This window comes from Rhamphochromis sp. 'chilingali', assembly GCF_963969265.1.
Source record: "Rhamphochromis sp. 'chilingali' genome assembly, chromosome: 22".
NCBI lineage: Eukaryota > Metazoa > Chordata > Actinopteri > Cichliformes > Cichlidae > Rhamphochromis > Rhamphochromis sp. 'chilingali'.
Genome location: NC_137950.1, coordinates 22,545,947 through 22,666,179, shown reverse-complemented (window position 1 = coordinate 22,666,179; position 120,233 = coordinate 22,545,947). Strand labels below are relative to the sequence as shown.

The 120,233-nt window shown below is 39.7% G+C and overlaps 6 protein-coding genes across 14 annotated transcripts; 3 read left to right on the top strand and 3 right to left on the bottom strand.

The window, feature by feature from the left end:
* Positions 1–13,980: 13,980 nt before the first annotated feature.
* LOC308391293 (5-hydroxytryptamine receptor 3A-like) lies at positions 13,981–16,160 on the bottom strand (the record flags this gene model as incomplete). The annotated part of the gene is made up of 6 exons (XM_080873873.1): positions 13,981–14,205; positions 14,443–14,513; positions 14,656–14,829; positions 14,901–15,111; positions 15,810–15,967; positions 16,091–16,160. The coding sequence occupies 6 exons, from the start codon at positions 16,158–16,160 to the stop codon at positions 13,981–13,983; spliced, it is 909 nt and encodes a 302-aa protein (XP_080729999.1).
* Positions 16,161–42,408: 26,248 nt separating this feature from the next.
* LOC308391292 (5-hydroxytryptamine receptor 3A) lies at positions 42,409–48,514 on the bottom strand. Its single transcript, XM_080873872.1, has 10 exons — positions 48,436–48,514; positions 47,688–47,848; positions 47,555–47,599; positions 47,070–47,179; positions 45,864–46,033; positions 45,604–45,764; positions 44,993–45,203; positions 44,731–44,877; positions 44,329–44,414; positions 42,409–42,959 (listed from the first exon to the last, which is right to left on the bottom strand). Exons 1-10 carry the CDS (start codon positions 48,470–48,472, stop codon positions 42,741–42,743), a joined length of 1,347 nt encoding a protein of 448 aa, XP_080729998.1. The 5' UTR covers positions 48,473–48,514; the 3' UTR covers positions 42,409–42,740.
* A 2,468-nt stretch (positions 48,515–50,982) lies between these two features.
* Positions 50,983–76,360, bottom strand: rnf157 (ring finger protein 157). 4 transcript variants are annotated; one of them, XM_080873534.1, is made up of 20 exons: positions 75,508–76,360; positions 73,024–73,142; positions 66,964–67,052; positions 66,411–66,560; positions 64,897–65,014; positions 64,718–64,784; positions 64,582–64,625; positions 64,378–64,425; positions 64,140–64,211; positions 63,845–64,004; positions 63,072–63,184; positions 62,748–62,980; positions 62,245–62,344; positions 61,995–62,103; positions 59,897–60,111; positions 59,732–59,794; positions 59,577–59,625; positions 56,221–56,331; positions 54,692–54,726; positions 52,796–52,926 (listed from the first exon to the last, which is right to left on the bottom strand). In XM_080873534.1, exons 1-19 carry the CDS (start codon positions 75,593–75,595, stop codon positions 54,692–54,694), a joined length of 1,983 nt encoding a protein of 660 aa, XP_080729660.1. In that variant the 5' UTR covers positions 75,596–76,360; the 3' UTR covers positions 52,796–52,926. The 4 variants fall into 4 exon arrangements, with proteins under 4 accessions (XP_080729658.1, XP_080729659.1, XP_080729661.1 ...); XM_080873532.1 differs by lacking the exon at positions 54,692–54,726 and having other exon boundaries at positions 50,983–52,926; XM_080873533.1 differs by lacking the exon at positions 54,692–54,726 and having other exon boundaries at positions 50,983–52,926; positions 59,897–60,012.
* Positions 76,361–76,577: 217 nt separating this feature from the next.
* srsf2a (serine and arginine rich splicing factor 2a) lies at positions 76,578–79,745 on the top strand. 3 transcript variants are annotated; one of them, XR_013970564.1, is made up of 4 exons: positions 76,578–77,107; positions 77,440–77,788; positions 78,690–78,779; positions 79,278–79,745. XR_013970564.1 is itself a non-coding variant. In XM_080873537.1 (3 exons), exons 1-2 carry the CDS (start codon positions 76,755–76,757, stop codon positions 77,762–77,764), a joined length of 678 nt encoding a protein of 225 aa, XP_080729663.1. In that variant the 5' UTR covers positions 76,578–76,754; the 3' UTR covers positions 77,765–77,788; positions 78,690–79,745. The 3 variants fall into 3 exon arrangements, 2 of the variants coding, with proteins under 2 accessions (XP_080729663.1, XP_080729662.1); XM_080873537.1 differs by having other exon boundaries at positions 78,690–79,745; XM_080873536.1 differs by having other exon boundaries at positions 77,440–79,745.
* Positions 79,746–81,936: 2,191 nt separating this feature from the next.
* Positions 81,937–89,916, top strand: mxra7 (matrix-remodelling associated 7). Of its 4 annotated transcripts, none has more exons than XM_080872883.1 (5): positions 81,937–82,533; positions 83,255–83,474; positions 83,591–83,702; positions 84,549–84,604; positions 89,428–89,916. In XM_080872883.1, exons 1-4 carry the CDS (start codon positions 82,258–82,260, stop codon positions 84,580–84,582), a joined length of 642 nt encoding a protein of 213 aa, XP_080729009.1. In that variant the 5' UTR covers positions 81,937–82,257; the 3' UTR covers positions 84,583–84,604; positions 89,428–89,916. The 4 variants fall into 4 exon arrangements, with proteins under 4 accessions (XP_080729009.1, XP_080729007.1, XP_080729010.1 ...); XM_080872884.1 differs by having other exon boundaries at positions 81,943–82,533; positions 83,594–83,702; XM_080872881.1 differs by lacking the exon at positions 84,549–84,604 and having other exon boundaries at positions 81,942–82,533.
* A 345-nt stretch (positions 89,917–90,261) lies between these two features.
* LOC308390547 (alpha-N-acetylgalactosaminide alpha-2,6-sialyltransferase 1-like) lies at positions 90,262–115,035 on the top strand. The gene is made up of 8 exons (XM_080872672.1): positions 90,262–90,462; positions 90,723–90,885; positions 92,295–92,457; positions 111,011–111,149; positions 111,239–111,342; positions 111,777–111,860; positions 112,892–112,991; positions 114,409–115,035. Exons 1-8 carry the CDS (start codon positions 90,373–90,375, stop codon positions 114,610–114,612), a joined length of 1,047 nt encoding a protein of 348 aa, XP_080728798.1. The 5' UTR covers positions 90,262–90,372; the 3' UTR covers positions 114,613–115,035.
* The last annotated feature ends 5,198 nt before the right edge of the window (positions 115,036–120,233 follow it).

Below are 120,233 nucleotides of genomic sequence, written 5' to 3'. Positions count from 1 at the left end.
CCGGGAGCTGTTCTTTAAGTGATGATGTATGAATCCTGCTTCCGGGCCCAAACTACTCTGTGTTTATTAAGCCTGTTGTGCTGTTAAAATGTTTTAATGCTTTTTATCTTGTTCTATTACATCTGAACAAACCCCTAAAAACAGCCAGTGATCACTGTCAGCCTAACCATCGGGAACCCTCACGTTAACCTTTATCAAGTGGAAAAAAGTTAGCATTCATCCTCCAGCTTCACTGTGTTTATGTTATGCTAACACAGTGTCGCTAGCGATCACGTAGCACATCACTATATACCAGCTAGCCCAACTTCAGTAACCCTACAGAAGTCACTGCTGTTTAGTTTTCTGTCTCCATTTATGTTGGAAGTGGTAGCAGAGCTGGTGTATCATGTTCAGGTGGAAACAAGCAATCTAACTTCTAACTCTGTTAAATTTCATATATTCTGCTTTCATGGATGCCTGGATGTTCCCCATGGTAGAGCAGCCACACTGATCATTTTATTAAAGATGAAAGAATTTAGACACTTTGTAACTCTCAGTGATGCCACAGAGTTCCTTCGACTTTGGGATCTGCAGCGGAGTTTGGACCTGGAAATGGCTAATGACATCAAACTTAATGGCCGGATAGCATTCCTATTGCTTAATGCATAATTGTGTTGTGAATATCCATCCTTAATCTGTGAAAAAGCATAAGGTTCAGAAAAATGATAGTAATTACAAAATGGTACATTTCAGGCTAAAATAGCAAAGGAACAGGGATGATCAAAAACAAAAGAGAGAAAAAATTAACAGCTAGCCTGAGTTGAAGAAAGAGGTTCTCATAAAGGAAAGGGACAGATGGAGAAATAGAGGGAAAAAAGAGAAAAATAAAGAACACCAGTGATCTGAAAGGAAGAGAAAAAAGTCAGAAGAGAAGGTTTTGGAAACAAGCACAGAGACAAAAGGAGAGAAAGTCCAGCAGGGTCTAAACACACAACCACAGAGAACTTTAGGAATCAAGGAGTAGTAGGCAGCTACTTGCTGGTGAACTATTAAGATGTAGAACTTGACATGTGCAAAAACAGAATTATTATGATGTGTCTTGTGATATTACGAAGGTTGTTAAGGTTTAATTGTCATTTTGAAAGAAATAATATCTTGTTTTCTACTAGTGTGTCACCACCGTCAGATTTGCGTCACCACCGTCAGCACCTTGTCAACTCCATAATATGGAGTTTTTGTTTATTTTTCTCTTTTGGAGAACCATATAGTTTCCTCCCTCATGATCTTCCAATAAAAATATGTAATTTTCTCAATAAATGTGTAATTTGCATCCTGCTTAATATGACTGTTTCTTATACAGATTAAATACAAGCTTCTGAAAATATGTATGACTGTAACTCTAATAATAAAAAGCCAAAACAATCTTACTTTTAAATGTGGTATAATTACTTTGAAAACATATGTGCATAAACAATAGAATAGAGAAGCTGCTAATAGTCAAAATAGCTGAAACAACTTAATTTAAAATATATATTTTTGCATTTCTTTGTGTCTGACGGTGTTCAGAAAAACCTTGCACTTCTCCAGCAAAAACATAAATTATTAAAAAATGTTACACTTGGGAGATTGTACCAAAACATGGTGAGACAGCCAAAACTTTGTGTAACAATTATATGTAAATGTGTTTTTGAAAAATCCAAAAATATATTTTAGAAAATTAAAACCTGTTTCGTCCCTAATCTCAGGAATCACTGGAATAATATAGAAAGTGGTGCTTCTGTTATAAAGAACTTTTCTCCAGACCTCAGATCAGCAGAAAGATCATCTTGAAGAATGGATTAGATCAAAGATTTGCACCTGAATTTTAATTACCTACCGGACTGTCAGTGCGCCCCAGGGCAGCTGTGGCTACAATGTAGCTTGCCATCACCAGTGTGTGATTGTGTGTGTGAATGGGTGAATGACTGAATATAGTGTAAAGCGCTTTGGGGTCCTTAGGGACTAAGTAAAGCGCTATACAAATACAAGCCATTTATCATTTACCAATTCATCCTGGCCAAGCAACTGCAATCTAAATATTGGATTTACAAGTCTTTTTCTCTGCTCATCATTTCTGGGCTTCATCAGGCACAGCCAGGAGAGTATAGCATCACTGGCTAGGGTCTACCTCCTCTTCTCACTCTCAGTCATGCTGCTGCATGTGTTTGTTCCACAAAGAGAGAAAGAGAGAGAGAGAGAGAGAGAGAGAGAGAGAGAGAGAGAGAGGGAGAGAGAAATGTGAGAAGCTATGTCCCCAAAAGGTGATTCTGTTCATCTGGACGTAGCGTTTTCAGTGGGAGAAACATTTTGTCACTCATCCAAGTGACTTCTTCAGTCTCAGCTGACTGTAGGCTTCCCCAATCTTATAAACAGTACATTTGTATAATGACTGAAACTAGCGCCACTGAAGGAACAATGGGCTCGGAGGTTAGTTCCTTGATCATTAATATGCAAACTGTCATGACCATGGCACAACAAAGGACTCCACAGTCTATTTACACCTACAGGCCAGTGAACACTCTTTCAATGATGGGTGTGTACACATCCTGGAGCCTTCAAAGTGTCTGCCCCAGGACCCGGCATCATTGTCACAGCTGTGTAGTTAAACTATCTGGAATAAATGCCCTGATCAATATACTGTCTTCACGTTACTGTAAGTTTTAATTTTTGACAGATATCTAGTCCAGATGGCAGCACTGTCTTCTCACTTAGTTTGCCGTAGTGATGTGTCGGTCGCGAACGAAACTCTTTGAAGTGAACGACGTGAGCCGTGGGGTTGTTTTTTTTTTTTCTTTCTCTCACCCTTTCTCTCACCCTTTTTTTCCCGCTTCACTCCGCACGCGAGCCTTGTGCTTTGCGCTGGAAAGAGGGGGGAGGAGTATGGCGTTATTTTTGTGCTACTATTCAGAGCGCACGTAAAAACAAATTTGAGCGCACGTAAAAAAAATTTGCAGTTGCAAGTGTTGCATTTTGAGGAGAATTTTATTTTGAGCGAAGAAAAGCTAAATTTGAGTGAACAAACTTCATTGCTGCGTGCAAAAAATGTATTTCAGTGTTTGCTATTATCCACACCTGGATATAAGAAAGTATTTTTCAAAGAAACCTGTAAGTCACTTAAAGTCAAGTTCACTCATAAAATCTGTCCATCATAATAACGTTACAGGCTATGCAAGGCAATACATGCCAACCCTCCCGTTTTTTCTCGGACAATCCCGAATTTCAGTGCCCCCCTTATTACTCTTTCTGGGTTGCAAAATAAACGTTTAAAATTTTTCAGGCGAGAATGTAGCTGTGCAAACTTCAAATATCTGAACCGGGGAGAACAGCAAACTCCCGGCACATCGTTTTAGGCTTTGGCCCACATCAGTCTAAAATTGTATGTAACCATGAACAACGTGTTGCCATGTCCACCAGGAGAGACTGGACAGCATAGATGTAAAACAAATATGCCAGCAGTTTATCTCAGTTAATTAGAGGAGCAGGCATGTGTTTGGCTCCTTCACATAGTGGACATTGAGTTGTTGTGTGGGACACCAGTAGTCCATGTCTGTTGCTGTAACAGTAGTTCATGTTTAGAGTAAAACATCCCAGCTCACTGACTTGATAGGGGCAATAGTGTGCCTAAAATGTTGCATAATTTTGCTAAGAGATCTGTTACTTTGTGGTAATCTTAGATGAGTAGTTTTATGGACAAAAACCACCAGGTCATTCAGTGCTCCCTTAGTGCTAATGTATAAGAGATGTTGGTGTAGTATATCTCATGAATGTATTTAAAAGCATGTAGAATAGCATATGTAGGCAAGTATATTTCTCCTTTTTTTTTATCAAGAAGCAAAGACGAAAAGGGAAAAAAAAGAAACAGGGCAGGGTTCGGTGGTTGAATCATCCGTCCCCACCAATGCCAAAACCAAATCTACGCCCTTGAATAATTGGTTGATCACCTCCAGTATTTAACCACCAGATGACAGCCACCTGGTCCCCCTCTCTCCTAGCCTCCATCATCCAACAAAGAGCGTGTGTTTTTGATTCGTTGTTTCTTTGCCCGTTGATTTGCAAGTATAACCTCTTGTGTGTGTGTGTGTGTGTGTGTGTGTGTGTGTGTGTGTGTGTGTGTGTGTGTGTGTGTGTGTGTGTGTGTGTGTGTGTGTGTGTGTGTGTGTGTAGGAAAGCATAGGGAGTTTTGTTTGTTATTTTTGGCATTGCTCACTACTGAAGCAAATAATGGGCTGCTTAGCACTTTGAAAGATACTACTGTTTGTGTTCTTTCCTGGGTGGTGCGTGAGTGGGGCCAATTTCTTGTTGCGTTCAATGCACACCTAGACTTAGAACGTAACACGTGCCTTTCCTAATACAGTATTTGGGTCCGGCTCCACCCCTAATGTAAATATATGTGTATATATATGTATATGCCCCTGCCGAAGAGCTTAAGGACAATTAGCTTAAATTAATCATTATCAATCTGTCCAATTAGGAACTATAAACCATTATGACTCCAATTCATCTTCTTTGGTGCAGGTGAAAGATACAACAGGTGCACTGCAGATGCAACAAGAGAATTCCCATAAGGGAAAGAGTTTTGCAGATGGTGGCTACAGACAGCTGCACTGTCCTTATTCCCCCTGACTGATTTTTCTCTAGTTTTGCTTTTGTTCTTGTCCCTGTTGGTAGCATGACATGGTAACTGCAGCCCATTCAAGTTGCACAGGTAGTCCAGCTACCTCCACAGTCTGTGTCTCTGACAGAGCATGGAGGAGATACTAACAGGTGAGCCATAACACAAGGAGAGCTGGACAGAGCTGTAGGGCATCAACCTACCAGCAGCACCAACCTACCATATCTGGTACTCCTTTTTAGGATCTTAATTTGTTTAAAAATATATATTAATCTTAATAATTAAGATAATAACAATTAAGATATTATTAAAAAATAAGATTATTATTTCATATAAAATCATTATGCTATTAAAATAATCAAAAGAAATTGAAGGTTCACTATAAATCAGTTTGCATCACTCATGTCTGTTATTGCATCTCAGCCTCAGGAGTTATCATTAATTAATTTATCTAAAAAGGAAAGTTTACTGTGGAGCATTACTCCAGCAGGAAAACAAAATATGAGAGGACAGAATAAGTACCAAATGTCAATCTACCAAAAATTTCATTGTACTTTATTATCACATTTCCAATTACCAATTGTTCTTTTAGATGCATCCTAAAAAAGATCTGTAATTATTTTCTATATGTTTTACAATATAAAATAATTACAGATTTCTGTTATTTTTTCTGTTATTTTTAAATGCATGAAATAACAATTAATTATATTAATAATAATTAACACATAATATGTGAATTAGCACATATAATATAAAATAACATAAGCAACCTGTAATTGTGAATAAACTATTTTTTGACAATGGTGATTGTTATTCCACACAAAGACACAAAAATACAGTGCAATAACATTTTTATAAAATTTATTTAAAAATGTTATGAACTTTTTTATAAACGTAATCACTTTGATGATAAATTTTAAAATTGTTGTAGAATTACAGGCTTGCCTCATTTAAGGTCGTTTTTGAAATAACTACTTTTCTAATGTAATTATGACATAAACTGTTTGTGTCATATGGTAGGTATACATGACATAATATATGACATAAACAAAAGGTGTGTGTGTGTGTATATATATATATATATATATATATATATATATATATACACACACACACGCACACACACATGCACACACACACACACACACACACACATACACACATACATAAAAAAACATATTCACATTTAAATTCAGTGTAATATTCATGTTAAGAACAAACAAGTTTCTCTTAATGGGTTCTCAGTTTTTTTTTTAATTAGGAAAAAGAGAGGACAATATGAAAATTTTTAATTTTTCAAATAGTCTTACTTTTGTATGGTAGTCAAATATTGTACTATGATCAAAGCAAGATGTTTCAATTCGATTTATACACTCTCATGCTTCACAAGCATTTTTCTAGCCACAAAGACAGGGTGTGTCCCAAGCATCATTGCAACATACAAAGTGCATGTTGTAATAGCACTCAGGACACATCTCTTCTTGGCCAGAAAAAAAGGCTTAAATGGTAAAGCAGCAGAAATTATTGCCTGTATGAAACTGTAAAAATTATAAAATTGTATTATCTTATCCAGATGCTGTCGATAAAAAGTTGATGAAAAGCACACATACGTTTAAAGGCGTTTTGTCTTTTGTAAAGTAAATCAGTTAGGCCAAAACTGAAAAATATCTGACAAAATCACAGGTTAATGACATACAAAGAAAATTTAATATAAAGCAAGTTAAATCAGAAATATTGGTATGTCACATTGTGTATGTTTTCTAATAGTCATTTATATTATTTTACTTTTTGAATTGACAGTTTTACTCCTCTTGTTCCGCTTGAACCGTGTTAACTACTGATCGTGATAATAATAATGATAATAGCAATAATGATAACATAAAAGCAAAACAATTGATAATAATCTTAAGCAAACAACAAGCGATGACTAGTTGCGCAATATACAACTTGGTATCAGACCAATTTCCTGCAATCATTCCAAGAATTGCTTGAGAGCATTTCTGATGCATTAAGACGCTAAAGCATTTAAATCCACAAATGCCAAACCTATTCATAGTAATAATTGTCGCATATGCAATAACTTAGTTTGATCAGTACGGTGTAATGTTTTCATATTGTATTTAGAAAAGTGTTTGTTTTACAATTTTTTTAAAAAAGAGTTTTGACAATATATTGCAGTAATGCATAGTTATATAAGAGAGATGTTTTATTTTTACAAATTTGAGTATTTTAATTGCTAGAAAAGCATAATTAATATTTTAATTAATTATGCTGGATTGTTCCTGAGGTGGATTCCTCCAGTGAATTACATGGTGAGCCTTCCCACCTGGACTAAGAGAGACTGGGAATCCCTTCTTTTCCACTTAATGATCTGCTGCACCTTGTTGTGTGATAGGACTGTATCACTCACACTTTCGCACACAGCTGGTTGTACAAAAAACCACTGACTGACATTTTCTCATCCTATTTTCTTTCACACCCTGGGAATTTTTTGACTATAACCCTTGGACATGTTTTATTTGGGACTTTGAAATAAGCTGTCGTGTAGAACATTCTCCACATGTAAAAGGTGTGTGAGATTTTCATCTGAATGGACACTGAATTTGTGTAATCTGTTTTCTATAACAGTTAAGGAGTCAGGTTACATTCTCGTCTGAAAATATATTAAAAGTTTATTTTGTGACCCAGAAACTAAGTAGCTGCCACCATTGTTGGAAAGTGGAATTGGCTGGGCTGCGCAAAGAATTCTGGGATAGGTTGGGCCACAAAGGATACACCCGACCCATTCTTCAAATTCGGGGAAAGGAAGGATGCATTTTTCGGCCGCATTTGAAGCAGCCTTCGAATTGGGACAGCCTTCGTCGCCTGGCTGTGACGTAATCGGCCTTCAAATGTGACACCGTAAGATGTTGGTTTTGATTTTTATTTTTATTTTAGTTGTTTTTTAGTTGATTTGATGCTGTTTTCTCTTGTTTTTCTTTTAATATAGGGCTGTTTTAATTTTATGCATTATGTGTTTTATTTATTTAATTTTGCTGTTTTCTTTTATTCTATTGTTTTTAACTTATTTTCTTTACAGCACTTTGGTCCTGTGCTGGGTATTTTAAAGTGCTTTATAAATAAAATTGGATTGGACAGGAAATGCAGCCTCCGAAGCATGCGGCCTATGAATTGGGACATAGCCTCTGTGTCTGTCTGCATCTCTGTGCATTACTTCCTGTTTTACTTTGGTAGTCTCCTGACTGTGTGCGCCATATTTTGTTGTACTTCTCTTTCTCTGAAAGTACCTCGTCTCATGTTTTATGGTCCCTTTACAGTTTTACGCCTTTACGGTTCGGAGCCACAGACCTGTTTTATATACGTGCGGAATAGTTTTCTATACGAGATCGCTGCAAAAAGTGCAGCCTTACCTATTGTCCACCCTACTGTTATTCGTTTTATATTAAGATTTAAAAATGTAGTTGGTATTGGTATGACGAGTAACCTTCAGTAAAAGTAATAAATCACACAGCAATAGTACATTCATTAAGTTGTAGAAAGCATGATAATATATTAAGTAATCCAAAGTATTCAGAATACGTTACTCTCAGTCTCCATGCCGAATATCCTTGGGCAAGATACTAACCCCGAGTTGCTCTCCAATACATTCATCGTAGTATGAATATGATATTAGATAGATAGAAAGCACTTACATAGAAAGACAGTGCTTGTATGAATGGGTGTAAATGGGTGAATGAGGCAAGTTGTATAAATCGCTTTAAGATAGAGATAGATAATTGCTATATAAGAAAGAGTCCAGTTACCATTGAAGTGCATTCAAAACTCTTCTTTGGATGTTGGCTGCTTTTGGGTCAATTCTCTGTCAGGATGATTCCACACTGCTTCAATAATGTTTAGGTCCGTGCTCTAGAGAGACCAATCTGGGACTGATAGTGTTCTGTTGTGTGCGTTCCCTGTAAAGGTGTGCATTTGCTACATTCACAGTGAGACTGGGATCATTGTTGGGTCGAAAAATGAATTCTTTGCCAGTCACACATGTTCTGGGTAGCACGGCATAGAGCTCCACTAAATATTATTGTTTAGTTTGGCATACTATCTTCTCCCTGTTTCTATTTAAGATCGACATGACAGCTGCCCTTCCACTGAGACAATTTCAGATAAGACTTCAGCAAATAGCAGATGGGTCAACTGAAGTGCCTGATGCATCTGTTTGTGTCAGATTGTTGATTGTTGTTGTTTTTTTGTCCACTTCCACTTGTCTGAGTTCATCAAAATATTTATAAACACAAAGGAACACAAATATTTAGATCAAAGGTTTGCACTTGGATTTTAACTACCAGACTGGACTGGAAGATTAACCTTTTCTGAGCAACTGCAATCTAAAAATTGGATTTACAAGTCTGTCCATACCACGTTTTCAAGTACTAGGTTCTTGGGAATTACCTTTTTTCGGCAAAAACATAATTACTTAAGCTTCTGTTTTACACCTGCCAAACTGTAATCTGGAGCATTTTTTTTTTTTGAGAACAGGCTGCTAGCAACAATGGGTCTAAATATACAATTTAAAATTAAATTGGATCTTTGCCAAGTTCTATGCTATATGTAAATGTAGCAGTAGTTCTCCCCTTGAGTTTTTTTTTTTTTTTTTAGTTGAGTATTAAGTGGCAAACTAACAAAACACATTAATTCTGAAAATGATCAGCTACTGGACTGAAAATAAGTGGAAAAGCAGCCAAAGTCCAAAGAAAAACTCTGAAAGATTTTCAGAAAGCTAAACAATTCTTTAGCCTCTTGGAATGAGAGAAATAAAATAACACAGAAGTGACTCAAGACTACATGTTCTGTACATGTATTTAGAACCAAATAATATGACTTTAATTCCATCATGCTAATACATGAATTATATAGTTTACAGGTGTCAATGTAGAATTTACAACAGGAATCAACTATATTGTTTTATATTCCCACAACACATGAGTTACGAGTCTTCAAAGAGCTACACTTTCAGTATATTTAATATATACATTGTGTATTTGAGATCAAGATCAGAAGAATATTAACACTCAGTATATTACTTAACAGGTACACATTGCTAACTACTGCAACTGTTGCCATAAATGAGTATGTGTTATGTATCTATGGTGTAAAACATGCAAAAATATCCATTATGTGTGCATATAAAATTAGCAGAAAAAGTAAATACATTTATTTTTGCTTAATTATTTCTTATGTTGTAACAGTTCCTGTTGGTGATAAATCTTATACTCTAGGAAAGCCTGTTTGTTTCCCCTTAAATGGTGCCATGTTTGTAAGGAAAATGCATTTGGATTTGGATTGAGCTGTAAAGTCTAGTATTTGGGTTGTGCCCATTACAAACTCACCAAAATTCTCTCTACCAATGCCAAAACAGTTTATTCTGCTATTGACTCTATGTTTGGTGTTGTTTATTGGATTGTCTGATTGAAGTCTGGAGAAACAAGACATACTGGCAATTTAATAATTCATTAATTTATCAAATGGGGGGCTCAGTAACATGAGAGCCATGTACAGCCACAGTTGGTGATTTTGGAAAGAACAGCATGCCCAAGCTGATCCCATACGTGTTCAATAGGTATTAGGTCAGGACTTCAGGCAGTCCTTTCTATCATCACCACTCCCAAATTCTGGAGGTAGCCTCTGATAGCCGTGCTCTTCAGAGGCGAGCACTGTCATCAGTTTGGTCCCAGATTGGGGAAATATGCCATCGCCACTGGTTGCAGAACCTCATCTCGATATCTCTCTGCATTCAGATTGCCTCCGGTGATGACAAGCCTTGTTTATTCAGTGAGGAAGATGCTGCCCCACACCATCACACTGTCTCCGCCAAAAGCTGTTACTCCATTTTCCACATCTTCTCCACACTTCTCCACCCTGGAATCATTGCTGAGCATAATTTTCTTCCAAATGTTCAGATTCCAGTTAGAGATGGCACGATACCACTTTTTTATGTCCGATACCGATATCATAAATTTGGATATCTGCCGATACCGATATGAATCCGATATAGTGTTTTTTAATCAACAAAACTGTTTTTTAAATATCTTGCTGCATTTTGTATAAGTTCATACTCAAGTTTAAAACAACAACTACACTAAAGCTATTCTGTTATACCTGTATGCAAAAAAAATATTTCATAGTTCAGCAATTCTGATCAATCTAATAAACTTAAACCTGCACCATCCTCCCTATTCTGGTATTTTAAAGAGTACTTAGCATAAATATTAAGCAACCTAACTAATAGGGTTCCAACTCCCAGCAACAACAAAAATAAATAAATAAAAAATAGGGAACCACCCCTCACGCTCCACCTCATGATGCTTAATCGACGTAATCAACCTTAATTTGATGCAGTGTGAAAAAAAATGCACAGAAATCAATTATTTTTCAAGAAATATTAAATAGATTCAACATCTTTCTTCAACAAAATTGCAGACTGCACAGATGGTACCTTCCCAAAGGAAAAAGTACTATAGCTTACTAGGGTATATATATTAGACTTAATAGTCACTATATACAGTAATGGACTTCTATTCATTTTGCATCAAATTAAAACTTTGGGTGTCAGATAATTATTTATTAAAAGCTAGACATTTTAAATGAGAATAAGAAAGAAAAGTATGTCTTTGTGCCCCCTTTTCCCTGTTAATGCCCTATCGGCCCCCCTGGCTAAACTTTGCTAGATCCGCCCCTGCACAGTTACCAGCCGTCAGCTACGTAGAAAAAGATCCTCGAGTAGAAAGTAATATTAAATACATTCTAACAACAGCTGATCAAGCTTAAACGTGCTGCTGTTGTTCAGCCGCTGGTTTCCTCTTTCTGGTGCAAAGTGGGCCAAAAGCAAACTAGAGACACGGACTCGCGACAGAAAAGCCGATCAGCTGATCATTAAGCAGTTTCATGATCGAAGTAGCAGCAAGAAGAGGCAGTCGCTTGTTAAGCTTAACGCAGGAATGCTTTACAAACATTCAGAGATGGACTTACAAACTTGCTTTACTTCTCTCGGGATAACTTTGTCGGAGATGAAATGCCGGGTTGCTAGCGAAGCTCCAAATGCTATCCAGACCACCGACAGGTCCCGCATGCCACAGCCGCTCTATCACGTGATGCATACTGCTCCGACGTGCTAACGTTCTGAGGTGAGTTACGGCGTGTTGCAAGTTTTGTGAGGTGCTTTCGTGATATTTAATGGATCGGATTACATTTTTTATTTTTCTCCGATATCCGATCCAGTAATTTAGGTCAGTGTCGGACCGATACCGATACGTAATATCGGATCGGTCCATCTCTAATTCCAGTGCACATGTTGCAGACACTGGATAAACCTGATGGTGAACGGCAGTCATGGCAGGCCTCCTGCCATCCCTACGAGATCGGAGATTGACTGTGTGCAGTGTCTTTCAAATTGTCTGGATAGAGAGCTGTCAGCCATGTCGTCCTGTAAACTTTGACTGCAAATCTGTAGGGCTTACTCCAAATAATACTGCAACTTGGCTTTGCAGAACATCAACTTGAATGGCACAGGCCATAGGACAAATCAGTCAAATGTGGAATGCTTGGAACAGACATAAGATAACCACTCTAGGAGTGTCTGTGCTCCCAGTTTGAACATAATCCACATAACCAACTCTGCTGCTCAACCCACTTACAAATGTGGGACCATTTCAGGGGACATAAACAAGCTTTGAGCAGTATAAGATTTGTTGCCAAGAAGCAAGAAATAGAAATAATTAAGCATACATTAATTTCCTTATATGTTAAGATATAAGTTTACTAATACAGTGGGATGCCAAAGTTTGGGCAACCTTGTTAATAATCATTATTTTCCTGTATAAATCGTTGGTTGTTACAATAAAAAATGTCAGTTAAATATATCATATAGGAGACACACACAGTGATATTTCAGAAGTGAAATGAAGTTGATTGGATTTACAGAAAGTGTGCAATAATTATTTAAACAAAAGCATGCAGGTGCATAAAGGGGCTGTAGGTTCTGAGAGGCTTGTGGTGAAGCTTACTGAACATTAAACATGTATATATGTCCTAAATATATATTGAAACATTATTTTTGACTGCAAAAAGCAAAGAATAAATGTAATTTAAATTGGACATGAGGTCCACCATAATTACAAGAAAATCATTTAAAGGCTAAGGAGTAGAAATATAAAGCTGTGTGATATGGTCTCATATTGCAATAAAAGCATACATTAAATATAGTGCATTTTCTGTAAATTCAGATATATACGTATAAAAAGTGTGCCGGTCCTGCGGGACAATGCCTGATATCACAGATTATCAGTCCAGCCCTGGCTACATATATTTTCCATCTGTAAATAATGGGTAAATAATATCGCCATGTGGGAAGTAAAGAAAAAGAAACAGCTTATCTTTAAAGCAAAGATAAATGCTACATAGCTAGCTTAAACAGTTACCACACATAAATCTTACATTTTGCTGACCTGGACATTTACATTGTATAGCCAGAAATGTTCCGGTAGTATTCATTTTCACATTAATGTTGTGCCATAACATAAAGTTGATCAAGTATTTTTTCAGTGTCAGGTAAAAGCAGGGATTTGTGTGATAGGGGCTGTAAGGCAGGGTTAGCTGGGTGTCTCATATGCTGTTGCTGAACTTGATGTTCTTGTGACAGCTTTAAATAAATGCTAGTTAGTGCATCTGATAGCACAGCAACTATCTGGCATTTTGACTAAGTTAAACTCGAAGATGTTCGGCTGGAGGGCAAAGGATCACATTACTGTTTTTACACAGCACAAAATGAAGAATTAAGTATAATATAAAACAATAGACAGTTTAATATCATCATCTGATATAATTTGTCATACTGCACCACCTTAAATATAAATGTACATTTTAATAATGTTTTAAATGTTGGAATTTTTCTATTGCGATAAGGAGCACTGAAAATAGTCATGAAGACTACTACACAAGTTTACCTCATAACTGGTTGAAACCAAACCTTTGATGCTGAATTTCACAATTTCGATGCTACACAATATGCGACAAATAACAATGTCATTTCCTTGCAGCTTTTGTTACGCTGGGGCTCTGAAACCACCACAGTAAAGTGGAGCAGAAATCACTGTTAAATATCTGATTTTTTTCTTCAGCTGTGGGTCTGTATTTCTGATGATGCTAAATAGATCACTAAATATAAGAAGTGAACACCTTACCAACCTGTACTCAATGGGACATTTGTTTTCTTCGGACTGATTGAAATGAATGACATTTATGAAAAAAATAAATAATACATAAGTTCTGTCTCTTTTAATGAATTCATATTTTATTTTACTTCAGCTGGTCCACCTTGAAACAAGAACTGACAAAAACACAGTGACTGCTGTGACATAAAAAATGAAGTAAGCCCTGTTGATTTTTTTTACCATTCTGGCCCAGTATCCGAACTTCTCTTCCTTCTCGTTACTGCTGAGCAGACTTATTGTTTTCCCAATCTTTCTCAGTTCATCTGAGACTTGTTCAAGACCAAGGGACACCTCTGTCAGCTTGTCGCTGCTTCTCTGCAAAAGTTTTGTTTTTACATTTTAAAGAAAGTTATCAACAAATTTAGGCCACTGACTGCTACTACATTTGACACAATGGTTTGTTTCCATTGTGACTGAAATAAAAGGGTTTTCTACTAATATACAAACAAACATCTTGATCTCTTTCTCTAAGTAATTTCTCAAATGCAAGCTCAATGATTTTTATACTTCACTTTAAATAAATAGCCCTTTAAAGTGTAGCTAAAGTCTCACCTTTTCAGTCACAGATTGTGTTTCATCGGCACTTTCATCACAAACAGATGCACAGTCACTGGATTTTATTCCTGGGAGGATATAAGACAAAATGATTAAGGGTACACAATTAAAATGATAGATTTAAATGGCATGTAAATGCTAATGTTAATGTGTGGGTATTTTAACCATAACTAAAGATAAACCTGTTTTCATGAGTTTAGATAATCTCACCTCTAACACAGAAGTTGGCTTTGCACCATTTGTCTCCACAATTTACACTCAGGTTTTGCTCTTCATCGGTCTCATTGTGATGGGCTGCAGAGTCTTTCTCAATCAGATACATCATCACAATAGTCTCCAGGAGGCTGAGCAGCATCAGGGTAAAAGTCCCAATGCAGTAGATAGCTGAGGAGAGCAGACTATGTCAGTAATGTAATTTATTAATGCATTCAGTCAAATAAACCCCATTTTGTTACCTATAAGTGGAACCTTTTTTGAAGTGCTGGGCAGAATGTCATTCAGAATAAGCTGCAACACTGTGACAGCGAGCAGGACAGTGACCTTGAAGCTGAGTTTCTCGCCTCCAGCATCTGGGATCAGGAAAGAGGCCAAGTCCAGAACCAAGAAGAAGAGCACTGGAGAAATGAAATTGGCAATGTAGAGGACTGACCTCCTTCTCATCGTGATCTGTGCAATAAAATATAATAATAATAATAATAATAATAATAATAATAATAAAGAATTCCTTATTGCCTTTTAGCTGTTGTTGGTTTCTTGTGCTGCCTGCAATTGTGTCTCCTCTAAGAACTTATCAAATATGACCAATAACTTATAATAACATAAAATAATGTTTGTAATACAAGGACAAATGCTTTGCTTTAAAGTTTTATTGGATACAGATGTGTTTTTTTTTTCCAGCATAGCAGGAGTAAACTTTGATAATCTTCTGTATGGAACAGCAAGTTTACAGTATAAGCCATGATGTGCTGAGGATGTGGTAAGTGGCTGCAGGCCTTTTTAGATTGTACTTAAAAGAGGGTTAGGAGGATAAAGAAATCTAGTACTTGTCCAATAAATGCTGTGTATGCTTCAGGGGGAACGAAACCACAAGGAAAACAACTTTTTTGCTGAGTTTTTAAAACCCTTTCAAAACAAACTGCAATTTTGTTTTCATTACAAATGTTATTAAAATGTGGCTAATGACTCAATTTCCACATCTGTGTTTCTGCTTTAACCTCCTAAGACCCAAACCCTTTCATGGCATGCATTTTTAATTTCTCTTTGCTATTTGGAAATCTTTGCAAAATTTAGTATTGTGGTCTAAACCTAAAATGTGATGTCCCAATATGTGGACGCCAGGACCTAAGAGGTTAAGAAGTACTTACCGTGTAAATAATTACAGTTTGATGTGGATACATAATGCTGGATTTGTTTGTGGCTGTCAAGTTCTCGAATGTCCACTCGTACTGGGTCCACATCATGCTGCGTGTCAAAGTTGTCATCGATTTATTGTTTTTGTTGTAAATTAATTCTATTTCATTATCTAAAATGGAATAGAAAAATAAATGTGAGCAGATGAACAAAGGACTATGTGTTGTGATATTTCATGGTTTATATATATGAGAGTACGAAAAACACATGTAAGTAGAACTTGATATTGACTCACCAGAATGCATGATAGACTTGAAGGAGATGTTGCACCTTTGAATGTCAAAGGGAAATTTGTAGACACGCATCCTGCAGGCAGTTGTCACCACCTGCTCATTTGTGTATTCGACCCCACCATACCAGTGAATTAAGAGATAAGGACTTTTAGTCTCTTTGTCCTTGTCTGTCCTGTATGAGAGCAAATGAAAACAGATTACGGCACAAAATATGGTACGCACATATAGTGTAGCGCAGGGGTCTCAAACTCCAATCATCGAGGGCTGGTGTCCTGAAACTTTTCCATGTGTCCCTGCTGCAACACACCTAACGCCACCGGTGGTGTTGTTGTCCACGAACCGTCTAGTAGTGAGTATTTCTGATATTTACTCCAGACCCTTAGATGTAGAATCAAGAGAGTGAGTAGGGGTTGGCTGCTTTCAACATGGACGATTCGCCTGGTTTCAGCGTTCCTGGTCAGGATAGCAGCAATGACGATTGTGATTATGTTATGAACTCAAAGACTGAATTCGTTCCCTTGAAAATAATAGGGGTCATATTTCTGAACTGTTTAGCTCCAGTACTGAAATCACCAATCAGGAGACAGTCAACTCTGATGCTGTGATCTAGTTCTGCCGTTAACGATTATGTTTTTGCTTCTGTTTGTGTTAATTTGGCATCTGACTCTACTGAAAACCCTGTTGATTCAATGTCAAAGACTGTTTCTAGTGGGGGAAGATGGGGAGTTCTGAATATCATTCCAAAACCCACTGTGCTTTTCAACTAGCAGAGTCCAAAGAGACAGTAATCCCCTCTGAGGCTGTTAACTCTGTTTTTTGCGTGACTGAACTCGCTGCCTCCGAGTCTAGGATTAGTTCCAAAGCAACCAGAGAGTTGTGAGGACTTAAAGTGTTAACCCAGAGTCAGTCTGTACTTCAGGGAGAAATGTGAATGCAGCATCTGGGAGCTCAGGCTCCGATGAGTTTTCCTCTCCACCACATAACTAAATTTAACACATTTGCTTTGCAGTCATGTACACTTAATGTGTGCCCTGAAACCAAGCTATGGATGTTTAAATCATGTTTCTGTAGACAATCCTGTTGTGAAAGTTTCTCTCTCTGGGGGAAGGTTCAAGGATTATGGGGCACCATTTGTAAAGTGAAACATGCTGAAATTAACGGCAACATTTCTCCACATTTAGCTCAAAACCTTACAAAAACATGTTTTTTCCAGTCTTTTTTTTTACAACATTTAGTAAAATATTTGTAACTTTTTATATTTAAAACAAAATTTTAAATGTTAAATCTAAGTGTTAAATATTGCTGCTTCACTTCTTGCCTACCAGCATGTCCAGCGATTTAGCTGAAAACATCGGAAGATCTGTTTTGTCGGCCATCCAAAGGTTCAGCAGTAGTTCACCCTCAGCAGCTACAGTCTCCACTTCACAATCGCCACAGCACCTGTACAGCTAAATCGCTAGGAAGGGAAGGAGCTGGCCCAAATGGTGGCCGAGCTGGCAGCCACACAGCAGGAGCAGGTGGTGGTGTTGCAGTGTTGGCGAGAAGAACTGCAGGACCAGGTCAAGTGCAGCATGCAAAGGATTTGGCGGCTCTGATCCAGTCCTGGTCAGCACCACGGCGACCCCCACTGATGTGCATGGGAGTGGAGAAGGTCTGGTCATTTCCGGCCCCCAGGATGCGACCAGCCAGGATGCAGCCTGTCCCCTCACCCATTCCCACTCCTTATGGGGGAGTGGCTGGGGCTCGGTAAGTGCCTGAACCCATCCCAGCTCCTCGAAAGAGGACCACGGAGCAGCCACCGTGTCGGCAACCTGCACAGCCAGAGACGGAGGAGGGTCCACGTCTGCCAGAGGTGGAGGAGCTGCGCAAGGGGCTTCTCCGGCTGGAGGCGGAGGCCACATGATTGGCCCCCGGACCAACCTCGTAACTGCCACCACTGAATGAACACATTCGTGTTGATGGGCAGGGGCCGGGGGTGCCGACGGTCTGGGCCAGTCCCCTCTCCTGATCGCGGGGGGGAGCAGGTTCGGCCGGATGGCTCCCCGGCCTCAGTTGGGCGATAGGTATGTGGTGGGGCGTGGTCAGCGGTCCTGCTGCTGGGGAGGTGAACGCACCTGCAGGGCATCCGCAATTACACCTCACCGGGTTAAAGGTTTCTAGGTCCTGGATTTCAGTGTAGTTGTTGATGTGAGTTGGGCTGTGAGCTGCAGAGCTGCAGCTGACTGAGCGTGTTTGTAGCAGCAAACTTGATAAGTGTTAATAAAGATGCTGAAAAGCATGTATGTGTGGACATGTCTGACGTGTCATTATTACAGTCATATTGTACTCTATCCATAGTTTTCAATCAGACTCACTACTCTGACATGCAAAATATTACTCCATTGTGACCACAAATAGACAGTTGGTAGTAATGTAGGACAAAGGTGGTTGTTTGTTCATCTGTCTTGGCTCGTCTATCCATGGAGGAAAAACAAAGATTTGAAGAGAAACTGAATTTTGGAGACTTGTGATCCATATTCTGTTCCAGCAGCTTTATTTAAATCCCTAAAAGTGGTGACTTCTCTCGCAGAGCTCCAGTTCAGTTCCAGTTATATACATTTTCGATCTGGATGGGTAAACAATGCCACCATGGAACAGGTGAAGTACAAGAACTTGTTCATCATTGAAGCAAAGGTAAGCACTACATAACTAGCTCAAACACATTAAATCTTACAGTTTGTTGACCTGGACATTTGCAGTGTGGAAAAGTGCCAGAAAGTCCACACAGAATTAATTTGTCACATTGATGTTGTGTATTGCAAGTAAAGTTATTCAAGTATTTTTTCAACGCCAGGTAAATCATTCCTACATTTTAAATGAGAAACCCCTAACTGCCTGGGTTACTGTGGAGGAGCAGGGATGGTGCAATTTGGCCTAAGGCAGGGTTAGGAGAGGTGTGTTCATATGTTGATGCCATACTTTACATCCTTCTGGCAGCTGTAAATAAACACAAATTAGTGCATCTGATAGCACATAAACTACATCAACTATCTGGCGTTAAACTCAAACAAGTTCAACAAGTAGACGGCAAAGGACCACAGTGCTGTTTTTGCCTGCCAGGTTGGCATGTCCCAGTAGCTTTGACATCAGGTGAAAACTATGGATAGATTAAGAATGGGATGTCACTCAAGTTCATGTGTGTCAAGGCAGAAGAGTGAATACTTTTGGCAATATTTTGCATGCAGAACCAGTCCGGTGGCGACCTGCTCCACATCAGGTACACCAGCAGCTTATGCAAACCACCTGGTCACACTTTTTCACATGCCTTCAGGAGTACCCATCATTCACATCACACCCATACCTCACTGCTTTGGCAGGAGCCTTGTCTTTCTGTCCTCCTATTCTCCCACATGTCCCTTGAAGACCTGAGGAACAGCCTCTATGTGCTCCTGTCATGACTGTTCCTCTTAGCAGTGCTCCACCCTCTCTTCACTGTAATAGCTCTTCCACTTTATCCCCCTTTTTCACCATGGGTCACACTGATTCCACCAGACTTCCTTTACTCTCATGTGATATCTGACAGTGTATTCCAGATAGGATGGCCACTCAGATGCAGATATTTTGTTACTTAATAGGCTGTTGTTGCATATGGACAAGCGCCTTATGTGCTTTAAAAAAAAAGGGTGCTGAGGCTTAGTGGTAAATGTTTACATAAGTTGAGAACTTCTTGCGAAGTTCTCATGGTCACATTTCACGTTTTGATTTTTAAGCTGCCACTGGCTCTGCTTTTCTGGAAGTAAGAAAACTCACCTACTTGTCCTCCTTTATGCTGTTAGGTCTAGGCGATGCTTATTTGAAAAGGACTGAGGCAAATTGGAAAATTGTTCTGTGGTCAGACAAATTGAAATTGTATATTCTTTTTCTAAAATCATTGACACAGCATATTCTGGACTAAAGAGAACAAGGATGGGTTGTTGTCAGCACTCAACTCAAAACACCTGCGTGTGGTATGGAGGTGCATTAATGCCTATGAAACTGACAACTGGGAGGCACTTTACTAAAGCACACTGCAAAATACTTCAAAATAATATTCAACAGACAGACAGCTAGAACATCAAGGTTCTGTGAGGCTGAGATTTATAAGAGTGATGTTTAAAAGCACAATGTCAATATTTAAGTTAGCAGTTGTTAATTCTAACCTTGTCTTGGCTATATTCCTTTTCAGTTTGCAATTCATTTGATAAATTAAAAAATATATACTTAGTCTTCATCATTAGTGACTATATGTGCATCTGTAAGTGTGGGTGCGTTTCCATATAAAATTTACCTTTCTTCAATAGTTATATCTGGCATCCACAAATTTGCAGCAGGAAATGTTATATTTTCAAGTCCACAGAAATTATCTGGGTTCCAAGATATGAACTGATTCCACCAATGCTACACAGGATGGTGTGAAAGAGAAGAAAAAGATACAAGCAGAGAAAAACAGAAAGAAAGGATTAAAAGAAATGATTATAACACATTTGAATTTCAACAACGGAAAATTGTGTATTTCCAAGAGAATACTCACATATTGAACCCAAATGTAAGAAACAAGGCTCTGGTCAGTTTTCCTCTGTGAGCAAAGAAAACAAACATATTGTTAGTTCAGCCAGGCTTCAAAGTTGATTTTCCACATGTGGGGAAGGAAGGGTGAGCAAGTCCCCAAAAATAGTCAAATAAAAGTTATGAAAGATAGGAATAAAAAAAATGTGTAAGAATGTGTAAACACTGAAAAAGTGTTTTAAAAGCTTAACACCCTTGATGTGTTGCACAGTTTAACACGTTGTGTGTGTTATTTTCAGAATCTACTTTTATGATACAGCATATAAACAAAAGTGGAGGCAGTACACTACAATGTTGACTGAATGTGGACGACAGCATTTTCCAGTGGAAAAAGCTCATGATTTGTTTGTTTGTTTGTTTGTTTGTTTGTTTGTTTGTTTGTTTGTTTGTTTGTTTGTTTGTTTTAGAAGGGGACGTTTACAGATAAAAGAAAAAGAAACAAATATTCTGTCAGGTTTAATTAAAAAGAAAATACATAAATGTCAAAAAACTAAACAGTAAGGAAACTAATAGTCACACTGAAAACAAATCATGGAAAACAGAATTCAGAAGTCCAAAAAACACAAAACATTGGGTCAAAGACCCAGAACAATGACCTATTCATTATTTGAAAGGCAGCAACATTAGCCAGAACAACTTACCACATCTAAGATGGCTTTAACTCCCATAATATGGTATACGGGTGTAACATCACTGTAATTTTCCACAGGCCTTGTCATAATGTACATATCCTTGTCTTGGGTCAAGTTCAGGCGGTTAATAATGTCAACATATCTGCAGCTTTTAGTACTATTCTCTTCATTTTCTGAAATGATATAAAGACACATTGTCAATGAATATAAAAATGGTATAAAAACGCTAACTTTCATGCTCATCTTAAGCGCATCATAATCCATAAAAATTATGAACAGAATCGGTGACAAAGAGCAGCCCTGGCGGAGCCCATCAACCACCAGGAACGAGTCCGACTTACTGCCGGCTATGCGGATCAAGCTCTTGCAACAGTTGTATAAGGACTGAATGACCCGTAGCAATGGGCCAGACACCCCATACTCCCGGAGCACCCCCCACAGGACCCCCCGAGGGACACGGTCAAATGCCTTCTCCAAGTCCACAAAACACATGTAGACTGGCTGGGCAAACTCGCATGCACCCTCAAGTATCCTTGAGAGGATGAAATGCTGATCCAGTGTTCCACAACCAGGACGATGCTTTAAATATTTTAATTTTTTTATTGATACAGTATATAATGAAGTTGGGATCGAAAGCAATGATATGATGATCTTGGAAAAGCAAAATGTGTTTGGAACAACAGTGCATTCAGATCATAATTCTGATTGCATAAGCTGCCAGAGGGGATCTTAAAAAGAAAAAAAACTGAACCGTGGTCATTTCTATAAAGGCCTTAGTGTTGAACTGTTGTTGCAATATTTCACAGTAAATTAAACAGTAAATTTCACTGTTACATTTAGAGATTCTGTGCCTGAGTCCTGCTTTTTCCAAGCTGCACCTTGACAAAACCCTGCTTATCAATATAGCTATAATTTTATGCAACTATCTTCTCATAATATCCCATTAACTCATCTCACAATTCCCCTTCATTACAAATATTGATAAATTGCAGCCCCCAAATTTTTTTTGCAGAATTTTATTTGAAGCACTTCAGTTTCTTAGATTCTATGACTTGATTAAACAATACAGTGGCAGAAAAAAACATTTTAAAATGTATAAACTGAATTTCTGTGAACTGTTGAAGTGTTTGTTCATTACCTCTGGTAAAGGTCTCATTGAACATCTGTTGGTTATCTTCAGGCTCTATGCTGGAGGCATTTCCCCCTAGCAGAAAAAAGTACATTCAGTTCAATTTTATTTATACAGCACCAAATCACAACAGTCACCTCAATGCATTTTATGTTGTAAGGTATTGACACCACAATAATATAGAGAAAACCCCAACAATCAGATGACTGCCTTTGAGCAAGCACTTGGTAAGGCAGCAGTGGTAAGGAAAAACTCCTTTTCTGTCATGGCCCCCGTGTCTCACTGGCTGGTTCGGTGTTAGGCAACATGTTTATTTTTGTTTTGTTTTGTGCTCTCTCTCCCTCCCTCGCTCTCTCTCCTCTGTCTCTGCTCTTGCCTCTGGCCCACGCACCTGTGCTAATCATCACACCTGCCACTGATCTCCTGCAATCCTGAGCACTATTTAGAATGGCCGTTCTGTCCTACTCGTCGCTGGATTGTTGAGTAGCCTACGTTAGTCTACCCGGTCAAGCAGTATCTAAAACTGTGTGTTTACAAGTCAGTTTCTGATTGTGTTTCTTTGTAAATAGATTTTCCCTGGACCTGCTCCTGTAACCCTGTGTGATTGTTCCCAGGAGCAACTGAGTGGCAAAGCGTGCGGAGACATGAGTGACTGAAGAGGAGAGTGGTTTTGGAGAAGTGGAACATGTGTGTGGACATTCCCTTTTCCCTGTCACAACAGGTTAGGGGTGACGGAAGGAAGACAAGACAAAAGACACACTGCCATCAATAAATGCACAGCAGTGTATAAACATATAATAAAGAAAGAAACGCTCATAAACATCCTGTCTGGATTAGGTGACCCTAAGTCCTTCCAACGTTATGCTGCTATAAGTCTATGCTGCTGGGGGTTTCACATGCCACAGTATAAAACAACATTTTTTTGAAATTCAGGGATCTCAGTCTATATGGTTAGGAGGCATAACCATTGTGAATCTATTTCAAATACAACCAGGAACAGCCCTAAAAAAAAAACCTACAAAATTACCTCCAGCAGGCTACAGCATCATGTGCATGTGTTTCTGAACTGTCAGGAAGAGACTTCATGCACATTACATGAACTCCTTGAGTGATTCCAATGGTCAAATGAAGGCCTCCTGACTCTTTACATCTATGACATGTGCTCAGTGCAAGTTGTGCCAATTGTCAATTAATTAACCAACATCACTTTAACAAAATTAGAAATGCTTGCTTCAGAGCCTCATTTTTAATTGCTTCAATTTCTCCCTTCTTGTGACTTTTATTTTGTATACAAGGACTTGAGATGTGAGGAGAGGAGTTGAAGAGGAATCAGGAATGTACAAACTGGAAAATAAGAAAGGAAGCAAGTCATTTTTTTTACGGTTGGGATCAGAGCCGTCACAAAGCTTAAGTTAACTAAGCACCAACTTACGGCAGCCAAGAGCAAATAACTTCCTAAAACATTTTTTCATTAATCATGATTTTTTTTTTTTAATTGATTTTGCATGTGTGAGATATGATTCGGATATTATGGTATATATGGATATGAATATATTATGGGGAATGTTTTTGTGTCTGTATAATACTGAGCTTTAATTTTTATTAAAGTGATTCTCAGTCGGTCACTGTGGCAGGGTGTAGTGTCAGGAGAGGCTGGTTGTCACAGCCGGCAACCATAATTTAATCATGCCCACCCTATGGCATTTTCAAACGAAAACGCCGTCTCAGCGAGGAAGGAAAGCCAAAAAAGAGAGAAAAAGATGGACATGGCCTTAAGGTTTTCCCCGCATGCCAGATCTCACTTCAACCCTTGACTTTACTCATTTTCCTTTTTCACACCTTGGCTCATGTAATGAGACGCATGATCAATAATGGGTAAATGATCTTAAGGGAGAACTCCCACAACAGACCTGGGACTCTCCACCATTTGGTTTTAGAATTAAAGAAGCTTCTCGGATGAAAGGTGAACCACCTTCAAGAATCTTACAGAATTTCAGTAGCTTTTCTTTCCAAGCACCTTAGAAAACTTTTATGATTGTGTTATAAGGATGAGCTTTGAAGTGGGCACAGGTGTTAGGTTTTGTAGTGTTAAAAGCTAACCTTGAACAGTCTTTTGAGGAGTTTAGCAAGTTTAAGACCAAGACATGTTTTTGACAAAGGATCCAACCCTAACACAGCGTCTTATCAGCTAATAAAGTGAGTTCAGCCCAGGATTCAAGGAGGCTTTCTGTAAAAAGGGAAAGACCATCTCTGAATCGAAGAGGAGGCATAAGGGTACATCTTTCACCATCTTACAATGCTGTTATTGCAGCCATTTCTCAAGTCTGTGAATGGTGGTGATCAATTGTCTTTGATCAGTGGTTGTTGATCAATGTCATGAACATTTTCATATTAATGACCAAGAAATTGACCTCACAATTCATTGTTGGCCCATGGTGTTAGTTTCAGTCATTATGCAGATGTACTGTTTAAAAGGTTGAGGAAAACTGCATTTAGCTGAGACTAAAGAAGTCATTTGGATAAGTGATGAAACTTGAAAACGCTACATCCAAATAAACATAATCAACTTTTTGGGAGTCCTCCATGAAGTTTTCCATCCCTGAGAGAGTGAGTCAGAAGAGAGCGGCGAGCAAACCATCATGCAGCTCGGTTAGGCTCGTCTGTCCATTGGGAAGAGACAGATACCTAACTTCTGATGAGTGTTTCTACTGTGGAATGAGATGAAGTTTTGTCGAACTGCCTCGTGTGCCAGCAGGTTAAGCCCAGCAGTAACTTTAGAGATACTGGCGGGCACAATAAATGATGACATATGTAAAATGTAAGAAGTAGAGTTGGACCGATCCGATATTACTTATCGGTATCGGTCCATCTCTAGTAAGAAGTGCAAGTTTCATGTCCAATCTGTTTTCCTTTGTGGGTTTCATGAATAAGAAGGGTCAATTAAGGGCAGAGCCAGCCAAGGTCCAACCATTGGTTGAGTGAGTTCCTCTCAAAAGCAAACAACTTCAACACTTTTTGGGCTTTGCTCCTTTTTACCAACGATTTATTATTGGTGAGTATTTGGATTTTTGCGAGATTGCCTTGCTGTTCACCCACTTAGCTCCTCAAGGTTGCCTTCCACTGGGATAACTCGTTTTGACAAAGCTTCGACGCCCTGAAACAATGCTTCGCTTCTACTATGATCCTGGTTCATCCTGAGGAACCATCCTGGGCTCTCATTTTTTACTCAGTTTAGCTTTACCATAACCCAGGGGTGGGCAACTCCAGGCCTCAAAGGACGGTGTCCTGCAGGTTTTAGATGTGTCCTTGATCCAACACAGCTGATTCAAATGGCTAAATTACCTCCTCAACATGTCTTGAAGTTCTCCAGAGAGGTAATGAACTAATCATTTGATTCAGGTGTGTTGACCCAGGGTGATATCTAAAACCTGCAGGACACCGGCAGGTTTTAGATAGCAGGTTTTATAGGTTTTAATAACCTATAAACCAGGTTCTCTCAATGTGAAGCCTAATACTTTGTCTTGAAAATTTTCTTTCGATGAGTCTGTGAAGGAAGAGACCATTTTGCTTCCCTCATGTGTAATCCGATCCCTCACCCAGGAGATTAAGTCACTCATCCGGGATGTCCAGCAAGCAGAGCCAGAGTAGGAAATGGACCACCTAACTGTAACTATCTAACTTATCTGCCATTAAAGGTGAGGTTTTCAGTACTCTTGTGGACTGCAGATGATCCAGTTCCCCTTGATCAATCTCTGTCTGCCTCTGGCTCCTGGGAGCCATTATTTTGGATTCCCACCTTTATTTTCAAGTACATTTTGTGACACACACACATACACACTCCCCACTTGTCACTCTCTCCACCTCTCTCTCTCTCACACACATTAACATGAACGCACGCACACCACATAAAGATTGTTGATTTATGTACCTGTCCATTTTCACATTTTTGTGTTCCAGGTGCTGCATATTTTTGTTTTTTTTATTAAATAAGTTTTGAAGTGTTTTTTCATTACCTCTGGTAATAGTCTCATTGAGTGTCTGTTGGTCATCTTGCAGCTCTACGCTGGAGGCATTTCCCCCTGACAGAAAAAAGTACATTCAATTCAGTTTTATTTATATAGCACCAAATCACAGAACAACATTCACCTCAATGGACTTTAAATAATGACCCTACAATAATATAGAGAAAACCGCAACAATCAGGTGACCGCCTGTGAGCAAACACTTGGTGACACTGAATCAACCTAGGGACAGTCTACCTCAGCATTATGTGTAGAAAAAGACAAACAAACAAACAAAAAAACTGTCATATACATTTAATGTTTAGTCTGATTATCTCATAAAGATTTGCTGTAGTATGATATAATGATTTGATAAGGGACTAGTTGTGTTTTGACAAATGCATACAATTAAAACATTCTCGAGCAATTTTTAGCTGTTCCTCTCACAGATTTCATTCTTATTACAAGCAAAAACACTCAGTGTAAGTGTTTTTTAATTTCAAGTGTAATATGACATTTAACATGTGTAGCTATTCTGTCTTATTTTATCTTCATGAGATAAAGATTTATAGGTGTATCAATGCTTAGTAATCAGTATTATTAACAGTAATAAAGGGCCCGATGCTTGGTTGGGATAAAAGATTCTTTATGAAGGAAAGGAAACATTCCTTTTTTCAGCGAATGATCACTTCAGTGAGAAATTAAAATATGATGGGACAGGATGAAAACTAATTTCAATGTGCCAAACATTTAATTTCAGTTTTTTCCTATTTATAATTGCTGCTTTGGTGCTGAAGATATTTTTCATGACTTGTTATTTTAGATGCACGAAACAACATAGTAAAATCATGTTGGGCACAATTTAAAATGCAGTTTTGATAGTGCTTTTGAAGAATGTAGTTTAGCGCAAACCTATTGAATAATTTTTATATCATAACCTAAGCATGAGGAAAAACATAATCCAGAGAGAATCAACTTTTGAAAGTTTGGGGGGCGGAGCCCAAAGGAGGACGGGTTACTGATGTTATTGGTCACTTTGAAAGACACTTCAGGCTACATCATTAAACTGAGTTACACTGCAGCAGTGTTGTCTTAATTTGGAAAAAAAGATTGCCGAATTAATAATTAACAATTATTGTTTGCTGTGTAACAGTGGAAATCCTGACAACAATCACTGGATTACATTACTGCTGAAGAAACTGTTTAAATCAAAGGATTCTAAGGCAAGTTCTGAAGCCTCTGCACTGCTGTCCCTGTATTATATACTGTAGCTTTTGGGATTTAAAAAATAAAACATTTAAACAGCAAAATTTAAACCTGCCAACAAAAAGTTGCTCAATCTCCAGCAAGGACATGTTACAGCACATACTGTTGTGTTTTTGCTCGCAAGTTATTGTTCCCCTAAAAAGCTCCAGGGGATGAGGGAAAGTAACAAAAGGTTTCCAGGTTGAAAAAAGGAGACGGTAAAATGGTTAAATTAACAGGTTTTATTAATGTTTCTATTAATAAAAGAAAGAAAACAACAAAACTGTTGATAAACTGAAAATAAGCCAAAAAGGGTCGATACCCAAATACACTCCTCTCTGCACAGAAGGAGCAATTAACCACCACACACATCGCTCACTAGCTGCAACCCAACAAGGCTTTCTGGCACTAGAGCTCACTTTTCTCTGGCCTTAAGTATTCTTAATTGCTGATGGGAGTCAGCTGTACAAAAAAGCTGGCTCCTAAGGCAGGAGATATGGCAGAAGACACCCACATAAGGTCAATTTCAGGAGGAGGGCCTGCTAGGGCCGCAATAGTTATGAAATAAAAATAATTCCATGTAAGTGCACTTGAATTCTCTGCACATCATTTATGATCAATATAAAGAAATGGAGGCAGGAGGGTAATTCATTCTTAACTTTACAAAATGCAAGAAAGAACGATCATTCCCCTCTGACCACTGCAGAATTTCCTGAACACTTCTTTTTTTTTCTCTTGAATACCTCTTAATAGGAATTAAGCATAACTTAATCTCTGTCTGTAGTTGTCATTAGGAATTAGTATTTGGATGTCCAATCATCCACAGCAGATTTAGAGGGCTGTAGAAACCACAATTTTGTAGGCAGGAAACAGATATTGCTTTTTATATACAAAGTGTATAATACTAAATCTTTACAAATATCAAAATCAGGTAAATGGCTAAATCTTGGACACAAAACACACACACATACACTACAAAAATTTGCAGGTACATAGATGACCAATCTTAATAAACTTTTCTAGAGCAAGAACGTTTCTTTTATTATATCCAAAACTTGTAATGCTCTGCTTTCTGGTTTCTCCTTATCTTTCATTTTTACAATTTAATTGTAAAAATGAACATTGCATCACATTTCTGAAATACGCATATTTGTATTGTGTTGGAAGCAGAGCAAGATTTTATAATTCAATTTATAATCCCTTGTGCCCATGAGAGATAGTACCCTGAGTGATGGCAGCACATAATATACATGTTGCAATCATCTTTTCTTCTTAACCAGAATAAAAGCCTTAAATGGTAAAGCAGCAGAAATTATAACCTGTATGAATTTTTAAAAATTCAAAAATTAAATGCACTTACCCATGAAGAAGAGCAGGAAGAAGAAACCTGTAATCATTGTGGCTTTGAAAGATCAGTGATGATCATCGCTCTCTCTGTGGGCAGGAGATGATTCCTGCTCTATTAATGTAATGGCCTAGAAGGGGGCAGGGCAAATATAAAGACCAATCATGGTTTTATCCCAATATCAATCCTAAGACCAGTGTCTTAGGCAATAGACAGAGCAATTAAACTAAGTGAAAATCTTAAATGCTACAGTTAAAAAGCTTGTGACCAGCATTGCATCATGTATCACACATACATAAGTGTCACAGTGGGGCCAAAAGTCTGACAAATCACAGGTTTGAAAATATAATATGAAGACAATTTTGTATAAAAACAAAAGTTAAATCATAAAATTTGGTTTGTCTCAATTTATATGCAAATGAGACCAAAATTGTTAGTCCCTATTTAAAAAAAGAAAAAGAAAACAAAAAAACAGGGTCAGTATTACTAGCCCCCTGAAAAAGTGGCAAACCACTGCTGTGCAATTATGTGCTTTAACTTCGTAATGCTCAAAGCTTGTAAAATCAAGTTAAACTTGAGGATTATCTTCCAGTTTACAATTAGTATAAAACAGCAAAAAACTGTTTTGAGGATGCATCAAGCTGACAACAAAAGAAATCAGTTTAGAAATAACTATTGATGCTCACAAAGCAGTAGATGGATATACTGTAAAAAGTTACACAGCATTTCCAAGTGTCAAGAACAGGAATGAGAAGAATCATCAAGAAATTCAAAGAGAGGCACACAGTACAAAAGAAGCCTGGCAAAGGTAGGAAGTCAAAATATTTTAAAGACTGGAAAGAAAACTAGTTAGAAGTATCTAAAAAAAAAACCCAGAACAACTGCCAAGGCACTAGTGAGTGACTTAACCATCTTGGGAACTGTAGTTTCAGAGAAGATCATCACTAAACCCAGCTAAGGACAGCCTTTATATTAAGCATACTGGAAGCATGTGCTTTGGGCAGATAGGATGAAACTAGAGCTCTTTGAAAATACTTACTAAACTACTACAGGGGACGGTGGAAGTTTAGTGATGCAATAGAACGTATAAAATGTGAATTGATTTTTATTATTAATATTATTGTTTCAAAATGATATGACAGATAACAAGCTTAGGCAACAAATGGACACTGACTTCTTGCACTTTATAAGAAGTAACTTGATATAAAAAAACAGGTTTTTTGGAAGAATCCAAACATATGACACATTAAGATGCTAAAGCATTTGACCATCGACAAATACAAGACTCATGTTCATTGTTTGTGTTAGATGTTGATGTAAAACAACACAATATCTAGGAAATCATTTACTGCACTGGCTCGGGTAAAATCAGGATGTGGGTAAATGCTTTTACATGTTTGCATCTTAATTTTAGCATATCGAGACTTTAGAAGTGGTTTGAGAGAGACCACAACAAGTGTTCCATCAGCATAGGGAGTGACTGGAAAAGCTGAGAAAGTTACTGACAGTGTAGGTTTTCAGTCATCCCAGTCATGGTAGTCCGAAAAGCTTGGAAAGAAATTTCCTGAAGATGTTTCACACTTTATCTAAGAGGCTTCTTCAGCTATAAAACTGAAAACGTTCATATTATTAACATAATAACTCAATTTGTCTTCTACTGGTAATTTTCATGTTCAGCGTGTATTGACACCAGAACATAAATGCATGCACTTTAGTGTCAGCTTTACGCAGCTTAGGGTTCAATTCTCTCATAAGAACAAAAAGAAAACAAAAAAAAACAATATACTTTCCTCCTTTTTTTTGTGGACATTATCACTAAGGCTACGTCCACACACACACGGGTATTTTTGAAAACCCAGCTTTTTCTATGCGTTTAGGGCCTTCGTCCACACGTAAACACTGTTTTGGATCACTGAAAACAGAAATTTAAAAAAAAAAACATTTTAAAAAAACACCTGTGTCTTTGCGTTTACATGTGGATGGAGATATTTTTTAATCCTTCAGAAAGCCCGGAGAACTATTGCTCAAGAATGTTTGGAAAATCACAAGACAGCCTATACCCCTGGAGGGAATATAAGAAAATATAAAGTAACGAGAGATCACTTAAGCGTTTTGCACAGTACTATATGGAACTAATCTAGCTGATGTGTTCCCAAAGAGTGACTTGTACTGAGTAAAAAATCAGTATGCTCCACAAGCTAGTGTTATCTCCCTTATTAACATTTTTCAGATGCAAGTTTATTGCACATTTATTTGTTTTGACATCATTCAATGAAACTTCAAAAAGGGATCAAAAGACTGTGGAAAATAGATACAGATACAGCTCAGTGCACGTGAAGGCACCAACGAGAGCTAGTTGATTTTGCACAGTTGTCAAGCAAAGCAGCACAGCACCAAATTTAAACTTTGGATCTTTTTAGTTGCCCTAAAGGTGTTTTATTGATCAAAACTTTTGTACTTGTCTTTAAACAAGTTAATTTTATACCTTAAGTTGGACATTTTTAACATGGGAGTATCTTCTGTGTGTCTAATGAGGCACACAGATCTGTTGGTTGTGCAATAAATACACAAAGACATACCAAGAAATGAGAAGAAAAGAAGCTTTTATTTCAACAGTGTTATGTTACTGTATATGTTTTTAGAACCAGATGACAGGAGTTTGATTTCATCATGCTAAAACATGAAGTGTCTGTAAATGCAGGATTTACAACAGGAACTATATTTTCTTTATATTCCAACAAATAAGCTGGTAACTTAATATGTTCTTAGAAGTGCTACACTTGCAATAAATTATAATTTAAACGTGCAGCCAGTAATTTTTATTTTATTTTACTTTAATAGAAAATGATTCTGTATTCATAAATATACATAAAATACTGTGAAGTTACAAATTCCTACCAACCGATGCATTCTGCTAAATGTAAAACTAATGTGTTAAATATATATAGGAGCGATTCTACAATTTGTGTAGATTGCTATGCTCCTCCGATATATTTAAATACAGTAACTGGGAAGGACATTTCCCCTCCACCTAATCACACTTTCACATTTTATATGGAGGTACGTTTAAATCTAGAAGTCCAAAGTGATTGTTACTGACTGGCCTGCACAAAACCCTGAGTTAAATCCCACTGACAATCTGTGGGGTAAACTAAGACCAAGATCAGAGCCAGAAGACCATCAAGTCTGGGGAGCTTGGGAGGTTTGCCAGAGAAAAATGGGCTGGGAATGTTGAGCAGACGTGTGTGAGACTTGTAGAAAACTACAACAAATTACCTCAGGAGGTCAGGTGGGGGGTTCATAATTTTAACCATGGTTTTTGTTTTTTTTGTGAAAAACTGTGTAGCTCTGTGTACAAAGTAAAATAATGTAACCATCTAAAAAAATATATAAAAACAAAACAAAACAAACTAGGGTGTTTGGAAAAACTGTGCTACTTAATTCTGAATTATTATTAATATTAGTATTAGTAGTAGCAGTAGCAGTAGAATTTCAAAAGTTAGCTCAAACAAACAGACATCTTGCATTTTTTTAAGAGGATAACAGAACTTCCTGTAACCATCCAAACAACCATTGAAGAGCACTTATGATACATTAAAATGTAAAAGTATTTGAATTCACAACAACCACTCAAGGCTGATGTTCATGCTGTGTGTTTGAGATATTTATGTAAAGCGACTTGAAAACAGCAGTAATTGCAATATATAAATGTTCATAATGTATCTGGGAAGTCATTTCCTCACAATCTCGGGTAAAATCAGGATGTGGGTAAATGCTTTTACATGTTTGCATCTTTATTTTCAGCATATTGAGATGTAATAAGTGGTGTGGGAGAGACCACAGCAAGTGCTCCATCAGTAGAGGGAGTGAGGCCGTGTTTGGAAAAGGTGAGAAAGTTTATTGACAGTGATTTCTTTTTGTTGTTGTCTACTGTCTGTCTATCTGTTCAGATCTTTTGTAAGTCCCGTGTATGTTCTCCTGACTTCTTAAGTCATTTTCCATGTTGTTCCTAGGTTTTTGTTCTGGACTTTGTCTGGATTTGTTTGGATTTGCCAGGTTCCACTCATGCTGTCCTGACAACCTTTGTTACCTGGTTAAAGGTAAGTGTTTTCCAAGATGCCTTTGTGTTCTCCACTTGTGATATTTTCAGTTTTCCCAGACAATTAATCTTCACCCCTGTTATCTAAATACCATCTACAATCTCCTGCTACCTTTTAGTGCTGATATTTGTTGTACCTCACACGTACGTTTGCAAATGTGTACAATTCTGCCTTGATATTTTACCGCTTATCTCCTCTCATTGATATCAGACCCAAAGGTATTGTCTAAAACCCTCCAGTCTTGCCACTATCATTTCATTATGGCTGTTAAGTGATAGTACTACAAATGTGTGATCTGGTGTAACTGATATTGTGATAAACAGCTCTGAAATTCATATATCTGTCCTCTGTTTTCCTCATTCTCTCTCTCCATCACATTTGCTTCATAGTTCAAATTAATCTTTGTTTCATATTGTCTGTAGCTCCTCTCCATTTATGGTGGGCCAGTAGTGACAGAATTAATTAATTTATATGCCATAAAATAATTAATTAAATGTTTCATTGGTTGATTACAATTTCAAACATATAAATGATTAATTAACTATGTCAATAATTAATTAAATGTGTAATTAATTAAAATAAAATTTTAATAGAATAAATAAAAAAAGAATTTACTAAACATTTTAAACAAAATAAATGTGCTTTTAAGTAATTATTGAAATATTGATTCAATTAATTAATTCCACTTTTAATTAATTAATGAAATATTTAATAAATTATTTAATGGCATATTTAATTGATTCATTTTGTCACTCCTGGCCCTCCATACACTCTAAGGTCGTGCCCCAAATTTCCAGAAACAAAGCGCCTCAACACCAGGGCGGGGAGTCTGATTTGACCCTATTCTGGATAGCTGTTCTAATTGCTCTAATACAGACTAAAGAATACGAAAAATTGCAACAGCAGTTTGAGTTTTTAGCTGTTTAACATGACCTAAATATTATATGTTAGGCATTTGTCTGTTATAAGAACTCAAGTAACTTCTCAAAATTTAAAAAAAAAACTGAAATATTTAACTTTCCAAAGTAAGCATGACCACATTTACACAAAGCTCCAGTGGTGTGGAGATGAGAACGATATTGAGCTTCTCTTTCCAGCTCTCAGATTAAAGAGTAAGGCAAGTTATGGTAAGTCTTGAGGAAATTAATGTATGTAAACATGGACCTGTGTGTAGGAGCCGAGTCCACATAGAATCGGTCACCCATACAGAGTGTAGAGGGGTGACATTCATTCACATTAAACTCTACCTTATGTCAGCTTTATTCGTACCTTTCCTATGGCCAGTAGTTGTACTAAAGGTACTCTCACTGTTTTAATTATATAGAAATGTAATTTCTACTCAGTTTTCCAGTTTAAGAAAATCAAAGATAAAAACAGAGTAACTATTGTGATATTGCTTTAGCTTCCTGTCTTTCCCAATCTGAATGACATCACTGGGAAAAATATTCCAGGGAACAGCTAATGATACTGCCTGGAAAAGCTTTTTAAAAGGAAGGAAGATCGCTACAGGGAATGACAGATTTCTCCTGTTATGGAAGTTTGGAAATGATGGAATAGAAGGTTAAAACAATTATTACATTGTCATGTTACTAAGTCTTGGACCAAAGGTTTTAACTTTTGTGATATCGCAATGTGTTCATTTGGATTTGAGATGCATTTCCTGCTCAGGCTCTATATTTAATCATCTGAGAATGCTGAAAAAATCTTACATTTATTGAGTTTTGTACATATTTGTCATACACAGCTCCTAATTACAGCACTTCTTTCAGTTTGATGTCTGGACTTTCAACTATTACAACAACTTGATTCTTTCATTCTTCCTCCACCATTTTGTTTGCCTCTGTGCTTTGGATTGTCCTGTTGCGTGACCCCACTTGGTCCGAGCTTTAGCTCTTGGACATGTAGCCTCTCATTTGACTCTAGAATGCTTTGGTACACAGGAGAATAGGGCTGCAGGGGCTGATTATTTTAGCAGCCAAGTATTCTATTGATTCCATCGAATAATTAGATAAGACTTTTTTTCTTGTTAATGATCAAATATTCAAAATTTATAATTATCAAAAATAAATGTTACAAGAGAAAAAAATACCAGGCTTCTAGAATAAAAGTCCTTTATCAAAGGAACTAAACCTTCAATGTATGGGTAGGGTGTGGTTTTGGCTCAGCTGTACGGAGGAAAGATGGAAGAAGAGCTTCGGGGTTCAGTGCCAAGGAGATGCTGAGTGGGACAGATGCTGCACATCATCTCATCAATCTCTCTTATTTATGCAGAGGATGCCAGGGCCTACAAGCTCCTTTGAAACACTGATAGTGGCTGGTGTCGCTGCAACAACCTCACAATTGTGCAAGCAGAGACTGAACGTTCACAGCCACCTCTGTGGAGAGGTGCATTAGCATCGAAGTGTTTGCTCATAGGGTGTCATCTAATTATTGGGGTTTTCCCTGTTTTCTCTGTATTACTGTACTACTATTGTATAAATACAATTGAATTAAATTGGTTTTTGCAACCATAATACATGGTGTAATGTACTTTTTAGAAAGAAGAGGCTTTCCCCTGGCCGTCTTTCCAAACAAATCATACTTCTTCAGGGTTTTTCTAATTGTAACTTCATCGAATCCTGATGGGGTAACACTTGTCGAACAGGAGACTGTTGGAATGTAACTTATGACAGAAACAGAGATAAGCATTACTTACTGTTTCATGTTTGAGCCAAACAGCAGCCCCATGGAGTGAAAAATGAAGCCAGAGCAGATGGCCTTTTGAGCCTGCTACAAAAGTGACTCTTTCTACAGAAACTATGAAATACCCAAGTTTACAGTAGAAACAACTAGTTTACAGCCTGATGCAACAATGGTTTTAGTGACACAGTGTTGTGTTGAAAAACTGGAGAAAGAAACCAAATTTACTCTCTAAACTTTCAATTAAATTAAATGCAGGTTTACTTGCATAACACAAAATCAGAAAAACTGTTTCCTCAAAATGCTCTGTACTATAAGGTAAAGATCCTACAATAATGCAAAGAAAGCAGAGAAAACCTCAACAATCTTATGACATCGTATGAGGAAGTACTTTGGCGGCAGTGGGAAGGAAAAACTCCCTTTTAACAGGAAGAAACCTGTCACAAAACAACTGTGTGCAGGCAAGTAGTGATGTGTCCTGTGTGTCGAAGCGTCGAATCGTGTGTCGGGTAATCTCGGGGGCGTTTTTGTGAAGCGCGTATCGAGGCTTGCCTTGATTACGTATGCAGTGACGTTCGAGGCCTCGCGGGCAGTCCGTACCACGTGACTGATTCAGGGACTGGTTCACCAGTTCGCGCCAGATTCGAAATAAAATGGGCAGAAAAACAGCTGATTCCCCATCACACTATGTTGTGGAATTGGATTACGTACGTGCTACATAGTTACTTGAGCATTTCTTCTTCGATGGAACCAGCAAGGAAGAGAGGTTTTTTTTTTAATTTTGTCTCTCCTAATAAAGTATGCACACAGTAATAAATATCACAAATGATAAACACCATAATATAAATAAACAACACTACACATCCTATAATCTGATTTCTGTCTTTTAGTTTATTAAAAAGTGAAGCACCAAACACTAGTTTGTGTCATTATCCAGATGTACATAAGCATGATTACACAGGTACTAGGAGCGGGTTTTGATTATCGATTAAAATCGATTCTAGCTTGGATAACGTGATATCGATTCATTAAAATCCTGAATCGATTTTTAATATAAATATTACTACATTTCAACCACCACCAAACAGCTAAAACAGTAAATGAGAGCAGGTACACCGATTCTGCACAAAGACGTAAACACAAGGCGCGGACCGCTGACGGATCAGAATCAGTGAGATGTCGCCTTTCTCACCAGACAGCACGGACACGGTCGGGGCTGAAAGCCGACAGTTCACTGATTCTGATCCGTCGGCGGGTCCGTGCTTCGTGTTTACGCCTTTTTTGCGCTGATTCTGAAGCTGCAGGTTTTATTTCTCTTCAAACAATATTGACCGAACCAGCAGAAAAAGAAGATCCAAACTACGCTTCACATAAACATCGTCATGAATTTCCTCTGACTTTTGCTGTTTTGCTTTCACCAGGATAAAATCACACTTCATGCACAGCTTTCTCTCTCTCACTCTCTCTCACACACACACACACACACACACACACACACACACACACACACACACACACACACACACACAGTATACTTCAAGAACAGTTTCCCGTCTAAAAATCTGTTTTCTGCATTATTCGCTTGTTTGTTACGCATAAGACCTCCGTTGTTTGTCAGCCGCTGTTCCTTCCCATTTAAATACTTCCGAAAAGAAAACCTAATTTCTGCCGTTCAATAGGCTACTAAAATAATTGAAACTTTTTAACATTATGCAAAATTGCAAAACGCTGAGGTGTGTCTCTAATAAAACCTCTATTTGCTCTGCTTCAATTCAGCAGCATCAGGTAATGTTCATTTGTTGATTGATGGTTTTCTTTTGGTTTTGATCTACTGCTGAATATTTTTATAAAATCGTTTTTCTGTTTTAGCCTCAGCTATGTTGACACAAAGGCTGCTGTGATGCTTACACATTAGATAAAGTCTCGAAAGTGTCAGCTTTCTTTTTATAGTTATACAAATATGCAAATGTACAGATCTATGATCTGAATTATACTATTGACTGACTGTCTGAGGCTGACAGTTACACAATCATACCAAAACGCTGTCCTGATACTTTCCACTTTCTCTTTTGTATCACACATACTGAGACAATATTCGGGATAAATAACCAAGAAAACAATTTATTTATTCAGTTTAGAGGTTTACACATCATTATAATCACAGAGCCCGCTTCACTTGAATTGTCCACTTGATGGCGCAGTAGAGCAAATGAATCATCACAATGCTTCGAATAGTGATGGCCCGCTTGAAGCTGACGCTCCGGAGCGTGTGTCGAAAAAAACAACACACTGGTTCAGAAGCACTGTGTCGAGGCTTGCTTCGTTTGGCAAAAGTCACGTGACCAGTGACGTCCGAAGCTTCATTACGCACGTAACTGCTTCGGTACCTGATTCAAACGGATATAAGGAAGTGAATCATCCACGGGATTCGTGGAGTGTGTTGATGGTGACAGATAGCGACGAGGTGATCATTCCACTGACAGATATGGAGCCAGCGAGGAAGAGAGGACGTTCTGGCGTGTGGAAATATTTTGAGTTGATTTTGCTCAATTCATTTTATCTGCCGAAGTGAAAAACCTGACATGTCCAAAATCATGTTTTCATAATGGAAATGCCATTACAGCATATGACTTTAGGAACACTTCTATGTGAATTAAAGCTAATGAAGACTACAAAAATGTATTTGGCACTATACGTACATTACATTGCTACAGTTTAGAAAATCATTTTGTTTATTGTTTTTAGGTGATAGTCTGCAGGACCCAGGAATACCTGCATATCTACCAGCTTGCAGTGTGGTTCCTGCACTCCACAGCCTCTTCTGTTCCATGCAAGTGGATTTTCTCCAGGGCAGGAGAAACTATTTCTAAGAAAAGAAACAGACTCAGCCAGCGCACAGTAACACTAATCCTCTTTTTAAATGTAAATAACAAAAGGGCTACCTGACATAGATCATGTTTTTACTTTGCAAGTTCTTGATTAGGGGTGGGTTTTGATTATCGCTTTTCTGATTACAATCCATGCTAAATTGAATAAAGTGATATTGATTCATTAAAATCCCGTGTCGATTTGTAAATTAACGTTATTATGCCTGAAACGCCAGCATCTCAGGTTAAACCTCACAACATGTTGTCAAACACCATGCAGCTAAAACAGTAACTGCGAGCAGGTTTACGGATTCTGCATACAAACGTGAACACAGAGCGCGGACCCGACGCGTCAGAATCAGATTTTGATGTGTCGTCGGGTCCGCGCTGTGTTTGCCTCTTTTTTTTTTCGCTGGCTTCTGCAGCTGCAGGTTTCATAACTCTCTGTTTACATCTCTAATTAAGTCTCACATGTGTCAGCTTTCTTTTAATAGATACGAAATTATGGATATATACTGTTAAATGATCAGAATTGTAATATTTCTGACTGGGGCAAAACTTTCCAGATTCCAATCAAATTGAATCGGATCCTGTATCGAATCAAAAGGATTCTACAAATCAGTGACGATGCAGCCGTACTCAGCTTCCTAAGCATTTTCCCTTTCCAGTTCACAATCAATCCTACCCCTAGGTCAAAAATATGTATAGGAATTGGCCTAATCTAATATTTTGTATGAACCTGTCCAGCTGTCCAGTGATTAAACGACAAGTAGATGGAGGCAGGACTTCACAGCAGGGGCATACTCCATAATGTGCTGTGCATTATCATATGTATATTATATATATTGCTCACTTATTGTATTTACCAACATCAAGGAGTTATGAGCAAAGAAAGGCCACACCATAGTGCATGTTTAAATAGGGAAAGTTTATTGATCAAAATGTATTACGCAGATACGCATTACATTTTTTCAGCCCCCCAATCGAGAAAACAAAACCAATTACATGTTCAAAGCAACGGAACGGTGGCCCAATATCGGAGAGAACTCCACTCTTGAGTGAGCAGTGATAATTGAGCAGTCCGTTTTATTTTGCAGATTCAAGCTGCTCTTCAAAATTTTCACCACCAGATGTCACCGGAGAGGACTGTGTTGAAAAGCTTCGAGTAATGAACCGTTTTTCAATACAAGCTTCAGTGCTTCGGAAAGCTTCATTTGGCCATCACTAGCTTCGAACAATGAGTCGACCAATTGGGTGGAAAGCTTCAGTTCATCATGAGGCTTCATCTCACCATCACTACAGGCAAGAGAAGAACTCAAACGCAAAACTCACCAAGACAAACGTGAACTCAAAAACACTGCTTTATTGCAGGGGTGGAAGGGAAACAAAGAACAAAACTAAACTGGAAACACTAATAATAAATCATACATGAAAACACAGGGGTTATCACACAGCTATGAGGGACACTACAACCCTGACAAAGAGAAACACAGGGCTTAAATACACAGAGGGATAACGAGGGAAATGAGACACAGAAGGAGAGCACAGCTGGGAGTAATTAGGCTGGACGAGACAAGGGAAGCAAAACTAGAAACACTGACATGAGACACAGACCTTCAAAGTAAAACAGGAAACACACTGACTGAACTCCAGATATGTAAACTTAAAAGACTGGGGAGACAGAACATAGGGACCTGAAACATGGGACAGAAAGACATCACGTAAGCACAACATGGAACACAGGAAGCCATATAACAAAACCTAAGAATTATAACCACAATAACCATAAACAAACCTAGCGTAATAATAACTATAAAGATCAAAACAGCACTACCCACATGAACATAATGAACTCACAGGGGAAAAGTAAAACTAAACACATTTAACCTAGGAACACAGGACCTCTTCAAAATAAAACAGGAAACAAAATGAAACGCAGACATGACTACACGAACTTGACAACAAAAGACATGCAGACATGAAACACATAAAGGACAAGAGAGACTTAACACAGGGCTTGACAGCACAAAGGGGAATCTAATAAACAAATGAACTTAGATAACCTAATGAACTTAAACATAAACATCAAAATAAACAAAATCTCAAAACGCTGGGTCAAAAGACCCAGGATCGTGACAAAACCTCCAGCAGAACCAGGCTCAAGGAGGGGTGGCCATCTACCACAACTGGTTGGGGATGAAGACAGAACAAGGACATGCTGCGGAAGACAATTAGAGATTAATAACAACTAGTAAGTAAATGCAGAGTGGTGTATAAAAACATAGTGAGTGAAAAAGGTTGCTGTTTCTACTTTAATCCTATAACACACAAAAACACCACTGGAGATGCAACTTTGATTTGTAGAAAAATTGTTTAAGTAAATAAACTGCAAACTAGCATAGACAAAGTAGACAACTGAGTTAAGTTTGGTAATAGTCATAATGACAACACTAAAGGTTTGCAGAATTTATCATTACTATCAAAGAACACCTTAATGTGTGTTTGCTTTTGTTTTTAATGTGCAGTTTAAAGTCCAAATGGTAAAGTGGTGCACGCCAGCATGGCTGATTCAATGGCGTAGACAATAAAAGAGGAACAGTCCACTAACCCCAGATCCACCCTGTGCTGAATGAAATTACTAGCTGGCCTCTTTTCTCATAATATGTTTACAACACGATATCAGGTGGCTGAGAATGAACATGATTGGTTTTAACAAATGAGCTGTGAGGTGAAGGAGGACTGAAGTATGACAGGCGGGAGAGATTGAACGTCAGAAATATGAAATCAGTGAGGTCAGTGAGTGCGTGTTTGATAGATGAAGTTTGAAGATAGATGTTCCCCTTTGATAATGACTGATTTACTGCCCTGTCCAGTTTACATTAGACTAGATGCAGGCAGGATTTAATCTCAAATGTCCTTTACACTAATCTGCCAGGCTGTTCTCCTGTAGCAAACATCTATGACATGCCTGCCTGCACCGGTAGAGGGAACCCTCTCCTTTTGCTCGTCTGAGGTTTCTTTCATCTTGTTACCGTTAAATCATTTTTTGAAGTATTTTTTCTCTTTGAGTCTACAACAAAACATTTAGAGATTTTTGGGATGCTATAAACTATATGAATAATATTGATGTTTTTGGTTGTGACCAGGCTGTGGATAGCCTTTCAGATACTGTTCATCTGCTAGTTTTTTAGGCCTGCCACATCTTCTTTTGCCTTTCACATATCCAGTCAAAGTGCACACTGCACACCTGATATAAAGCGCTTTGATAAACATGTTCTTCTTCTTTGACATTTTTTGTAAATTCAGCTAAAGAAATGGGAACAACTTCCCTTAATGTTAATGTAATAGACTTTTAACAACACAGTGTCTAAAGTTGCATTTTCAAAACAGTGTTTTCGTTGTTGTTGTCTGACATGTACAGACACAACACCAGTTCATTCTTTGATTTAGGTGGCTTTTTATGCTTAAATGATTCATATGTCAGAGTTAAGTGATGTAACAAACAAATAAATTAATAAAAAACATCCTTCTGAAACTTTTCAAGACCTTCAGAAAGCCTGGGGAACTGTTGCTGAAGACCACTTTTAAAAATTACATGAATGTCTGACTCATTGGAAACAAAATATAAAGAGACATGTGATGGCTTAAGGCTTTATTTATTAAAAAATATTCTGAGATGATAATATTTGTTTATTATGGCCCACAAACTGAGTCATTGTTTAAGTAGTTTGGGTTTTTCTGTTTCTTGGTTTATTGGACACTTCATTCAGCATTCATTAAGCATAATACAACAGCTTGGCCTCTAAAGTGATGGCTGATTAATCAAGCCAAACATTTAGGGTTAACACTTTGATCATTCTCATTCCAATACATGTCTGAGGGATCATCTAACTTTAACTATGGAAAAGTTGAACGCGAAACTATATAAAGTGTATATAAAACAAAAAATAATAAGGTTTTACAACATTAACATGATGTCCTAAAATACAAAAAGACAATACAAGCCATATTTTGACACAAATACTCTACTGTACAGAAACTGTAGTATTAATAGGAAATACTCTACATTTCTAAGTGTTCCACTCAGTGTACATGAGAGAGAGAAAGAGCGACACAGTGACAGCATAGAAAATGAAGAAAACCCTGTTGATTCTGGCTGCCCACTGGACGTACTTCCCTCCCTTTTCGCTGCCACTGAGGTGCAGATTTAGTGATTTCTTCAGCTCCTTCAGCTCCTCCAGGATCAGCACCAGCACATTATACTCTCCTGTATGATTACTGTTGTTAACCTGCACAAAGTCAAGCAGTCAAAGAAGGATGTCAGAGAGAGTTTATGGTGATGAGAGTGATATTGCATCATGAGCAATAGTGGCAAAAACACTAATCTGGAGTCTAAAAACATTGAATGGACATAAATTGATATTATGAGCACAATCAGCATAATAACTGGCCTATATTTGCTTTGCGACGTTACCTCTGCTGTTTCCAGCTAAATCAAATCTTGTATGACTATTTCACGCTGAAATGAGGCCTGATGGGAAAAAATATATCAGGCCTCTGCATTATCGCAGAGATGCCAGCAATTTTTTTTCTTTTTTTTGGGGGGGGGGGGGTCCCACGTCTAAAAAAAAAATCATATTTATTGCATTATTAGCAGGTATTTACCAGCAACATTTTGTAGGTAGCTCAGTATAGCACCTCTATTATACTGTAACGCTTATTAACACAAGGTTTTTTCCCAATATTGGTTCAAATAGTTTGATTAAACAGGAAATAGGTTTTGACACACGAGAAACTCACAATTTTAAAGATAATGAAAATAAATATTTTACAACAATCTTACATCTGTGAATACTAGCATTTTACTTTTTATTTAGTGCCACCGCTTACTTATTCTTAATAAATGTGAGGGTTCATGTGTAAAACTACTGAATCTTGCACTGAACCATCATGTAACACTCTGTAACCTCATCCATCTGCACTGACCCCTGGTGTTTTAATGCTGCAACAACAGTTTGGTCTTTGTTTTTATTAAAACTGCATGTACTTTTAATAATTTAATAACTGTCTGTTATTGTATCAACGATCATTTTTAGCCTAAGTCATTTTCCTCCAAAACTGTGTTTTTGGGGGCTTTTCTTGTGTGTTTAAGGGAACTTAATCCCATTTATAAATAATCTTAGTATCAGTTATTTAGAGCAAGTTTATTTCATCATCAGAGCAATGATATTTTATTTAAAACATTTCCTCCAGCGCTACAGAGCACATAGTTTATCACTGACCAACAACAGCTTTATCCAAATCATTACTTTCATGTGACAGTAATGTCCAGGGGAATATATCAGGACCCGAGAGGTTCCCCAAATAATACTGCAACATAATCAATGCTAATTTCTTCCATTTCTGTAAGGCTGTGTTGTATTCTTCACAACAAAGTATCTTTTCTTTTTAGTCTGTAAACAGGAATCTGAGCCCTGATTTGATGTTGGCCAGTCAAAATGTGTGCTCTGAAGATCTTATTCATCCCACTCAAGATGAATTTACACATTTGTTTTGTTGTCACTGATTAATTAAGATCTTGTAAAGATGTTAATACGATTTTGCTCTCCTGTCATGTCATATTAATGCAATATCTGCATGCATGTGCTCAAACTGTACCACTTCAGCAACAGGCAGTAGCTCATGCTGTTCCTCATCACTGGACACTATGCAGATGCAGGAACAGCAGGTCTGTCTTTTGTCTTCTGAAAGCAAACAGTAGGTTTGTCACAAGAATTTACACACATTTAAAACATGAAACATCTGCTAACTAAAGATAAGATGAAGCTTTTGAAATTAAATGTACAGCATGCAAATCATCGCCTTCTTTTTGTTCTCTTTTTCAATATGTTTGCTTGTGTTTCCAGACACTTTTCATGTTTACTGCATTTAATGTTTTAAAGCATTTTTCCTTTGCAGGTTCTCTCAGGGATTACCTGAGATCTGAATTCTTGTTTTAGCAGACTGATACTATAGACTAAATCTGTGATCAGTATCTGAGAAGCTTTTTACGTATCTCACCTGCATCGCTTTTATTAGTTTTGGCTTTTTTATGTTCATTCTTCACCTTAAGCTTGACTTGGGAGTCTTTTTCTATCAGATGTGTAACCAAAATTGTCTCCAGCAGACTGAGCAGCATAAGGGCAAAAATCACAATGCAGTATGTTGCTGAAAGGATGAAACAAGCAACAGTTATTTTTTTTTCTTTTGGTATCTGGTTCTTCTACATACATGAAATACGTCACCACACTTAAACATCATCCCTTAAGGAAGGAGTCTTTACCTATGAGTGGGGTCTTGTTGGACATGGAGGGCAAGATGTCGTTCAGGATGAGCAGCAGAACGGAGATTGCCAGCAGGACGGTGACTTTGAAGCCCAGCTTCTCTCCTCGATGGTCAGCGATGAAGAAGGAGGCGAGATCCAGAGTTAGGAAGAATAAGATGGGCAACAGGAAGTTAATAACGTGGAGGAGTGGTCTCCTCTTCATGCTGAACTGGGAAAACGGGTTCAGTGGTTAGGTTAGATTTACCTTGTGTGAAAGTTATCATATTGTGTGGGTGTAGTATTGCAGAAGTAACTTTTAAAATTGGTTATTTATCATAAATTGCTTGATTTGGTCATATAAAGTTATTATCACAAGACCATTGTAGTCAGTTCTGCAGCATTCCTGTTTTGTGAATACGAGAAGCTTTTATTTCAAGAAATATTTTTAATGAAATTGAAAAATGTCTCAGTTTAAACATTTCATTGTTTTCTCTGTTCGTTTTACACAACGTCCTGACTTTTTTGGAACTGGGCTTGTAGAGATGTAAATGTTAATGACGTCTCTTATCTTGTTTTTGTTTTTTTAATGTAATTTGCCACTTGTGTTTTTCTTTCTGTGTATTACGTACAGTGTATATGAGGCTTTCCCACAGTTTATTTTCAAAGGTCATATTGACTTTGGAGATGGACAGTTGGAGGAATTCCCACTCTCCCTGTGTTTTCATCACTTCACGGGAAAACTGCGTGGCCCGGGAGGAGTTGGAGAAAGGAGAAAGTCGCATCTCATCTACTGTTTTGGGAAATGACAGAAAGAATGAGAGAAACGTTTCAGAGTTCAAACAACTATGAAAGCAGGAGAAAACACACCAGAACACTCATCCTCCCTCACCACAGTGACTTGCAGAACCAATGGTGATGTTACATTTCTGCGTGTCGAAGGGGAACTTGTGGACATCCATCTTACAGGTACTGACAATCTTAATGTCGTCCTCAGAAGTGATCGTCCCATCGTAGGCTACGGAGATGTAATAACTCTGAGGGGAGTCGTCCGTCTGTATCCTAAGACCACAACACACACACACACACACACACACACACACACACACACACACACACACACACACACACACACACACACACACACACACACACACACACACACACACATTATTCTCTCTTTCAGTATGTTTGCAGAGCACCTACACAGCATAATTTGATGATACTAATTATAAACTGACTGAATTATTCTGAAGCTCCTGCTGTCACAGCAGCAGGATAATGTGTTTGTTTTAAAGTAGTATAAAAGCTGCTGCGTGTACTTTAATAAAGTGTGCACACAATGAAGCGCCTGACCTTCTAAACAAACACAGGATGGCAGCAGATATCAAGCTGTTACATTTGATGTTGAACAACTATAAAATGATTTTTTGCAAAAAAGCAAGCTCCTGCAAACATTCCTCCTTACTGATATCCATAATGATGGTCAGTTTGGATTTCAGCAGGTTGTTCTCATAGTGTCTATATAGCTAAATGCATTGAGTTGATGCCATATAATTGGCTGATTAGATATTCCTGTTAACAAGCAGTTGAACAGGTGTACCTAACAAATATGTCTAGCCAAAAACAACGTAAACTGCAAACAGGAAAGTGTCTGTTATATCAATAAACTGGCTTAATAAATAGATAGCATCACAAAGCAGCATTGTCCATGAAAAATAAATTGGTGATGACCTAACAAATTATAATTCTGTTTGACACTTATGACAGGTGAGCGGTCATAGTTTATAGGTTGTTATATATGCCCTCAGCAGTCCTGTTCACATTTCACTCTAAATAAAAAGTATTTCAAATTCAGCTATGAGAAAAAGAGTTATGACCTTCATTTCACTGTGATTTTCAAAGATTTAACATGCCAAAAGTATTTATTTTGCAATGTGAATCCAATTTTATTCAAAATATTGATCTCTCAGGCCAGGAAACACTTTTTGACACACTTTGATTTGAACAAAATGAATAAAAGTGTCTCCTTTTGAACCTGTTTGTGTTTGATTTTGTAATAAACTACACTTCATGTCCGTGTGTGTTGCTGACTCACATCTCATAAATGAAGACATCTGGTTTCCAGAGGATTTCTCGAGGAATTGTGATATGAGTAATTCCACAAAACTGATCAGGGTCCCATGAAATGCGTTCATTATTCCATATCTGCATTAAGGTTAGATTATCAGAAAAGTCAAAGACGGAGATGCACAAGGTGTGTCTCAGGCAGACCATGATTTGCATCCTCATTGGGCCGTTTTTTATTTCACCTTGTGCAGAATAGAGCAGATAGACCAATGAAAGACTGCATCAAACAGATCAATGTACAATACTTAATTTAACAAGTCCTAAAACAACATCTGTGGAGCTTAGCTTTATCATGAATGTCAAATTATCATTTTTGTAGTGTGCTTTCTATATTTATTTATTTTAGTTTTATGTTGTTTTGAAATGTGTTGACATATATTTTTGATATAGACCCCAGAAAGATTAGCTGTGCTTTGTGTTAACCTAATGTAGATCTGAAGAAAATAAACTCACCAGGGTTGCCCAGACAAAGGGAATAAAAGTTTGTGTTTTCTCAATCTGAAAATAAAGTGATGTCAGTAATGACCACCTTCATTGTAGCATTTAGCTCATTAATAACACATAAATGCAGTAATGTTGCACCTACCACAGCCAGGATGGCATACAGGATGATGTCCAGCTCTACTTTGGTGGGGTGCGTGTAGTCCAGCACAGGCCGCGTCAGTTTAAACACACTGTTATCTGTGGTCAGGTTCAGATAGTCCAGAACATCGTGGTAACTGCACACTTTCTGACAGGAAGTCACATCTACAGCAAAATAGTTGTCAGATAAATGATTTCTATTGGAATTTAGATTTTAAACAATATATTTTGCCATTCATTTTTAACTTTTGTTTGGAAAAAAGAGAAATTGAGAGCTTGTACACAGCTGCTTAGTTTGTTTCTTGTTTCTTAATCTGTTGTTTTTTTTGTCTGCAGTGCTTTTATCATTTAATTTTCCTTGTAGTGTCAGGATACTGTTTTCAGGAAACTCAAGTTTCATAATATTTTTAAATCTAGAATTAGATTAATGTGGATTTAAAATAATTAAAACTGTCTATTGTCATTAAAGATCCTACACTTCTAGCCCATTAAATTACTTGTGTTTTCCTTTTTTCTTCCCTTGCTTAAATCTCAAGTTTCATCTTTTTTATTGGAAATAATAACAATAACTCTCATTTGAACATTTTTCGGTCCCCGATTTGTCTTAATCTCTATTATGCCTTTATGAGATATGTCCAAGAAAAGTTACTGTTACAAACAATGTAAAAACTTAAAGAATCAGATACATGCAGGATGGGAAGTACTCTGCTGTCTATTAATGAAATAACACTCCAAACAACACAAAGTCTTACCAGTTAAGATGATCAGGATGAGAAAAGCTGAATACATCGTATATGCAGCTGTGAGAGTGTCTCTGTGTGGTTGAGCTACTTCCAGAGAAGCATGTGTCCCTGCTGTTAGAGCTGCTGCCCTGACATTTAATCTGAGAAGGGGAGGGCTGGGCACAACAAATGACCTGGCTTGCTGCCTTAAATGAGAAAAACCCTCCCCTGCACTCTGATTCTGTAATTGGCTTACAGAGGAAAGGGACATACAGTATATATGACACTTACTTCTTGAGGCAGATAAAGATTATAGGTTTACGAGAAGAATAACAAATAAAACTAAGGTAAAGGCGGGTGGAGGGGCTTTATATGTTTTGGGACAGAGATAACGCAAATTTGCAGCTTGCTGGTGACACAGTCTTTGAGTTACATAAGAGATATTTCCTGTAACAGACACAAACCTGCAAACCTCAAATGAGAAGGTAGAATTCAATTAGAGCGCAACTTGATCACTAAAACAAAGTGGTAATGACATTATGAACACTGTCCCCATTAAAACCACTTACTCCCATTGTCTTCCAGTCTCAGTGCCCAGCTGAACATCAAATATCATGTATTATTTAGGCAAAAAGACTTTCTGTACAGTTAAGTGACTTCACTCATACAGTCCAGATTTAACAGGCTGGCTGTTATCAAACTGGAGTTTACCTTTGCTACTGATTATTTGTTAGATTACCTATCTAAATGAACAGTTGAGTGTTTGAGCTTCATTTTTGCTTGATTAATAAGTATAACGTATAACAGCTCGTAACTTTTAACCTCTTAACCAGTGTCTGTGGGGTTGTTACAAAAGTATGCCAATGCAAATTAAACCCGAGTTCTCAATGATGGGCAACCAGGGGCCCCTCCTCTGCCTGTCAAAAAGTCTTCTAGTAGTATTGAGGTTTCTCACGACATCATGTGCACATTGCTTAAGAGTTGTTGAGTTAGATGTGATACAACCACTGGTTGCTGGGGAAATGTGTATTTCCCGAGTGGTTGGCAGCAGTTCCTGGAGGTTGCCGGTTTTCACTGGGTGAAATCAGATGCAAAGAAGGCGCTGTACCAAAAAAGCTCTGATTGCTTTGGCTGCTAGCATTGTGACAGCTGCTTGGAGCCTTTTCAAATTTGCCTGCAAATAATCACTAACCATGAGCCAAGTGGTAGTACAATAAAGAAGTCCAACGAAAACTGCCAATGGAAAAGGTTTGCCTTACTAAAAACTGTGCCACAGCCCAGCCAACATATTTAACTGACTTTTAGCAATCATTTTTATAGAAACTACCTTTAACCTCCAGCATACTAGTACTAACTACTAGTATTAACTGTTTAGCTCAATCCTCTCTTTTAAATATGGTCACATCTGTTTTCAAAACACCAAGAGAGCAAAGGGCAAAATGTCAGACCCTAGAGGCTTCAGAACAGTAGCCCACAAATAAGCAGGTTACGTCACATATCTATCTTATATAGTGCAGTATATAGTCGAGAATGGCTCTTGAACTTCTGAAAGATAAAGATATATCTGACAGGTGACTGACTACTTTTCACTTCTAAAGTGTATCAATTTATTGTTGTGTGTGAGTATTGTTCACAAATCTGGAAACTATTCAAATAACTGTAGTTATAGATACTGAGACTATTTCCATGAGAGGACCAGAGTCATGTTTAAAGCTATTTTGGCATTTTTCAGTTGTGTTGCTATAGACACACAGAGTCACAGTCACAGAGAAACACTGTACTGTAATGTGTCTGGATTACAACAGGACACTGTGCTAGGACTGTCTAAATCTTCTCCAGCTCAAACTACATGCCATACCCTAGTGAAAAGGAGGGTTTGTCAAGAATTTTTAGCAGCTCCTGGAATTCCCTATATAGCCTTGTGTGAGTCATACGGAGGACGACCAAAACCATATCACAGAATGAGGACTATTCACCAGGCGGATCATTGGCAATACAAGATTGGTTTTAGTTTGGAGTGATGGAAACAAGTTAGCTGACAGATACAGAAAAATCTGCTGAGTTGTGTAGTTATAAGTAAAAAGATGAAACCATATTCTTCTTCTTTTTTCTGTTTTTGGATTATTACTTCATTTTCTTTTTTTAGGACAGGGACTGATAGGGATGCCACATTTGGCTACTGTTATGCTGATTGGTGACATCTTTTGGGAAGTACACAAATCCGCTCACATGTATATATTTGTAAGCAGAAAAGATCATTTGGGGCAACACAGATAAGGATAAAAGGAAGAGAATAGATGGATGGAAAGGTCAATTTTGTTGTGTGGGAATGGTTCCAATTTAGCTGTAAGAATTTTCTACTAGTGAGTTTGAACTTTCTTCTGGGAAAATAAAGCATACCAAAGTCTGAAAAATGACTGTAAAATAAGTGCGTCGAGCGATTTTCACTCACAGTGACCATGTTAGGAAACTCCTCAGAGAAGCAGTTCATGCTCAGAGACATAAACCAAAACACAACCTAGCACTGATTAATGAATCCTTCCATTTGAACTCAACAGAAAATCCCTCAAATGTCTGTTTAGTTGCAAAAACTTTATTGTCTGTTCAAAGTCTTCATTGACATTTTCACTCTAGAAAAGTGGGTCTTGCAGATTTGGGACCCATCCCTTTGATATCATACTGTGACTGGTGCCGTAATACAGCTTCATTAACACATTCGGACTGTGATCATGTGACTGTTCGCAGCTTGGTTATAGTAGTGCAGTAGTCTTGACCTTAACGGCCAACAGAATAGGGTTCCAGAAACTGATATTTAACACTGCAGAAGGATACGTTACGTCTTTATGCATGTGCAGTGATCCATCATCAAGTCTACAGTAGGGTGCAGGCTGACCTAGACTAACATGCTTACTCTACTGTCGCCTCATGCACCGCAAAGTGTGTCGTCTAGGAATCAGCTAATAGTGCATTAAATGTTGATATTGTCCCTTTTCAGTTATTCGTGTGTAAACCTTTACAAATTTTTCACATATTTTCATCCACATTCTAATAAACAACACAGTGTTCTGCAACAAAATAAAACACAAAAAGGTCAACAACAGGTGACATACATTAAAGTATATCTCACGAACTAAAAGCGTCACAAACAGGAAGAAACAGGCTCGAGGGAATGGTACAAACCGGGAAGCATGAAGATGAGCAAGATGCAAGACAGCAGCGTGGGCCAAGTCTTTCACTGTATTGATGCTTGTCTCACAAGAAATCCATTTACAATGGCAACGCTGAAATTTTTTTTTTTTTTTTTAAAAAGCAGTAACACAATGAAACGTCTGAATATGACCCAGCAGCGCAAACAGTTTTTTTTCACTGTTTGAACTGCGAACAAGCATCCTAGTGCAGGAAAAAAAGGATGAGATGCAGTGTCTTTATTGCTCGGTGGTATTTGTTGATTTCAAGTTGCACTACAATAATACTGACATGCTAAGATGGAGCTGTAGATGGAGACGGTGCCAGTGGTGTGTTTGAGTGTGAGTCAAAGTTTGTGTTTGATTCCAGTCAGGGGACATTTCAGATGTCCCGTACATTCCCCTTCTAAGAGATTATCGTCCTACATTCTGTGTGGCATCTTTTTTTTTTCCTTCCTCCAGTTGATCTCTGTTCATTTTGGCCACTGTAACTTGGCTCATCGACCGCCATACTAGTCCGATCACTTCTGCACTTTTGAATTGACATTCAGCACAGGTCGTTGTGTTTCAAAATCATGGTGGAAATGAGAGGAAAACTTGGAAAGTTGCATGCGAAGTCGAGACAGGAGCTCCCTGATGAGAGGAGAGGGGTCAGCACTTTCTAGCTCAGTAAGGTAAGGTAGTCCGGTGTCAGCTGACTTTTAGCGTCAAAGCGTCCGACCACTCGTCAGGCATACAGTTTACAACAGAGAAGGAGAAATACGCTAGTAATAAATCCGATTGCCGATCACAGTAGCCCCTGACTGTTTAGCTGGTAATAGGAAGAAAGGGAAAAAAGAAGAGGAGCAGCATATATTTTTTCTAATGATAGTGTCACAATACACAGCTCTCATTAAACCTACAGGTAATAAATAATAACGTAGCAGTAGGCTAATCATTCCCACAACAAGTTAAATCACAGACAAGAAAACAAGGAAACTCCTGTGAGGGAAAAAAAAAACAAAAAAAAACAAAACGCACAGACAATGGAGAGGTGTGATTCCTCTTTCCTCCTGACTCCAATCCAGAATCATCCAGGAAATTTTGAGAAAGATGTTCAGTGAGGACAGTATCCAGCGCTGCAGCACTGTGGCAGGATTAAGAAGAGCTGACTGGATGAGTAAGTTTAGATTGGTGTGTGTTCGTGTGTGTTACACAATGAGTGGTCCACGGCAGGGATGTTTGGGACTCTGGACCCTGCTCTCTGCCCCCTGCTCCTCCAGGTTCATGTTGCTGGTGGAGTTGTGGTGGGGGAGAGGCTCCAAAACAGGCCTGTAGCCCCCAAGGTACAACAGGTCTGAATGAGAGAAGAGAACGAGAAGATGATTTGAATCAGTTTTTCCAGGTAACTCACAGACAAACTGTAATTTTTCAGTTAAACTTTATTTGCAGAACTCAATAAACCCAAGGTACCGTGCAAAAGTCTTGGACTGTCCCACATTTCTTTATGTTTTGCTAGAAAAATGGGAAATGGGTGCAGCAATTCATTGAAACGTGCAAATATATGTAGAAAGCAAAAACAGAGTCTGTGCAGTTCTAATGAGCTTGGAAATTAATATTTCATATGATCACCTGTATTATTCAACACAGAACTAAATTCTCTTAGTCAGCTTTCTTGTATGTCTTCAACAATAGTTCTCCAGGCTTCCTAAAAGACAGTCAAAGCCCTTCTTTGGATGTTGGCTGTCTTTTGTTTTAGCGTAACAATGTTGATCCAACTTCTGGAAGCCAAATCATGACTGATAGTGTATTATTGTGTTTTTCTATCCAGGTATGCTTTTCCTGCATTGGCAGGTTGTTTGTGTTATCTTTGCCGTGCTTAAAAATTAAGATAGTGCCTTTGATGCCTTTCAGGTGGTACTTTTCTGCATTCATAATTCCATCAATTTTAACAAGTTCCCCAACACTACTAATGGTAAAATGGCCTGTATTTGTATAGCGCTTTACTAGTCCCTAAGGACCCCAAAGCGCTTTACACATCCAGTCATCCACCCATTCACACACACATTCACACACTGGTGATGGCAAGCTACATTGTAGCCACAGCCACCCTGGGGCGCACTGACAGAGGCGAGGCTGCCGGACACTGGCGCCACCGGGCCCTCTGACCACCACCAGTAGGCAACGGGTCAAGTGTCTTGCCCAAGGACACAATGACCGAGACTGTCCGAGCCGGGGCTCGAACCGGCAACCTTCCGATTACAAGGCGACCTCCCAACTTTTGAGCCACGATCACCCCATTGGCTGAAATGCAGCCCTATGCAATGACAGGTACAAGGACTAGACAGAAAGTGAGTAAAAACAGCTGACGTCCAAATAAGAAAAATTGAAAGATTTAGAGAAAGACTGGAGAACTATTGCCAAAGTGTTTTTAAAGACATAGAAATGGGGGGTGGCTATCATATATTTTAGACCAAGATCAAAGTGATAAACGTCCTAAGAATACTTTTTCATTACATTACAGTTTATTGCAATAACAAGCGATAACCATTAAGTTGATTACCCATTATAAAAAAAAGAACAGAGATAGCTGAGGTGTGTACAAAGACATCATACTCTCTTCTTTTCAAATCAAATTTATCCAAAACATTCAAATATTAAAAACTGTATTCTATTTTTAGATAAACAATAATAAATCAATGCTCAGTAGATCTCAGTGACGCATGTTGTGCTATTCCCTATTTAAAAATAAAGCCACAGACACAAAGATAGAAAATAATTCATACTTTTCATGTCACCAGCGAAAACCTGAATAATAAACAGAAACACAATTCGGTGGATCCACATTTCCTAAACAGTTGTACCTTTTGCAAGCCTGAAGAAATTATAAATTGTAGACTTGCATTTTCTTTTTAAAATAAAAAAAAAAACGCTTCTTACTTTCATCGATTTAGTACTCGATGACCTAATTAGATTGCGAAATACAATTTAATGATGAGGCTGAATGAGAAATCAAAAGGTAAAATAAGAACAAAAGAAAAACAACTGCTACAGTTTATAAATTACAAACCCCCAAATTGAGATTTTAAAGTCTGATCGACCATCTAACCACATCTCCATACCTAGTCCTCAATGTGCACTGGGCACGACTCCTCATCTGTCCATCCGAAAGAAAGCGAAAGAAGGAAAAAAGACAGAAGAGAAGAAGAAAGGGGCGGGAAGGAAAAATGTCCAGGAAAAGACAGCAGAGGATGTGAAGAATGATGGGAAGTAAAAGGAGAAAAACAGAGAGATAACAAAACACCTTTACAACACAGGAATAGAAAACATGTCACGACATTCACCGTAAAACGCAAACAGGGTCGAGTGGGTTCATGGGAATGAAGGGAGTCTCGGGGTTTGGAGAGGGGACGAGGTCAAAAGCTACGAGAATGATGGAGAGCTAGAGGCTGTGAAGAAAGTTTGAACACAAAATGATATATGCTGACGAGGTAAACTAATACTCCAGAGTTTGTCTATTTACTGAATGGTGAACTCTTGTATTTGAATATCTAGTAAAAATAAACTGAGAGAATTCCTTAAATGTTTTATATGGAGTTTCTTTTACATGTCACATTTGTATTTGTATAAATAATTAAACAATATCCTTATCCTTATCCTTACAGTTTCTATTCTCTGTATGTCCTGTACATGTGGCAGAATTGACAATAAAGCTGACTTTGACTTTTGACTTTATCTTTCAGCCATTTAATAATATTTTTCATACCACACCAAAGGTTGTGATGGCTTTTTAAAGAGATCTGTGTTAAATTGGCAGCTTTAAAATTGTTGAAATGACAAAGAAAGGGAAGTTTTATAGGCAATTTTTTTTTGCTGAAACAGTGTAAAGATAAGGTGTGAAACAAAGTAGAAATGGAATCAAATTCAACCAGGAGTCCAGAAAATAACTGACTGCGATTTACAAACGCTGGCCGTCAAGAACAAAATCGACACCTTTAGCTCTCATCACAGTAACTCACCCCGTGTGGCGAAGCAGACGGGAGGGCCGGGGAAGGACAGGAGGGAAGATGGAGGGTGTGAAAATGAGTCGCAGATGTTTGGCAAAGCGGCTCGGAGCTGGCAGACACTGAACATGAACTTCAACTTTTGGGAAGGGCCAGATTGTTTCTCTCTCACACTCTCTCATGAAAGCAAATGCAGAAATCACCCGTCAGTCACACATAAGATTCACTCAAACACGGCTACACAAACACACACGCGCGCTCAGGCACACGGGGCTTCAGCTAAAGGGGAGGAGGAGGGAGAGAGTGGACAGCTAACCGCTACTGGAGAAATAAAAAAAAAAAAGCAATGAAGCACCACAACATCAAAGGGTAAGGATGAAGAGAAGGAAGGCTCCTAGTCTTCATGCTGGGCAAAAATGCTACAAATCCTCATCTAAAAACAGCGTTTAAAAACCTAACTGCTGCTCTCCCTAGCTTCCACTCACATTAGCACGTTAGCATAGCAAGCTAATGCATCAGAAATCCTTTAGTCCTCTGCAGATAACTCTCCTCACGTTTTCTTTCCTCCTGTATCTCTCTTCATCCCCCGTCCCTACACTCTCAGTCTTCAGCTCTCATTGGTCCATGTTCGGGAGGTTGCCACTCACCCGCGAAACGGCTGTTGGGAGCCTGCTCATTATCCAACCCCAAAGAGGGCGTGTCACAGAGGGCGACGCCCTGATTGTTATTGGCCAACTCTGGACACCTGCTCCGCCCACCTGCAAGCGAGGGCAAAGGTCAAACAAGAGCAGCCAGGCACAGCATGTGGGGTGGAGGAGGAGGAGGAGAAGGTGGGACAGGCAGGAGGGTGAGAGAAAGAGGAAGAGGGGGGAGGGTGTCAGAGGTGGCCATGCTAGAATGGCAATAACAGAATAATAATTGATCAAATATTTGCACATTTGATCAATATGAGTCTCTAGGATCAAGTTTCAAGAAAGCTTGTGAAGATGTTCACTTTTTTTCTTTATTTGGCCTTCAGCTTAATGCATATGTCAAATCATAATCCAGTGACTGGATGGAAAAAAATGGAGCAAAGGTGAGTATGTTCTGCTGAAAAAAATGTGACAAGTGAAGGAACTATGATAAAACAAAGAAGTTTGGACACTTGCAAGGCTTAGTGTGCAGGACTGCAGTGTCAGGACTGTCAAAACGCTGCCATTCTGACCTGTCACGGATCATTGTGGCTGTCAAATTCACTATTCCAACAGGAATCAACAGAATAGAATAATCCTTTATTTGTCCCACAAGGGGAAATTTGGGTGTAACAGCAGCAAGAAAGACACATATACAAACAAACAGCACACAAGGCAGAACAGAAACATACACAATTTTTCCATATTTATATGTAAAAATCTTTCCATATTTTTACAGGAAGAACGGTTTGATTTTTTATGCTCTTTTGATCAGTCATGGTTTACATTAAATGGTAGTGCATTTAATTTGATGATATATTCAGTTCTATCTCTTGCGCTCATTCATAGACTGCATTGTATTTGACTTCCACATGCACTCACAGTAGACTATGCTGCTGTGCATATACTATACATATGCATATACTATACGCATATACTATTATATATTGTACATATATTTATTAGTTTCAGATTTAGCCATTCTTATTTTGCTTGTTTATGTTATTGTATTTTGCACAACTCTGTTGCTTGTGAAGCTCGCACACAAGAATTTCACTCACATGTACTGTACCAATGTACCTGCACATGTGATGTGACAATAAAAGTGATTTGATTTGCTGTGGTGATGATGACAGCACGTATAGTAAAAATCACATTTTGCTGCTTTTTTTTCTTTAGCTTTGCCTGTCCAACATTTTGTTCTTCTGTGGAATTTAGGTCTTTCTCATACAAATGTCTTTGTATGTGTGTGTGTATATATATATATATATATATATATATATATATATATATATATATCGTAAGTTAATATGAAGCAAATGAACTTGAGGTTTTGGTGTTTTACCTTATTCATGAAGCACAGATAAATGAGATGAAAAATAAATTAAAAAGAAATAAACGTGACCTGTATGGAATATGATTTTCTTCCTTTTCCAGCATGGCCAGATAATAAATACTGAGATGTATCATATGTGTGAGTGCCTCATGCCTGCAGCAAGCCTGCTCGTGTGCAGAGTGTGTGTGCTAATAAGGAAGTGATGAGTGAATGATTGGCAGCTCAGCACAGAGACACAGACAGGGCACATTCAGAAGCCGTCTGGCAGCGCTGGTGCAGATGCACACAAGTGTGCGTGCAAACATACATCCTACAGCGCGTGTGCTCATTCACAGTCTGTCAGGCAGCACAGGTCCGCTCGTCTCCTAAAAAACTGAAAGGTCATTCAGTAACTCGCAGAGGTTGTTTCAGTCTGGCCCGAGGTATCACAACACACACACCCACGCGCACACACAAGTAATTTACATATACACGTTTCAAACCGTTGTCTAATTAAAGGTGACCTTGTTATTTTCGCTTCAAGCCTTACTGGTAATGGACGCCCACACGGTGCACACCACAACACTTTCTTTAGCACTCCACCGCGCTTGCCTTCTCTCTCTCATACATACATACATACATACACACACGCACTTCACACACTTGCAGACACATAAACGGCATCCAGGAGCAGTGCAGGTGGAGCATGTTTCATGATACAGAAGCTATAAAAGCAGGTGCAGGCAGCAAGGCTTAGAGTGTAAAAACACATAGATTGTACACTAACGCCAACAGCGACTACACAAACATTCAGAGAAATTCAAACCATGCAGATGCAAGTCAGCAGCCCTGTGTGGAGCAAAACCTGAATCTGATCAACAAAGGATGACTCTAGAGGCTCGTTTACTGTTAGTGAAAGGATGCTCTGATCGATCAGAATACTTATTTCAAATGACCAGCCTTTAATTCAGAATGAGGACACTTTGGAGAACAGAATAAATAAGTAAGAGCAAATCAACTGAGTTTGTGCTGCTTCATTCAGCTCTGTAACAACTCTGGGTGGCTGCTGACAAGAAAAGGGCTGGTTTGGTGCTTAGGACTGAGGTGCAGTTGGCTAATACTCCTACTCCTACCCTCACACCTTTCCAGCATTAACTTTTAAAACTCATATCTAGAAACTGAACTGTCTTTGACTATACAGGTGTAATTTACCCAGATGCTGCTACCAATACCCTGAAGCCCGTTGATGGATTTATCACTGCGGAAAGTGGAAGTATCATCACCGAGGTACGGTGATTACTGATAAAATGTCATTTTATTTATAGGGTTCATTCATAGGGTTATGGTACACATTCAAAAGAATGCATTCCTAGTTGCTTTCTTTCTAAGCTCCTTAGACTGTGTAATTAATGGTTATGATTTTCATAATGTTGGCTTTACTTGACTAATTTCATTGTGGAACCTCCATCCATACCTAAGAAGTATGCCTGCATCCTACAAGCTTACTGAGACACCTTCAGAGTCCTTTTCTTAACTAACACTTGGATTAACACATTTTAGATCATCACAGCTGTTAATGTCAGCATAAGACTTAAATATCACATACTGACTATAAAAGTGATTTAATTAGTAACAGTAACATCTTGAAGGCTTGATCAAAGCATCTGTAATTTATTTTGGCTCTTGTGGTCTTGTGAGCTCAGCCATCACTGTGCAGAAGATCAGATTCCTTTTGCAGACACACTGCATGAGAAGCCATTCACTCTCATACAGATGCAGCCAAAATTGCAAGCATTTTGAAAGAGACTGCCCCATCTAGAGGACAGCTATTAACACACAACTCCATTACTTTGAAAGGGTTGGTATCACTCAGCCATGACACGAACAGATTTGCTATAATATGTAGTTTGTATGAAAGGGTGTATTTACTTTTTTGTTTCTCATAGCTTGAGAACAACAAATGCAAACAGAGATGAGTTGCCATGGGTGAAAGGTGAATGGTGGTTACTATAGTTACCTTTCCCATTAGATGGAGATGAGCAGTCCTCTTCAGTGACATCATTTCCCTGATGAAAATAGGAAGGGGGGGGGAGCGTTATGAAACGTTGTAATAGGCAACTTAATTCATAAAATAAGCAATAATCACAGTCTGCTCATCACTGTGTTAGTCACCTCTGAGTCCTGATCCTCTACAGCCACTGAATAGTTTTGTTCCTTTGGCTCTTTGGAAAATTCCTACAAAAAAGAAAACAACCAAAGGGAAGCTTTGAGTACCGATGAGACAACAATTTATTTAAAACTACATGAATGTGCAGCTAGTTCATCCTCCATGCTCACCCTGTCTTGCTGTGACGGTCTTCGGTTCTCCATGGAGGCTTCCTGGTTCTCCTCGCAGTCCACATCTCCCCCCTCGTCCCCCCCGGGTTCACCTTCAGCCCCGGCCAGGTAGGACCCTGACATGGAGGACATGGTGTCAGTGCTGATGTGGGAGTGCTGCGAGTGGGACGAGGCCATGGACATCACTGACTGGGCCAGGCTGCTGCTCACTGGGTCTGGCAGACAGACGGAGACACACATCACGGTCCAGCTTTGGGGGGTTTCGGATGTTTGTGTGTTTTCGTTTTTCGGCAGCCAGGTTGGAAAAAACTAGGCCGTGTGTCCGCAAATATTATCAGCGGCAGAAAATGTAAATAGTGACTTGCAAAAATCATTCCAGCTGGAATAATAGACCTTGCTTTCTGGGTTTTGCTCAAAGGCCGCTCTGTAGATTTCCCAGGAAATTTCATCTAGTGGCACCAACACAAAACGCTGAGGTGGTAAACCTCTGATTTATTTATGCTAAAAGCCTTCATTGAAGCTGCCTTGAGCTCCTTGTATTTAACTTTCATGCAACATTTCTGAGACACTGAACACCATTTTGAGGAAAATGGGTTTCCTGGCTGGGTAGAGCAGCTGAAACCAACTTTTAGAACAAGATGGACTTAATTAACCCTGCATGAATGTTACAACAGAAAAAAAGAGTATAGCAATAACACCACACTATGGACAAGTTACCCTAAAAATGAGAACACTACAATTCTTGTGACTTTTATACCTTTATTCGGGTGTGAAAGAACAAGAGTGAGTTTAAGAGTTCGTCACAGCCTTTTTCTGTGATGGCAAACTTACTTTGTAATTGACGTCTTGATTATGACCATCATGTGTGTGCTTCCACTTAAGTAAATCTCTTATTAAGTGGACAACTTATGTTGTATTATGTAATTCAGGAATAGTGCAAGAAATTAAGCTGGACTCTAGTTTGTTTCCTATTACCTCACATGCTGGGTGTTGCACAAATTAATTGGCATTAGAGTTGATGCATTTTTTTAATCATCTGAAGTACGAGGGTGTACTAAACTTATTACAGAGTTTTAAAGGGGAAACTATAGAATGATCATAATGGGTGTAGCCACAGTGATGGCCACCATCATCATCACTTTCCCACAAGATTGACTCCCAACTTTTTGATAGCTCTGGTTTTAGAATTGAATTTTGATATCCATTTGACAGCCTGCACCGAAACAATGAACTACAAGGTGTATCGCGGCCATAAAAAGACTTGATTTGGATTGAAAAAAGAAGGGAAATGAAAACAAAAAGGATGCAAAGGTACCACACTATGTACGTAATTACATTTAACAGTGAAGGAACTACTCCACTGCAAATCCCAGATTTAATAGCAAATGATTTTCAATCTTCTCAAATGTAATCCTTTTCAGTATTGTAGTGTTGCATAATAACACTTTACAATATACTTTGTAGTTTGTGTTGTATGTGTGTAGTACAGTACAGCCTATTTACTGGTACGGTCCAGTGCTTCGTTCCTGAATCGAATCGGTGATTTTATGCTCTTAAGTGACCTGATGTTGGCAGGTTTAAGTATAGTAAAAATGATCTCCACCAAAAAAAGCCGTTGCTGTTTCAAAGTATGGTTGTGTGTTTTTGTCCATGGCGATGCAAAAAAACCTTTTCTTGTTAAACATGGTTGATATAATCAGACTTGTGGTTTCTATAGGAGCACATACCAGCGTTTCACAGTGGCATAGATCATAGCAAGCCTACTTGCTATCACTGGAAAATTATGGCCCACAATAAAAATTAAGTCCAGAGTCACATTTCATGCATGATGAAAAGACTTACAGTGGCATCAACTATATAAAATGTGAGGCATAAAACAAAACCTTTAAAACCACACTTTGCCTTTAGAAAATAGAAGTGATTCACATCAGTTGCTGCAATTTTTAGAGCAACTCAAAATTTACATAACATGCATTATGCATGTTATCATGCTTATGCAAGTGTGAGTCACACAAAAATAGGCTTGAGGTGTTATAAAAAGGTAGGAAAAGGAGTATTTTGAGGTTTAGTGTGTGTGTGCATGTGTGTCAGTGTATACCTTCTGGGGAGGTAATGGTGGAGGAGAGGGGGGTGCCGGTGCAGGATGACTGGTCGATGGCTCCAGAGGAGGAGAAAGTCAGGTTCTCGCTGTCTGGAGTTACTCCACACTGTAAACCAACAAGAGCAAGCCGTAAGAGAGACGTTCACAACATGATGTGTAAACTAACGTGTAAACTCCCACAGCCGTAGGAGACATGTGACACTGTGAAAATGCATGTTCTCTCTGTGTATGTTTAACACACACATACCTCCTGCTGGTCCGCAGCGAGTTTGTGGCGACAGGCCTCGGATTCACTGCAAGACTTCTCGTCCTCCTCGGGAAGCACAGAGGAATTCTGGGAAAGTGACCTAAGACAAGCGACAAAGTGAATGTACATCAGAGAAAATAACACCAGGAGGCTGAAAATATTATGGAGCAGAAACTGAAATTCAATAGAGTAGGCTAATAATAATAATAATAAGTATTATTATTATTATAATTTTGTAAAAATGTGTGTGGAAAAATCTTTTACTTTTTCTCTGTGAAATCTACTTCAAGGTCCAACAAATTAAGCTACAGTTAGCAGACTTGAACTGAAAAAAATAATTTCTCATAAGAAAGAGCGGGGCAACCATAACTTTTTTTTTATATGCTCCTATGATCAAAGCATGCTGTCCTAAGCAGCCAGCTCCACCCTTCTCGCTGATCCAAGCAGAAAAAACAAACATCAACTTTGACCAGTTTTCTCTCTGGCCTCACAGGCAGGCTCACTTTGAACCACTCTTCTTGAGTTTAAGAGCCTGGCCGGAGTTGGAGTGGTCCAGAGGAGAGAGGGAGCGAGCCGGGGCAGGGTGAGGCTCGCTGCTATACGGAGGAAGGGCTCCAGAGACGTGGCTGGGACCAGAGTGTAGAGGAGGAGGAGCTACTGAGGTGGTGTTGAGGGGGCCGTTCAAGGCCTCCAAGAGAGACACGGCCTCGTAACCAGGGGGGATGTGCTCTGATGCCTGTGAGGAGAAGAGGGCGGTGAGAATCTGAGTTCAGGATGACTGGAAATGATCACAACACTGTCTCTCTGTTGCGTGAGTTCTGTCTCACCGAGTGTTCCTCTGAGTCGGAGGTCTGGGAAGTGATGACGGGGTTAAAGCTGCTAGGTGACAGAGGACTGAGTTTCTTCCTAATTGCTCGAATCTGCAGCAAAGCTCTGAATGCTTAAAGACAAAGAAGACAGAAATTCAAACAATCCATACATCTACAAACAAAATTGAGGAAAAATATGATTTTAAAGGCTACAAACAAGATGAAGAGGGTTTGGAGGAACTGAGTTAATTATTATTTAATTGCCAATTTGACACCTTTACATTACAGATTGTTTGTGAACAAGTGTCTTCATTTTTGTTTGGCTTTTATCAGTTTGGGAAACACTAACCCTGTCAAAGTGTATCAAAATTTACTATATTTTTAAGTATTCTGGTTTTAGCTACAAAAGAAATGTTTTAGCACGAGAGGTTCCAAATCTCTCCTGCAGTGGATCTGTTCAATCTATGATGCAGATTTTACACTTTTTTCTTTTACATTTCTGATGCAGTTTCCTATAGTCTCTAGAATAGAAGCAGCTATTGTTTAAAACGTGTTTCCTTCCTCCCATATTTAATTCTACATGAAATCAAACAAGGATTTTATTTCTTTTTTATTTCCTGTAGTCTTTAAATAAATGAAAAACTAACTGAGTGAGGAACCATAGGATATTTATCCCCCTCAGTGTGCAGAATACATCTTGTTCAGCTAAAATATGAACTCGTTCTGCACTGTTTTCATTTGATTGTAAAACAAATGTGCCAAAAGATCAGTGTTTCGATATCTGAACTTACGCAGTCTGCAGATAGGGCAGCAGTTGGCCTGGTAGCGCAGGGTGTCTGCACAGGCATTGCAGAGACACAGGTGTCTGCATGGCAGGATGAGCGTGTCTCGTACATCAGACAAACACACAACGCACTCCGCGCTGTTGTCGCTGATTTCGTCGTCAGCAACCTGGAGACAAAAATCATCAAAACACTCGGAAGAAGTCGATTTGCGAAAGCAGGCAGTGACACTGATTTGTTTTGGTAGACTTTCACGTCACTTCTAAAGTGCTCTGAAACGCTTCATATGTTTTCCCATTTTTACCTTTGATTCCTGGCTGTTGTATTTGTTCTCGATCCCATAGATCTCCTGCAGTAGGTAACTCACTCCATCAACCTGGGAAAAGGAACACAGCGATGAATAAAGGCGGCCGCTCTCACGGGCCAGACGTGAGTTTCAAGGAGGAAATAAAGCTTTGGTGTGTCTTTGTCTTTCAAAAGAATGAAGTTGCTACACAAAAGGACGTAAGATGGAGGGAAAGAAGAAAGGCAGATGTATTCACCACTTGTTTCTGCTTCAGAGGCTTCACACAGTAGCTTCCATCCATGTGCTGGCAAAGAAGGCAACAGTTGTATGTATTATTAATACATCTGTAAAATATTAGCCTGTTTTTGGAGTTTAATATTGACAAGACATCATAACAATGAATCGTGATAAATCAAGAATAAATGATCCAAATTTCTGGAAATATAATTTTGGCTCTTACCTTTTCAAATGTAGCTAGCAGTATGTGAGAGTGTCCCAAATGATCTGCAAGGATGAAAATAAAACAAAAAACAAGTTGGTACATCTTTATGCATATTCATATGACATCACCAGTGTGACAAAGCACATTAGCTCACCTTCTCCCTCGTCTACAACAGCCTGCACAACCATGGGGAAGATTTCCTTGTCCATATCAAACTGCAGCTGAGGAGAGAAACACCGCAGATATCCATCTGTACAAACTGGCTTCATGCTCCAGCACAACCTCATGTAAACACACGTTTCAGTGATCGCGCTGCAGGTACAAGCCGCCTACCTCGTCGTCGGCCCACTCGCTGAGGTTGACGGTGTGTGATGGCAGACAGAACTGCTGGCAAACTCCCCTTTTGAAGTGTACCGTCTCAGACTGCAGTGAGCTGTCCTGGGGCAGGTAACTGCAGGAAGCAGATAGATACAGGTCAGGATATAAGAGGAAGGTAACAGGAAATGGCTGTTTCTATCTGCTGTAGCTGACTATAAGCAAAATAGGTAATTGATTTTTAAATGTAGCAGCTGGAGAGGGGGAGTCTCATTTAAGTCTAATTTATTCTGAGTAAAGTGGTGAAAAAGCAAAATGTGCATAGGTCCTCCGTCCTGTTTGGACAGAAATAGAATCACAGCTTCTTATGCAAGATATGCAAACACTGAGCTGCATTTAAGATATGCGAGACCGTGCTGGCATAACAATTTTCTCTGCCACACTAGCCTGTTTTAATTTACACATTTATCTTTTTTCTTTAAGGATGCAGCAATGTCACTTTTTCTCTTCAAATATTTATTCAGAATCAGAAGCATCTTAAACGAATTGGACTCTGGTTCACTTTCCTCTCTGCATACAAAAAACAAAGCCTTTTAAATATGCAACACATAAATAGGCATATACACACTATATTCACATATATTTAGCTTTGGTTGTCAGCCACAACTTATCTCAAACTCCAAACTTCCGTGTACGCTAATTTCAAGTCCGCATGGCATTGCAGAGAAGTCACTGGGCTCACTTTCATGTAAAAACACGAGTCCATAGCTGGTCTTCATATGTTAATATTAACCAAAAATGAACATAGTGATTCTGTTTTCCCTTGTAGGCTAGTAGATATTGCTGGCAGTGGCAAAAAAGAGAAGAAGCACAAAGCGAAAGTGATCAAATCCGAAATTAAAACAAGGGCACTCGCTCTATGGTGAGAGCTACACGCCTCCCACATTTTTATGATCCAAGCTGAAGATTTAGCGAAAATAAAATCAGCAAGACGGCATCAGCACTCTTTTTTTCCTACACAAAGCAAACGGATTCAATTCAGTAGCTCTTCATATTTTTCCCCTGGTCATCTACACCACAACCGCAGTTGCTCTATGCACCCACCAGTGGGGCCTGAATCACACTACCACAGGCTCTGTTTGGGCCACAAGTGGATGTTTAGAAAACAGAAAGAAAAAAACACACACACACACATAGAAGTCGATCCTGTCTTTGCAGCAGTAGTTTTGTGGGGCGAAAGTAACCTGTTGCCACTCGGAGGAAGAATCTGTGTTTAATGTGGATCAGTGTTTTATGAAAACACAAGCCAGAGTAATTTGTGCTCAACTCAAGAGTTTACGGACTCTCGATTCTAGACGGTTTCGCCAGAAATAAGCACAAATAGAAACACAGCTGTGATTACGAGACATCTGGTTCTACATAACTGGAACAAATTCTGCAGACTAACACCAGATATGCAGTTATAGTTCAATAAATGATAAATGGACCGGTTCTTATATAGTTACTTCATCAGGAAAATGACTCTCACTCACACTGGCACTCCGTTGTGAAACTCCTCTATGGCCTGGTAGTAGATGGTGATGGCCACCTGTGTGTCAGCATCAAAGGTGAACTCGACATTGTAGCAGGCTCTGGTCTTCCCCGCTGCTTCGTCACCGGGCAGCTTCAGGTCCTCACTGCACCTGGATGAAAAAGGGAGAATAACAATGTCAATTATTGTTTTAGTTTTGTTTGTTAGTCTATGATTATGAAGTTTTTTTGTGTGTGTTTGCGAAAAGCAAAAAAATCTGTTTTATAGAGTGCGATAAATATCTCAATAACGTAAATCATGGTTAAATAACTTGTATATATGTATTTATTTGCCTTTGGCTCTAAACTCAGCACAAGCTTTCATGTGTATCCAGGCCTCTTGTATGTCTACAAATAACAAAGATTTCATCTCGCAAAAAAATTAAAACAAATGAAATCAACACGCATAATTTGACACTCTCTCTTATATTTTTTGCTATGACTTGCTCCCTAAAAGCAGATCTGCTGACATAAAATTAGACCAAGGCTGTGTAATCAGTGGACAGATGTGCGTACCGTACGAGTCGCAGTGTGTCCTTTCGAATGTTTATAAGGCTTCGTAGCGTCTTTACAGGTTCCTGAGGTGGAGGGGCTGCATACGGGAACTGAAAACAGAAAGGAACAGAAAACAAAAAACAAATTATAGATGCTAAATACATGTTATGATACTGAAGAGTACTACCATTCATTTTCGTCTCGACCGCACAACATTCCTCTCTTCACCACAGCAAATTTAGGGCTGCATGATGACCCTGGCTGCTCCCAGTTTAACCTTAACACAAAGATGTTTTTGGTTTGTCAGCACAGATCTCGTCGATGCTGACAAGTGCTGAGCAAGAGTAAAAAATCTGCCCTTGCTGTGTCTTTCCAGGGATGGGCCTGACACTTCAGACAGTGTTCGGTAGGTTCCTGAACTTGTGTGTAAAACAGCCCAGCGTAAAACTGAATCTACTTACAAGACAAATGGCTAATTGACAAGAATATAAAGACTTTCTGTGATGGGTTAAACCTTGGTGTAAATTAACACATGAGCGTGAAACTTGACCCTATTTGTGGATCACTGCTCAGCACTCCTTTGTTGCGTGTCTGAAGCCAAAAGTTGCTGAATTAGCGTAAGCGGAGAGCCGAGGTGGTTTAAGGATCTCTGGAGGATGTGGTCAGATACCTCGACACTACAACCCCCAAATCTGTACGCCTCTGTGTTTAAGTGTGTTTGCGTGGCTGTGAATGGCACCGTATTCAGCACTATTACACATCTGGGCTCAGCAGGAGTCACGCCTGTAAACCACACAAACAAACACACATCGAGTAACAGATGCTGAAAAGAGCCATTCATCGGGAACTCACGGGCAATACTGTAGGTCTTATTAAAAATCATAAATATCAGAGCAACACTCTGCACTTCCTCGCACACTCCCAGAGTAAAATCAAAACCCACAGATTGTTTCTCCTGTTCAAATAAAGGCCAGTGTTGTTCAAAGAACCCACAGGTCAGTTTTGGTATTGAGAAACTGTAGAAAAAAGCTCAGAGTGACACCACTAACAAGCTGATACTAGGCTGTTACAGTGTTTACAATGTTCACCATGTTAGTTTAGCATGTAGCATGCTAATATTTGGTAGTTACACTTTGCAAAAGCTTGTCCTAAAGCTAGACTCCTAATACTAACTCTATAGCAGGCACCACATATTAACCACTCAGGAAATAATACCTACACGAAGCCTCGGACAGCTGAACCTTAAACTCTTCTCTTTGATCAATTTAATTTAACATTTTCCAAATTCTTTCCAGAGATGCTCAACCTCTAACAGATTTTTTCCATCCATCTTTATTTATAAAGCACCATAGCTGACACAAGGTGCTGTAAATTGGAACTAAACTAAATCATAAAAATACATAAGATATAAATAAAACCATAAATATAAAAAAGGCAAATAAAAAGAAACCTAAAACAAGAAAAAACTCAGTTTCGCTGGGCCGAAGGTCAAAGAATAAAAATGGGTTTTAACGTGCAAGGGCAGGTTATTCCATAATTTAGGAGCAACTCAAACTTGCACAAAAGTAATTGCACTGAAATATCTCCACTGACCCCTGCACCACTTGACATAAATTACCCCGACCATTCGTGCTCATTCTGATGCTCCTTGGACTTATGTCTGTGCTTAAAATTGTCGGTGCTCAAATTGTCCGTGTCATCATTCTCTGTCTGTCTGTGTCACCCGGTGCTGTGTACTTCTATTATATCGTTAGCTTCATAGCATAATTGCCTAAGTCATTTGACTAAGTCAATGACTTAGGCACTTATGCTATGAAGCTAACGATATTATACTGTGTATAATGACAATAAAGGCTTTCAATTTCAATTTAATTCAATGGCAGAAAAGGCCCTGTCCCCTCTGAGTGTCCTCCTAGACCTCAGTACTTTCAGGAGCAGCTGGTCAGCTGACCTGAGAGACGTACAGGGTGTGTATGGATGAAGAAGATCAGAGCGCTGAGGCAGGGCAAGACTGTGAAAGCGTTTAAGAACAGTCATAAGAATTTTAAAATGAACAGGCAGCCAGTGCAGTAAAACAGAAAACATTTCACTCTTGCCAATCGCCTTAAGTGATAAAAAGTGGACTTCACCACTGCTCTAATTTAAAATCACTGTCCAACTTAAAACCAAGGTCGGTAATGACAGGTTTAAAATAAACTTCCAGGGGTCCCAAATCAACAGAGGAAGACTCACAGGGACGACTGGGTCCAAACAGGAACACCTCGGATTTTGTTTCATTAAAATTTAAAATGTTTAAATTTAAGATTGCTTTAATGTCATCTAGACAGGCCTAGAGAGGTTTTATTTTATTTTATCTTTTAATTAAAATTTGTGTAGAATTCATGCTGTTGTGCATGACAAAACCCATGCACACTTGCCCTGAAAATTTGCTCATAGTTACCGTGAACATGTGGATTTGGAACATGCCAATTAAATACTTGTGGTCATAAATTAAACCCAGCAAGCATAGTTGAAACAGTATTGTGGTTACGAGGCAGACTGCCAGACTGATGCTGTTTCCCAATCCAACAGTAGACTGGTGTGTCTTACAAGGCAGAACATATTGATCATATTATTGCATATCTAAAAAAATAAATAAATGCTGTAAATGTGACTCAAAATGTATCTATTTGTAAAAGACTTTTTAGAGAGAATGTGCTGCTGGCTGTCCATTCTACACATTCTAGCTTTGGCTGAAAAATAGTCCCAAAGTAAAAAATTGTGCTGTGATCATTGGCAATCAAGAACAACAGGATTTAAACCGCAGGTTTGGAGGAGGAGAAAGGAAAAGGCTATAACAATACAGACAAATACAGTACTGTGCAAAAATCATGAAAGCTTTGTTGTAATTTCTTTAAGTAGTCTTCAGGAATAGCTCTCTAGGCTTCTTGGAGGACATGCAAAGGTCGTCTTTAGATGTTGGCCGATGATCTCACACTGCTTCAGTAACCTTTAGGTGCAGCCTCTGGGGAGGCCAGTTCATGTTGATAATGTTTAACTATGTTGTTTTCCTTCCAGGTATGCTTTTACTACACTGAGAGTGTGCCAAGAAGGAGCGGCTGCAGCCTATCCTATCTGTTACAGGGCAAGAGTCAGGCTGCACCCTGGACAGGTTCTTAGTTTGTTTCAGGGCAAACACATAGAAACAGACCCAGGCAACTTTAAAAAAGAAAATACAGGAACGTCAGGCTCCTTTCATGTTCCAATCTGATATTTGTATATGATACTATTCCAATCCTGACACAAAATCTGCAGATACCTAAAGTCCTGATTCAATAAAAGGACTAGGTGTTACAATCCCTTATAATACATTGCTTCAAATAGAGAAAGTCTTGAGGGATGGCTACTATGAGGAAAGGCAGGCCAGAAGCTTTACCAGCGGGACCCATCATCGGTTGTGTGTCTCAACTTCACACGGTCTTTCGGCCTTTTATCACAAATTATTCTACAAATTTTTTATTTATTTTTACTTCCTTGATTAGGTTTAGGGATTATAAATCCTTAGCCTAGCCTTAGCCTAAATGTTCTGGAATAATAATGGAAATGAAAAAACTTATCAAAATCCTAAAAATATCAAGCTGATGAGTGGAAGTCAGTGATCACCAAAGAACTTGTGATTCATCCTCTGTGAATTAGGAATGCCTCTGAAGAATCTGACAACAACCCAAAGGTACTGGATTCAAAGTAGGCCACCTAACCATTGTTGCCAACCCGTGTTGTGGCTAAAATCCATTTTGCATTTGTGCTGTCCAGCCAGGGCACTCTTAAAACAAAATCCCTAAATATAGCCACGTCCATTATCCTGTTTGTCGAGTGGTGCGGGAGACTGACAACACAACAACTGCGGTTGGATTTATGATTCCACAGCACCATCTGCTTCGAAACCACCAACCATTATATAATGCTGGTAAAGCTTCAGACACACATACAAGAACAGAAAAAACAAAACATCACCAGCTGAATTCTGAGCCCACGGGAGGATTATAAACACCCATATAATCGGGAGAAAAACTGCACTCCTAATTTTAGCCCCAGTCTAGACAGAAACAGCACTGCAACTGCGATTAGCACACAGAGCTAGATGAAGCCCAGTCTTTCTGTTCCATATCAGCTTCAATTTATTCCAACATTTTAGCCCCTTCGAGCCTTTTGGACTGTGTTAAATTCTCTTTTTCCTCTGCGGGTTTGAGCTCTTTGCAATCTGAAGCTCTCATTAGTTTGAACTTCAGGTTCATGATTAGGTTTGCACGCACCCACCGGAGGGACCATCACTTATCAACGTCTCTGTAGACGGACTCAGCAGACTCTCATTTCATTTTTAATTAGTTTGACAGGATGAGACGTTAAAATAAATTTCAATCAATGACAGTGTGAAAGACCGGTAATTGCCACTGCAGGAGTCAAGCCTGCTGAAACTTATCAACTCCTGTTTAATAGGAAGAAGACAGCAATACCATTGATGCTGAAGTGTTAAAGAATCAATTTTTCCATCGATCAAATGCAGAAAAATGTTTTTGCTTCTCAGATGTGCAAATTTTTAAGACTGGACACATTTAAACATTGTCTTCTTGGAAACAATGAATATCCTTCATTTTCATTTCTTTGTTTTTTTTTTCTTTTTTCTTTTTTACATTTTATTGTGTAAAAACTTGCTGAAAAACCAAACGTATCATCAATCAATCCGGTTGTTCAGTCTGACGTCACTAGCCGTGTCTGGGCCTAAACTCCGCTGCAGGTCCATATATCAAACGATCACTATGGCATTATTGAGAGTTGAAAAACTGTCTAAAGTCTTTCATCTTTAATAAAATGATCAGCGTTCTGCTCTACCAGGTGTAACAATTGAGTTTAACATCCAGGCATCCATGAAAACGGAATTTATGACATTTAACGGAGTTAGAAGTTAGCAGGGAGTTAGCTCGCTAGCTTCTATCTAAATACAATATAGCATGTCCTGACTGCGGGGTTTTGGAAACAAATTCAAACGTACAGCTCTGCTATCACTTCCAGCATAAATGAAGACAGAAAACTAAACAGCAGTGACGTTTGTAGGGTTACTGAAGTTGGGCTAGCTGGTATATAATGATGTGCTACGTGACCGCTAGCGACACAGCTGTGTTAGCATAATACAAACAAGCTAACTTTTTTTCCACTCGATAAAAGTTAACGTGAGTGTTCTCAGTGGTCAGAAACAAATGTAATCGCATGGCAGGATGCTGTAAAAGGACCAAACTTCAGCCAGGAGAACAACTGAGATAATCCATCCACAATACGAGGTTAGTCATTCATATACTGCTGCATGGGCTGGGCTGTAGTTACATCCTAAGGTTTTAAAAACTGAGCTTAAATAAATGATTAGCGGTAATAAAAGCCGAGGGAGGTCAACAGTGATCACTGACTGTTTTAGGAGCTTTTTGAGATCAAACAGAAGAAAATACATAACATTAAACATGTTAACAACACAAAAGCCATATTAAACGCAGACTACTTTAGACCCGGAAGTAGGATTCGTCGCGTCATCACTGAACAACCGGATAGAAAACAAAAGGAGCCTTTGTTAATGTTTGATGTTTTGTCCACGTTTAACATGAACATCAACCATTGTTACAGTATCAAAAGCCACTTTTTTGGGTACACAAACATCTAACAGCCAATCACATGCTAGTATGCAGTGATCTGAGGCATATAATTATTGTACATTATTCAAGGAAGCCCGTTAAAGTTCAAACTGAGCATCAGAATAGGAAAGAAAGGTGATTTACCTGACTTTGAGAGTAGCATGTTAGTTGGTTAAGTTCAGACTAGCTGGTCTGAGTATTTCAGGGTCAGAATTTAGCATAAATAACAGTAAATCATCTGTGTTACAAAGAATTAAGGAAATTCTGAAGGCAAAAGGGGGGTGTAAATCAGTACTAGCAAAGTGTAACTAACAAAGAAGTACAAAGGAAAAAGCATGAAAATGTGATAAGAAATTTCCTGAGAAACACCCCAAATTTTTGCTTTTGACATTATATTTTACTGTTAGTGTGTAAAAATACCTACCGCTACTGGTCTGGTCCCCAGGAAGTTAAGGTCTGTATTCTCCCCAAACAGGTAACCCTCCGGGTGAGTGGAGTCAAACTTCTCTCCCCCCATGATGAAATGGCTGGCAAAGTAACTCCCTGCACAACGAAAAAGAAGAAATAAGAACATATTTATGATCGTTTATTACGTTTCAATGTACATGAAAACTACATATACAAAATGCAAATTGATGAAATCATTTTCATCGAAAACTGAAGGAGCCATGCGAAATTACGCTGCTACAAACTGACACTTTGCGAGTCCTACCCATCTGGCACTTCACCGACATAAAACATTTATACTTCCTATAAATCTCTGAGCCTACATTCTCAGTATTCACAGATAACTCGCTGTAAGAGCCAAGTAATCCCAAACTGCATGATAAAATTACCTCATCCTGTCCCTAAACTGGCAGGTTAGACAAAATGACCGAAAATAGTGAAATAAAAAGCTGATGACTAAAAGACTAATGCTGGGCTGTTATTGTGCTGTAGCTTCTATACCTGTTTACCTAGACTCAAGGGGGATGGCAGCTAGACTAAATGGACATTCTGCTTTTTAATAACAGGTTAGGCTAATATCATAAGACTGTAATGGAGGTTTGCGGTCTCTAAATAACATGCTGGGCAGTCGAGTCATGTTTCTGCAGGGAGGACATCTGGTCTGGCATTGCTGGTCTGAATCTGGCTGCTTGGTTTTTCACACTTATTAAGACCATACAGGAGGATGAGGGTTTGATAGTTTGACCTTAAAGCCATTAACATAATAAAGGGGAAAAACAGCCTAAGCGATGAGCCTGTCTCCCTCTCTCTTCATCACTTTATTTACAGCAGGTGGGAGAGGCGACCTGGGCTCAGGCTCTGTCACCAGATCCCACAGACAGGAACTAGGGCTGACAGATCGGTTTCGCTGGCAGCAATAGCCACCTCTATCCTCCCTGCCAGCATCACCACCACTACTGCTCCAGGCTACAACCGGGGCTGTTATATCACAAATTTATATCGCCTACGACTAACTCAGCTGCTGTGGCAACAGCGGGGCTAATGGCAGCCACTTTTCTTCCCTTCCATCCTCATCACAATGAGCACACGATGTCAGGATGAATCTGAAATATTACTCTGATGTTTCTGAGCGTGAGAAAACTCATATTCCCGGATTGTGTTGCAGATCTAATTTCGTGGGAGATTTTATTTTAATTTATGTAGTTGCATTTGACAGATTTGAACAGCAATACGATTACATTTTCTAACACAATGCCTGTTTGGTATTATTGTTAATCCGGGGAGGGGGCTGGACACAATGCAGCAATCAGAAAATATCAAACACGACAGACTGAAAACACACAGGTCAGTCTGAAGGAAAGGGCCACTTTATTAGCTGGGTCGAATGAGCGTAAGTGACCTGTGCGGACTAATGTTTATTCATTTATTTTTTTAAATGTAAAGAAAAGGTCTTCCAGATATATCCCATAATATGGCATTTATATTTAGTCTGACTAAATTTATATTTAGTCAGGAAAAAAATATCTTGGGAAAAAAAGGAAATAAATGATCAAAACTAAAAGACTCCACAGAGCTGAAGGAATTAAATTATTATTGATTGATAATTATGTTGCAACTATTTTGATTATTCTTTTAGTAAAAGTTTCCAGCTTCAGCTTTTATTATGATTACAAATTATTTTTTGTATGAGTCATTCATTTGATTGAAAACTGTAAACTAGCCATATTTAGATTTTAGACATTTTGAACTTGTATTTTACAGTTGAAATCACAAGAACATAAAATAATGCAAACATAATTGACAGGCAGTACTGGGTGGACATTCACAAATAAACTGAGATTTATAGTTAGTAAATTAACAGTTTTAAAAATGCATAGATCATCGCAGCTAAAATTCAAGCTTTAAACTTTAAAATATATTCTAATTTGTGAGTTTTATTTCTCAAAATGAATATATCTGACTAGTCTTTTAAATGCCATCCATCAGGATTTATTCCTTTCCACAGCCTGATTTAGTCCTAATGCCAACCAGATGCACCAAAGGAAAAGCCAAACCCAGTTCTGCCTGCCAGTTTCTCCTATTCATGAAAAATTTGAAGTTGAATTTTCATAAATACGTGCAAAGGACAGTTAGTTATAGAAACATAGGGGTGCTGCTGCGTGTTGCTGTCCTTCTATGGATGTCACTACAATGCTGCAAGATGAAGAATAAATTAGAATAAATCATCTAGCACATAAATATGGGGTAAATGGAAAGCGCACTTTTAAGTGGGTGGAAAGGTGGCTCGTGAAAAACACCGGTCTCCACAGGTAGCCGCTCCGGGTTAAAGGCTGAAATGCCCCTGCAGGCCTGTAAACTCACGGGATACGAAGGTGATGTTTTCCCTCCAGAATAAATCATCTGCAGCGAGTTTTAGATAACACTCACCCAACCCAGTCCGACCTGTTGTTTGGTGACTTACCAGATTTCGGTGGATAGCGGTACACCGAATTGGACGGGATGTCCACTTCTTCCACGCCTATGTTTTGTCTGCTTGTTAGAGCTCCCATTTCCAGTCAAATAAAGACCGCACGGCTTAACGGGCATAACACTTCAGGTCCGCTTTGTACGCTGCGTCTCTTTACTCCCTATCATTTAATCCAGTTCGTGCTCCCCTGTCCATTACTGTCGGGTCCGAGCCCCGCCGTGAATGTGACCGTTCCGGGGATTAGTAGTTGTTCTCTTGCTGCTTATCCCTCCCTGGCCAACAGTGCAAGCTTGTGTTTTGAGGCAGAGAACAGCTGTGGTAGTCCCTTTAACTGCGGGGAAGCGCTTTCGTGGTACGCCGCAGTCGTTACCGAAGCGCGATCCCCGCTCCTGGCTTCACTTTACGGGCTCGTTTGTGGAAGAAAACGGCGATGTGCTCGTCTCCCGGCCCTACTGGATGTTGATCGTGTATTCCCCCCTACCGGGTGCTCGTCGGTGCTGGATCCTGTCAGAGAGCTCTGTGGCTCCCCATGACGTCAGCCAGGCACAAATCCAGACCGTGGTTTTTTGCGCAGTCCCCCTCTCTCCTCTCCAGCAGGCGCTAGTGACGAGCCGCTTTATAACGTGACCTTCCTACGCCAAATGTGCAAGCAGCGCTGACTGCAGTGCAGAGAGAGGACGGCGCTGTGGGATACACGCCGAGCCGAAAACAGTGTTACTTGCAAGACTTGTGCGGGAAAACGAGTGAAAGCTGAATAATGTACGACAAAAAAGCTCAGAGAGCTCACGTAAATCAAGCTGACATGGATCCGGTGGTAATAGCAAGTTTGTGGAGTCTACATGCTAAAAGGAAAAAAGGTCGTTAACTTTTCACAAACGGCGAACAGGGGCGTTTTAACCCAACTCATGGAACAAAGGCAGAAATAACGGTCTGCAGTCGCCGTTACAAGTAACCTCCTGTCCACAGGGGGCAGTGTAGCGTTAAAGTGACTCTTGGGACAGCCAATCAGAGGAAGCCAACACGGGCGCAAAGAAAGGGGAAAAGGAAGGGTCCTTGCCGCCATTTCACGTGAAAAACAGCGCGGTGAAAGAAACGAGCAGAGCGATACTATCAGAAAAACAGCGAGATTTCAAATTCAGTTCATCAGCTACAGCTTTAACTAGCATTGTAGCGGATTAATAGCACGCTAGGGTCTAAAGGTTTTTGTCCTAATTGGCCTGCTTAGTTGTCTGGAGAAGAAAATGAGCTACGGAAGGCCGCCGCCAGACGTTGAGGGGATGACCTCCTTAAAGGTGGACAACCTGACTTACCGAACTTCGCCGGAGACTCTGCGCCGAGTTTTTGAGAAATACGGCCGTGTGGGAGATGTGTATATCCCGCGGGACAGGTACACCAAGGAGAGCCGAGGCTTCGCTTTCGTGCGGTTCCTCGACAAGCGCGACGCCGAAGACGCAATGGACGCCATGGACGGCGCGCTGCTCGACGGGCGGGAGCTTCGGGTTCAGATGGCTCGATACGGAAGGCCGCCAGACTCCATGTACAGCCGGAGAGGCCCTCCGCCACGGAGATACGGATACGGACGCAGAAGCAGAAGGTAATTTAGGTCGTTAGTTTAGCGCAAGGGACTGTTTACACTAAGCTGTTTGCAAAGCACATGGTGACCTAAACGAAAGTAGTTAGCATTCTTCCACTATTTATGTTTACCAGCCAAAGATTGCCTGGTAATCCTCACTGACAAGGTGGCTAGAGCGCAAGGTAGTTTACAAATGCATTATTTGGTATAAATAGTTGTTGGTAACTTAAATATATTGTTTAGTCGTGAATGAAAACAGAAAAAAATTACTTTCACTTTTTCCTATTTAAAAAAAGCTGTAGGACCTTTACTGGCTAAGTTGTTATATTGTTTCTCTCTCTCTTTGTCTGTAGCCGTTCAGCCAGTCCTCGCCGTCGAAGACGTAGCCACAGCCGGTCCAGGAGCAGAAGCCGCTCTAGATCTAGGAGCCGCCACCACTACAGCCGCTCCAGGTCCCGTTCCTACTCCAGGTCAAGGTCCAAGTCTAAGTCCAAATCCAGAACCCCTCGGCGAAGCAAGTCAAAGTCGCCCTCCAGATCTCGGTCCCGCTCCAGGTCCAAGTCAAGGAGTCGAACCCCAGCTTCCAACAGAGGGTCCAGGTCAAAGTCGAAGTCCAGGTCCAGGTCCAAATCCAAGAGTAGACCTAAATCCCCAGAGGACACCGGAGCAGAGTCTTAACCCAAATGCAGATGCAACATGACGGTATAAAGGGGAAAGGGTGGCTTATATTATTAGTTTCAATTATACTAACTAGGGTGGTAATCAGCACCAGTTGGGTTTGTGTTCTGCAGTCTTTGACATTATGGCCATTTACATACAAAGGTCTGCAGAATCCCTGATATTTGTGTTATTTAAATAAGAGTTGGACTGTTGTAGCCAACAGTCCTAGTTCTGTGTGTGCTTTACTTTGCTTGCATGTCCAGCCAATCTAAAGCATGCACAGGCAATGGGAGATTGGGATATTTGTTGAGTATGTATGGGAGGGAGTGGGTGGTTGGGACGTGTGGGGGGGTGCTTCACTCAAAACGTTCACCTAAATGTGGAATTCTTTCCTCCAAGCTGCGGAGTCCTGTTTGCAAAGGGAGGAGGAGATGGGGGTGTTGCAGTGTGAGAGCAGTTAGTGTGTGACCCGCCCATGTGACCTGCCTGTTGCTGAGAGCGATGGCAGGTACTAAGGAGCAGGTCAACAAGGCAACGGTGGTTGCTATGGAGCAGGTCGTCATGGCGGTGGTTCGGGCTGTCAGTTGGTGTATGAGGTGGTGTGGTGAGGTACGTTCACAGGGACCACAGGCAGATGCACTGTGGTGTCCTCCGCCTCTCACAAAGGGAACGGACCCCGAGGTTTGTTTTTCAAATATGCCCGAGTGTAAGAGACTTGTTAGAGCTAGTTTTGGGGAGAGGAAGCGTGTTTTTGTTTTTTAACTATTGTGACAATAAATAGAAATGTTAGGCTTATTAAGAGAAATTAATGTCCATAGAGCCAGTTTGATGTGTCAGGAGAAAGATCAGTACAGAATTACATGTTATAATCCAGGTCAGCTGCAGGAGTTGATGTAACTTCTGGGTTTGGCTCTTGCTAACTCTGTTCTGTCTTTCCTTCCAGATCTCAAATGATTGATGCTATGCTGAGGACATCAGGAAGAGTCTCAGATTGAAGTGGACTCAAATATTGCCACTGAATGCAGACTCAAAGGTTATTGGAACTTGGTCTAACATGTTTTAAATGTCTAATTTGACTTGATCTACCTAAACAAATTCTGTAAATTTGGCATGATTTATCATTGTTTGTAAAGCTGAGCTTATTCAAAGGTATTTGTGAGGGTTTTTTTTTTTCTTCCTTCATTTAAATTTTCTTTTTTCACTTTGATTTTTACACTTAATTACTCTGAACTAAAGATTTTCCTCCAGTGAAAACCCTTGTTTACACACCCTTCCCAGTTAGCTATGGAAAGTTTGAAGTTGCTTAAAAAAAAAAAGGGGGGGGGGGGTGTTATTCAGTGTATTTACAGCTATGTTTTACCACTCTTACTTGGAAAATGGCTTGTTGTTCAGTGACAAGCAACCCACTTAATTTGTGACTTGCTAATCCAGCAGCATGCATTTTTCTTTTCTGTCAATTTTTTTTTCTGTCTGGTTAAAGTTGCTTTCCTATGACTCTAACCCTCTTTCTTGTGTATCTTTTGTGCACTAGGCGCAGTTGTGTAGCAGTTGAATAATGCTGGTTAGCTGTTAAGATGCGGTGCAGTGCGGTGGTGACATGGTGTGGCGTGTTGCGGTGCTGAGTGCCCGGTGTGTTCCGGGGCTCGACCCTCCGCTGCTGTTTGCCGGTTTGTAAGCTCACAGGTGTGGCAGATCATCCATCCTCTCCTGTCTTGTGACTTCACCTTCCCTCCATGTGCTGTACAGATCCTCTTCTTTCTTTTCTTTTTATTCTCCCTCCTCCTTCCCCCCCCTCCCCCCCCTTGCTCCTCTCTATGGTTTATCAACTGTTGATAACTGGTCTTGGTCTTTGAAAGTGGTTCCAGTGGGACTCTTAGTTGAAGGGTTTCAAGGGCAGTTCTGCCTGCTTCATGATGTGTATTGCATTCCTCTGTGAACCTCTCAAATGTCTTGTAAGTGCTTACGGTGAATGCTAATAAACATTTTTGTTTAAAATAAATTCATTTCTCACACTTTGTGCTTGTTTAGAGTCTATATTGCTGCTGAGCAATATAGAACTCCAGTTAAAAGCTACAGTGTTCGACTTTTTTCTTTCTGTTTTTTTTTTTTTTTTGTGCTTCCACTGACTGTGCCATTTATTGGGAACAGCAGTCATTATCAGTAAAGATTTTCAGTGGTTAACACGTCTGCCTCGCATGCAAAAGTTCCTCAGGACGTGCGACACCCCCAGCCTCAGCTAGGTGGAGGTGTTGTATCCATCATATAATCTGTCACAAGTCAAAGACACTGATCCATCGATATCTGACAACTCAAAGTGTTTATATCAACAGACGGTTTTGATTTAAGATACTTGATAACAATCTGATGGGTGTTTTGTTTTGTTTTTTTTTTTATTTTTGTTTTTTGTGTGTGTGTGTATGACCATCATCACTGTGTAGTATGTTTTAATTGTTAGCTAATATCTATCTACAATAGAAATGCGACACTTTGTCTTGAAAGCATTGCTAAGCCTGTGGAAATATGCTAAAATGAATTGTTCACACAAATGGGAAGGCTGGGGCGGCATACTGACACTACCTCAGAGGATAAATACAGCAGTTGATAACCTTCAAAGCTGGCTCCATGTTACAGATAAACTATTGGGCCCAAAAACTTGATCTGTGGACTTGCCTATAAGCAGCTGATAAATAACTGAGCCAATATAAACACTCCCAAGAGGAGCAGGAGTTGGTGGTCTTGTAGCAAATAAATGATTTAAACTTCCTTTGATGTACATAATTTTGAATTTATATCAAAACAGAAAATAAAATTAATATAAACAGATATTTAATGTTTAATTATGCACTCTGAAATGGATTTGGGTGTAAAACATAGGCTCCATAATTAATCCCAGCAGTTGTTGATGGGGTGCTTATAATTGTAAAACCATAACAATTATAATGCTTCATGTAAGCCAAGATGGGCATGGAAAAGTTAAAGTGGGTGAACTCTGCTAAAGTTAATGTCAACATTTTATTTTGCAACTACAGTTTTGGTGGACAATTTGTCATTTCTAGCAGAAAAGTTTATCAAACAGGAGACTACACTGGTGCTCAGGGTAGTTGTAAAACTATTTACCATCATTTACATTAGCAACATCTATGTTTGTAAGTTGATCTTTAGTCTGTATATTATTCATTTATTTATTAAAAAATTCAAACTTAAAAGTTGCAGGTGCACACTGTAGTTGTTTGTTGTCGGAGGGATTGATGATGGATGGGTTTTCCTTCAAGGTCGGAAAAGTAAAGGTGCTGTAATGGCTTAAATTTGCATTCCTACTAATGGCCAGTAGGGGGGGGGGGGGCATCTTGACCAGTATCAAAGGGTTGTATAGAATTATTTATACAGAATGTATTTGGCTCGCTTTGTCTATAACCTTAGAAACACTCTCTTAATGAGTTTATGATCTCATTTTATTGGTGGGTTTAGACCCTTTTTGGGGTCTATAGTGCAGATTCAAACACACTTCACGAAACATTAACAAAGAAAAGACTACTTTGTTCTGATAACACAGGGTTATTGACATAAAAAGTGTTGGTTATGTGTAATTTGTTTTTGTTTGGGGTTTTTTGCCCTTTAAAAAAACTCCTGTCCAGTAGCTTTAACATGTAGAATCATGGTCTGAATGCTTCGTTGTCCCAAACACATTTGCTTTCCCTCGCTGACCCTAATAAATTGAGGACATTTATTAGTATTAAAATTTAGACTAAAATAAAGTTTGTACTCCTATTTATTGTGTTATTACATGAATTTAGGACAGTTCAGTTAGCTTTGCGTCAAAATAACTGGTACAAATTTTTTTTTTACTTTTACTTGAGAAAAGAAGCTGATTCAGTAGTTTTACCGGAGTATTTTTTTTTTAACACTAGTACTTGTACTTCTACTTAAGTACAGAATATCCGTACTGTGGCCACCTCTACAGTCTATCCATCCATCTCATCTCATGTAGTTCGCTCTTGGTTCACCTTCCACTTTAATCCGTGATGCAGACTACTTGGAAGGTGCACACTAAGGTAACAACACCTTATGTATAAACTGTCGGTAAACCCGGCTTGACTTCATCAGCCTGCACCTTAGGCACACGGGCTCTGTCACAAACCATTTTAGTTTCTCGCTTTGTGCGCTAGGACCGCCGCTGATGCGATTAACGGCACAGACGGGCGGCGAGCCGAGACACAGCACGTTGCAGAGGGCCGTGCATGCCCACCTGACAAGCACGACAGCCTGGGGATATAACCGCAGGGATATTCGGCTCACATGGAGTGAGGGGCGGAACCAGAGGATGTGACGTCCAGCTCGGAGAGGAGATTGTACCATACCATCTCGTAAACGCTGCTCGTTAACGTTGATGTTTGGTGGGGATTACTGCAAGCAGCGGGATGGCCGATTGAGCGCATACGGTGGGTTAAAGTGAACGGAAAGCGGAACAGCAGCATTTAAGAGTCACAACACGGGGGCAAGGCACGCCTACAATGGATATAACCTTTGTATTATTTGCTATTATTTCTACGCTTCTCGCCATTGTGGTCGCAACGTCGCTTTTTAACGGCTCTTCGCCTGCAGCAGACTTTGCAAATGCGCGGAGTTATTTCGGACACAGAGATGGTGTGACCGGAGGATTAGATCAATCCGGGCCGAAACAGAATGGCCATCTACCCGATAAGAAAAAGAAGAAGGAGGCGGACGACTGGTGCGAAATCAGCGGGAGCTCACACGATCACTGGGATGTAGTGAAATCTGTGCTTTCTGTAAGTAGCCTGTCTGTAATCCGCCTGTCATTTAGTGTAAACACAGAGGTCTGCGTAGATCTCCCACAATCTGTTTCACAACTATCCCTCCCACTGAGAGACTCAAACCCAAGTATAGAAGCTCAGAAAAACATTTAGATCCTTATTTCTATGATTCTCAATTTAAAATGACCGTAAACTTAAAGGTTGTGTAAAAAATGCACTAATTCTGATGTATTAGTGTTTACAACGTTACATGTGAATACAATATCAGTACTGATGCATTAACGTGAAATCAGAATTTTAAGGTTGTAGCTTTTCCTCACAAAGATGTTTCACCTTCTTTGTAGACAGCTGCGTATGTCAGCTGATTGGACAGTATTCAGTATAAATTTTGATAAAATGCTTACTTGGAGCCAAAGTTGAATCTCAAATGTGAATAATAAAGGTTTCTCTTATCATAGTAGGTGTATCATTCCTGATAGTTTTTGGCAATAATTCAAAAATAAGAGATGATTTGATCAGTCAAGAAAATGAGAAGTATAAACTGTACCTAGTGGTAGTTGTTTTTTAACTTAATAAAAAAAAACAACTACCACTAGGCCCCTCATTTTGGGTCTGTGTGGGAAATCCAGGATATGCTTACTGAGTGTGTAAATTCATCAGTGACATCACTGTCTGTGAGGAAAACATTGAAAAGTATGGTATGATTCTCCTCATTTATCCCTTAATTATCTAACAGGAGGAAGCACACTCCCACCCTCAATCTGAAGAACTGGAAACCCTGGCTGATTGGTCCAGGCCTGGATCTAGGAATACAATCTTAGAGGCAGAGTCATCATCCAATGCTTCATCAGGGACAGGCCGAAGGTCGCTCATTGGGCTTTCTGATACAGAGCTCCTAAAGTGTGCTTTTTCTTACCCCCAAACTGAAGGAGCATCAGAGAGAGCTGGGATGAATGGTATGCACTTTTACTCACTTGGAAAGAGCAAAATATTTTAGATTTTCTTTTTTGTTTTTGTTTTTGCCTTTGTTTGTTTGTTTGTTTGTTTTTAATCAAAATTTGATCTGTTTCAGCAGAAAAGGTGGAATCAAATGCAAATAATTCCTTGAAGTACGTCCCAGGAAAGGCACGATCCCACCACTTGGAAAAGATGATGACCAAAGAGGAGCTGGAGGAGGAGCAGAGGTCAGTGAAAACTACAAATATGAAAACCAGTTTCAAGGCTCAGCCTATAGAAAAAGGCAATTTATTAATCAGCAACAAGCAATTATTATTCTCCAAAACTGTCCATCATGATACTTACCTGTACACAACCTGGTGACCAGAAATCTTTTTTATTAAAGGTTCCGTGCAGAACTTTTGATTGATTTAACTGCAGTCTTTAACATGGCATAGCTAGCACTGGTTTGAAGCTGACCACCCCAGCATGCTTGAAGGTGTTGTTCGGAAACACAATCCAAAGCCACATCCATTTTTTGTGTTTTGCCTGTATGTGGAATCTATGTCTTTTAAACAGAAATCAGGCTGTTAGAGCGTTTAAAGGTTCACGTTTAGTGGCTTGCACTTTATTCTTAAAGCATCATAAAATGTTTTCTTATGGCAAATAAACTTATAAAAAACATCTATTTATAACATTGCAAATTAAAATCTCAGAACTGGATGTCATCACTCCTTAGTTTAACATTTGTAACTCTAAAAACAATCTTAACTAAATGTGTGTTTTTCATCTATTTTGCTTTTTCAGCACCCTCCTCCCTCTAACCTTATCTACGCTGCCTCACGTGTGGTTGTGTTTCTTTAGACTGACACTCTGAGCCTTCCATCTTTAGCTCCTGTATCACTGCACAGCTTTAGGCTAAACTGAGTAAGGCGAGATTGAGTCTTTGCCAGGCATTAGCTGATGGATGAATGGCACTCAACTTAAAAAAAAAACAAAAAACATTTAAAGTTTTTTTTTGTTTTTGTTTTTTTAGCACTGCTGGGTGAAAAATAATAGTTTTTTTTCTGCATGCCCTGCTCTTATCATTGCAGGATATACTTCACCACAAACTTTAACTGTCTGTAATCCTGAAAAAGGAGCAAACTGGGTAAAGTATGACTCATTGTCACCTGCTTGTCCCAGAAGAGTCACTTTCTGGCCATTGCATGAAAACTACTTCAAACTTGACCTCAGCAGTGTTTTCTGACTTTAAGCTTCATTGGCCATTAAGCGACTGATGTAACTGTGGAGCGTTGCTTACCCGATCACACTCTCACTCCTCCTGCTGCCCCTTTATTCCACATTAGACGTGTGATCCTCAGGTGTCACAACAGGTGTTGATTGTATCTCCAGTGTTTGATCCTTCCAGGAATTTCCTCTCCTCTGCCACACGGTGGAGTCAGTGTAATGTAACACAAGGACCTGTGGAGACAAGCAACCCCAGTCATCTCATAAAATATTCAGGAATCAATTATAAGTGATTAAATATTAGACAGTCTGAACTGATACAAAGTCACATTGATGCTGGTAATGTCGTTTTTATTGAAACAATTTTCTACAAGATATGACATTCAATGTCTTTGTGTTTATAACTTTTACCTGTTAGAAGTTCACAATTATTTCTGCTGTTCCCTCCTTTCTCTTAGTTGCAGTAGTAGTATAACATTTGCAGTAAAAATGTTGATGCCTATAGCTCACATATGCTGGTCCAAGTCAGTTGATGAGTTTGTAGCCTTGTAGGTTTTTGTTGTGGTTTCTTTTATCTCTAAGCAAATTTCTGCAGAGCCAAAATTCATGACTGCAAACCATGGGAGGATGTTCAGTCTGCCTACATATGTCTAGGTTGGGAGCAACAACAAAAGGAAACAGGAAGAAGGTGCCATGTTCTGGCCTAGTGAAAACTGAGAATTTACATTCATTTGACAACTATTGCTAGCCTGCACTGACTGTTTGTGTATTCTGCACATGGTACCACTGCTGCATCCCAGAATGCAAAGCATATGGGATGACTGGGGGAAGGTAAAAATCTCAGATTTGCAAATTATATGGTAGCTGGATTGGATTGAGGTCAGATCATGTTCTCACCATAAACAAACTGCTCTGGAGATTGTTTGGAGCTGAACAGAGACCCCTATTTCCAGAGGCTCTTGTTACAGTTGTTTTATTCTTCACTCTAGTCAGATTGCTAAAACTAATCAAAAAATTAAACTGACTTAAAAACTGCAGTTGAGAACACCCTACAAAGCTTTTGCGCTCTTCACTATATTAGAATTGCTACAAACTTTCTGCAGAATCATAAATAAGATTAAACAACCCTGCAAACTATTGATAATTTGGCTTTAATGACTTTTTAGTCCTTCCATCTGGTAAATATTTAAGGACCCAGTCCCACAGACCGATCAACAACCGTCTGGTAACAAATGGTCACTATAGGAAAAGTGCCCTGACTGATTCTGAAGTGGTGACTAGAGGTTGCTTGCTCTTGGTTTATGAAATTGGTCATAGAAAATGTTTATGGTTCAGCAAGCAGATTGCTTTGGGCACTCATAGTTTGCATGAAAGATGCCGACTTGTCTGCAAACACTTGCTCACTACTCACACTCAAAGAAATGCAACACCTGAAAAGAAGAAAAGAAAGAAAAAGCACTTTTTAAAACATGTTTTCAGATCAGCTCACCACAACTTGCCTCGACTCGGATCAGTTGGTTTTCCATTACAATTGAGTACCACATAATGTGCATGGTGGTCGCTATAACAAAGGTGGACGTTGAGGCAATGATATATCTGCTGCACTGGATTATAAGGCGTACTGTCAATTTTTGAGAAAATAAAAAGGATTTTAAGTGCGCCTTATAGTCCGAAAAATATGGTGCCTCATTCCCGGGTTTCAAAAATGCCAATTCTGATTTTCGCTCTCATGACTCATCAAGTGACACCACTGACCAGTCAATCAGCGGCATGCAGTCTGATGACTTCACATTTTACTACTTGATCAGATCGCTTGCAACCCCTGCTGAGCAGGTACTATTTTAGTACTGGTGTTGGCCAGAGGGGCCGATGGCGCGATATGGCAGCCTCGCTTCTGTCAGTCTGCCCCAGGGCAGCTGTGGCTACAACCGTAGCTTGCCTCTACCAGTGTGTGAATGCGAGAGTGAATGAATAGTGGCATTGTAAAGCGCGTTGGGTGCCTTGAAAAGCGCTATATAAATCCAATCCATTATTATTATTATTATTATTATTATTATTATTACCTAGTGCCATGTGCTGTGATGTAATGAAAATTCCTGAAAATCATGGCTAGTTGAACCGAGTAGGTAGTAATGGAAAAGGGGCTAATTACTTCATTTCCATGAATTCCTTCCATACTACATGGCGCCCCTTGTGGCAGATCTGTTTGCAACGCGCTCTGAGTTCTACGCTCGCTTCGACACCCTCAACATCAACTATCACAGAGGAATTCTACCAGTGGAGGCAGCACAGAGCTCTTCACTCACTGACATCGACTGAGTTTTATACAAGGTTCTGAGGAGGACTAACCCCTGAAAAGCAGCCAGCTCTGACAATGTCCCCGGCTGTGCTTTGAGGGTCTGCTCTTCAGAGCTGTGGTGTTTACAGACATTATCAATTTGCCCACATGCTTCAAGTCCACCACCATAGTGCCCCTCCCCAAGAAAAAAAACCATAACCTGTTTGAATGACTATTGCTCCATCACACTCACTTCAATTGTAATCTGTTAATCAGGGGTCCTCAATTCCAGGCCTCAAGGGCCGGTGTGCTGCAGTTTTTAGATGTGTCCGTGATCCAACACAGCTGATTCAAATTGCTAAATTACCTCCTCAACATGTCTTGCCGTTCTCCAGAGGCAAGAGACCCAGGGTGAGATCTAAAACCTGCAGGACACCGGCCCTCGAGGCCTGGAGTTGGGGACCCCTGCTGTTAATGTTGCCATCCACACAGCCCTGTCACACCTCGAAAATAAGGATACCGGTGTTCGAATGCAGTTTATAGACTACAGTTCAGCATTCAACACCGTCATCCCAAACAGACTGGTGGGGAAGCTGTCTACTCTTGGCCTAACACTACCCCCCCTCTGTTGCTGGGTCCTGGACTTCCTCAAAGGCAGACCTCAGTTAGTCCACTCCTGTACACCCTCTTCACCTATGACTACGTCCACTCCAAGAGCAAGACCTCCTCCATTAAGTTTGCTGATGACACAACCATCGTCAGGCTGATCACTGGTGAAGAGGAGACTACTTACAGGGAAGAGGTGGCCTAGCTGGCGTCCTGGTGCCTGGAAAATAATCTCTCCTTAAATGCTGAGAAGACTTAGGAGATTATTTTTGACCCAAGGCTGAGGAGAGACCAGCACGCTGCACTACACATCAACAAGACTCGGGTGGAGAGGGTGAAGACCTTCAAATTCCTCTGCACCCTCATCAGTGAGGATATCACCTGGACCCATAACACACGGCAGATCACCAAGAAGGCTCAACAACAACTCTTCTTCCTAAGGAAGCTGAGAAAGTTTGAATTAAACTCCAAACTTCTCAGCAACTTTTACAGGTGCACAGTGGAGAGTATCCTGACAAACTCCATCATAGTGTGGTATGGGAACAGCACCACTCAGGACAGAAAGGCTCTCCAGTGTGTTATTAAAACAGCACAACTCATCTGTGGAGTACCACACCCACCACTACAGGACATTTACAACACTCATTTCAGGAAAAGGGCACACATGTCAAGGACCGCACCCACCCACAGCACACAGTGTTAACACTCCTGCCATCTGGCAGACGCTACAGGACTGTGAAAACAAGGACAACCAGAATAAACAACAGTTTCTATCCACAGGCCATCAGGCTACTGTCAAACTTTAATTATCCATAAATGTAAATTTGCCATTTTTTTACATTTATATTAACCTGTAGATTTGGAGTTTTTGTACATATCTTTACATATACACCTTAATATTGCATACTCTGTATATATTATCACTGTGATTGTGTTCCAACTACTTGTACTTTAAATTCTGATTACACCCACCCATAAGCTACATAAGTTACAAGTGCTACAAAGACCCGTATTACTTATTTATGACTTTCTTTTAGTTGTGTGAAGGGAACCTGCAATGTATGAATGTATGAGTTTTATTGCTCTGCATAACCATTTGTGTTTTGCGGTACACATGGCAATAAACTTATTGAATTTTGAATACTATTGCAACATGAGGCCTAGCATTGTTGTGGACCAGCTGGAACCCCACATCTACTGTATATGTGTAGGATCCTACAATGTGTCCAAGAACTTCATCCCAATACCTAACGGTAGTCAGGGTAACGTTATCTAGTCTACAAAGGTCCATGCCTCCCTGCATGGATATGCCTTCCCAGACCATAACTGACCCATCCTCAAGTCACACATGGTGAATGATGTTACAGGCAACATGTTGTTTTCTTAAGCTTCTCCAGACCCACAGTGTGAACCTCCTTTCATTTGTGAAAAGCAAAGGGCAGCGGTGGTGGACCTGCCAATTCGAGTATTCTGTGGCAAATGCCAGTTGGGCTCCACATTGCTCAGGCCACCCTCATGAAGCATGTTTCTGATTGTTTGGTCAAAGACAGTCACACCAGTGGCTTGCCGATTTTTTGGGTTCTGGGAATGCTTATACTGTTCCTGCATCCACAACGGAGCAGATACAGGTCCTACTGATGGGTTAATAACTTTCTACGGCCCTGTCCAGCTCTCATAGAGTCAATCGTCAGTGGCCTCCACCTGTAAAACCATTCCTGTTTTGAGTGTTGTGTGTTTTTGTTATTTGAGTATATTATTGAACTAAATAGTGTAAATAAAGTCTTTGAAAGTAATCCAACATGTCCAGGATTGTTTGCATTTTTCACCTCTCAGTATTTCTTTTGTTCTTTTCTTCCCAGGGTGCAGCATGAGCAACTGACTGCAATCTTTCAGCTACTGAAAGAGAACAAGGAGACTTTTGGGGAGGTGTCAGAGGGAGACATAGAGGAGCAGCTCCGACTCTACTCCATCTGAGAGCCCTGTCGTGTCATAGATGCTCACTACAACCGTTTATTCTTAAAAACTACTAAAAAACTTCTCCAGTACACCACATGAACTTTTTTGCAGTATTCAACGTGGCTGGACAGTGCTCTCCCAATTTTCTGATTTATTGTGTTTTACTGCTTGGATTTTGTTGTTCTGACCACCTGTCATCCACACGAAGGGAAAACCAAACTAGACTGGATCAATTCTCACACTGAGCAGGTTAATATATGAATGAATCCTAAAAGAAATTAAAGGAATGCTGTTTATTTTACTTTTAAAATATATTGCAGATATAAGTGATATAAACTCTGAGTTATGTTTGTTTCTGAAGTTGGTTGTCTAATAAAACACATTGTTGCTAATATCTGTGTGTGTGGCTTTGTGTGTCTGAATACATTTGTTTGCTTATCTGTCTGCAAGCTGTGGTGTAGCCCAGCCCATTCCCATCAGTGAGAGCGTGTCAGTTTTAGAAGGAAGTGCATACATGTGTGTTTAATTGAACAGAAAGCCTTCACTTGACAGCGATGGCATCCCAAATCTCCAGGATATTTTTATTGCTCCTTGTAATGACAGTTAGTTTTGTGGTTTTCATTCTATCCCAGGAATCTTTATCAAAAAGGTAATTTTTTTTTCATATCTATCTATGTATATCTATGTATTAATTTGCTAATTCTGAACTTTTTTGCTCCCTTTTGTCCTGTTGCTGTTGTTGCAGTTGGACAATTTTCTCAGGAAAACATGAACTCGGATGGGAAAACTTTTTGTTTAATATTAACCTCTGGGGACAGAAAGAAAAAACAGCTGTGGCTGAGACTCCAATGCCTCTCCTCTACAGAGGAAATTTCACAAAGGCTCCTCAGTGGGATTTTGATGATGTCTATAACCAGGATGCCCCACCTAGACCAACAGTAAGCATGCTAAGACACAATATGACAGAAACAGGACAAATGTAGTAATTAATTTGATGGCTGTGGGCAGGCAACGCTTGTGCTCAGCCATGCAGTCAGTCTGCTTTCACTTAATGGTTTCACTCCTTTAATTAAAATACATAATTCTTAATTATTCATCAAATTTCTGTAACTGTTGTGTTTGTTGTTTCCTCGGGGTATAAAGCTTTCACAAAATCATTTTAACTAATTTCATGATTTAATATTTCTGTTATTATCAGACATGTGCCCAATCACTGCGAAACTCTAAGGATGAGAACTTCAAGAAGGCTTTTCTTCCCAACATACGTTTGTTTCTGCACAAGGACAACATTAACATGAGCGAGTGGAATCGCCTTTCACATTTTAACAATCCTTTTGGGTTTATGCAGTGCAAATATGATGGTAGGTGTTTGTGAAACTGATGCCAGATTAAATATCAGTATATATGTGAGCTTGATCAGCAACTAAGTAATAGATTTTTTGTTATTTAATTTCTCCTTCCAGTTTCTGACTCCTGATATTATAATAAAGACAGACACTGTTGGTGTTAAAAAATATATATTATGGCACCTTTAAGCAGTGTTTTTTGTGTCATCTACAGTTTTCTGTAGTAAAAAGTTCCTGGTGAATCAGGTCAAAGCTCACCAAGGATTAATTAAATGATGAGTTAAAGAAAGTGAAGTTTGAACTTGTATTAAGACACATGAAATTATTCATACAACACTAAATTAAGATACACTCCAAGCCAGTGTTGGTCAAGTTACTTGAAAAAAGTAATCAGTAACTAATTACAGATTACACTCCCCCAAAAAGTAATCCCATTACTTTACTGATTACTTATTTTCAAAAGTAATTAGTTACTTAGTTACTTTTTAAAAGCACGATTTACAACCTGAATAGGTGATAAAGCGATAGAGCTTTCAGCCCGATTCTACTTTTTCTGCATAATCCATCATATAAAATGTAATCAAATGGAAAAGTCTCTTTTTAAAACTTGTTTTATTAGTTTTAATCTTTTAACTTTATGCATCAAGCAAAAATTTAATTATATGCAACATTCTCTGACTGGAAGAAATTTGTTTAACATTTAAACCTATTTTCTGCAACACTCCATCTTGATTTCCAGGTTAAGTACTTATGCTGTGAGAGGAATTATATTGAACTGGTTAAGTTCCTTAGATAATACTTTTCAATTTGTGCAGTATTTAGGTAACTCATCTGAAAGAATGAAAATAGAATGTGGGGTCCTTCAAGGTTCTGTTTTGGGAACAAAACTTTTTTATATATAAACGACATTTGCAGATGACACAATTTTTTATTGTTCTAGAGAAAAGTTGAAAGAATTGGCTAAAATTATGGTTATTGAAAAGTAAAAACTAAAAAAATGGTTTGATGTAAATAAGTTATCATTGAATTTGGCAAAGACAAAGTTTATGATGTTTGGAAATCATGTAAAGGAGGAAGAGGTAGTATCATCTATAGATGGAGTATTGATCGAAAGAGTTACAGAATTCCATTTTCTGGGTGTAATAGTGGATGACAAGTTAACATGAAAATCTCATATTGAACATGTTTAAAAAAAGATGGCCAAAAGTATATATATACTGGGTAATGCGATATATATATTAGATTACAAGGCAATGCAAATATTAGATTTTTCATTATTTTTACCCTGAGTTATTGTGTCGAAGAATGGGGGAATACATATGCGAATAATATAAAACCATTATACTTATTACAGAAGAGAGTGCTATGAATTATGCATGATGTTAAATGTATGTCTGTACTCATGTCTTTCTTTTCGTTTGCAGAAGTGATGGCTTCAGTGAAGCTGATTCCAAAGCCAAAAGAGCCACTGCTCCTCCCAAAACCAGGTGCCAATGGCTGTATTCACTGTGCTGTGGTGGGTACTGCAGGAATTTTGAACGGCTCAAAAGTGGGTGCAGAGATCGATGCACATGATTACGTTTTTCGGTACGTAAGAGGTACAAAACAAACCTGTTGTTAATGTTCTTTAAACTGAAGGGAATTATAAGGGTCAAATGTCTCAAAATCACATTGCAGCTGGTGCAGCGCACAGCAATCACTTAGATTTGATGTAATCTCTAGGGACACACAACATTCAAAAATCCAGAAATATATACCTAGTATATATCAAGTGTGTATTTCTATAATATGTGTTGTCAAAGGAGCTTGCAAAGAAAAGCGTCTGGACTTCTTTAAGTTACTTGAAGACGTTTCACCTCTCATCCGAGAAGCTTCTTCAGTTCTAAGGTCAAATGGTGGAGAGTCCCAGATATAAACCTAGTGGGAGTAACCCCCCACAGAGGGACAAAAGGACCCCCTGATGATCCTCTAATCGCCTGAGCCAAGGTGTGAAACTGGGCGTGGGTCCAAATCAGCCAGAGTTTCGGGTGTGTTCATTGTGAAACCTGGCCCCACCTTATCATGCGAATTCCTGAGGTCAGATGGCCCAGGATGTGAGTGGGCGTTAAGGTGTCTGGGAAGGGATCTCAAAACTGGATTATAGATGGCAGAGAGTTGGTGTCGTAAACCCCCGCCTCTGTTCAAAGATGGTCGCTCACAGTGGACATAGATGGCTTCTTTCACTCCTCTTTCAAACCATCTGTCCTCTCTGTCCAAAATGTGAACATTGGCATCCTCGAAAGAGTGTCCTTTATCCTTAAGATGCAGATGGACTGCTGAGTCTTGTCCTGTGGAGGTGGCTCTTCTGTGTTGTGCCATGCGCTTGTGAAGTGGCTGTTTGGTCTCTCCAATGTAGAGGTCTGAGCATTCCTCGCTGCACTGTACAGCATACACCACATTGTTAAGTTTGTGTCTTGGCGTTTTGTCTTTCGGGTGAACCAGTTTTTGTCTGAGCGTGTTGCTGGGTCTGAAATGCACCGGGATGTCATGCTTGGAGAAAACTCTCCTGAGTTTCTCTGATACACCGGCTACATAGGGGATGACAATGTTGTTGCGTCTGTCCTTCTTATCCTCCCTCGCTGGTGTCTGGTCTTCTTTTCTGTGCCTCTTTGCTGACTTTAAGAACGCCCATTTAGGATAGCCGCACGTTTTGAGTGCTTCCTTTACATGTGTGTGTTCCTTCTTTTTTCCTTCAGGCTTAGAGGGAACATGTTCTGCCCGGTGGTGTAGGGTCCTAATTACTCCAAGTTTGTGTTCCAAAGGGTGATGGGAGTCAAAGAGGAGGTACTGGTCCGTGTGTGTGGGCTTCCGGTAAACTTCGATGTTGAGTTTGCCGTTCTCTTCAATGTGCACGGCGCAGTCCAGGAACGGCAAACAGTTGTCCTTTGTGTCTTCCCTGGTGAACTTGATGTTTTTATCCACAGCGTTAATGTGCGCAGTGAAGGATTCCACTTCTTGTGTCTTGATTTTGACCCAGGTGTCGTCCACATATCTGTACCAGTGGCTGGGTACTCTTCCTTTGAAAGAGCCAAGAGCCTTCCTTTCCACTTCCTCCATGTAAAGGTTGGCTACAATAGGTGACACGGGGGAGCCCATGGCACAGCCATGTTTTTGTCTGTAGAAGCCTTCGTTGTACTTGAAATATGTAGTGGTGAGGCAGAGGTCTAACAGTGTGCAGATCTGATCGGGTGTGAAGTTGGTCCTGTCCTCCAAGGAGCTGTCTTCTTGTAGTCGTTTTCTGACAGTCTCCACGGCCTCAGTGGTGGGTATGCAAGTGAAAAGAGAGACTACATCAAAGGACACCATGGTTTCATCTGGATCCAGGGTAAGTTTCTGGACCTTGTCGGTGAAGTCGGTGGAGTTCTTGATGTGGTGTGGGGTGTTCCCCACGAGAGGCGCAAGGATGGTAGCAAGGTGTTTAGCAATGTTGTAAGTGGCTGAGTTTATGCTACTGACTATGGGTCTGAGTGGAACAGCTTCCTTGTGGATCTTAGGAAGTCCATAGATGCAGGGTATGGCATCCCCTGGGTAAAGGCGGTGATATGTAAGGCGGTCAATAATTTTGTCCTTTTCAAAGTCTTGAAGGCAAGCTATAACTTTCTTTTTGTAGCTGCTTGTGGGGTCTCGCTTCAGGGCTTCGTAGGTATTGTTGTCACTGAGGAGAGTAGTGTACAACATGGATGCTCTGAGCCTCCCTTTCCGTTAGTGTGTGTACCTGCTTCCTGTGCTCAAAGATCACTACTCTCCTCACCTCACCTAAGATCCACAAGGAAGCTGTTCCACTCAGACCCATAGTCAGTAGCATAAACTCAGCCACTTACAACATTGCTAAACACCTTGCTACCATCCTTGCGCCTCTCGTGGGGAACACCCCACACCACATCAAGAACTCCACCGACTTCACCGACAAGGTCCAGAAACTTACCCTGGATCCAGATGAAACCATGGTGTCCTTTGATGTAGTCTCTCTTTTCACTTGCATACCCACCACTGAGGCCGTGGAGACTGTCAGAAAACGACTACAAGAAGACAGCTCCTTGGAGGACAGGACCAACTTCACACCCGATCAGATCTGCACACTGTTAGACCTCTGCCTCACCACTACATATTTCAAGTACAACGAAGGCTTCTACAGACAAAAACATGGCTGTGCCATGGGCTCCCCCGTGTCACCTATTGTAGCCAACCTTTACATGGAGGAAGTGGAAAGGAAGGCTCTTGGCTCTTTCAAAGGAAGAGTACCCAGCCACTGGTACAGATATGTGGACGACACCTGGGTCAAAATCAAGACACACACATATATATATATATATATACATATATATATATATATATATATATATATATATATATATATATATATATGTATGTATATATATATATATATATATATATATATATATATATGTATATATATATATATATGTATGTATGTATGTATGTATGTGTATATATATACATATATATATATATATATATATATATATATATACATACATACATATATATGTATATATGTATCAGAATCAGAATCAGAATGGAGTTTATTGCCAAATGTTGAGCAGGTTTACAACATTAGGAAATTGCTGCGGTGCTTCAGTGCAAACATAGTGTCATAAATAGCACTTAAATAGACATGGAAAAAAAATAAAAGTAGGGATAAGAATTAAAAGTGCTACGTGGAAAGATATGTGCATGAGATATACATGAGATATATACATGAGAATAAGAATTAAGAGTGCTACGTTGAAAGATATATACATGAGTGCAGGTGGTGATCAGTGCCAAACATGGAATGATGCAGTGACACAGCGTAGGGTCATGTGTTAGTGGCGGGTACAGTCATATGGTTATTGTTCATGTGTCCAATGTATACGTATATATATATGTGTATACGTATATATATATATATATATTAGGGGTGCAACGATATTCGTATCGATATTGAACCGTTCGATACAGTGCTTTCGGTTCGGTACGCATATGTATCGAACAATACAACATTTGTAATTTATTTTATCAACTTTCCTTCTGACGATGCTGTCTGTGTGGAGCGCTCAGTGAATCTGCGTTCGACTACTCCGCCTAGGCTGCACTGTCGAGCGCAGATCCACTGAGCGCTCCACACAGACAGCATAGTCAGAAGGAAGAGCGCAGGGCAAGCTAGCTCTCCTTGCAACATGGCAAATTGAACCTCCCCCACCCTCATTCAGATCTGGCGTTTGGAATTATTTTGGTTTTCATGTGACGTATGACCCTGAAGGTAAGCGCGTCATGGACTAAAGTAAAACAGTATGTTGGATGTGCCACACAATGCTCAATTACATGGGTGGGAGCTAGTGTGTTAGCGCAGTTAGCTCGTTAACGTGTTGGCCGTCTAGCCCCATGCACGGGGCTATCAGGGGTAGCTCGTTAACGGAGATTTGCCATGTTGTGGCGTTAAGGTCATTTTAACGAGGTTAACCTGAAAGCACTAGTGGGAACACAACGAATATGACTGCACATTTATGCCGACATCATCCTAGTGCAAAGACAAAAACAACAAGCATGCATGCTACAAACTTTACCCGAGTCATTTAGACAGCCGTTAGCACATGATTCTCCTTATGGGGACCTGATATGTTTAATATGCTGCTGAGAATATAGCCCAGAAGAAGCGGATAGTATAGCTTTTATTTTGGAAAGAGCCATTTCTCTGTAATAAACTCTCTTTTCCAAAGATGAGTGATTCCTCAATCAGATACAGGGCTCGCAAAATCGCTAGCCCGACGTCCTGGGGCTAGCGATTTTTCCAGTCGGGCTACAAAAATCTATCTCTGCCCTGCCCGTCCGACTATTGTAGGAAGGAAAAATATATGTCAATGCTTTTGCCTTCTTTCGGAAATGTAGCTGGGTAATTATGTCATTGGCATCGGTGAGCCACTGTCAATATGTGACATATTGAAATCGCGTTTGAATTTGCGCTTGTCTTTTTGCTTTCACTTTGCAATCGCGTGAACTGTGTATAGAGAGCGACAGTACTGATTGGTGAGTGATGATAATTTGTGCACCAATTCCTCTGACATCGTCTTATCAATCGTTAGCTTACTATGCAAACATGACAAGTGAAATCTCCCGCAGCTTAAACATGTGAGAGGTTGATCGCGCAGAGAATCGCTGAGCTTATGTGAGTGCGTGTGTAAAAGCAGCAGGATATATATTTCAGTTCTGCTGAGCCAAATAAGACAGATCAGGGTGAAGAAGTGACAGCCAAAGAAAAGCTTACCGCAAAACGGAAAAGTTATGACAAATCAGACTATAAGGCAAAAAGAAAGTGCAGCTTTATGGTTTCATGGACAAAATAATTTCTGTGGCTGCGATATGATGAGCTAAATAACCAGGGCTGCACATAAGTGGTCCGCAGGTGCGCATTCGCTGTCAAAATAAAAAACACGCACAAGGGTTAGGGTTAGGGTTAAATTTAAAAACTGTACTTTTGAGTTAAAATCTATATTTATAATTTTAATAAATGACCAATTAAAAAGGCATGAACATTTTATTTTGTATCGAAAAAATATCGAACCGTTACACCAAAGTATCGAATCGAACCGAACCGAACCGTGAATTTTGTGTATCGTTGCACCCCTGATATATATATATATATATATATATATATATATATATATATATATATATATATATATATATATATACACACATTTGTCTGATGGCAGATACATTACCTTTGTGATTCTCGATGAAGCCCTTACTCCCCTAGACAAACACAACAGGTCCAGATGTTCTATTTGAACTTCAGTTCCATGTAACACCATTTCAAATAAAGTGGTGGACAAACTTCATGCACTGACTGACATATGTTACTCACTGACTGCTCTCAAGCCGTCAGGCTGGGCAAACAAAGAGCTCCAGCGTAGAGTCAACATCCTCTTCTATATCCTCTGTACACACAACCATCAATTTTTCTATAACATGAGCACCACTGTTAAGTTTGCAGATCATACAGTTCATTGGATGCGTGACAGACAAAGATGATTCGTACAAGGAAGAGGTTCACACTTAACATTTGCAAATAATAACATAGTCCTCAACACCAGAATCAACCAGGATGTTGCCTAAATGATATTTAGGCAACATCCTGGTTGCTCTGACTTGCAAATTTAAATATCATGTATTAAAAATATAAATTTAACTTCGTACTCAAGAGAAAAGAAGAGAATTAATGGAGATTTAGACCACATAATGAAAACACCAAATGAGGAAATATCTTTAGGATGATTGATGGTCCATCCCTTGGACACAGTGTGGTGTTCCTGAACCAGCTTAACAATGGAATCACTACTTTATGCTCACCATTGTCATTCTAATGAACAGTGGTATTACTTTCAGTGTTACTTCCACTTGTTGTCCACCAACTGATCTTTTTCAACATGGCACTATTGTATGACTGTGTTGGTCTTTACCATCATTTCAATGAACTATTAGTACAGGAGTTCACAGATTCATCTCAGAAAGAGATGTTGCAACAGTTTTCTTTGTTTACTGTTTCAACTTCTTCTACTCTCATATTCATGCTGATGTGTAGGTCCCTTCCAAAATATTCATTTTATTTAAGGAACTGATTTCAAAATGACTAAACGCATTGAAGAAGAGATTTTAACTAATGATATTATAATGACACATCAAAAAATGAGTTTCTGTCACAAGTTTCCTTTCTTTAGATGGAAGTCTGTTGAAGACCAATAAAAAGGGTTAGAACTTGAATAAAATCACCATTTGGGTGAATTAATTTTTAATTTTTTGATGTAGCTGCGCCATTCCAGGGCTTGGTTTCAGCAAGATACCAGGTGGGAATCAAACTACACAAAGGTGTGTAGTCTTACCACTACACTATCCAGCTGCCATTTACACCTGGGTGTACATGTATATCTTGGTTGACTGCTGCTTCTAAACATATGCATTATTAGTACTGTATGCTGCTCAGTAACATTGAAAATGTATTATTTACTGTTACTGATGCTTATGTTGGTCATTGTGGTTTGCTTACAGTGTTGTCTTCCTTTTGCTTGTTTTTTTTGTATCAGCAGGAGATTATCGAATTCGGTTCTTTAGAATTCTTTTAACGACAGAGAAAGACCCCGGACTCAGTGTGATCAAGCTCAAAAAATAATCTTTATTGTACATTTCCGGAAACGGAGAGCTGTAGACACAAGGACGCACACACAGGTCTAAAAGCATTGCAAGCCAAAGGCGTATATATAGTTCTGCTATACGTCACACACAGTTTCGATCAAAACAACTCTGCTTAGTTTCACTTTCTGTCTGCACGCTTCTTGTTCTCTGCACAAAGCGTGCAGTTTCCTGTCAGTACTTTTGGCTCAGATTCTAGTCACAATGGCATTCTCCTACTCTGGCCTCTATAAAACAATATAAACAGAAAATAAGCACTAAGAATATATATTTATTTTGTAATATGATCAGGCAGTTTTACTGTGTCTTTTCTCTCTATCCCTCTTCTCCTCTATTTTTCTTCCCTTCACCTTCTGTTAACTCTCTTCTTTCTCTTTCCTGTCCCCCGGTCCTGTCCATTCTGATTGTAATAACTCAAAATGAAAAATATATATACAATTATATATATATACATATATATTAGGGGTGCAACGATATTCGTATCGATATTGAACCGTTCGATACAGTGCTTTCGGTTTGGTACGCATATGTATCGAACAATACAACATTTGTAATTTATTTTATCAACTTTCCTTCTGACGATGCTGTCTGTGTGGAGAGCTCAGTGAATCTGCGTTCGACTACTCCGCCTAGGCTGCACTGTCGAGCGCAGATCCACTGAGCGCTCCACACAGACAGCATCGTCAGAAGGAAGAGCGCAGGGCGAGCTAGCCAGACAGAAGTTAAGCTCTCCTTGCAACATGGCAAATTGAACCTCCCCCACCCTCATTCAGATCTGGCGTTTGGAATTATTTTGGTTTTCATGTGACGTATGACCCTGAAGGTAAGCGCGTCATGGACTAAAGTAAAACAGTATGTTGGATGTGCCACACAATGCTCAATTACATGGGTGGGAGCTAGTGTGTTAGCGCAGTTAGCTCGTTAACGTGTTGGCCGTCTAGCCCCATGCACGGGGCTATCAGGGGTAGCTCGTTAACGGAGATTTGCCATGTTGTGGCGTTAAGGTCATTTTAACGAGGTTAACCTGAAAGCACTAGTGGGAACACAACGAATATGACTGCACATTTACGCCGACATCATCCTAGTGCAAAGACAAAAACAACAAGCATGCATGCTACAAACTTTACCCGAGTCATTTAGACAGCCGTTAGCACAGGATTCTCCTTATGGGGACCTGATATGTTTAATATGCTGCTGAGAATATAGCCCAGAAGAAGCGGATAGTATAGCTTTTATTTTGGAAAGAGCCATTTCTCTGTAATAAACTCTCTTTTCCAAAGATGAGTGATTCCTCAATCAGATACAGGGCTCGCAAAATCGCTAGCCCGACGTCCTGGGGCTAGCGATTTTTCCAGTCGGGCTACAAAAATCTATCTCTGCCCTGCCCGTCCGACTATTGTAGGAAGGAAAAATATATGTCAATGCTTTTGCCTTCTTTCGGAAATGTAGCTGGGTAATTATGTCATTGGCATCGGTGAGCCACTGTCAATATGTGACATATTGAAATCGCGTTTGAATTTGCGCTTGTTTTTTTGCTTTCACTTTGCAATCGCGTGAACTGTGTATAGAGAGCGACAGCACTGATCTGTGAGTGATGATAATTTGTGCACCAATTCCTCTGACATCGTCTTATCAATCGTTAGCTTACTATGCAAACATGACAAGTGAAATCTCCCGCAGCTTAAACATGTGAGAGGTTGATCGCGCAGAGAATCGCTGAGCTTATGTGAGTGCGTGTGTAAAAGCAGCAGGATATATATTTCAGTTCTGCTGAGCCAAATAAGACAGATCAGGGTGAAGAAGTGACAGCCAAAGAAAAGCTTACCGCAAAACGGAAAAGTTATGACAAATCAGACTATAAGGCAAAAAGAAAGTGCAGCTTTATGGTTTCATGGACAAAATAATTTCTGTGGCTGCGATATGATGAGCTAAATAACCAGGGCTGCACATAAGTGGTCCGCAGGTGCGCATTCGCTGTCAAAATAAAAAACACGCACAAGGGTTAGGGTTAGGGTTAAATTTAAAAACTGTACTTTTGAGTTAAAATCTATATTTATAATTTTAATAAATGACCAATTAAAAAGGCATGAACATTTTATTTTGTATCGAAAAAATATCGAACCGTTACACCAAAGTATCGAATCGAACCGAACCGAACCGTGAATTTTGTGTATCGTTGCACCCCTGATATATATATATATATATATATATATATATACGTATACACATATATATATATATATATATATATATATATATATATATATATATATATATATATATATATATATATATATATACACACACATTTGTCTGATGGCAGATACATTACCTTTGTGATTCTCGATGAAGCCCTTACTCCCCTAGACAAACACAACAGGTCCAGATGTTCTATTTGAACTTCAGTTCCATGTAACACCATTTCAAATAAAGTGGTGGACAAACTTCATGCACTGACTGACATATGTTACTCACTGACTGCTCTCAAGCCGTCAGGCTGGGCAAACAAAGAGCTCCAGCGTAGAGTCAACATCCTCTTCTATATCCTCTGTACACACAACCATCAATTTTTCTATAACATGAGCACCACTGTTAAGTTTGCAGATCATACAGTTCATTGGATGCGTGACAGACAAAGATGATTCGTACAAGGAAGAGGTTCACACTTAACATTTGCAAATAATAACATCGTCCTCAACACCAGAATCAACCAGGATGTTGCCTAAATGATATTTAGGCAACATCCTGGTTGCTCTGACTTGCAAATTTAAATATCATGTATTAAAAATATAAATTTAACTTCGTACTCAAGAGAAAAGAAGAGAATTAATGGAGATTTAGACCACATAATGAAAACACCAAATGAGGAAATATCTTTAGGATGATTGATGGTCCATCCCTTGGACACAGTGTGGTGTTCCTGAACCAGCTTAACAATGGAATCACTACTTTATGCTCACCATTGTCATTCTAATGAACAGTGGTATTACTTTCAGTGTTACTTCCACTTGTTGTCCACCAACTGATCTTTTTCAACATGGCACTATTGTATGACTGTGTTGGTCTTTACCATCATTTCAATGAACTATTAGTACAGGAGTTCACAGATTCATCTCAGAAAGAGATGTTGCAACAGTTTTCTTTGTTTACTGTTTCAACTTCTTCTACTCTCATATTCATGCTGATGTGTAGGTCCCTTCCAAAATATTCATTTTATTTAAGGAACTGATTTCAAAATGACTAAACGCATTGAAGAAGAGATTTTAACTAATGATATTATAATGACACATCAAAAAATGAGTTTCTGTCACAAGTTTCCTTTCTTTAGATGGAAGTCTGTTGAAGACCAATAAAAAGGGTTAGAACTTGAATAAAATCACCATTGGGGTGAATTAATTTTTAATTTTTTGATGTAGCTGCGCCATTCCAGGGCTTGGTTTCAGCAAGATACCAGGTGGGAATCAAACTACACAAAGGTGTGTAGTCTTACCACTACACTATCCAGCTGCCATTTACACCTGGGTGTACATGTATATCTTGGTTGACTGCTGCTTCTAAACATATGCATTATTAGTACTGTATGCTGCTCAGTAACATTGAAAATGTATTATTTACTGTTACTGATGCTTATGTTGGTCATTGTGGTTTGCTTACAGTGTTGTCTTCTTTTTGCTTGTTTTTTTTGTATCAGCAGGAGATTATCGAATTCGGTTCTTTAGAATTCTTTTAACGACAGAGAAAGACCCCGGACTCAGTGTGATCAAGCTCAAAAAATAATCTTTATTGTACATTTCCGGAAACGGAGAGCTGTAGACACAAGGACGCACACACAGGTCTAAAAGCATTGCAAGCCAAAGGCGTATATATAGTTCTGCTATACGTCACACACAGTTTCGATCAAAACAACTCTGCTTAGTTTCACTTTCTGTCTGCACGCTTCTTGTTCTCTGCACAAAGCGTGCAGTTTCCTGTCAGTACTTTTGGCTCAGATTCTAGTCACAATGGCATTCTCCTACTCTGGCCTCTATAAAACAATATAAACAGAAAATAAGCACTAAGAATATATATTTATTTTGTAATATGATCAGGCAGTTTTACTGTGTCTTTTCTCTCTATCCCTCTTCTCCTCTATTTTTCTTCCCTTCACCTTCTGTTAACTCTCTTCTTTCTCTTTCCTGTCCCCCGGTCCTGTCCATTCTGATTGTAATAACTCAAAATGAAAAATATATATACAATTATATATATATACATATATATTAGGGGTGCAACGATATTCGTATCGATATTGAACCGTTCGATACAGTGCTTTCGGTTTGGTACGCATATGTATCGAACAATACAACATTTGTAATTTATTTTATCAACTTTCCTTCTGACGATGCTGTCTGTGTGGAGAGCTCAGTGAATCTGCGTTCGACTACTCCGCCTAGGCTGCACTGTCGAGCGCAGATCCACTGAGCGCTCCACACAGACAGCATCGTCAGAAGGAAGAGCGCAGGGCAAGCTAGCTCTCCTTGCAACATGGCAAATTGAACCTCCCCCACCCTCATTCAGATCTGGCGTTTGGAATTATTTTGGTTTTCATGTGACGTATGACCCTGAAGGTAAGCGAGTCATGGACTAAAGTAAAACAGTATGTTGGATGTGCCACGCAATGCTCAATTACATGGGTGGGAGCTAGTGTGTTAGCGCAGTTAGCTCGTTAATGTGTTGGCCATCTAGCCCCATGCACGGGGCTATCAGGGGTAGCTCGTTAACGGAGATTTGCCATGTTGTGGCGTTAAGGTCATTTTAACAAGGTTAACCTGAAAGCACTAGTGGGAACACAACGAATATGACTGCACATTTACGCCGACATCATCCTAGTGCAAAGACAAAAACAACAAGCATGCATGCTACAAACTTTACCCAATTCATTTAGACAGCCGTTAGCACATGATTCTCCTTATGGGGACCTGATATGTTTAATATGCTGCTGAGAATATAGCCCAGAAGAAGCGGATAGTATAGCTTTTATTTTGGAAAGAGCCATTTCTCTGTAATAAACTCTCTTTTCCAAAGATGAGTGATTCCTCAATCAGATACAGGGCTCGCAAAATCGCTAGCCCGATGTCCTGGGGCTAGCGATATTTCCAGTCGGGCTACCAAAATCTATCTCTGCCCTGCCTGTCCGGTGTTCCAGATCTACTGGCGTTTAGATCAACTGGCGTTGGTCGAACAGATGTGTGGCAGTCTTGCGTTTCAGGAGCTGCTACCGACAAACCAGCAAAAAAACCGCCAAATGTGTCACCTGTGACACTTGTGAGGTTGTCTCAAACACACTCCGTCAGTCTTGATGCTGTTGAACAACAAAATGTTTAAAAATGTGGCGAGTTTACCTGGTGATATCCTCATGCGCAACGCGATCGCGAAAACAGCAAACAAGTAATACCACGCCGATGTTGTTCACAGGACAGCAAGAGTAAACGATCGGGAGACTCTTGTCGTCGTCATCGCTCCCCTTGCACGGTTTGTTTCTCCGAATTCAGCGTTTTTGCTTCACAACTAAAGCGAGCAGTTTACTTTGTGTGCACTAACATGGACTCGAGTCAACCAGCGCCACCTCTGGCCAAGTGCCACAGCCTACAGCCAGATCAACCTGTGACACACATCTGCACCACGTTTGAATTCGTGTCATGCACATTTGTACCTTTCAATTGTGTCTGTTTGTGCGTCATGCAAATAAACCTTTGAAATGAATGAAATGACACTAATATTTCACTATTGTTGTAACATCACATGTCGTTAGCGTAGTCTGTCTGTTTCTTCCCTCTGCAAACGAACATTTCAGAGTTGGTTGTTATATACAGTCTGTATAAGTGTGGTTAATCTAATGAACATTTGTAAGGAGATGGCAGTTACTGTGAATGTACAGCATTTACACAGTGATTAGTAATAAACAGTCAGACAATGACTCTGACAATCTCATTCAGTCTTGCAGACTGAATGCACCTTCTGTGGAAAGTGGTACCACACAGTGTGTGTGGACTTCCCCTGTGCAGAAGGCGACTACAAATGTTGTGCATGCTAAATAAACAGAAACAAATGATCCCTGTTGTCTTTGCTTACTGATTGTTTTCAGTGTTGACAATCCACATTGCTGGCATTGCATCTGTCAACATGTTTGTGGGTAGATTTGGATGTACCAGGGGTAAGTGCAGCCACTCAGCCTCTACTCACTGTGATCGTAGCAGCAGGTGTAGATGTGTCACAAGTTAATCTAGTAGTAGGCTATGGTAGTAGTGGACTGACCTCCATTTGAAACTGCTCCAGCTGCTGTGTGATAGTGGATCTGCTACAAATTGAAGATCATATGGAAGTTTTGGAAATTAACCCTTGTATTATGTTGAAAAACAAAAAAGTGACATTGATTTTGTTGCGGGTCATTTTGACCCGTACTGTGTAAATCCACTCAGAATTGTTCAAAAACTGCAATAAAACAATAGCAACTTTATTTTCCATTAGATAAACATGTAGAACACAGACATACAACAGTTAGACTTTCCATAACTAATTTAGAAACAATTTGGTTTTTCGTTCTTACAAACACATTTCTGTTGAAATTGCCCAACGTTCTCAGTTTTTCAATGCTCAACATTTTCTATTTTGTCCACATGATGGACAGAATGTAACTGTGTGCTTTCTGCAGATGTACTTCTTGCATTTCTCACAAAATGTGCTTGTTTTCAAACAGGAACCTTCCTAACTAAGATTTAAAACAAAAGATTTCTACGTCTCCTCCAGTCTCACAAACAGATGACAAACCAAGCGACACACCTGAGTCACTGACTTTCTTAAATCCACTCACTCTCACTGGCTCTGTTTATTACTAATCACTGTGTAACTGCTGTGAATTCAAAGTAACTGCCGTCTCCTTACAAATCTTCATTGGATTAACCACACTTATACAGACTGTATATAACTACCAACTCTCCAGCCATGTTGATGGATTGCCTATATTGGCTGGAAATATTCATTTCCAGAGAAAGGACACAGACAAACGATGCTTACAGGATGTGATGTGACAACACTAATGAAATATTGATGTGTCATATTTGTCCAAGGCGTATTTCATTGTTATGGAAAAAGAGAATATCAAAATCATGATGACCAATTGGAGTGGTGATTTCTATGACTTTGTGTATATAATTTGGGATTTTGAACAAATGTAGGCCAATAAGGAATATATGATATCATTTCATTCTTTTCAAAGGTTTATTTGCATGACGCACAAACAGACACAATTGAAAGGTACAAATGTGTTGTGCATGAAACAAATTCAAACGTGGTGCAGATGTGTGTCACAGGTTGATCTGGCTGTAGGCTGTGGCACTTGGCCAGGGGGGGCGCTGGTTGACTCGAGTCCATGTTAGTGCACACAAAGTAAACTGCTCGCTTTAGTTGTGAAGCAAAAACGCTGAATTCGGAGAAATAAACCGTGCAAGGGGAACGATAACGACGACTAGGGTCTCCCGATCGTTTACTCTTGCTATCCTGTGAACAACATCGGCGTGGTATTACTTGTTTGCTGTTTTCGCGATCGCGTTGCGCATGAGGATATCACCAGGTAAACTCGCCACATTTTTATACATTTTGTTGTTCAACAGCATCAAGACTGACGGAGTGTGTTTGAGACAACCTCACAAGTGTCACAGGTGACACATTTGGCGGTTTTTTTGCTGGTTTGTCGGTAGCAGCTCCTGAAACGCAAGAATGCCACACATCTGTTCGACCAACGCCAGTTGATCTAAACGCCAGTAGATCTGGAACACCGGCTATTGTAGGAAGGAAAAATATATGTCAATGCTTTTGCATTCTTTCGGAAATGTAGCTGGGTAATTATGTCATTGGCATCGGTGAGCCACTGTCAATATGTGACATATTGAAAGCGCGTTTGAATTTGCGCTTGTTTTTTTGCTTTCACTTTGCAATCGTGTGAACTGTGTATAGAGAGCGACAGCACTGATTGGTGAGTGATGATAATTTGTGCACCAATTCCTCTGACATTGTCTTATTAATCGTTAGCTTACTACGCAAACATGACAAGTGAAATCTCCGGCAGCAAGCTTAAACATGTGAGAGGTTGATCGCGCAGAGAATGTGAGTGCGTGTGTAAAAGCAGCAGGATATATATTTTAGTTCTGCTGAGCCAAATAAGACAGGTCAGGGTGAAGAAGTGACAGCCAAAGAAAAGCTTACCACAAAACGGAAAAGTTATGACAAATCAGACTATAAGGCAAAAAGAAAGTGCAGCTTTATGGTTTCATGGACAAAATAATTTCTGTGGCCGCGATATGATGAGCTAAATAACCAGGGCTGCACATTAGTGGTCCGCAGGTGCGCATTCGCTGTCAAAATAAAAAACACACACAAGTTTTAAATTTAAAAACTGTACTTTTTTACTGTACACACACACATATAAAAAAAAAAACACCCAGCACGCCCCTGTGGGCGGTTTATCCTTCAAGCTCGGGTCCTCTACCAGAGGCCTGGGAGCTTGAGGGTCCTGCGCAGTATCTTAGCTGTTCCCAGGACTGCGCTCTTCTGGACAGAGATCTCCGATGTTGTTCCCGGGATCTGCTGGAGCCACTCGCCTAGCTTGGGAGTCACCGCACCTAGTGCTCCGATTACCACGGGGACCACCGTTACCTTCACCCTCCACATCCTCTCGAGCTCTTCTCTGAGCCCTTGGTATTTCTCCAGCTTCTCGTGTTCCTTCTTCCTGATATTGCTGTCATTCGGAACCGCTACATCGATCACTACGGCCGTCTTCTTCTGTTTGTCTACCACCACTATGTCCGGTTGGTTAGCCACCACCATTTTGTCCGTCTGTATCTGGAAGTCCCACAGGATCTTAGCTCGGTCATTCTCCACCACCCTTGGGGGCATCTCCCATTTTGACCTCGGGACTTCCAGGTTATACTCGGCACAGATGTTCCTGTACACTATGCCGGCCACTTGGTTATGGCGTTCCATGTATGCCTTGCCTGCTAGCATCTTGCACCCTGCTGTTATGTGCTGGATTGTCTCTGGGGCATCTTTACACAGCCTGCACCTGGGGTCTTGCCTGGTGTGATAGACCCCAGCCTCTATGGATCTTGTGCTCAGAGCTTGTTCTTGTGCTGCCATGATTAGTGCCTCTGTGCTGTCTTTCAGTCCAGCTTTGTCCAGCCACTGGTAGGATTTCTGGATATCAGCCACCTCCTCTATCTGCCGGTGGTACATACCGTGCAGGGGCCTGTCCTTCCATGATGGTTCCTCGTCTCCCTCCTCTTTCTTGGGTTTCTGCTGCCTGAGGTATTCACTGAGCACTCGGTCAGTTGGGGCCATCTTCCCAATGTATTCTTGGATGTTCGTTGTCTCATCCTGGACTGTGGTGCTGACACTCACCAGTCCCCGGCCCCCTTCCTTCCGCTTAGCGTACAGCCTCAGGGTGCTGGACTTGGGGTGAAACCCTCCATGCATGGTAAGGAGCTTTCTTGTCTTTATGTCAGTGGCTTCTATCTCCTCCTTTGGCCAGCCTATTACCCCAGCAGGGTACCTGATCACGGGCAGGGCGTACGTGTTGATGGCCCGGATCTTGTTCTTACCATTCAGCTGACTCCTCAGGACTTGCCTGACCCTCTGCAGGTACTTGGTGGTTGCAGCCTTTCTAGCGGCCTCTTCATGGTTCCCATTCGCCTGTGGGATCCCCAAGTACTTGTAACTGTCCTCTATGTCTGCAATGTTGCCTTCTGGTAGTTCAATCCCCTCAGTTCTGACTACCTTCCCTCTCTTTGTTACCATCCGACTACACTTCTCCAGTCCGAACGACATTCCAATGTCATTGCTGTATAGCCTGGTAGTGTGGATCAGTGAATCGATGTCTCGTTCACTCTTGGCATACAGCTTGATGTCATCCATGTACAGGAGGTGGCTGACAACTGCTCCGTTCCGTAGTCGGTATCCGTAGCCAGTCTTGTTAATGATCTCACTGAGGGGGTTCAGGCCTATGCAGAACAGCAGTGGGGACAGAGCATCTCCTTGGTAGATCCCGCACTTGATGGTGACTTGTGCTATGGGCTTGGAGTTGGCCTCTAGTGTTGTACGCCACATCCCCATTGAGTTCCTGATGAAGGCTCTTAGGGTCCCATTGATCTTGTACAATTCTAGGCATTCCAGTATCCAGCTGTGGGGCATTGAGTCATAGGCCTTCTTGTAATCAATCCAGGCAGTGCACAGGTTGGTCAGTCTGGTCTTGCAGTCTCGGCTGATTGTTCTGTCTACCAGTAGCTGGTGTTTTGCGCCTCTGGTATTCTTGCCAATTCCTTTCTGTGTCCCGCTCATGTATTGACCCATGTGCCTGTTCATCTTAGCCGATATGATGCCTGACAGGAGCTTCCATGTAGTACTGAGGCAGGTTATTGGTCGGTAGTTGGAGGGGACCGGTCCCTTCTTGGGGTCCTTGGGGATCAGGACCGTCCGGCCTTCAGTTAGCCATTCCGGGTGTCTCTCGTTAACTAGCAGCTGGTTCATTTGTGCTGCTAGACGCTCGTGGAGTGCAGTCAGCTTCTTCAGCCAGTAGGCGTGAACCATGTCGGGCCCTGGTGCTGTCCAACTCTTCATACTGGAGACCCTTTCTTGGATATCTGCCACTGTAATGGTTACTGGACCCTGTTCAGGGAGGTCGCTGTGGTCTGCCCTCAGATCCTCTAGCCACTGAGCATTGCCGTTATGGGTTGCATCCTTCTCCCATATGCTCTTCCAGTATTGCTCCGTCTCCAGCCTTGGTGGTGCTGTTCTCTTATTGTTCCCTTGCCACACCTTTGCTGGTTCTGTGGAGAACAGCTGGTTTATTCTCCTGCCTTCTATCTCTCTGGTGTACCTCCTCAAGCGGCTGGCCAAGGCTGTGAGTCTTTGCTTGGCAGTTTCCAAGGCCTCAGGTATGGACAGCTTGCTGTATTTCTTAGGCACCTTATTTGTCGCACCTTTCTGCAACTCCGTTAGTTGGCTAACCTCCCTCCGTGCTACTTTGATCTTGCCCTCTAGCCTCCTTCTCCATGGAGGGTACTGCCCCTTGTCGCTGTTCAACTTGTAGCCAAGCATCTCACTGATCACTGCTGCCGTATTGTAGATCAGCTTGTTAGTGTCGGTAATCGTGGTTGTAGGTATTGTCCGTAGTGCTGCATTAACATCATCTAGCAGACCTTCTGAGGGTACTTCACGTAATCTTGGTAACCGGCTACGGGGGATCCAGGTTTCAAGCTTGGCCATGATCCTCTTTCGAATGTTGGAACACTGAGCTACTAGTTGTTTCGCCGTCATTGTGGATGTTGGGTATCGAAGAATCCATAGGTCCCTCATCCTATTCATGTAGCCCCTTCCGCCGGGGTTACTTGCGTTGTAGCATTCCAACAACGCCCTGTTTTCGTCTCTTGCCATACATACATACATACATACATACATACATACATACACACACACACACACACACACACACACACACACACACACACACACACACACACACACCTCCAGGTTCCAACCTGCACAAACATTTGCATCCCTACTCAAAAGTTGAAATGTCTAGCTATTAAATTTAAATATTGAGATAACAACCAATATTTTTAACATACTTAGACTTTTGAGTTATCTATTTCTTTTAATTTCCAAAAAAAGAAATCTCTTGTACCTTATGGGAATGCATTTAGGAAATCCTTGCACAAAGGCTGCTATATAACAGACACTAACGAAAAGCATAATAAGATGAAAGGTATATCACACTACCTTCAATTTGAATGCTGTTGCTTGAACTACTGACTGATTTTGAACATTACAATTAAATCAACGTAAACTGAACCAAAGATCAACTTTCTGAATTGTGTCTGTTTGGCAGGATGAACGGTGCCGTTATCAAAGGTTATGAGGAAGATGTAGGAAATAGAACATCAGTGTACGTTCACACAGAGCACTCCATCACCGCATCACCTTATTTTTTTGGGAAGTATGGATACAAGTCTGCCCCTCATGATGAGGTAGTAAAACTTACAAGACAACAGTGTGATATTGTTTATACTCTCCACAGACTAAAGATTATTTTGCTCCATAATTTTTCTCTTGGCAGGGAATAAAATATGTGCTGATTCCTGAGGCAATGAGAGATTTCCGATGGCTTGAGGGTCTTTTCAAAGGACATGAGGGCTATAGTGGCCCACACCACAAGAAATGGTGATTATCAAATTAAGTAGTTATGTAGTAATTTTTTTTTCTCCTGCTTTGACAAATCTCAATTTTTCCAATTAGTTTATAGTGTCATTAGACAATCTTTTAAGAGCAGCCTCACAGCTCAGAGGTGTGAGTGGAGAAGAACTAGAGACAATTTACCAGCTGGGATTTTGTCTAACTGGTAAAAATCCATGGCCTTCCTCGTGGCTCCTACATGTCACTGCTGAGTGCACCCACACGTGAGGTGTTCACAGGTGCCTCATTATTAGCAGATGTACTCTACAAATGCACTCTGGAAAATGCTAAAGCAACTTGAGTTGATATCTACTTTTTCTTTTAGGTTTTAATGGACAATTGTATTGCCTTTTATTTAAAAAAACAACTAAAATTAATAATATAAATTATCCCTCCTCTCCCTTGTGTTTTCACCTCACCAGGCCAGGGACCTACTATTCAGGGCAGTACAATGAGAGCCGATTCTACGTTCTACACCAGGACTTCCTCCGATACGTGAAGAACAGGTCAGACTCCTATGAGCATACTGTGATTACATATGAGCAGATGTTGGTAATAATATAATATAATATAATATAATATAATATAATAAGGTTGCAGAAAAGCTGGTTCCATACCTGGACAAATTACTGGTGCATCCCAGGGCTAACATAGAAACAGGCAACAGTTCACATTGTTTCATCATCTAATAATTGTTTTTCTTTCCTGAACAAGTTTGCTCTTAAAGTTAACTCCATTCTGGGAGAGTGACTCTTCTGAGCTTCTGCTCAGCTCTGTTGAGAATCATTAAAGTGATGGTTGGGACTTCCAGTCAATCAATTGAAATACATTGTGGATTTCAAAATCTTATTTGGTTTTCATATGTACCTATTTTCAGTGATATCAACTTTAATAGCAGGAAATTAACTAGGCATAATTCTTTTTTATGTGTGTTTTTATTGTTCTGGGTCTTTTGACCGAGCATTTTGAGTTAATGGGGCTTCTTTGTGCTAATTTTGTAGGTTTCTATTATTTAGTATTGAGTTTAGTCCCGGTTTTGCTTCCATGTTTAGTTTTATTTCTGATTCCATGTTTTCTTGTCGATGTGCCTCGTCTCCTTTTTCTGTTTACATGTTTCCCTCCTTGTTTTTTATTCCATCTCTTCCCTCTCTGTCATGTGCTTTCCTATACATTTTCCCCAGCCCATCTCGCCTCTCTCTCCCCCTCCATGTCTCATCTTTCTTAATTATTCTGTATTACCCTCTTTGTGTCTCCTCTGTTTGTCTCCCCAGTCTTTCTTGTTCCCCTTTGGGTTCCTTCTTCCCGGCCTCATGTCAGGCCGTGTGTTCTTGCCTGCGTCTTGTGTTTAGTGTGTTTTGTTTTGCTTCCTCCTGTCTCGATTAACTCCTCCCAACTGTGTTCCCCGTGTATTTCCACTTCCCTCGTCACCATCATGTGTATTTATTGTGCAAGTTTTCCTTCTTTCATTTTCAGATCGTCTCTTAACCCTTCCAGTATTTTTATATTTTTTGTTTGTTTGTTTGTTTTTTAATCACAGGTTCCTAAAGTCACCTAATCTGAATAGAAGATTCTGGGCAATAGTCAGACCAACCAATGGAGCATTCACTCTCTTCCTGGCTTTGCATATTTGTGACACAGTGAGTTAATATTACCTTTACATTTCTGTGTAAGAGGTATTGGTTTCCACACCTATATACACAATACACAGACTAAAAGCCTCAAAGCAGCTCTTTAATGAAAATAAGCTATTTCACACATGTTTTCTGCAAAGTAGATGACATCTATATGTCACAGTCAAACCACAAAACGAACGAATCTTGAAAAAAAAGCAATCTTGAAATTACGTAAACATAAACCCAGATGAACAATGCCACCACATGACATATCAGACCAAGTAATCATTTATTCAACATGATTCGGTACCTTTTAGAATCGTCTTTACCAGCAATAACCAAAGTTTCTCACATTGTTGTTCAGGAATTTTTTTCCCACTCATCTTTGCAATGTTGCTTCAGTTCATTAAAGTTTGAAGCATTTCTTTACGTTGACTGGGCCATTGCAACACCTTGATTTTTCAGTCATTCTCCTATACATTCGTTGCACTGAGAATATCGGTTATAAACTAAAAACGTGCAGGAGTTTTTTTTTTATATTATTTTTTTGTACTCAACTAAATGATTGTGCCCAGGCACTGTGGCTGAAAGATACAGCTTAACTCATCTGTCCTAAAAGCTGATGTCCTGCTTGTTGGTATGAGGTGTTTATAATATGAAAAATAATGTGCTGTGTTTGTTTGTTTTCCTAAATGTGCCATTGTACATTATGGACAAAAATCTCCACTCTGTCTTGTCTGCCCAAATTGAACAGAGTTTCTGAAGTCTTTCTGGGTCATTCACATGCAATTTGTAAATTAAAATGTGCTGCTATGTTCTTTTTATAGAGAAGAAGCAACCATCAATCTTCTGGAATTGTGCTGTCAGGCACTTTCATTAATTATTATTTCATTAATTATTTAATTAGCACGGTGGCACGGTGGTTAGCACTGTTGCCGCACAGCAAGAAGGTCCTGAGTTCAATTCCACCATCAGGCCGGGGTCTTTCTGTGTGGAGTTTGCATGTTCTCCCCGTGTTTGTGTGTGTTCCCTCCGGGTACTCCGGCTTCCTCCCACTGTCCAAAGACATGCAGCTTCAAATCAAATCAAATCACTTTTATTGTCACATCGTAGGGATAGGTTAATTGGATAATCCAAATTGCCACTAGGTGTGAATGTGAATGTGAGTGTGAATGGTTGTCTGTCCTTGTGTGTTAGCCCTGCGACAGACTGGCGACCTGTCCAGGGTGTACCCCGCCTCTCACCCTATGACAGCTGGGATAGGCTCCCGCGACCCTGAAAAGGATAAGCGAATGGAATATTTAATTAATTATTATTATTATGACCTATTATTATTGTTGTTGTTGCTGTTGTTTTTCCTGATGGGAACTGTATTAAGGTATTCTGCAAACTATGTCTTGAAAAGTAAGGATTTTTTCTCTCTCTCTTTCTGTATCCTCAGGTGGATGCATATGGATTCATGACTGATGACTACATGAAATACTCCAACTACTATGCTCAGAAGTACATTAAAACAAAAGTACATTTCTATTCCAACCATGACTACATTTTGGAGAAGAATACATGGAAAGATCTTCACAACAGAAAAGTAATAAAGCTGTATCAAAGAACGGAGCCAGAATCAGGGACTGAAAAGCCAAAGTAACACTGAGTCCACCCATAAGGATAAAACCTACACTACTGAAGATATTCAAGAGCCATGTCAGGCAGCACAGTAGTGCAGTGGTCAGCACAGCAAGAAGTGTTCACATCCAACATATAACTGGAGGGTTTCTTTGTGTGCATGTTCTCTCTTTGTCTGTGTGGATTCTCTCTGTAGCATCAGCTTCCTTTGATGCTGCATGAAGACATGCACTTAGTTGGGTTAGGTTAACTGGTGAGAGTATTTTGGCCATAGGTGTGAATGTGAGTGTCATGGTTACCTGGTCTGTATACATTGTCCTTTCTTCTTTGCTGTGTTCACCTTTAAGCTGTGTGTTCCACCTTGGGGGTTTGCTGTATGATAGTTTTCATTTAGATAATTTGCACTTGGCTCATATTTTCTTATTTTTACAAGTTTTCAACAATAAAGCGGTTTTTGAGTTTTAAGTCCTGTTTTCCGAGTCCTGCTTTTGGGTGATGCTCTCCATGACACGCACTCCCCTTGACAAACTGATTTCTTTTAGCTGGAGGAAGTGTAAAGCTGCTTAAAGAACTAAAATTACTCCATTTATGAGTAATTATAAAGTATACCTGGAATTTTACAGTATTGGGAGTTTTTCAGTCAGAAGCCCCACAAGGTTTGTGAGTCATGTCTTAACATGTTTAAGAAAATATTAACTGTAGGCCCATAAATAACATAAATGACTTCAGTACAATACCTAATAGTTGCATTTGAAATTAAAATAACGAAATTGTTCAAATGTTTTTAGCTTTACTTACTCAATGTAATGTGTTTATTTTTAATTAAATATGCTTCTTAATAAAAAAAACACATCAACAATATGGAAAAACAGATGCAACAATACATTGTCTGATGTTTGACCCAGATCATTGTTTACTTACAACCTTAGAAAAACATATTAATGTAAAGCAGCTAAATCTGTTTGCTCACCTACTGAAGTTCCTTGAATACACGAGGTTTGATTATACACACAATCATTGTGAGATTATATAGTGTCAAGTTAGTGGGATGTAATCCAGATATTTCTTTAATATGATAATATAAATCTGTCACTCAGCTGTCAAATGAGAGCTTCATGACTGATTCAGTTTGAATGCCTCTCTTCATATCAGTCAGTGCTTAAGAGCAAAACACAAAAAAACTTAAATGATCTGATTATTTTTCAGACCTGACGGACCTAAACTTATAGATCTTCAGCTCCCACCTCAAGCAGAACTTCAACAGGGAGGTTGGTTTTTTTCATTAGACCCTGTGTTTCATGAACTTTGACCACATACACTTACACACACGCAGGATACACTTCACGACAAACTTTAAATGTCTATAATCCTGAAAAAGGATCAAACTGGGTAAAGTATGAGTCATTCTCACCTGCTGGCCCCAGAAGAGTTACTTTCTGGCCACTGCATGAAAACTACTTCAAAGTTGTGTTTAAGTTTCATTTCCATACACAGTCTTGACCTCAGCAGTGTTTTCTGACTAATCAGCTCTTTATGCTCCAGTGGCCATTAAGCGACTGATATAAACGTGGAGCGTTGCTTACCTGATCACACTCTTACTCCTCCTGTCACCCCTTCATTCCACATTGGATGTGGAATTGTAAATGGTAAATGGACTGGTTCTTATATAGCGCTTTTCTACTCTCCCGGGGTACTCAAAGCGCTGTATACAACATGCAATGTTGTGATCCTCAGGTGTCACAACAGGTGTTGATTGTATCTCCAGTGTTTGATCCTTCCAGGAATTTCCTCTCCTCTACCACATGGTGGAGTCAGTGTGATGTAACACAAGGACCTGTGGAGACAAGCAACCCCAGTCATCTCAAAAACTATTCAGCAATCAATTATAAGTCATTAAATATTAGTCAGTCTGAAATGATACAAAGTGAGATTGATGCTGGTAATGTAGTTTTTATTGAAACAATTTTCTATGAGATATGACATTCAGTGTCTTTGTTTTTATAACTTTTACCTATTAGAAGTTCACAGTTTGTCCTGCTGTTCCCTCCTTTCTCTTAGTTGTAGTAGTAGTATAAGTTTTGCAGTAAAAATGTTGATGCCTATAGCTCACATATGCTGGTCCAGATCAGTTGATGAGTTTGTAGCCTTGTAGGTTTTTGTTGTGGTTTCTTTTCACTCTAAGCAAATTTCTGCAGAGCCAAAATTCATGACTACAAACAAGGATGTTCATTCTGCCTATATGTGTCTAGGTTGGGAGCAACAACAAAAGAAAACAGGAATAAGGTGCCATGTTCTGGCCTACTGAAAATGGAAGATTTACATTCATTTTACAACTATTGCTAGCCTGCACTGACTATTTGTGTATTTTGCACATATGTCATTTTTAGTGGCCATTTCCTTCGTTCCCGGGTTTCAAAAATGCTGGTTTTGATTTTCGCTCTCATGGCTCATGAACTGACACCACTAACCAGCCAATCGGTGGCATGCAGTCTGATGACTTCACATTTTGGTACATGGTCAGATCACTTGCAACCCCGGCCGAGCAGGTACTATGTTAGTAGCTGGTGCCAGGTGCTATGATGTAATGAAAATCCCTGAAAACCGTGGCAAGTCAGAATGAGTGGGTAATAATGGAAAAGGGGCTAATTCATTTCTACGACCTGCATATTATTGCCACATGAGGCCTAGCATTGTTGTGCTCTAGCAGGAACCCCAGACCCACTGCATCAGTGTAGGGTCTGATAATGTGTCCAAGGAGTTCATCCCAATACCTAATGGCAGTCAGGGTTGCTGTTGTGAAGGTTGCTACAAAGGTCCATGCCTCCCTCCATGGATATGCCCATCACCAAACCACTCATGGCGAATGATGTTACAGGCAGTATGTTGTTCTCTTAAGCTTCTCAAAACCCGCCCCCCGCTTATCCTTTTCAGGGTCGCGGGGGGCGCTGGAGCCTATCCCAGCTGTCATAGGGCGAAAGGCAGGGTACACCCTGGACAGGTCGCCAGTCTGTCGCAGGGCTAACACACAGGGACAGACAACCATTCGCACTCACATTTACAGTTATGGGCAATTTGGATTAATCAATTAACCTATCCCCACAAACTGCATGTCTTTGGATGGTGAGAGGAAGCCAGAGTACCCAGAGAGGACCCACACAAACACGGGGCGAACATGCAAACTCCACACAGAAAGACCCCAGCCTGATTGTGGAATTGAACTCGGGACCTTCCTGCTGTGCAGCAACAGTCCTAACCACCGTGCTGCCCTAAACAGTTAATATTTAATAATCAAATTAATGACTAAAAAGGCACTGATCTAATTAATATCAAACTTAATACAACCAAAAACAAATAAGTACATAATAAACAGTCAAACAAAATTTAAAACACTTGATACTTGCAGTGGTTGGCAAAGTTTCCTTTTATCCAGACCTGATAGTAGAGGGCTTTCAAAACAGTCTCTGATGGTGTCTGAGGAACTGGAACAGGTTTTGGATTCAATGTGCTGGAGGACTTGCATGTTGTTCTTCAGATGCTCGGTGTAGATTAGCGTTCTTTCCGTGCAGTATGAAAGCAAATACAAAGCACAATAAACCAAACTGCCCATTTCAAAAGCAAATATACAATCTTACATCTAATAGAGCTGACACAATTAATCGTATAATGATTTACAATTGTGATGCATTGCAATGCGGAAAAAAAAGCATTCTTAATCCATTCAGAAGAAACTAATCGATTATTAAATACAGTCAAATCATCTTTTGCATTGTTGGATCTTAACAAGGTTCCAACAACATGCAACAAGCAGAACTGGGAGTGAGACAAAACATTTAACTTGCATTTAACAAACTTAAACTGGGACAGGCTGTTTTACAGCTGATCAAATGTTTAGGACCACACGCCTTTAAAAGGCCAAATCTGTGCAAAACTGTGGATTCATTGTCATTTTCTGTCAGGTAGTCAGACTGTCAGGATGTTCTGATGGCAAAAGCAAAAAAACTCTCCTTTTTGAACATGGTCGGCTTGTTGAACTGCATAAGTAGGGCTGCTCACAGCGCACCATCGCTGCTGAGGTGGGATGCAGTTAAGACGGTCATTTCTTCAATCAGCGGTCTCCAACCTTTTTTGCGCCACGGACCGGTTTATGCCCGACAATATTTTCACGGACCGGCCTTTAAGGTGTAGCGGATGAATACAACAAAATAAAACTAGTACCGGTACCGAAAAAAAGAAGATTTATTCATAACACGCGTGAAAAGACCCAGGAAAACCGAGTTAACGATAAAAACGATAACAAAATAATGCGGAAAACCGATAAAACCCCTGAAAACTATACATTTCACACCTGAGCCTCAACTCTCGTGGCCCGGTACCAAACGACTCACGGACCGGTATCGGTCCGAGGCCCGGGGGTTGGGACCGCTGTCTTAAATAATCCTGGGGGTTATGGAACAAAAACGTGAAGTGGAAGATCTAAAAAATCCTCAACCTGAATTAAGGCCATTAGTGGTGCCGATTGCACCAATGTGAGTGAAGTTGGCCCCCCCACGTTCTTCAAATCCAACAAAAGTGGTATCAAACGTTTGTGCTGGTTTGTGCTGCAAAAATTTTCGTTTGTGCTGCTATTATTTTAAAGATATTAATAAGAATTTCTAGAGGTCATCAATGGTCAACCAGCCCCCCCACATTACCCAAATCAAACAAAATTGATGTTAAACGTTTGTGCTACATTTGTGCTGGTTTGTGCTTCAAAAATTTTCGTGTGTGCCGCTATCATTTTAAGAATATTAATAAAATAACGTCTTGATGCGTGCTTAATCATCCAGGTAAGTAAATCCCAAAAGGTTGATTCTGTTCATCTGGACATTTTCAATGGGAGAAACGTTTCATCACTCATCCAAGTGACTTCTTCTGTCTCAGCTGCCTGCAGGTTTCCCCAACCTTATAAACAGTACATTTGCATAGTGAAGGAAACTAGCGCCCCTGAATAAACAATGTGCTGGGGGGTTAGTTCCATGATTGTTAGTATGCAAATTCTTATGACCATTGATCAATGACAACTAATCAAAGCCTACTGATCAATGACCATGAGTACCATTCACAGAAAGTGGGGAATGGCTACAATCACAGCATTGTAAGATGGCGAAAGATGTACCCTTGGGCCCCCCTTCTCGATTCAGAGATGGTTAGCATCCTGACATCCCAATGGACGAAGCTGACTCTCAGTCTGCGTGTTCTGGCCCGGAGGCTCTTCAGTATCCTTCCTGATGGCAGCAAACTGAAGACGCTGTTGAAGGGATGAGTGGAGTCACCTGTAATGGAGAGGGCCTGGGGAGGGAGGCAAGAGAGGTCCCCACAATGCTCTCGGCTGCTTTCACTACTGTTGACAACAGCCTTACTGTTTCAACTGTTACCTATGAGTCCTTTTGAGCACTAGTAACTCTCAAAATGACTCAAGTAAAATAAAGATCATGAGCTTGTTTAAAGTTTCAACTTCAGGATTTATTCTGCAGATTTGCCTCCAAGGGGGTTTATGCTCCTCCTCTGCACTAAGCGCCACCTAGTGGCATCTTTAAGTAATGTCATAGAACATGTAAAGTGTAGTGAGATAACAGTGAATCACCAATTAAAGATATAATAAGC

Coding starts and splice junctions, on each gene's coding strand:
- LOC308391292 (XM_080873872.1), bottom strand. CDS start 48,472: ATGTATTCAGCTTTTCTCATCCTGATCATCTTAACTG. Junction 47,849..48,435: donor CATCCTGATCATCTTAACTG/GTAAGACTTTGT, acceptor ATTTTGCTGTAG/ATGTGACTTCCTGTCAGAAA. Junction 45,204..45,603: donor GGGAAAGCCTCATATACACT/GTACGTAATACA, acceptor CCGTTTTCCCAG/TTCAGCATGAAGAGGAGACC.
- rnf157 (XM_080873532.1), bottom strand. CDS start 75,595: ATGGGAGCTCTAACAAGCAGACAAAACATAGGCGTGGAAGAAGTGGAC. Junction 66,561..66,963: donor GACACACTGCGACTCGTACG/GTACGCACATCT, acceptor TTTTTCATCCAG/GTGCAGTGAGGACCTGAAGC. Junction 64,212..64,377: donor CTCTGAAGCAGAAACAAGTG/GTGAATACATCT, acceptor TCCTTTTCCCAG/GTTGATGGAGTGAGTTACCT.
- srsf2a (XM_080873537.1), top strand. CDS start 76,755: ATGAGCTACGGAAGGCCGCCGCCAGACGTTGAGGGGATGACCTCCTTA. Junction 77,108..77,439: donor TACGGACGCAGAAGCAGAAG/GTAATTTAGGTC, acceptor CTTTGTCTGTAG/CCGTTCAGCCAGTCCTCGCC.
- mxra7 (XM_080872881.1), top strand. CDS start 82,258: ATGGATATAACCTTTGTATTATTTGCTATTATTTCTACGCTTCTCGCC. Junction 82,534..83,254: donor TAGTGAAATCTGTGCTTTCT/GTAAGTAGCCTG, acceptor ATTATCTAACAG/GAGGAAGCACACTCCCACCC. Junction 83,703..89,427: donor GAGCTGGAGGAGGAGCAGAG/GTCAGTGAAAAC, acceptor TTTTCTTCCCAG/GGTGCAGCATGAGCAACTGA.
- LOC308390547 (XM_080872672.1), top strand. CDS start 90,373: ATGCCTCTCCTCTACAGAGGAAATTTCACAAAGGCTCCTCAGTGGGAT. Junction 111,343..111,776: donor GGCCCACACCACAAGAAATG/GTGATTATCAAA, acceptor TCACCTCACCAG/GCCAGGGACCTACTATTCAG. Junction 111,861..112,891: donor CTCCGATACGTGAAGAACAG/GTCAGACTCCTA, acceptor TTTTAATCACAG/GTTCCTAAAGTCACCTAATC.